Source organism: Silurus aristotelis, assembly GCF_946808225.1.
Source record: "Silurus aristotelis genome assembly, chromosome: 9".
Classification (NCBI taxonomy): Eukaryota; Metazoa; Chordata; class Actinopteri; order Siluriformes; family Siluridae; genus Silurus; species Silurus aristotelis.
The window spans coordinates 9614754-9758932 of record NC_139582.1 but is presented as its reverse complement, the minus strand read 5'-3'; the positions used below and the strand labels follow the sequence as shown (position 1 = coordinate 9758932).

The 144179-nt window shown below is 39.1% G+C and overlaps 2 protein-coding genes across 11 annotated transcripts; both read right to left on the bottom strand.

Annotated features, from left to right (window-relative positions):
- Positions 1-34428: 34428 nt before the first annotated feature.
- Positions 34429-116657, bottom strand: chd9 (chromodomain helicase DNA binding protein 9). 9 transcript variants are annotated; one of them, XR_014535143.1, is made up of 40 exons: positions 114251-114406; positions 101236-102878; positions 77779-78173; positions 64588-64696; positions 63054-63200; positions 62496-62564; positions 62322-62377; positions 61850-61967; positions 60905-60991; positions 57901-58038; positions 57499-57620; positions 55252-55495; positions 54147-54323; positions 53898-54041; positions 53559-53814; positions 53015-53225; positions 51313-51508; positions 50902-51075; positions 50485-50670; positions 48376-48486; positions 47864-48060; positions 47291-47490; positions 47043-47202; positions 45814-45903; positions 45097-45200; positions 44712-44829; positions 44572-44629; positions 44424-44469; positions 43915-44167; positions 43599-43804; positions 40628-41491; positions 40295-40458; positions 39967-40200; positions 39498-39675; positions 39269-39408; positions 38893-39105; positions 38474-38611; positions 38263-38367; positions 36359-38035; positions 34429-36327 (listed from the first exon to the last, which is right to left on the bottom strand). XR_014535143.1 is itself a non-coding variant. In XM_083550777.1 (39 exons), exons 2-39 carry the CDS (start codon positions 102757-102759, stop codon positions 37244-37246), a joined length of 8724 nt encoding a protein of 2907 aa, XP_083406903.1. In that variant the 5' UTR covers positions 102760-102878; positions 116519-116657; the 3' UTR covers positions 34429-37243. The 9 variants fall into 9 exon arrangements, 8 of the variants coding, with proteins under 8 accessions (XP_083406903.1, XP_083406901.1, XP_083406904.1 ...); XM_083550777.1 differs by lacking the exon at positions 114251-114406 and adding an exon at positions 116519-116657 and having other exon boundaries at positions 34429-38035; XM_083550775.1 differs by having other exon boundaries at positions 34429-38035.
- Positions 116658-118679: 2022 nt separating this feature from the next.
- aktip (akt interacting protein) lies at positions 118680-126467 on the bottom strand. 2 transcript variants are annotated; one of them, XM_083550946.1, is made up of 11 exons: positions 126340-126426; positions 124300-124397; positions 123887-123983; positions 123332-123537; positions 123014-123078; positions 122674-122774; positions 122357-122445; positions 121841-121939; positions 121413-121520; positions 121155-121215; positions 118680-119971 (listed from the first exon to the last, which is right to left on the bottom strand). In XM_083550946.1, exons 3-11 carry the CDS (start codon positions 123926-123928, stop codon positions 119864-119866), a joined length of 879 nt encoding a protein of 292 aa, XP_083407072.1. In that variant the 5' UTR covers positions 123929-123983; positions 124300-124397; positions 126340-126426; the 3' UTR covers positions 118680-119863. The 2 variants fall into 2 exon arrangements, with proteins under 2 accessions (XP_083407072.1, XP_083407073.1); XM_083550947.1 differs by lacking the exon at positions 124300-124397 and having other exon boundaries at positions 126340-126467.
- Positions 126468-144179: the final 17712 nt, after the last annotated feature.

Sequence of the window (144179 nt, the reverse complement as noted above, 5' to 3'; positions counted from 1 at the left end):
CACATGAAAAGGGGATATGATTAATGAAACTCCAACAGGAACCCCTTTTGTGGACATTCCACAAAATTAAATGTACCTATAAATAAATGAAAAGAACATTCTTTAATTATTACAAAATGTTCAACTTGTTAGAAAATTGCTTCAGTGGTCCCCTGGTAGTCTAGTGGTTAGGATGCGGCGCTCTCACCGCTGCGGCCCGGGTTCGATCCCCGGTCAGAGAACCAACCCCAGCCACTCTTAGTGCCGGTCCCAAGCCTGGATAAATGGGGAGGGTTGCGTTAGGAAGGGCATCCAGCGTAAAAACATGTAAAATCAAACATGCTGTGCCGACCCTGATGGGAGAAGCTGAAAGAAAGTTTCAGAAAATTGCTTCAGTATAAAAAAGGAATATGGATCATGTGTTTATTTAAAAATTACCTTACACATATTTTACTTGTGAGATAGCAAAGGTTAAATAATAGAATTATTTCACACACCTGATAGTGATTAATGCATTAACCTATGAAATTTCTCATCAGGTCTTTAAATGAAAGTAAACAAAAAAGTGCATCTGGAAAGTATTCACAGCGCTTCACTTTTTCCACATTTTGTGAGGTTAAAGCCTTATTCCAAAATAATTAAAATTGATTAAATTAATTATTTTACTCAAAATTCTACAAACAATACCCCATAAAGACAACATGAAGTGTGTTTGAAATCTTAGCAAATGTATAAAAAAAAAAAAAAAAAAAAGTGCATAACTTTTCACAGCCTTTGCTCAATTGGTAAAAATTACAGCCACAAGTCTTTTGGAGTATGATGCTACAAGCTTGACACACCTATTTTTGAGCAGTTTCTCCAATTCTTCTTTGCAGAACCTCTCAAGCTCCATCAGGCTGGATTGGAAGCGTCGGTGCACAGCCATTTTCAGATCTCTCTGGGGATGTTCAATCGGGTTCAAGTCTGGGCTCTGGCTGGGTCACTCAAGGACAGAGTCGTACCGTAGCCACTACTTTGTTATCTTGCCTGTGTGCTGTGATCGTTGTCCTGTTGGAAGATGAACAGTCACCCTAGTATGAGGTCCAGAGCATTTTGGAGCAAATTTTTATTAACAATTTCTCTGTACATTGCTGCATTCATCTTTCCCTCGATTCTAAATAGTCTCCGGTTCCTGCCGCTGAAAAACATCCCCACAGCATGATGCTGCCACCACTTTGCTTCACTGTAGGGATGGTATTGGCCAGTTGATGAACGGTGCCTGGTTTCCTCCAGACATTTGTCATGCCAAATAGTTTAGTCTTTGTTTCTCATGGTCTAAGAGTCCTTCAGGTGCCTTTTGGCAAACTCTAGATGGGTTCTCATGTGCCTTTTACTGAGGAGTGGCTTCCGTTTGGCCACTCTACCATACGGGCCTGATTGGTGGAGTGCTGCAGAGATTGTTTTTCTACTATAAAGTTCTCCTCAATCCACAGAGAAATTCTGGAGCTCTTTTAGAGTGACTATCAGGTTCTTAGTCACCTCCCTGACTAAGGCCCTTCTCCCTGTTTGCGAAATTTTTCCCGGGCAGCCCGCTCTAGGAAGACCCTGGTGGTTCCAAACTTCTTCCATTTACGGATGATGGAGGCCACTGTGCTGATTGGGACATTCAATGCTGCAGATATTCTTTTGTATCCTTTCACAGATCTGTGCCTCTATACAATTCAGTTTAGAAGGTCTACAGACAATTCCTTGAACTTCATGGCTTGATTTGTGCTCTGACATGTACTGCTAACTGTGAGACCTTAAATAGACAGGTGTCTGCCTTTCCAAATCATGTCCAATCAACTGAATTTACTACAGGTGCACTTTAATCAAGAAACATCTCAAGGATGATCAGTGGAAACAGGATGCACCTGAGCTCAATTTTTATGTATGTGATTTATTTATTTATTTATTTTTATTATTTAATAATATGTACTTCCAAATGTATTGTGTATAATATGTATAATGCTATTAGTATTCAGTTGTGTACATTAATAATTTTTAGAAAAAAATAACATTATTTGGTTTTGTAAAATGAAACAAAAAATATTGTTTATGTCATGTGTACATGGTTGTCATGATCTAAATAGAAGAACTATCCAACACTAACAGCCACGGGGGTTTAATACACACTGACACACTGCCTGTTATATTTGGGTGTTCATGATTTTTTCCCCATTACAAAGGAGCTGCTAATGCAATAACACAAGCAGTAATGAGTGTTAGTCATTAGAAATGCAAATCGTTCTGCTGGACTCCACTGAGACTGCAATCAGCGCAACATTACACAAATATAAACACATTATCCCTCATTATAGAGCAAAGGCAGCTTTCTGACTCCATCTCGCTCTATCTCGCTCTCTCTCAAACGAGCAAACACACGCTCACACACACAAACACACACACACACACAAACACACACACACACACACACACACACACTCACACAATGGACCTAATCCAGCTGGTTGCCATGGATTCACTGGGGAAGAAGGGAGAAAAAATGAGAGAATGCATAAATAAAATAGGCATGGTGTGTGTGTGTGTGTGTGTGTGTGTGTGTGTGTGTGTGTGTGTGTGTGTGTGTGTGTGTGTGTGTGTGTGTGTGTGTTTTGCTGATTTCTGCATCTACATATATACAGCTCCAAGGTTAGGTGTTAAGGCAGTAATGCATGACGTGTGTGTGTGTGTGTGTGTGTGTGTGTGTGTGTGTGTGTGTGTGTGTGTGTGTGTGTGTGTGTGTGTGTGTGTGTGTGTGTGTGTGTGTGCATCATTTTACTTTTTTATTGGTGTGTGTTCATATTTACAATGTGAACATATGCTTCCCTGTTTTCCCCCTGAGCTTCTGCACATTGTACATGCACTCTGAGATGATCTGAAGAGACATAGGTAATGTAGTTTTGAAGCCTGAGGCCACAACCTTCCTACATCCAGTCGCATCGACGCTGAATCAAATATCACCGATCATAGAGGTCATCCAGATTAAGAGTTCGAAAACAGACATGGCCTGTAAGATCAGATTGTTCTAGACAGTCCCACTATTTTAGAACAATCATAAATGTAGATTTACAATATTTTAGTTTTAAACTGATCAGTTCCTAGTTGCAAATAAAAATTGGTCATAAGCCACACTAGAAACATAAATTTTCACTTTATAGATTCAACTTTTAAGCTAACAAGTATGTGAATCAGGAATACAATTTGCACCTAGAGTCCATTTTTATGGCATTTTAATTGTAATGTTTTAAAATATTATACCACCTAAATATGTTCATTAAATAATATGCATAATATATGGAATATTGTCAAATCTGCCAGCCCAGTTTGCACTCTCCACCCACAGTCTATGCACAATTCTCTATTTCATCAGCCAAGTACAGAGACAAGCTGGATTTGAACCTCCGAGTCCAGAGTCAAGTTTTTTTCAACAAAGCCACTAAATCCTACAGCAGACACACAGGCCTCATAGAGCTTTTGTCTTTTAAAAATGACACCTTCAAAAAGTCACTCACACAAACACACACAACAGCCATAGCATTAAAACCATATGCCTAATATCATGTAGGTCCCCCTTGTGCCATAAAAACTGCTCTGACCTGTTAAGAAATAGACTTCACAAGACCTCTGAAGTGTGCTGTGGTGTCTGGAACTAAGACGTTTGTAGCAGATACTTTACATCCTGTAAGATGCATGGTCGCACCTTTAGACTTGTTTGTCCAGCACATCTCAAAGATGCTCAATAAGATTAAGATCTGGGGAATTTGGAGGCCAAGTCAACACTTTGAATTCTTTGGCATGTTCCTCAAAGAGCTGGCGGTATGTGTTAACATAAATGCCAGGACTCAGGTTTTTCAGCAAAACTTTGACTCATTATGAACATCACAATACACACCTTGTCTTCATCCCAGTCTTTTTAAAAAGAGATGGTACAATGTCAATCAAGACAAGGTTACTCTCTGCAAAAGTAAATCATTTTTTGACACATTTACTGATTAAATGTAGCAAATCTCTCGCAAAAAATGGAAGTCTTCTTTTTCTTCTTCTTAATGCTAGTTCTTAATAGTGATAAACTCAACATTGATCAACATCATGGTAACTTGTCATGTAATTGGCAGCAGCAGACTTATTGACATTTGTCCATCTTCTGTTGGAGTAAACCTTCATACGTGTCAAATAGGTATGTGCCAGTTGGCCTTACAAACATTATCTTTAAGTAAAGTTCAAATTTTGTGAATTATTATCATATTCATTCATTCATTCAGCCTCAGAAAGTGTTTTATCTTGATAAGTGTCATGGTGAGCAATAGGAGTCTATCACTGGAACACTAGGCAGAAATAAAAACTGGAAGGGACAGGAACAATTACACCTAGAAGCAACTTTCCAATCTATTTATCATTGTGAGGGTGTGATGAAACCCAAGAATCATGAGGAAACCCAAAACGACACAACAAGAACTTACAAAATTCCACACAGAAGGTAACCTGAGCTCAGGATCGAATCTGATACCATGGGGCTGTAAGTCTGGAATGCTATCAATGAAACTGTCTGGTTTTAATTAAGTGAATTTGGAAATATCTATGAAACATTTCGATTCCTAGTTGAAAATTTGACATTAAGTTGTAACAGAATATCGACTCTCACGAAGCTAGAATTCTCAGGTCTCTTCAGCATCAGTATTGCCAGCAGCTACACTGAGCAATTAGAGGAGACACATGATAATAATGTGTAAACATCTTTGTTTAAGAGCTTTGGCTGGGCTCGACTGTATTTTCCCCCTGAACAAGCCCTCCAAGAGGCAGCCCAGATCAGCAAGTATAACCAAACATTACTAATCCCTTAATTACTGCACCATCAGAGCCCAGTAAATGCCTGATTAGGAACAGCTGCTGGGCACTTTTGCCATTTTCCTCTCTTCTCAGTGTGAGCATTAGACTACCATAGCACTCGTTTGAAGAGTGGAGCACGAAGGAGTGAATGATTGGCGGTGGGAGATAGAGAGACTAGTAATGACAGCCAGCTGAGGAAAAGATTGCCAAAAAAATCAGAAAATGACAAATAAAGAGGCAGAAAGGAATGTCAAGGAAGTGTTGACAGATTGTCCAGTCATATTTTCACCACCGGAAATCGCATACTGTCTTGTTTGTTGCACCATAAGGCATAATATTTTTGCTGCACTGATGAAGTTTCCAAAAAAATCATTCACAATTTCAAAAATTAAATGTAGCATCTAGTGTGGAACTCGATATCATGAGTCAGAATAAAATCCATTCATTTTTATTTCATATTCGGATGCCTATTCCTATTCCTCTGACTCACAACTTTCCATCTCATTTCAGCTCAACCAAAGCTGACAAGTCTCAAACTACTTCAGCTGTTCTCAGCAAATGTAAAAACACCTTGGCCATTATTGATCAAAGTTGCTGAGAAATTAATGCAGACTTCAGCATGTAAAATGACATGAACAAATCTGCACCTTATAGAAATAACAATAAAAAAGAGTGATGATTTGTGCACAATTCAACATCTGGTTCACCTACATGGTAGCTAGTCCTTATTTTCACATCATACTGTGTACATCCATTACACCCAAAAGGGCCTTTACATAAATTTTACAATTTGTTATTACAACATATGGTTTACATTCTCACAATTATACACTTAGATTGTTCTTAGCTGCTATCACTTTTTGTGGATTTTGCTCAGTATATTCAGGTTAACATGTACTATTTGTGCAACATATTTCCAATGGTTTCTTCCTTCCCTGACATCCTGTACATTTCATGAAAAATACAACCTCATTTAGACAGGCATTGCAATAGTGAGCCAATAAAAGCAAGGCATTCAGAAGACTAAAGCAACTGAAGAGCCAAAGAAAGAAGTTTTAGTTTAGTTTTGTTCAGTTTTGTTAGTTTTTTAGAATTTACAGAAAAAGCATTTAAAATAAAATAAACTGTTGAAATACAGTTTCATTGATGAAAAGAACCATTTAAAGATGTTTGATTTTGGCTGTGATTTGTTGATACTGTATATACACTGAAAAAAATATCAACAAAACACATTTGTTTTTGCCTCCATCTTTCATAAACTGAACTCAAAGATCTAAGACTTTTTCTATGTACACAAAAGGCCAATTTCTCTCAAATATTGTTCACAAATCTGTCTAAATCTGTGTTAGTGAGCACTTCTCCTTTGCCGAGATAATCCATTCACCTCACAGGTGTGGCATATCAAGATGCTGATTAGACAGCATGATTATTGCACAGGTGTGCCTTAGTTTTGGGGAGAGTGCAGTTGGCATGCTGACTACAGGAATGTCCACCAGAGCTGTTGCCTTTGAATTAAATGTTTATTTCTCTACCCTAAACCATTTCCAATGGCATTTCAGAGAATTTGGCAGTATATCCAACCGGCCTCACAACCGCAGACCACGTGTAACCACACCAGCCCAGGACCTCCACATCCAGCATCTTTACCTCCAAGACAGCTGCTGCAACCAAAGAACCAAAAGAATTTCTGCTCAAACTGTCAGATACCATCTCAAGGAAGCTCATCCGCATCCGTGTCGTCCTCTTCGGGATCTTAACATGACTGCAGTTCGTCGTCGTAACCGACTTGAGTGGGCATTCAATTGCGTCTGGCACCTTAGAGAGGTGTTTTCTTCACGGATAAATCCCGTTTTTTACTGTAAAGGGCAGATGGCAGACAGCGTGTATGGCGTCGTGTGGGTGAGCGGTTTGCTGACGTCAACGTTGTGGATCGAGTGGCCCATGGTGGTGGTGGGCGTATGTTATGGACAACGAACACAGGTGCATTTTTTTATTGATGGCATTTTGAATGCACAGAGATACCGTGATGAGATCCTGAGGCACATTGTTGTGCCATTCATCCACGACCATCACCGAATGTTGCAGCATGATAATGCACGGCCCCATGTTGCAAGAATCTGTACACAATTCCTGGAAGCTGAAAACATCCCAGTTCTTGCATGGCCAACAAATTACCGGACATGTCAACTATTGAGCATGTTTGGGATGCTCTGGATTGGTGTATACTACAGTGTGTTCCAGTTCCTGCCAATATCCAGCAACTTCGCACAGCCATTGAAGAGGAGTGGACCAACATTCCACAGGTCACAATCAACAACCTGATCAACTCTATGCGAAGGAGATCTGTTGCACTGCGTGAGGCAAATAGTGGTGGTCACACCGGATACTGACTGGTTTTCAGACCCCCCCCCCACAGTGAAAGTGCACATTTTGGAGTGGCCTTTTATTGTGGCCAGCCTAAGGCACACCTGTGCTATAATCATGCTGTCTAATCAGCATTTTGATATGCCACACCTGTGAGGTGGATGGATTATCTCGGCAAAGGAGAAGTGCTCACTAACACAAATTTAGACAGATTTGTGAACAATATTTGAGAGAAATAGGCTTTTTGTGTACTTAGAAAAAGTCTTAGATCTTTGAGTTCAGCTCATGAAAAATAGTAGCAAAAACAAATGTGTTGCATTTATAATTTTGTTCAGTGTAATTGTACCATGCAGACAGCAAGTTAATTTTCCTGCTGTTCTTTATTTGTTAGAACTTGAACAAATCTGAGTAAACAAGAGTCTTATTAGTAGACTATTAGTACTCAGGCTATAAAAAAGATAAAGCAAGAAAAATTTAATGAGCAAATCTTTATTTTAAAATTAAAATTATACAGATTTAATTAATACAGAGAGAAATTAATACACTTGCATCTGTTATGATTATGAAGAATGACCTTTAAAAAAAGTCTTCAGCTTAGAGTAGCATCAGTGGCATTTGGTACACAAAGCATTTCAGCCTGATACAAAGCCTAAAATATGACAGTTTTTCAGTTGAAGAACTCATAAACAACTAAAGCTCCACTTCTACATTATAAACTACTTGTTGGCTCCAGTGGCAGCTCGTGGGTTTTAAAACAGTGGGGCACAGGTTATTGAAGTTCTGCTTTATTTGTATTATCTGTTGGTCTAGCTTTCAGTCTTTCCTCATAACTAAGAAAATGAAGTGGTTTTTCTAAAAATCAGGTCTACAGAATTGCTAGTCTGCTTGCAAGCCCAGTTTGATTGAAAAAGTACAGCTAGAAATCTAGGACTTTAAATGAGTAAAATCAAAGCGAAAATGAAAAAACAAACATAGAAAATAAATAAATAAAATAAAAAAAAACTTATTTACCTATTATAATATTAAAGCAAAGATTTACATATGAATAAGGTTATTGACCACTGCAGAGCCTAGAGCACTCAATGTGCTGATATGTTTACATTTGCAAAGTCAGTCATGTTTATTACATTTTCAGTGAATGGTTGCAGTCAGCTGGTTGCAAGGTTCCGCCCCTTTGTGGCATCTCCCATTAATCATGTAGAGAAGTCAATTGTCAGGTCAGTAGAAGTGAAAAGCACACTGTTCATGTTATTTGTTGTTAACTGCATGCAGACAATTAACCACATTAACCTTTTTATGAGATATCTATCTATCTATCTATCTATCTATCTATCTATCTATCTATCTATCTATCTATCTATCTGTCTGTCTGTCTGTCTGTCTGTCTGTCTGTCTGTCTGTCTGTCTGTCTGTCTGTCTGTCTGTCTATCTATCTATCTATCTATCTATCTATCTATCTATCTATCTAATCTATTTATCTATATTGGTGTGATATTTTATATATATTTTTTATTCCTTCTCATTTGTATAGCGCTTTTAACAATTAACATTGTCTCAAAACAGCTTCACACAGATAATGTGGCAATAAAGAATGAACGTTTGTCCCTAATGAGCAAGCCAGTGGCAACTGTGGCAATGAGAGATCTCTGGGATAGGAGACGGCCCACCACACCACAGTCAATAAAAATGAGTGAGCATGTGAGAGTGGGGGAATGAAAGCATCCAAATATCTATCACCGAACACTCTATATCCATGATCCCTCCAAATCTGCTCCTGAAGTTTTTCTAAAGAAAAACCTACCGACAAAAGGCTTGACTAAATAAATGTTTTCATCCTCAACCTAAACTCTGAGACCGTGTCTAAATCCCAAAAACTAATTGGAAGCTTGTTACATAATTATGGGGCTTTATAAGGAAAGATCTGCCCCCTGCTCTAGTCTTCATTATTTGAGGTACCAACAAATAGCCTGCACCTTTTCAGCCAAGTAGGCATGGAGGATCATAATGGTACAGAAGTTCACTCATATATTGCGGCACGAGACCGTTAAGTGAAGTGAAGTGAAGACTCATTCTGCTGCATTCTAATCTGAATCTTATTTATTCACTTGAACACCCAGACAGTAAAGCATTACAGTAGTCTTATCTAGATGTAACAAAATCATGAACTAGTTTTCCACCATCCTGTAATGACATCAAATTATATATTTCTAAAGTGAAAGAAAGCAATCCTGGTAATGTTATTTACATGAGCCTCAAAGGACAGACTAGTGTCAATAATCACACAGTCTTTGGGTGTTGTACACACTGAGACAGAAAGACCATCCAGAGATGCTACATAATCTGACATTTCTCAAGCATCGTCATAGAATGAGTCAGTGACCATTTAAAACAGGAGTTATCTAAGTTTTGAATGGCTACCACAGGGGCAATGTAGTCACGTCCCAATGGTGGACCAATTGCAGGTCATTTACCACTTTAACCAGCGTTGACTCTGTGCTATGGTGAGGCCTAAATTCTGACTGATTCAAAAATGTCATTACTAAGTACATGTGAGCATAACTGCTGTGCCACAACCTTTTTTAGAATCTTGGAGATAAAGGGGAGGTTTGATATTGGCCTATAGTTAGACAGCTGACAAGGCTTAAGGTCAGTTTTTATAATTAGGGGGTTGATAACTGGCAGTTTGAAGGATATATGTACATAATCATGCTAATGGATTATTTTTAGAACAGGTTCTAGTACTTTAATTCTAGGAATTATCTGTTTAAATAAATAGATTGATAATAATAATATGAATATTATTATGACAATAATTGAAATAGAGATGCCAATATTATTGTCATTACTTGTAGTATCTTGTCACATATTTGAGTATATGACACTGTTTTCCAAAGTGCTTCTTATCCAGAATGGCCTTTGGTGCGTCTCTAAAGCTTTTGGCGACGGCAAACCATTTAATGGGTTTTTGAGCTGTCAATCCACAGGGGTCAACACTCGATTCAAGCTAGCAGCTATTTCAACGTACAGCTTGTATCTCTTTCTCTCTTTCTCTCTCTGCCACTCTTTGATGTAGTGTAAGACAGGAATAATGCTTTTCATATGAATGTGTGTGTGCCAAAGAGGCAGATGTTGCTCATTTCTCCTGCAGCTATCAGCCTGTAGGGAAATCTGACAAACTACACACTATAAAATTAAAGTGCTACTATTTTAGAAAAAAAAAAGGGATTGATAAAAGATGGAGAAAAGCAATATCTTGTCTCTTAATTTTAGCACTTCACATCTGGACTCATTTTCATAAGCACTGGGAATGTACTTATAATGGATCAACATTGTTCTTGTTCCTGCTTTAGTGTACTGTTTTATTTAAACGATATAAACTCAAACAATAAAACAGTGTGAGATTTTTTTTTTTGTTGTTGTTGCTGTTAAATGAGTTAAAATATGCTGTTAATGCTCGTAAGTGGCAGATGTCCAGACGCTTACTGCTCGCATTAGCATCACTTCAAGCTAAAGGCAATGAAGGCACAGCAAGAAATGAGAATGATTGCCTTATGCAATAAAGCTCACAGAAGAAAAAGATAAAAACTCAAATAGATTTCTGCACGAGATGAAATGTTTATAATGTAATTGTGTGCGCAAAATAATAGTTTTAAACATTCATCATTGCGCCAGGAGGTCGATTTAGTGTTTGCACATTTTATTGATGCTTAATTATTATGATCTCAGATGAAATCCATCTCCATTCTCTTAATTTGATTAAAAAATTACAAATAAATCATATTTATTCGCTGTTTCACTTTACACACTATTTTATCACAACTCCTGTGATCATGTATTAAAACAATATGTTTTAAAGCTTAACCTGAATAAAAAAAAAGAAAAAAAAAAAAGAAAAAGCTGTCAAAAGCACAGAGGCAGAATAAAGCTTCTTTAGCTCCCTAATTAGCCTTTTATGCCTTTGTATTAGCATAATAATGATATGTAATTATGTGTGCAGGCTGTGAGAGCAGTGCATTGCCTGTTCAATCTTTTCAGCCCAGTGTGCGCTTGTATTGTTTTAATACATTGAATACAAGAAAAACCAAAATAGATTAAACTATACCTGGTAAATGAATACCATTTATGCAAATGAGTGCTCAGTTAATACTATTCTTGCTCTTATACACAAAAATGGCAGGCTTTAATGTTTTGAATAGGACTAATTTATATCTAATTAATATCATATTAATCCTCCGTACCATTACTTATTATAAGCACAGAAAAGACATAAGTGCCTTCCAAAATATAGTGCTTTGTATTAGTATTCACTCCTTGCTCTCAGAGAACTTTTCCAGGTTTTAAAGTGCTACTGAAATGAATTTAATTGGGATTTTACATTGGAATGTGTACTGGTGGTGGATGCAGAGTCTATTCTGCCACTGGGACAGACAACAAACTGAGGTCTGGACTAAATATGACAAGTCACCATGCAGCTTTAATTTTGTCATATTATCTCATAACACCTAAGTATAATCCCTAACTAAACACTAAAATATGAGTCCAGTTAGTTAAATGCAGTACCTCAGAAATGTCTGTTACTGAGGATATTTTACTTTTGCTCACTAAATTACAAAACAGATTATTCGATTATTATAATATTAAAATATTTGGTAATCCTGTGGTCCTGTGAACTGTTTTTACTTTTGTTGTTTCATTTTAGGCATCTGCCAGTTTTAGGGAGTTAAGTATAAAATTAATCTTTAACTAGTGTTACTACAAAGAACCAATGACTGATCAAACCCTTTATGAAATTATTAGAAAATTATATTTGTAGATAAATATGTACAAATATAAATTTTATTTGTATATTTAATGCAATTGGTTGTTTGCATTAAGAATTCAACACATCATTACATATACACTGTATGTACACATACACCTTGCTCATTGAAAAGTAGCAAGACTCTGTGATCCCTCAATTTTTTTATGCAGCATTTGAAATGTTAGTGTTACAATCTGTCTGTTGTGAGCTATGCATAATTTTTACCCAGCTAGTTTGTATCGAGACAACTAGATACTTTCATGCAAGATGATTTGAGCTATAATGCTTGTTAACATTTGAGCAGTTGGCTTAGCATTTACTTAGTGACTAGTGACTTAGCCGCAGGTCAGTAACTTTAGATTTACAATCGATTTACAAATTAAACATGCTTTGAAAAAAACTTTAGATCAAAGTCTTGGTTAACATTAAATGTTCTGGTAATGTTTGTAAATAATGTTTTGGAAAAAACATCTACAACCTTATTATAACATTTGCCTTTGTAATTTTCCGAGCTAGCATGTACTAATTAAATTGTATGTCATTAAATAACATATACCTTAAGGAGTAGGTAGGATGTAGCCGCAAATTTTCCTACGCCCCCTCCAGTGGCTTCCAGGAGCTGCCTGAATCAGATTTAAAGCACTAATGCCTTCCTATAAAGCCAAAAATAGTCCAGCTTTTACAAACCTAGAAGTACCTATCTCCCTCACACTGCACCACACTCCTGCCGATCCTCAACTGCATGACTGGTCACATTATCTCTCGGGGTACAAGGACAGCAAGGTTCTTCTTTGTTCTGGGACCTAGGTGGTGAAACTCCCTTCCCTTGATATCCAAACAGTAGCAGTTTAACAATGTCCTACCTGCTCCAGAAGTATGTTAATGAGCATTTCTGTTTTTATATTCCCTTCCAACAGAGTTTCAGAGTTTTTAGACTGACTGGATTTTTAGTCTGTGACCTAATGAACCATGTTTTTATGCTTCATTAGGTCTCTCTGAATAAGAGTATCTGCCAAATGGCAAAACTGATAAATGTAGGATGTTGTGTAGGGCTTGCAGGAGATAAATAATTGCCCTGGATTTAGGGCTTAACACCTTAACACTAACATTTTCATAATGCTGGTTTTGTATTTAGGTGGGAAAGTTGCATGAACAGCAATATAATGACATAAAGAAGGAGAAATTTCATTACCATATTGCAGTATCATCTTCTTATGTCCTGCTGAACAGGACTTACTTACTAAACAGTTTAATAACCTTCTCTGCAAGTTAGAATGATGACGAAAAAAAAATCCCAATTTTCTTATGAAAATCATTAAAACAGCACTGTTAATGCCTGTTAATGCTTATCGCATTGGGTACTATTCAGTCTCTCCACCTACATTCAATTAAACCCAGCATATAGAAAAAAAAAGAAGGAAAGGTAATCTGATCATGCAATACATGCATTAAGGTCAGTGCTGATCATGACATGACTAACCCCAGCCATTTAGTTTGAGAAAATAAAATAGCAGATGAGGAAAATAAGAAAGTGCAGAAACAAATATTTGTAAATATGCAGCTCTACCGGTGCTTTATACAGTTACTGATGTACTAGAACATTTTAGGAGTTTATTATATCTTTTATACAGAGCACAAACTGTTGATGGAGTGATCCATGGATAAAAAGAGACAGTGAGAGAGAGAGAGAGAGAGAGAGAGAGAGAGAGAGAGAGAGAGAGAGAGAGAGAGAGAGAGAGAGAGAGAAAGAGAGAGAGAGAGAGAGAGTCCAAATGCAAGTTTTTGCTCTGGGGCTGATTTTCATGGTCGTCATGGCTCTGCTCTTCAGTGGCTCTGGTTGATAACAAGCTGTCATGCTATGCTGGCATCATTTCCCAGCATGCCTTGCACTCCTCATTATGGCTCTACCAGCTTTCCTTCGACTGCGCACTGAGAATAAGCTTAATGATATTGTAGTGCTAGGCTGTGCTAATCCAGCTAATAGCAGGTCAGGCTTCATTAGCTTAAGGGTGGAATCTGAGGATGTGTTTTTACCTGCTGCTATTTAAAAACGTTGTCTTCCATCCTTATTTGATATTTTATGAGAGCACAGTAAATTATCACCATAATAGAGCAGAGGAAAAAATCCGAACCCGACTCGATCCCCTTCATAATCTGATTGCGTGCGTTCGTTCTTTCATCTCAGTATAATAGAATGAAGAGAGATATTTATGATTGGCCTCTAATGGATTTTTTTTCCCTCCTCTTCTTGTTCTTTATGAGATGAGAAGAACGTCCTCGTTGCACATCCTCTCATGTCAGTGTCGCCGCTTGCATGTCAAAACAGGCTCTTCATACAGCGCAGATCTCTGGCCCGGGAGATATTTTAGCGTAATTGCAGCTAATGTACTGGCCGAGCACTTGAATCCTTTTAGAAAAGAGCATTAATGTTGTTCCCCTCCATCAGGAGAGCAAATACGGAAAAGCTTTAATGACTGTACAAAGTGTTCTTTCTGCATGTCTGTTTTAACCACAGCTCTGCTTTGCTATCACACACACACACACACACACACACACACACACACACACACACACACACACACACACACACACACATTCATTAATATATTTGAAATTGACCATGCTCAGTCAGGGCAAACTGTAAATTAACCTGTTCTCATTTATTAATATTAAATATTGAATGCTGAAAAAACATGGTAAAACAAGTGCAAATATGGATCTGATTCAACATATACTCTACATATCTCTCTCTCTCTCTCTCTCTCTCTCTCTCTCTTTCTCTCTCTCTCTTTTCCACACACACATTGCCCACACACACTTTGCCCACACCTAAATCTAAGTAACTTAATACTTCAGTAACTAAAATAATCAAGCTATGATTAAAATTAATCAACTAATTAATTTCATTCAAAAGCTTTAGTTGTTGTTAAAAAAATATTTGCCTCATGAAGACCTTTCAAATGTCTGCACAAATAAAAAATAGACCACACACACCCACACACAAACACACATTGTAATATTTCTCATTTCTAATTAACTAGTCTTTGCCGTAGGGCAAACTGTAATTTAACCTGTTCCTGTCTGGCTTTTTTCACATTAATTATCTACAAACTTTGCAGGCTGCATGCTGGAACAAAAAAAAAACCCCTAATAATTATTTCATAAAAAACAAACATAGTGGCACAAGTGCAAATACAGATGCACTTCAACATAACATACACACGCAAACACAAAGCAGCCCCAGCAGCCTTTTATATGCCGTTTCTTATCAAAATATGGTATTTTGCCCAATCCACATTTACAAAAGGCAAAGATGAAATTTTTTTTTTTTTAAGGTCAGAGTGACACAACGTCTTGAATGAATGACATTTAGAATACGTTTCGCCATTTTTCTCCATTTGCTCTGAAAAGACTTCTGCCAGGCTGCTCTCGGGCAAAACAAATCTGTGAGATGAATAGCTGCACCTGCTCTCTTTTGCTCCACCAGCTTTCACATGATTACACAGCAGCTGCCAGAGAAACCGCATTCACTCACACTCACCTTGAGATGTATACACACACACACACACACACACATAAGCACACACACTCACACACACACACACATACACAAGATTAGTGCATATCATGCGTGTACACAATACACAAGATGAGAAAGAACACAGAGCAAGCACATGGAACACAATGTTTTATTCACTTACACACAGGTTGTAGACACAATAAGGGTCGCACAGACACACACACACACACACACACACACACACACACACACACACACACACACAACCACACATCATTAATAATGGAGCTCCATGAGATCCACATAAATATCTGAACACAGCACTGTTAAATTCTCATTTATGATTGGTCAGAGGGTGTCAAATAATTTTCCGTAACCTATATTTCAAATGGATTGTATTATGGACACACTCGGTCTAATATTAACATTCACAAATATGGTATTTAAAGAAAGACAGAAAACTTCAGCACATTAATAATGTTTCTTTCCAGTATGAGGACTTAGTAACAAGTAACAGTAATAAGTTTTCTGCCACTGGACAGTCTTGAGGATAAAAAATGTTTTGCTGGCAGGGTTTTAGTAGCATGACAAGTTAATAGAGAGAGACAGAGAGACTGGTGGAGGAATGACTGCTTTCTAATAAGCGATAGAAGGAACTAATGTTTTCTATACCACAAAATTAAATGCAACTATAAATGAATAAATAGTTGCAATGTTGTTCTGTAATCACTGGCAAACCAGTGAGATGTAAGATTAATAAAACACATGCAAGTATCAGAAACTAAATAACTTTAGGGTGGTAACAGCAACTCCTCTTCACTGCAACCATCAATCATCATAGTCATTGATTATTTTTTTATTGCAGCACACACAGCCAAGAGTAATTTTTTACTCTTTTAATTTTAATTTTTTATTTTAATTCTTACATTACACATCATATATTGTCTTTTTGAAAAGACACAAGAAAAGAAATGTGGCATCAGACATAAAATCATGTATCATATATTATATAGCATAGTTAAAAAACACAGGTGGAAAGAAACAAGAGTTACTTCAGTACAGTAAAAAGTCACTTTTTTTCTTTGTCTTAAGACAAAATAACAACTTTTAACCCTACTCTATATTTTTTTAGAATACATCAAGTGCCTTTTTTGATATCAGATACTTATATATATTTGATACTCATGCATTTGAGAGAATTCATTTATTTTCTCCTGAATTACATGCAAATATATGATCATTGTATTGATTTGTAATCTCAACTGTGTGATCATCTGTTTGTGAGTGTAATGTCTTACACAAAGAACATTTAAGGGAAGGAGAAAAAAAAATATATATATTTTTTTTAATGTCAAGGATGAGTTTTTTCTTTTTTTTCTAAAATTGTATACATTCTCATTGTTGATCAAGACCTATCATTACAAATGTTTGATGTTAGCTATACATAATATTTAACTCCATATCAATATAGAAGTGTAAAGACAACTAGTTGTTGGTGTTTCAGTTTTAATGTTAGCTAATTGGCTTTAGTTTCTAGATTGTTCATTTGCTTGTTTTTGCCAAAAGGTGAGTAATTTACCATTATTTACCAAAAGTGTTTTGTTTCATGTACTTTCATTTTTGTACGTCTTTTAAACAATGTTCAAATTTACAACCTTGTACTTTAAGATGGACAAAGAAAAAAAGCTGTACTTTAATGTTTTAACACAATATTTGTTTGTAAGAGTTGTGTACTTTCAGCAGATAGACAGCTACAGTAGGTAGGTAGTATGAAAATACGGTAGGTAATACGGTTGGTAGTATGAAAGTACGGTAAGTAGTAAGGTAGGTAGGTAGGTAGGTAGGTAGGTAGGTAGGTAGGTAGGTAGGTAGGTAGGTAGGTAGGTAGTATGGAAGTATGGTAGGTAGGTAGGTAGGTAGGTAGGTAGGTAGGTAGGTAGGTAGGTAGGTAGGTAGGTAGGTAGGTAGGTAGGTAGGTAGGTAGTATGGAAGTATGGTAGGTAGGTAGGTAGGTAGGTAGGTAGGTAGGTAGGTAGGTAGGTAGGTAGGTAGGTAGGTAGGTAGGTAGGTAGGTGGGTGGGTATTTGGGTAGGTAGTATGGTTGGAAGGTAGGTAGGTAGGTAGGTAGGTAGGTAGGTAGGTAGGTAGGTAGGTAGGTAGGTAGGTAGGTAGGTAGGAAGTATGGAAGTATGGTAGGTAGGTAGTACAGTATTTAGGTAGTATGTTGGTAGGTAGTATGGTAGGTAGATAGTATGGTAGGTAGGTAGGAAGGTAATACGGTAGGTACAGTGGGGCAAAAAAGTATTTAGTCAGCCACCAATTGTGCAAGTTCTCCCACTTAAAAAGATGAGAGAGGCCTGTAGTTTTTATCATAGGTACACTTTAACTATGAGAGACAAAATGAAAAAAAAAAATCCAGAAAATCACATTGTCTAATTTTTTAAGAGTTTATTTGCAAATTATAAAGGAATATAAGTATTTGGTTAATAACAAAAGTTCATCTCAATACTTTGTTATATACCCTTTGTTGGCAATGACAGAGATCAAACGTTTTCTGTAAGTCTCCATAAGGTTTTTACACACTGTTGCTGGTATTTTGGCCCATTCCTCCATGCAGATCTCCTCTAGAGCAATGATGTTTTGGGGCTGTCGCTGTGCAACACGGATTTTCAACTCCCTCCAAAGATTTTCTATGGGGTTAAGATCTGGAGACTGGTTAGGCCACTTCAGGACCTTGAGATGCTTCTTACGAAGCCTCTCCTTCATTGCCTGGGCGGTGTGTTTGGGATCATTGTCATGCTGAAAGACCCAGCTACGTTTCATCTTCAGTGCACTTGCTGATGGAAGGAGGTTTTCACTCAAAATCTAACGATACATGGCCCCATTCATTATTTCCTTTACACGGATCAGTCGTCCTGGTCCCTTTGCAGAAAAAACAGCCCCAAAGTATGATGTTTCCACCCCCATGCTTCACAGTAGGTATGGTGTTCTTTTGATGCAACTCAGCATTCTTTCTCCCCTAAACATGACAAGTTTTTACCAAAAAGTTCTATTTTGGTTTCATCTGACCATATGACATTCTCCCAATCCTCTTCTGGATCATCCAAATGCTCTCTAGCAAACTTCAGACGGGCCCGAACATGTCCCGGCATAAGCAAGGGGACACATCTGGCACTGCAGGATTTGAGTCCCTGGCGGCGTAGGGTGTTACTGATGGTAACCTTTGTTACTTTGGTCCCAGCTCTCTGCAGGTCATTCACTAGGTCCCCCTGTGTGGTTCTGGGATTTTTGTTTACCTTTCTTGTGATCATTTTGACCTGACGGGGTGAGATCTTGCTTGAAGCCCCAGATCGAGGGAGATTATGAGTGGTCTTGTATGTCTTCCATTTTCTAATAATTGCTCCCACAGTTGATTTCTTTACACCAAGCTGCTTACCTATTGCAGATTCAGTCTTTCCAGCCTGGTGCAGGTCTACAATTTATTTTCTGGTGTCCTTTGACAGCTCTTTGGTCTTGGCCATAGTGGAGTTTGGAGTCTGACTGTTTGAGGTTGTGGACAGGTGTCTTTATACTGATAATGAGTTTAAACAGGTGCCATTAATACAGGTAACAAGTGGAGGACAGAGGAGCCTCTTAAAGAAGAAGTTACAGGTCTGTGAGAGCCAGAGAACTTGCTTTTTTGTAGGTGACCAAATACTTATTTTTCACCTTAATTTGCAAATAAATTCTTAAAAAATCAGACAATGTGATTTTTTTATGATTTTTTTATTTATTTTATCTCTCATATCTCATCAAAGTGTACCTATAATGAAAATTACAGGCCTCTCTCATCTTTTTAAGTGGGAGAACTTGCACAATTGGTGGCTGACTAAATACTTTATTGCCCCACTGTAGGTAGGTAGGTAGTATGGTAGGTAGGTAGGTAGGTAGGTAGGTAGGTAGGTAGGTAGGTAGTATGAAAATACGGTAGGTAGGTAGGTAGGTAGGTAGGTAGGTAGGTAGGTAGGTAGGTAGGTAGGTAGGTAGGTAGTATGGAAATAGGGTAGGTAGGTAGGTAGGTAGGTAGGTAGGTGGGTGGGTAGTATGGTAGGTAGGTAGAATGGTAGGTAGCTTGGTAGGTAAGTAGGTAGGTAGGTAGGTAGTATGGTTGGTTGGTTGGTAGGTAGGTAGGTAGGTAGGTAGGTAGGTAGGTAGGTAGGTAGGTAGGTAGGTAGGTAGGTAGGTAGGTAGGTAGGTAGGTAGGTAGGTAGGTAGGTAGGTAGTATGGTTGGTAGGTAGGTAGGTAGGTAGGTAGGTAGGTAGGTAGGTAGGTAGGTAGGTAGGTAGTATGGAAGTATGGTAGGTAGGTAGGTAGGTAGGTAGGTAGGTAGGTAGGTAGGTAGGTAGGTAGGTAGTATGGAAGTATGGTAGGTAGGTAGGTAGGTAGGTAGGTAGGTAGGTAGGTAGGTAGGTAGGTAGGTAGGTAGGTAGGTAGGTAGGTGGGTGGGTATTTGGGTAGGTAGTATGGTTGGAAGGTAGGTAGGTAGGTAGGTAGGTAGGTAGGTAGGTAGGTAGGTAGGTAGGTAGGTAGGTAGGAAGTATGGAAGTATGGTAGGTAGGTAGTACAGTATTTAGGTAGTATGTTGGTAGGTAGTATGGTAGGTAGATAGTATGGTAGGTAGGTAGGAAGGTAATACGGTAGGTACAGTGGGGCAAAAAAGTATTTAGTCAGCCACCAATTGTGCAAGTTCTCCCACTTAAAAAGATGAGAGAGGCCTGTAGTTTTTATCATAGGTACACTTTAACTATGAGAGACAAAATGAGAAAAAAAAATCCAGAAAATCACATTGTCTAATTTTTTAAGAGTTTATTTGCAAATTATAAAGGAATATAAGTATTTGGTTAATAACAAAAGTTCATCTCAATACTTTGTTATATACCCTTTGTTGGCAATGACAGAGATCAAACGTTTTCTGTAAGTCTCCATAAGGTTTTTACACACTGTTGCTGGTAGTTTGGCCCATTCCTCCATGCAGATCTCCTCTAGAGCAATGATGTTTTGGGGCTGTCGCTGTGCAACACGGATTTTCAACTCCCTCCAAAGATTTTCTATGGGGTTAAGATCTGGAGACTGGTTAGGCCACTTCAGGACCTTGAGATGCTTCTTACGAAGCCTCTCCTTCATTGCCTGGGCGGTGTGTTTGGGATCATTGTCATGCTGAAAGACCCAGCTACGTTTCATCTTCAGTGCACTTGCTGATGGAAGGAGGTTTTCACTCAAAATCTAACGATACATGGCCCCATTCATTATTTCCTTTACACGGATCAGTCGTCCTGGTCCCTTTGCAGAAAAAACAGCCCCAAAGTATGATGTTTCCACCCCCATGCTTCACAGTAGGTATGGTGTTCTTTTGATGCAACTCAGCATTCTTTCTCCCCTAAACATGACAAGTTTTTACCAAAAAGTTCTATTTTGGTTTCATCTGACCATATGACATTCTCCCAATCCTCTTCTGGATCATCCAAATGCTCTCTAGCAAACTTCAGACGGGCCCGAACATGTCCCGGCATAAGCAAGGGGACACATCTGGCACTGCAGGATTTGAGTCCCTGGCGGCGTAGGGTGTTACTGATGGTAACCTTTGTTACTTTGGTCCCAGCTCTCTGCAGGTCATTCACTAGGTCCCCCTGTGTGGTTCTGGGATTTTTGTTTACCTTTCTTGTGATCATTTTGACCTGACGGGGTGAGATCTTGCTTGAAGCCCCAGATCGAGGGAGATTATGAGTGGTCTTGTATGTCTTCCATTTTCTAATAATTGCTCCCACAGTTGATTTCTTTACACCAAGCTGCTTACCTATTGCAGATTCAGTCTTTCCAGCCTGGTGCAGGTCTACAATTTATTTTCTGGTGTCCTTTGACAGCTCTTTGGTCTTGGCCATAGTGGAGTTTGGAGTCTGACTGTTTGAGGTTGTGGACAGGTGTCTTTATACTGATAATGAGTTTAAACAGGTGCCATTAATACAGGTAACAAGTGGAGGACAGAGGAGCCTCTTAAAGAAGAAGTTACAGGTCTGTGAGAGCCAGAGAACTTGCTTTTTTGTAGGTGACCAAATACTTATTTTTCACCTTAATTTGCAAATAAATTCTTAAAAAATCAGACAATGTGATTTTTTTATGATTTTTTTATTTATTTTATCTCTCATATCTCATCAAAGTGTACCTATAATGAAAATTACAGGCCTCTCTCATCTTTTTAAGTGGGAGAACTTGCACAATTGGTGGCTGACTAAATACTTTATTGCCCCACTGTAGGTAGGTAGGTAGTATGGTAGGTAGGTAGGTAGGTAGGTAGGTAGGTAGGTAGTATGAAAATACGGTAGGTAGGTAGGTAGGTAGGTAGGTAGGTAGGTAGGTAGGTAGGTAGGTAGGTAGTATGGAAATAGGGTAGGTAGGTAGGTAGGTAGGTAGGTAGGTAGGTAGGTGGGTGGGTAGTATGGTAGGTAGGTAGAATGGTAGGTAGCTTGGTAGGTAAGTAGGTAGGTAGGTAGGTAGTATGGTTGGTTGGTTGGTAGGTAGGTAGGTAGGTAGGTAGGTAGGTAGGTAGGTAGGTAGGTAGGTAGGTAGGTAGGTAGGTAGGTAGGTAGTATGGTTGGTAGGTAGGTAGGTAGGTAGGTAGGTAGGTAGGTAGGTAGGTAGGTAGGTAGGTAGGTAGGTAGGTAGTATGGAAGTATGGTAGGTAGGTAGGTAGGTAGGTAGGTAGGTAGGTAGGTAGGTAGGTAGGTAGGTAGGTAGGTAGGTAGTATGGAAGTATGGTAGGTAGGTAGGTAGGTAGGTAGGTAGGTAGGTAGGTAGGTAGGTAGGTAGGTAGGTAGGTAGGTGGGTGGGTATTTGGGTAGGTAGTATGGTTGGAAGGTAGGTAGGTAGGTAGGTAGGTAGGTAGGTAGGTAGGTAGGTAGGTAGGTAGGTAGGTAGGTAGGTAGGTAGGTAGGTAGGTAGGTAGGTAGGAAGTATGGAAGTATGGTAGGTAGGTAGTACAGTATTTAGGTAGTATGTTGGTAGGTAGTATGGTAGGTAGATAGTATGGTAGGTAGGTAGGAAGGTAATACGGTAGGTACAGTGGGGCAAAAAAGTATTTAGTCAGCCACCAATTGTGCAAGTTCTCCCACTTAAAAAGATGAGAGAGGCCTGTAGTTTTTATCATAGGTACACTTTAACTATGAGAGACAAAATGAGAAAAAAAAATCCAGAAAATCACATTGTCTAATTTTTTAAGAGTTTATTTGCAAATTATAAAGGAATATAAGTATTTGGTTAATAACAAAAGTTCATCTCAATACTTTGTTATATACCCTTTGTTGGCAATGACAGAGATCAAACGTTTTCTGTAAGTCTCCATAAGGTTTTTACACACTGTTGCTGGTAGTTTGGCCCATTCCTCCATGCAGATCTCCTCTAGAGCAATGATGTTTTGGGGCTGTCGCTGTGCAACACGGATTTTCAACTCCCTCCAAAGATTTTCTATGGGGTTAAGATCTGGAGACTGGTTAGGCCACTTCAGGACCTTGAGATGCTTCTTACGAAGCCTCTCCTTCATTGCCTGGGCGGTGTGTTTGGGATCATTGTCATGCTGAAAGACCCAGCTACGTTTCATCTTCAGTGCACTTGCTGATGGAAGGAGGTTTTCACTCAAAATCTAACGATACATGGCCCCATTCATTATTTCCTTTACACGGATCAGTCGTCCTGGTCCCTTTGCAGAAAAAACAGCCCCAAAGTATGATGTTTCCACCCCCATGCTTCACAGTAGGTATGGTGTTCTTTTGATGCAACTCAGCATTCTTTCTCCCCTAAACATGACAAGTTTTTACCAAAAAGTTCTATTTTGGTTTCATCTGACCATATGACATTCTCCCAATCCTCTTCTGGATCATCCAAATGCTCTCTAGCAAACTTCAGACGGGCCCGAACATGTCCCGGCATAAGCAAGGGGACACATCTGGCACTGCAGGATTTGAGTCCCTGGCGGCGTAGGGTGTTACTGATGGTAACCTTTGTTACTTTGGTCCCAGCTCTCTGCAGGTCATTCACTAGGTCCCCCTGTGTGGTTCTGGGATTTTTGTTTACCTTTCTTGTGATCATTTTGACCTGACGGGGTGAGATCTTGCTTGAAGCCCCAGATCGAGGGAGATTATGAGTGGTCTTGTATGTCTTCCATTTTCTAATAATTGCTCCCACAGTTGATTTCTTTACACCAAGCTGCTTACCTATTGCAGATTCAGTCTTTCCAGCCTGGTGCAGGTCTACAATTTATTTTCTGGTGTCCTTTGACAGCTCTTTGGTCTTGGCCATAGTGGAGTTTGGAGTCTGACTGTTTGAGGTTGTGGACAGGTGTCTTTATACTGATAATGAGTTTAAACAGGTGCCATTAATACAGGTAACAAGTGGAGGACAGAGGAGCCTCTTAAAGAAGAAGTTACAGGTCTGTGAGAGCCAGAGAACTTGCTTTTTTGTAGGTGACCAAATACTTATTTTTCACCTTAATTTGCAAATAAATTCTTAAAAAATCAGACAATGTGATTTTTTTATGATTTTTTTATTTATTTTATCTCTCATATCTCATCAAAGTGTACCTATGATGAAAATTACAGGCCTCTCTCATATTTTTAAGTGGGAGAACTTGCACAATTGGTGGCTGACTAAATACTTTATTGCCCCACTGTAGGTAGGTAGGTAGTATGGTAGGTAGGTAGGTAGGTAGGTAGGTAGGTAGGTAGGTAGGTAGTATGTAAATAAGGTAGGTAGGTAGGTAGGTAGGTAGGTAGGTATGTAGGTAGGTAGGTAGGTAGGTAGGTAGGTAGGTAGGTAGGTAGTATGGAAATACGGTAGGTAGGTAGGTAGGTAGGTAGGTAGGTAGGTAGGTAGGTAGGTAGGTAGGTAGGTAGGTAGGTAGGTGGGTGGGTAGTATGGTAGGTAGGTAGAATGGTAGGTAGCTTGGTAGGTAAGTAGGTAGGTAGGTAGGTAGTATGGTTGGTTGGTTGGTAGGTAGGTAGGTAGGTAGGTAGGTAGGTAGGTAGGTAGGTAGGTAGGTAGGTAGGTAGGTAGGTAGGTAGGTAGGTAGGTAGTATGGTTGGTAGGTAGGTAGGTAGGTAGGTAGGTAGGTAGGTAGGTAGGTAGGTAGTGAGGTAGGTAGGTAGGTAGGTAGGTAGGTAGGTAGGTAGTATGTTTGGTTGGTAGGTAGGTAGGTAGTACCAAATACTTATTTTTCACCTTAATTTGCAAATAAATTCTTAAAAAATCAGACAATGTGATTTTTTTATGATTTTTTTATTTATTTTATCTCTCATATCTCATCAAAGTGTACCTATGATGAAAATTACAGGCCTCTCTCATCTTTTTAAGTGGGAGAACTTGCACAATTGGTGGCTGACTAAATACTTTATTGCCCCACTGTAGGTAGGTAGGTAGTATGGTAGGTAGGTAGGTAGGTAGGTAGGTAGGTAGGTAGGTAGGTAGGTAGGTAGGTAGGTAGGTAGGTAGGTAGGTAGGTAGGTAGGTAGGTAGGTAGGTAGGTAGGTAGGTAGGTAGGTAGGTAGGTAGGTAGGTAGGTAGGTAGGTAGGTAGGTAGGTAGGTAGGTAGGTAGTATGAAAATACGGTAGGTAGGTAGGTAGGTAGGTAGGTAGGTAGGTAGGTAGGTAGGTAGGTAGGTAGGTAGGTAGGTAGTATGGAAATACGGTAGGTAGGTAGGTAGGTAGGTAGGTAGGTAGGTAGGTAGGTAGGTAGGTAGGTAGGTAGGTAGGTAGGTAGGTAGGTAGGTGGGTGGGTAGTATGGTAGGTAGGTAGAATGGTAGGTAGCTTGGTAGGTAAGTAGGTAGGTAGGTAGGTAGTATGGTTGGTTGGTAGGTAGGTAGGTAGGTAGGTAGGTAGGTAGGTAGGTAGGTAGGTAGGTAGGTAGGTAGGTAGGTAGGTAAGTAGGTAGGTAGGTAGGTAGGTAGGTAGGTAGGTAGGTAGGTAGGTAGGTAGTATGGTTGGTAGGTAGGTAGGTAGGTAGGTAGGTAGGTAGGTAGGTAGGTAGGTAGGTAGGTAGGTAGGTAGGTAGGTAGGTAGTATGTTTGGTTGGTAGGTAGGTAGGTAGGTAGGTAGGTAGGTAGGTAGGTAGGTAGGTAGGTAGGTAGGTAGGTAGGTAGGTAGGTCATGCAGTGGTGACAGAGTTACTATTGGAGGAGGGTCTGGGCTTCAAGCCAAAGCACCACCAAGTTGCCACTGTTTGGCTCTTGATCCTGTGCTCTGACCCCTGTCACTGTGCTGTCATATATATGTTACAAATGTTGTTTTTTTTTTTTTCTTTTTTCTTTTTTATATAGAGACAGACTGACAAATAAAGAATAAAAGAAACATAAATCTCTGTAAGAAAGGTAATATACAGCTTGATTGTGATTAAGGTCATGGCTGTAATTATAGAGCAGGAAAAAGAAAACTAAACAAAATGCCTTTCATCGGATATAATTTTACACACAGCCCCTGAAGAATTGCCTCAGTGGACTAAGATGATGAAAAACCCTCTTCTCTTCTAAAGAAAGCACCTCTAATAGTTTCCAGACTATCTCTGGCTCTGCCTAAAACCCTTTCTTATTGCCCTGTGAAGCAGATCTAACCAGCACTGAACTGAAGTCCATCACACAGAGTCAGACTTCACTTCCACATCGCGTCCACACCGTCATATCAGGCCGCTATAACACCATCCTTCAGGACATTAAAGCTGATGTCACTCAGCGCTTTTGAAGGAGATGTCGGCCAGTGGCTTCGCTCCCTCAGTCCTTTGCTTCCTTGTTCCATCCCACACGAAAGCCATCCATTCTGCAACTATTAACACATCAGAGTCTCATTCCAGCCAAACACAACCGCTGAGATAACAGGCCTTTTGTGCCTGCATATTAATTAACTGATAATGAGATAATAAAGCCTGCGCTCTCTGCGGCAGGTGTGTGTTCTGAACAATCGCCAGGAAAAAAGTGTATTTTGTTTCATCCTGAAATTAAAAAGCTATTTAATCATGCTTTTTTGTGAAAAGTGATTTGAATTTATCTTATCAAATGCAGCTTCTATTTGTATAGTAGTCATTTTTATAAAGTAATTTCCCATTAGATTTTGTGTGTGTGTGTGTGTGTGTGTGTGTGTGTGTGTGTGTGTGTGTGTGTGTGTGTGTGTGTGTGTGTGTGTGTGTATGATAGAGCTGTGCAGAATTGGTTGTTTCATTCGAGCTCGGTTCCGTCTCTTGTAATAATCCTAAACCATGAAATTCAACCAGATTTACTGTTCTGAAGAGAGAGAGAGAAGTTTGCGGACAGGGGAGGAGCAATGTTGCCCCCTGCTGGTAAATACTCAGTAAAACAAGATTTCTAGAGACACCTGGTGGACAGTGGAAATAATGCAATCAATTATTCACGACAATCAAAATGTAAGTGATTTTAAGATAACAATATTGTTTTATTATTACATAAATAACAGCTGGACTCTTGTGGGCACTTTTTTCCACTTAATACATATTCTTTCTGACAGATCGATTATTTGTTTTGGCTAACTGCTAAGAGATTCCAGATCTTGTACAATTATGAATTTATTTATAACAAGGTATCTAGTGCAAAATAACAATTTAAATCCTTCTTTGTTATTAAAAATCAAATTGGCTAAACTGTGTTGGAACATTAAATGTGAAACAGTGGAAATGATATCAGTTCAAAAGTTTACACCCCCTATACTAAATATAGCATGTATTTCTAGCCCTGCCTTCTAAACATTCTGTTTTTAATTCCCTCATGTATATGTCCACATGTAGGCGTTAAAGCACTGCCCTTCTTCTTTACCTCAGTGTAACAAAAACCTCTAAAAATCTATTTCTCTTGGTTTATTCTGTTGCTTCAGAGTGAAACCACTAAACTCGTTCTTGTTTTTGTTGAATAATTTGTATTAAATAATCATAAGGGGGGTGCAAACTTTTGTGCTGAAATGTATGTATTTATAGGTCTTGGACATCAGAGTGGATTCTGGATCTTCTGCTGGTTGTGGAGAACATTATGGAGTCTGTATAAGAGTATAAGAGAGGAAAACAAACAAACCGTCATTATCCATTAAGTCAAAAATTAAATAATTATTAAACCATTATTAAACAATTATTATAATTAACAATTATTAAACAAAACAATTTTTGCATTCATGTAGGCAGACGTTTATGATGATTTGGGGAGGGTTTCAAATTTATCTCGAAAGCATTCCTAATTTTAGCATACTGTATATTTCTTCACCCAGACAGAGGTTCTGTACCCTGAGGTCCTCTTTTACACCAAATGTGAATTTACCTTATATTCTTATGTACATAAGGTTCAGTAATAAACTGTTTATTTACACAATATTCACAGATTAATGATGATTGAAGTTATTTGCTAATATATTACTAAACATTATTAAATATGTTAAGTATTTAGAATATATATATATATTTCACTCAGACACAAAACCAAAGAACCTTTCAGAGTGTACCGTTTAGACAGAGATTAGACACGTAGAGTAAAACTAAAAAGAAAGTCATGCACACTCTTGGGCTTCTTCAGGGGGGGTTTCTTAACAGGTATGGAGGTAGTTTCTTTAATAAGCTGTACATTTGGGCTTAATCTTTGAAGAAGACTTGTATACAGATTACATATTCATTTTTCTGAGAACCTTTAATGATTCTTTAGCATAGTTACAAAGAATGACTTCTCAGTGGAATTCCTTCTAACCCTTTTATATAAAAATCAGAGTTTAGTTACCTGGCTGAGGGAATTAGATTTATCAGTGGGTTCTGGGAGTTTAGGGGCCTAATAACTATCTGTATGGACCAGGGGGGTCAAACTAAGGCCCATGGGCCAAATCTGGCGATAGATAGATAGATAGATAGATAGATAGATAGATAGATAGATAGATAGATAGATAGATAGATAGATAGATAGATAGATAGATAGATAGATAGACAGACAGACAGACAGACAGACAGACAGACAGACAGACAGACAGACAGACAGACAGACAGACAGACAGATAGATAGAATAAGAAACGAATACCACTGATGTGTGTTTTATTTCTAATTTAATTTCTCATGTGTTTATAATATTAAACTTTCTTTGTTCCAGATTCAATGTTTATGCAAAACTAAAGTTTGTTTCCGTATGAAAAGGTTCAACATTAAATATCTAGAGAGAAGGAAAAACATGCACAATTGCAGTCAATTTTTCAATAAATATTAAGTTTGGCCCCCGACTTCGTCCCAGTTTTTAATTTTGGGCCACTGTGAATTTGAGTTTGACACCCCTGCTCTAGACTTACTTTGATTCATCTCATAGTTGCTTCGGATACCAGTAAGGATGCACTGACACCAATTGTGGTATCAAGTATCAGCCCGATTGTGTTTCTTGTGGACGTAATGCCGTCAGTTAAAACAATGTAGTCAAACTTTGTCAAAAAAAAAAAAAAAAAACAGGAGGAATTACATCATGTTACAGTACAAGTAACCTGATAAACAAAAAACATTGTAAACATAAAACTCAGAATGAGAGGTTTGTTGCTAGTGGGACGCAGAAGCAAACAATGGTGGCAACAGAGGAAAAAATTGAAAGACAACACTAGATGATAGTAAAATTACAAAAAACTAAATTGTCGTGCTTCTCTATCAAGATTAAAGTATTATAATACAATAAAAACAATTAAATTATACTACAACTGTAGCTGTACTAAATCACTTCTCCAAAGTGCAACAAAAACCATTTAAACCTACTTGGACCACTCAATAATGTAGTTAGCTAAGGCACTTTCAAGCTCAAAAACACTATATGGACACATGATCATAAGATTTCTATGTGCTTTTTCGATATCCCATTTCACATGTGTTTGTTTTTTTTAAGAACCTACACTCTTCTGGGAAGATGTTCCACGAGATTCTATGTGGTTGTGCAGATTTTGTGGTCTTTCAGTTACAATGTTGTTAGTAAAATCAGATACTCTGTAGGTGAGGTGAGGTGAGGTGATTTGAGGTCTGAGGTGCAGTCAGCGTTTCCATTCATCCCAAAGGTGTTCCACAGGGTTGAAGGCAGAGCTCTACAGCAGGCCACTCAAGACCTTCCACTCCATCCCATGTAAACCATCTTTAAATGAAGCTATCCTATACAGTTGGGTGTCTTCAACTTTGAGTTAACAGTTTGAGGAAGAACTCATGCAACTAGGCTTTTATTGTAAAATATTGGAGACAGAATATGGACACCTAACGGCTTGATCACGTGCATGGATGATTTTCAAAGTTTTGATTTAGATGCACAAAACACAATGTGTCATAATATAACTTAATTTGTTCTCAAACTAGGTTTATTGCATTTATTGTTAAACATTGTACAAATGATGACTAAAAACATAAATTCAGCTGCTCATTAGTGATCATTTAAAATGAATTTACCAAAATAACCGGTCAGTCGCTCTTAGATAGCTAAGAAATGTCATAACACTGAGAAAAATAATACAAAAGAATGTGCTTATGCATTCCTTGATAAGATGAAAGTAATAAATAACAATTGCTGGGGAATGAGAAATTACTGCTTGAAGCTCTTAAATTCCAGCAAATGAGTCTGCTTCATATTTCTACATGCTACTGGACATTTCATATTCCATTAATATTGGGCCATAATTAGAAACATCAAAAATCTTAAGAATAAACTCCATCTGTATTTCATAAATGATGAGGTATAAAAAATTTCACCTTAAAGTGCAAGCGAATCATCATCAGCTGTCGTCCTTCCCAGCATCATCTTTGTTGTCCCCTGCGTTTGAGTTTGCATCTCCATTCTCTGATCCATTTGATTCGACTGCCTCAGCAAGCTCCCCAACGGCATCTGTGACCTTTATGACTTTTAGAGCTCTACTCGCACTACAGCCCATGGTGAACTCTGAGAAAAGCACTTGCTCTCCTAAACAGGGTTAGAAGCTGGATGGTTAAAGAGTCAAGAAATTGTGTGTGTCAGGTGAAAAGTCTTTCAGTGTTATAAAGTGGGAAGGCAGGAGGTTTCTGGAGCCTGAGAGTTTGAAGTCAGGAGTAAAGTACCGTCACTTCAGCACTGTTGTTAAGGAGGAGTGGCGATTACTATGACTACTAAATGGTCCGGGTGTTGTGATCGACGGTCTCTCTGATCTTGTGTTATGTAATTTTGTTGTCTCATGTTACCAGCTTTATTGTCATTTACTTGCCAGGCAACGCGGGTTGAGATTTAACCGTGTTACGCATGGTGACGGAAAAGGTTTGGTCGCGAATCACTTAGTGTTCATAGAAACATACTGTAAGGAAAGAGGTGAAAAAGTTTAATGTGTCAATCATTTATCAATAACATCAACTCTGCAAGCAATTTAATAACAGTGGGGTGTACTGTGGGTTTTTGTAGGTCATTAGGATTTATCTCAGGTGTGAGTGCCAACATTGTTTCTTGCAATTTTGTAAGGAAATTAACTCCTTTGAAAAAGTCATGGAAAGTATCTTCACTGAATTCCCCCTTAGCACAGGTTCACCAAGGCTGTCGGAGTTATATAAACTTCTCAACACAACAGAAAATGTATTTACCCTTCAAACAGACTACTAATATCTGTATATGTTTGGCTACTATAAGTTGTCTGTACAACGCAAAGCCAAAAAATGTGCACAGCAGTGATGAATGAAGAACAACGATCCAACAATCATCTGTGAGGAAAAGTAGTATTGTTCTATTTAATATTACCCGAGTCAATTAACGTATTATTTTTACATTCTGCTTTGAGTATAAGTACGAACATACATGCTTAAAATAAGTTTTAAAAACTATATTTGAATAATCGATGCTAATTCAGTGCTCCATTATCATGCTCACCTGACTGTGGGGTTACACTTGTGGACAAAGTAGCAAGAAACCGCAAAGTTCGTGGACACCTGACCATAAAATGTGCATGTTCTTTTGAACATCCTATTCCACATTACATTTGTATCTGCTGTTATAATATCCTCCACTCTTCTGGGAAGAAATTCCCCTGGATTTAGAGTGTGCTTCTGGAGATTTGTGGTCATTCAGCCAAAAGGGCATTAGTACTGATGAGTCCTGGGGTGCAGTCAGCATTCAAAATCAATTCCAAAATGTTAATTAGAGTTGAGTTCCGAGCTCTAAAGGAGGCCACTCAGGATTTTAAAGCCCAACCGAAGTTAACCATATATTTAATAACTGGTATTGTGTACAGGGGCATTGTCATGCTGAAACAGGTTTGGGTCTCCTAGTTCAATTAAAAGAAAAATGAAACTCTATCGCATCCAAAGACATTCGCTGTGTGCCTCCAACATTGTGGTAACAGTTTGGAGAAGAACCACATATGGCTGGAAAAGTCAGTTTGTCCATATAGTGTGGATATAGTACACATTATTAGAGTATTTTTTAACTTCTATTTCACATTTTAAAGTACAGTAACAACATAAAAGGACACACTACTAGGCAGTAAAATTTAACTTTTAAAACAATTCAAAACAAACAGCATTTATTGTAAAACGTGTGTTGGGTCCTTTATTTTCACAAGCTAATATTAAAATAGTGGATAAAAAAAGATAAAATTCAACACTTCAACAGTTTTGCTTTTGTGAACGTGACGATTACTCACGAGTGACACAAGGGGATGCAAACTTATGTGCAAAAAGTGTACAGTGAGGACACCGGATTGTTAGTGGATGAACGGTGAAGCTGAGGGGAAAAACAGTTTTGTAACTAAAACTAAAGCAACTTATTAAGAAGAGACCTGCTAAAGTAACAAAATACAGTTTTGTAATTTAAGCATAAGCAGAAATAGTGCCTTATTTAATTTTTTCCCCAGAGCAGCTTATGAGGCAGAAGGAAAGCAAGTGTTGGTTTCCACCAACAGACCGAACGAACAAACACACACACACACACACACACACACACACACACACACACACACACACAATACAGATGGACTTTTGCTTTGTTTTATGAGGAAAGACATTTGATCAGTGTATGACATTATATAAATTACCAATGTATATTTATAAAATGATATAGAACTATGCATACAAGATATATGATATACTTTATGGTCATGGAATATTCATTCTGATAACTGGTCTAATAAAGCTGTATGAAAATTAGTGTAGGCATTGTGGTAAAATATAAACAAAACCAAGGAGTTTTATACTTTAGGCTTCAATCTGCAAGGAGCCAGACATCAATATCAGTGTGGGTGAGATTTTTTCATTTATGTGGATGCTAAAATCAGGCACCACCACACATTACTAATGTACATCATGTTCTCTCTGTGTGTAGAGCACAATGACTGGAGCCTTTGAGTAGCAGCAATCACACCGCATCATTAATATAGTCACAGTATGTACTGTTCCGAGTCGTTGTAGTACTAAGCTCTTACTGCGCACACACTTTTTATATTACACTTTTTAAACTAGTAGCAGTTCACTGATTTTGTGCGTACATTCGCTCATGTTTTTGTCAGTTGATGCTTTAAGGCACAATGAAACCGATTTGACTTCACCGAGTCCTCCATGTGGGTGAATGGAGTTACTGCATCTCAAAGAAAAACAATAAACAGAACATAAATCCCACTTTAGAAAGTCTACCATTAATTAAAAAAAAAAAAAAAAAAAAAGTAAAAAAAAAGTTGTTTTTTTTTTTTGCTTGGAAAACACAATCTACATAAAATATACTAACACTAAACAATTTGTAATAAATTCAAATAATATCTTGTTATATTACAACATTTTACACAATTAATTGCATTTATTTTTCTCAAGAAATGTTAGATTTTATTAATCAAATAAATCATCTAGCTCCTTCCACACAATATAAATACATGTACATAAATACAAATATCAAAACAAGGCCTAGCCTACCCAGGAGTCTTAAAGAATGATCAGTATGGGGTAGTAAAACTGTAATCTGCTAATTTATCAAAACCCAATACATAATTTACCAAAACAGCAATAAACAGTACTGTACTCTATAAACTACACAGTTTATACGTATGTATCAGAAGCATGTGGACGAGCACCGGTTTTTGCGAGTGGGGGGGCTGATTGTACGCTGCTACGTTTGCCTGCTGCACGAAACTTAAAATGTACAATTTTGTTGTATCGCTGTCGTCATGCTCGGATTGAAGAATCTTAAATTAAACAATCGAGGTAACATCTGTAAATTACTTAAAAAAAAAAAAAAATCTGATCTTGTATTAACCTCTTAAAATGATCTGAATGTTAATTTTTTACAGGTAGATGCTAGTAAAAATTGTACTAAGAAATAGCTATTTTTTTATTTATTCATATAATTTATTTTATGTAATAATTCGTCTAACTGCTGTAATGTGAAATTAATACATTAATTCTTTAACATTAATGGTAGCTCAGTGGGTAAGATTTGGAATTTCTGATCTGAAAGTAGTCACTTAAAATCCCAGCACCATCAAGCTGCCATTGCTGGGCCCTTGAGCAAGGCCCTTAGCCTCATCTGCTCAGCATATAAATGAGATGCAAATCACTCTGGATAAGGGCATCTACCAAATACTGTTAATGTTTACAAAACCAGACCAGATGCAATAAACTTAAATTATGACTGCAAATATTTTATGATTGTTATATCAACACTTGACACAATAATAATAATAATAGTAATAAAAAATAATCCCCAACTGAAACAGACAAGCAAAAGAAATTGTCAAATTCCTTAAAAAAAAAACCTGCCAACCCTTGGGGGAAAAAAACTCATGACCAAAGTTGAACATTTAATAAGATTTCATCTTTCAGCATAAAACTGAAGAAAAAAGCAAATCCACCCGTATCAAACAAGATAAATGTAGAAAATAAAAGACAGAGTAACTGACAGACATCATGGATAGTTAGAATACGTTTAATAAAAATAATTAAACCTCAATTTTTTTTCTCTATAGAGACTTCATAGAAAGTAATTCAATAAATTAGAAATCATTTCTTAAGACATGTAATCTCCACTACATGTTTTTTTTGTTTTTGTTTTTTTTGCATCTAACACAAAAGCACAACGTTTGCAAATATTGCAACTTTTCAAAGAACAAAATTCAACAAAACAAGAATGATTTGTAGTATCGACTATCAAAAGCATAAAACAACTAAGAAATAAAAACACAAAGGCCATTTTTCTATAAGTCATTTCATCATCTATTTCTCATAGTTGAAAAAAAGAAAAAGAAAACAACTTTACAGTAGTGTATATGCTTTTTATTCCGCGTGCATGTTGTGATGTTGGGAGTGACCCGGCGAGGAATAAACATTAACATGATTATACCAGATAGATTAACAGGGGGGGGGGGGGGGGGGGGGGGGAAATCTAAAACAAACATTGGAAAAATGATTGCCAGCTGTTGGTTTTGGAGATATTCTTGACTTTTAATATTTCAATGGAATAAGTGGGATTTCTTCTTTTTTTTTAATAGGACGATGCTGTACACACTTCTGCAGAGGTAAATAAAGAAAAATTATTATTACTATAATGTGTAATTATTACTTGTAAAGTGATGGGTGAATATTGAAAGTTACTCAGCAGCAAATTACATTTGATACAGCTTATATTTGAAAAATAGAGGATGCTGAGGGGGAAAAAAAAGAAAGTGTGAAATTGCTATTTGAAGTATGGAAATATGAATGCTTTTCTGCCCTCCTGTCAGAGGAGCAGATTTAGAGGTACGGTGTAAGAGCACTTCTAAAAAAGGGCAGTTAAAAAAGTCAGTCAGCACTTGCGGATACACTAATGAGACTCAAAAGTACGGTAAAGAATAATATATATATAAAAAAAAAAAAAAAAAAAAAAAGAACAGTGATGCCTGGGTTTATTAAACTGTTCAGTTCAAATGTTGTAGCTTCAAAGCTGAGGTTTATTCAGGAATAGGGTGAAAATGTACAACCCTAGAGTTTACTATACTGCTTAATAAATATAATCACCGTACATAAGTAACTGAGCAATGAATAAAAACTGGCAAAATGAACCCCCTTCTTGGAGTTTTCTGCTACGAATGCGACAACCTGAAGCAGTTTCCTCACTCAGTCCTGAATGCAATTCGACACGATTCATTAACAAAACAAATCCACTTCTCATGATCAGAGATCAGGACTTGAATTAGCACAGATGATCCTTTTTACATGCACACAAATGCCACCTCCTTTCTGATCTGCTTCTCAACCTCACATTTCATCGTATTAACACCACCTTATTTTTAATTCTCAAAACTCTAGATTCGAGTTTTGCCCATGAGGTTTAATCCATGCACAAGAAAAACAAGATGTTTACACACATCAACATGATTATTAGCTTTAAAGACTTTTAAATACCTTTACTCGCTTTTTATACCAACAAACAATATACCAATACTTTAGAAGCTCTGGAAATCAAGGATGGAGGACAATAATGGAGTTTGTTGTTATGAATAACAACATACAAGCAGCACATGCCACAATTACCAAGAGAATAAAGAAATGCATGTACACACACACACACACACACACACGTGCTAGAGGAAGCCAGCCGATTTGAAGGAGAAACAGAGTCTATTAGTTGCTCCAACACACACACAAATACACACGGTAGGCATTGTAGGTTTGAGCCCTGTAGCTACATGATGCAGCAACTCTGAAAGTTTGTTTGTTTTTTGTCCCCAATTCCTTTTCAGAAACAAATTTGATTTCGCAAATGTAATTCCAGTTTATTACGGAATGACTTGTGATGAGAACACACGCGCGTGCACACGCACGCACGCACACCTAGACTTAAATTTCTTGAAAAACCTCAGACGACCCTTACACCTACCATGCATCACATGTATACTGATAATACCGTGGTCCATTTCATACTTAGCTTTTATGTATCTGGTTGTATTTAATGAAAAGCAACATGTCTGCTAGCACATTTAAAAAAAAAAAAAAAAAAAGGGAAAGAGTTTGTGGTAAGTCCTGGGATATAAGGAGAACAATAAACAATTTATATTACAAGACACAAAACCACCAATGAGAAATTGGCCAAAGAAAATGCAGAAAGTGGCAGGAAAAATGGAGGAAGAGTGAAGAGTGGAGCTGGGTGACGGCGGTATCTACAGCTTCAGTGACATTCGTTAGCTGCCTGTGTTATTGCTGAAGTTATAAGTACTGGACTGTCTGAAATTCAGATGTCATGATCCTGCAAAATTATTTACCAAAGAAAACCAAAATAGTCAAGTTCTGTTTCTTCCACACAAAATATATTAGTTATACAGCTCGGCATGAGCAATAACGTCCTTGATTTCTCTTTTCTTTAATAAAATTAAATTCCAATATAATTAATACAGTAATGCCAATTATTTTCTTTTTGATTTCTTCAAATTGTACATCACTGTGCAATACAAGTTCACAAAAAAAAAAAAAAAATCTTCTAAAGTTCCTGGACATGCAAAATGTCTTTCAAAACATCACTGTACCTAAACAAACACTGAAATCTTATTTCAGTATCTGTGGAGTCTCGTTATTTCCCCCTCCCTTCCCCCATCTTTATTACACAACACTTTCGTTCTCATATTTACATAAAAAAAATTCCCTAAATTATTATGTAAGTGCTCTTATATACGTGTTTGAATGTGTACATTTCTAGGAGACGTAATATAAATATATATGTATTTATATTTATTTATATAATATATATAAAGGCTCAGTCTTCGTCAGTGGAATCAGAGTCCTCTGATGACGAAGATGAAGAGCTTTCTGCGTCTGAGGAAGATGACTCTGCCTTCCCCGAGCCCTCTGGACCACTGATGTCCTTCGGATCGTCTGGTTCATCCTCTGCGTCCTTCTCCAATTGGCCTGAGCTTTTTTGTGCAGCGTCAGAGGGGGTGGGCTGAGCAGGAGGGGTGGGTTGAGGACTGGTAGCTTGTGGCTGATTGGTCACAGGTAAATTAAGGCCTGGGTTGAGAAGCATCCCTGGGTAAAGCATGCTGGAGAGCAGTAAGGGGTTGAGGGCTAACGCTTGGCCTGAGGATGAAGCACTAGTTGAGCTGGGACTTTCTGTCCTCTCTGAGTGAATCTCTGAAGTCTGAGCTGTTGTTTCCCCACCGCTGTTCTTTCCCGAATCCTCACCAGAGCCAGCTTCCTGTTTTCCAAGCAGGCTGCTCATGCCGAGTAAGTTGGGCAAGCCAGCCATGCCAGAGAGCATCATGGGAAGCATGGCGGCCATGTTGGCAGGATCTGTCTGGAGGCCCATGAGTCCTGCGGTCAGCTGAAAGCTCTGAAGGCTCTGCAGGGCCTGCAGGCTGTTCAGGTCCAGACTGGAGATAAGCCCATTGCTCAGGAGGGGGTTAACACCGAGAGCTGCACTGGCATTCGCGTTTGCTGTACTAGTGGCTTTCGCCATAGCACTTTTGGGCCGTCTGCCACGTCTGCTCACCTCTTCCGGTACGATAGGACCTGTTAGGATGCGGTCAAACATGCTCTCTGGGAGGTAGCCCTGGACATAAAAGAAAATTATATGTATCAAATTTCGATAAAAAGGCAAAGATGCAGGAGAGAGTGTTAACAATAAAAAAAACTCATTAAAAGCAGTAGGACTCATGGTTGCAACTTTAAATCACACATTAACTATTTAATCTGAAAAATTCCTCACCGTTCAAAGAAATTTGACTGATTATGATGCAGACTTGACAATGTGCAATTGTTTGTACAAAGAATTCTCACCGACTGTTTGACGACATCCGCCCACTCGGGGGGAACTCCGTATTCTGGATTTTCCTGAAGGAATCGGCACAAATCCTTTAAAGGAGGAGCAAACGCACCACCAATCTGCACAAGAGGAAAAAAAAACGTACGTATGAACAAACATTCAGGGGAAAAAACGAGAAACTCACAAATGTACAGCTGAAAGAGTTACAGAAACACTACATCTAACCTTGCGAGCATTTCTCCTATTGATGATTTGGACTCTTTCCTCTCCTGTGAGGCTATTAACGTCAATCTTGTTGGGATTTCTACAGCGATGCCTCTTCTGCTTCGGTCTTCCGTCCTGAAACTGTACCTTATTCACCCCCTGCACACACACGATAATGTTGTGACATATTTGCATTAAATGTTTGTCCTCGGCCAATTATTCCCAGTACTGTTTTTGTTATCTGGGAATTTTTCAGACAAGAAAACAGATTGTTGCTAACCAAATGAAGAATCAAACTAATAAGCAAATGATACTGAAGAGGCTGCTTAAACGTATACAACAATCTCTGTAGGTAAAGGTCAGCCAATATGCAGTATCTAATAACGATTACAAAAGGAAGCTAGCTTTGTTGATTAAAGTAAGCACATTCTGTTCTTTACCGGGATGAAAGCTCCAACGTCTGCCACGAAGCCTGGGTGCTCCTTCAGCCACTGATCTAGATCTTTCCGCCTGGGAGCATCATCCCCAGCGAGACGTGTTCCGTCTTTTAGATTTATGACGGGGACTCTGCTCTCTGTGTCTACAGGCCCAGCAACCTGCGATGCTCCAGACGTCGAGACAGGGGCTGAGACCACGCTCCAACCAGGAGGAACCTGTAGATGGAGAAAACATATGAGCATCTAGACAAAATTATTTATACTCAGCACTTCTCAAAGGGTAAAAATGACTAACACGATCCCCAAGAAACTCTAGTTATCCTGGACAAGGTAAAAATCTTCACACTATGTTGTCTCTTAACAGTGTTGCTCCCCGTACCTGTTCGGGTATCGCAGTAGGTCTGTTCTTGTTCATAAAGAGATGATCTACTCCTTCTACATTCTTTTTTCTTCCTCTCCTCTTCTTCATCAATGGCTGACCATCAACCATTCCATTCAGTCGGATCTGTCCACTCAGACCTGCACAGAAAGCTTGTTGTAGTTACTTCTGCACCAGCTAAAAATGTGTGTGTGTGTGTGTGTGTGTGTGTATTGTAGTGCCAAGTTACCATGGGGATAACTGTTCTGTGTTTTGGTGTAGTCAGTCAGGCTGCTATCAGATGCACTCTGCAGTTCCTGTAGTCTAGCCAGGTACTGCTGCTGGGCCAGAGGTCCCTCCTCACCATCAAGAGGACGCTTTAACTGCAAACCCTGCTTCTGGAAGGTCAGTTTTAGACTGCCTTCCTGCTAAAGGTCAAGACATTAAGAGGTCAATATTAAAATATGAAAAAAATAAAGCATTATTTTGTAACTACCAGCAGGCCAAGATCAAAAAGCAAAAAGAGGAAAATAAGTACAATTTCTGAAACTTAAACAGGGTGAAATCAATTGGTGCCAAAGCAAAAAAAGCTCAAATAAAAACATATATAAATAAATAAAAAAGCAGAAGCATGCCTAGCTCGGCAACAGCCACTGTGGCTTGGCATTTTTGGAAGAGGGGAAAGAGTCTGGGAGGTGGGAGAACTTAAAAGAACATACGTCATTTATTTTGACTGAGAACTCCTTTTCTCTGTCTGCATCATGCTTCTTCACCTTTGAACCCTGAGGAGAGGCTGCAGGGTCATCAATCAAGTTGGCTGCGCTGTCCATGAGCTTGGTGGTATAAAACGAGGATACTGCAGCACTACCCTCGTACACACGCCGAGACACAGGCCACTTGCCCTTCAATACTGCCTGACAAATACTATCCAATCGGTTTATCATTACACGGTCCTGTAAAGTCAAATAGAATAGAAAATGGTTTATATAATGCCAATATAAAAGCCAATATAAAATATAAAACTGGCTTTGAGTGGTGTGAACTTACCTTCGGCCAGTAGGAAGCAGCGAGCATGTAGCCTCCACCAAGGAAGGGATGAGAGAGGCTAGTGATGCCGTTGGTCACGTGACTGTCTTGCATGTCGTCGTGTGTAGTGCTATGAGATGCAATGCTGTCCTCGTCAAAGCCTTTAACGCCAGACACCACTGCATCTACACAAATACAGGTACAGACAAATCAATATAAATCTAATACATCATCTTGAAAACACATAACATGCACATAAAAAGAAGTTAACTTAATCTTGCATGATGCACCATGTACTTCATTTATTAGGCTTATCACTATTAAACTACAGGAAACACAGTAAGAGCCACTTACTGTTCTTTGAAACAGCTTCACCATCACTGTCCTCAGAAGACGAGGATGAAGACGACGAAGATGACGAGCCGGAAGAGCAGGAAGACGACGAGGATGAGGACCCAGACCCTGATGAAGACGACGATGAAGATGAAGATCTTGTTGAAGAGCTGGATGAGGAGCTTGAGGAAGACGCGTCTGAATCCGTCTCTGACCCGGACTTCCTCCTTGCCTCCTTGCGACTTCTTTTACTTAGTTTTTTCTGCTTCCGGTGTTCAGGGTTGGGCACAAGTGGCTTCGTTCGGGCGGCCTCCATCCTTTTCTCATTCTCTGCTTCTTTCTCCTCTTCTTTTAGCTCCTCTCCTGTAGGTGTGGAAGGCCTTAGCGATTGCCAGCTCTTTGTCCCTGCCTCCTCCTCTCCATCTAAAAGCAGCTCCTCCTTGGGTGTAACCTCCCGAGGGGTGGAGTTAGTAAGCGGTGAAGGTGGAGCTCCAGGAGTCTGGATCTGCGCTAATGGGGTTGGGGTGCGTGTCTGTCCAAGCAGCAGAGCCTGATTAGGGGCTTGGCTTTGTGCGGGTGCACCCTTGTTTTGGCTGTAGTTCCTCTGAGCTGTCATGAAGCTAAGCTCAGGATCTCTGAGGATGTGGTAGTCTGTCCGGCTCACTCCGTGCTTGGCCGCACCGATTAGCAAGTCTCGGTCATGAGTGCCTGGCTCCCACCACACAGGCAGATCTGAGCCAGGCTGGCACAGTGACAGTCGCTCGAAGAGCTGAGGGTGGCGCAAAACCTGTTCCCGAATCTGCCGGAGCAGTTCCACTCTGTACAGTGTACGTGAAGCACGCTCTTCGGTGATTGGCTGGATGGAGAGTGACGGATCCACAACGTCTGTAAAGACAAAAAGACAGAAAAAGAAAGAAAGGAAGCTTGATATAGTGATATAGACCACATTTATAAATAGTTAATTACAAAGAGTTTGAGAAAATATTTTGTAGTCTGTGAAATTTTGATTAAGACATTAAATTAAACACCAGTTAATTAAGTACGTAGGGTTTTGATCTTACAGTAGCAATAATTATTTTTTTACAAAATTATATGTTTATTCACACACGATACGTTGGGATTTTGCCAGGATGTACACATCTCCCGCCTTGTGAGGTGCCTTACGTCTCTTTCCTTTTTGTCGGCGTCACCGGACAAAACTAAACTAAAACAAAGTGCCCGGCTCCACCCTCCACTGATGAATCAACCCTCAACAAAGTGCCCACAGAAACATACATATATACTTTAAATTTCATACATCAAAAATTAGAGTTTACTACCCCATACGGATAACCATTCTTTAAGACTCCAGGGTAAACTAGGCCATGTCTCCATATTTTCCAGTTACGATGGGGTCATTTGAATACATCTCCATTGAAGTCAAGGACTACATGTATACATTGGTTAAAATAAGTATTGAACAAGTCACAATTTTTCTCAGTAAATATATTTCTAAAGGTGCTATTGACATAAAATCTTTACCAGATGTTGGTTACAACCCATGCAACCCACTGATATAGAAGAAATTAAGAAATCAAACCAAACATGTCGAATTATAAAGTTAAGTGTAATGTGAAATGGTGATGAAAAAGTATTAAACATGAAGGGAGGTGAAAAAAGGCATGAAATTCCAGGACACCAGCGGAAATCAATTAGTAATTAGAATTCTCACTCTCGTCAATGCAAATTATTATCTGCTGGTTCAGTCCAAAGCAATGGCCTATTTAAAGGTGTCCCATTACCAGGGTGTCACATAAGAAACATCTCATAATGGGCAAAAGCAAAGAGAAGCTCAAGACCTTTGCAACTGAATTGTTGCAAAACATACTGATGGCATTCGTTACAGAAGGATTTCAAAAACTTCTGAAATGTTTCAGTGAGCACTGTTTGGGCCATAATACAGAAGTGGAAAGAACATCATCTCACCATAAACCAGCCACAACCAGGTGCTACTCACAAAATTTCTGACAGAGGAGTGACAAGAATATCAAAAGAGCTCCAAAAGCCAAGAACCACTTGTGGAAAGCTTCAGAAAGACCTGCAATTAGCAGGTACAATTGTTTTCAAGAAAATAAGTAATGCACTCAACTTCCCAACTGTCCACGCTCACCATGCAAGTCTCCATTTCTGAAGAAAAAGTATGTTGAAGCTTGTTTAAAGGTTGCTGTACAATATTTGGACAAGCTTGTGAAATACTGGGAGGATATAGTCTGGTCAGATGTGACCAAAATGGAACTCTTTGGATGCCATAATACACACCATGCTTGGAGGACAAATGGCACTGCACATCACCCCAAAAACACCATACAGTAAAGTTTGGGAACATAATGGTGTGGGGCTTTTTTTTTTTTTAAGCATACAGTACTGGCAAACTTCATATAATTAAAGGAAGGATGAGTGGGAAAATCTACTGAGACATTCTTGATAAATCTGCTGCCATCTACCAGGATGATGAACTTCATTTATGGACATGTATGTTTTGATGTCTGTATGTGTGGGTTGCATGGGTTTTTACCAACATCTGGTAAAAATTCAATGTCAATAGCACCTTTAGAAACATTTACTGCGAAAAATGGTAAGGTGTTCAATATTAATTTTACCGGGTGTGTACGTGGGCTTTTTTTTTCATTAAAAACTGTAGCCAATTTCTCAATCCTTTTGCATATTCAAGTCCCCACTCTCTCCGATTCCCAAAGAATTCAGACCACTTGACTCAATCTGCCCACTCCTGTGAACACTTGAAAATCCAACTAATGAACTTGACCAAACCCACTAGTGGAATTATGTTCATTTATAAAGAAATTTGTAATTAAAATCAGCCTGATTTCATTCACCAAAATAAAACGTTTACTACAGTCAATAACGTCATCCATACATATGGTACCTGTACCCAATAAACTAGAAACTGTATGTGCATATGGGCCTCTGACGGATGTATGTGCACCAAACTCACCGCCCTCCCTCGGTGGTAGGCGGCAGACCCGCCTGCACATGGCAGTAAAAGCACAGAGGTATTTGTGGAGACTCTCGTCTGTCTTCTTGTGCAGGCGAGCCATGGCTCTGAATTTGGTCCAGTCGAAGCGGCCCATTTCCGGATCAAACACGACGCCGAACGTTGACACCACGCGGTAGAAATCCGCCTCTTCTCTCCTGGTCCACCTGTTTAACAGAGAGAGAAAAAAAGTGTAGAAGTAAATGTTGAGTACATTAAACGAGAGTATATTTAAATAATATCGATTAATTTTGTTGGAAAGCTTCTGGCATCTCACCTTTGTTGTCGCTCGATCTTGGCAGCCATTTTGGGATTGATCGCATCCGTAAGCATGGGAGGCAAAGCGCAAATGTCAGGGGTGATAATCTGCTGCGTCTGGTGGATCTGCAGGATCTGTCTACTCTTGGTGAAGCGCTGTGATGCGGTGATCAGGCGCCGCAGCCGAGCTGTTAAGGCAGATGAAGATGGCCAGTATGCTCCAGTGACGACTCCCAGTGAACTGCATCCACCATCCAGCATGGAGCCACCTTCTGCATATAGAACATTAAAGTCATGAGAAAAGCTCTTGCGATTGTGTCCGCTGACAGGAAAATCTGACCAACTTGATATCACCATTGCTCAACTCACAGGTGATTTCCAGATCTGGCAAACTATTCTATACATTTTAAAGTAAAAAGAAAAAAAAAAAGAAACTGCCTCAGAAAACACTTTTCTTCCGATTGTATTTAGGTTTAACATGGCAACAAGCAGAAATATGCTGCAGAAGTGTAGCAGACATTCACATACCTCCTGTGTCTGTTATGACCAGCTCACCAGGAGAAGACGCATCATCCTACAGGAAAAATCTATTTTTAGTACCGTGTTAAATAAAATTTTTGTTAAACCCTTAAATCTTCAACCTGTTAGGTGTTAATACTTCTTGAAACTGTCTTACCTCCATATCATCTTTAAGCAAAGTGGGCGCAGGTTTGTATTCTGGATCGTCGCCATCCCTGCAGACGCACATACAAGGTGACTAAAAGTCAGACACTCAACTCAGACTTTTCCTATATATTCAATGTATGTGTGTCTTACCCATCAATAAAGTCATTTGCTCTCTGTTCAGCAGCGATGGCCTTCTCATCCGGTCTGCCAACCCGCTCTAGGAAGCACAGAGCAGGATCTGCACGTATAGTGTTGTACTTCTCATAACCTGAAAAATACATACATGCCAATTAATCGCGGTGAACCCTCTCTTAGCAATTCGGAACAAACTGAAAAACAAATACGGATTTCTTAAGTTTTAGAACTTAATTAGTATTTAAACAGTAGCCAATAAATTGATAAGAAAATATTGTGAAATGTGTCTTTTCATTGTTGTTACATTACCTAATACACAATCATAGCAAGAATCCGATGCGTTTGCCACTTTAAGAGTGTGCGTGTGAGTGTGCAATTGTGCAAATGTCTACATCCTCACCATGTTTGTAAACTCCTATCAGCAGACACTTGTCTGCAAGCATGTCCCACCACATAACAGGCAACTCGGAATTATCCGGCTCAGGAACCCAGATTTCTATCGCACTATAAGACCAAAGCAAACAGATGGTTAGAGGCTAAAACTTAACGCGTCATCATCAAAAAGAGGCTTAAGCTAATCTGACATTCGAATAGTAGCTCAGTCGTATCAGTTGTTGCTGCAACTGTGATATAAAAACCTGCTGCAGGACAGAGCTGGAAGAGATACAGGACACAGTACAAGCCCATGCACACTTTATAATACCTACATAATAAACAATTTCATCTACAATGATACAATAAATGTGTTTGTCTTACACCACCAGATCAAGAGCAAATTTTCTTTTTTGTGTGGAACTTATGATTGAGCTGTAGTTGTGTTTACAAACAGCATATATCAAACTCTGACTTCTTAATGCCCAACACCACAGTAGTCTTAAATATGAATGAAATAAATACATACACTATTAATTATTTCACTCACTTTAATTTAAATGTGTGTTTGAAATAATTATATTTAAAAAAAAAATGAATGTATTAATCATCTAATTACAATAATGTGTACATTTATTTAAAAACAAATCCTGTGCTTACATTGTGTTATTAAAAACAAACAAACACACTGCCTAAGCAACAAAGTATTTGCTTTGCAAAGGTGAGGTGAAAGATCAAGACTCACCTTGATTCAACTCCATCCAGCACTTTCTGACACTGAGAACCAATAAGCTCCTGTTTCAGGTAGTATAGCATTCTCACTCTCAACAACACCCTACACATAAAAAAACAAAAACAAAAACAGAGAAAGAGAAAGTAAGAAAGGGAGAGAGAGTGAAAAAGAGCAAGCAGCTTTGCTGCCTTCAATGCCCTTCTCTCTCACACACACACCAATCCCAATATACTTCATATGAAGAAATGTAAGAAATGGTGTGTTTTTCATACTGTATGAGATGATGATTCTTCATTTCTTACACATTTGACTTCCCATGAAGCTTAAACTACTGTCAAAGCTGCTGGTATAGTAAATTAATCAACACTTTTGCCCAATCAGAATCAATTATTCACCAGCATTGTTCTGTAATGAAAAAGAGGCCAACTTGCAAACAAACACCTATACACAAGTACTAACAAAAGCGCACACGCGCACAAAAAACTAAACTAAACTGCAGAGTCTTACATTAGTGGCATTCCAGCCCTGAGGGAAAACACTAACGCAAGCAGATCTAGTGCTTGTGTCCTGGGAAAAAACAATAAAATACATTCTATGCATTAAATTGCCACAGCCAATAATAAAAAAAAAAAGTCTCCAACATGATCAAAGCTAGACAACTCCAGAAGCAAAATCAAAACTATACGCCGATGCTACACATGCCTCTGACCAATAAATGCTTGATAATGCTTTATTCGTGTTCAATGGAGGTATTAAAGACGTACGGCAATTACTGAAATGTAACATTTAAACAAAGTTTGTTTAATTTTCTATTGTTTTTTACAAACATACATGACATGAAAAGTTACATTTCTTGGGGATCTGAATTAATAAATGGTGCATATGCATAATGGTGGCCACCATGAACTCTCTTTCACTTATATATAATATTTCACTAATATTATTTTATTTATATATATATATATATATATATATATATATATATATATATATATATATATATATATATATATATATATATATATATATAATTGCATTAATTCAATATACTATATATAGAAACCTCAGCCACTAGATGGCAGAATAACGCTCTCAAAACATGCTTCTTAAAACGTCTCAAACAAAATCACTGGGTCTGTAATAAAGTATTTTATTTGCATGCTTTTTGCAAAATAAAATACTGCAGAGCAAAAAAAAAAAAAAAAAAAAAAAAAACCCCACAACACTGAAAACAAACATACTTGTTACAGTGATGCTTAAGATGCTTCTTGTATCCATCATCAGACAGCATGTGTTCAGGGTTGTGCTTCCTGAGCCACTCAGCTTTCTGAATGTCAAACCCGCTAGACTGAGTCTTCATCTTCTTCCCCTTCCGACCACGAGGAACCGGCGTGGAGAGTCCTGAAGTAGAAAATATCACCATTGTTATTTATCACTCGACTGTTTTTCTCTGTTAGCAGTGGAATCCTAGTGTAAAGAGCTCGGGTACCTAAGTGGTTCTGAAGTTCTTTGGTTCTGCCGTCCTCAGTCGGACCAATCAGGTCCCACATAAAACTCTTGATCTTGTCATCGCCTCTGTAGTGCACTAAGCAGTAGGCGAGTAGCGCTCTACAGATCCACTCTACGTCTCTCTCGGTTAGCTGCTTTTTAAAGCGGCCATGCTGCAGGATGTCCTTCCAGCGGCCCCACCTGAACACATAGCAGCTCTGTTACCGCTTTGGGAAAGTTTCATGTTCAACTTTAAACTAGCAAAAGCATTCAATTGAAAATCAAACCCACTTATTGCCTTTTCTTATACAACATGCATTCTGAAATCAGCTTCAAAGCTCAAATATTAAATCATACCACTATAAGGCATGACTAATTATTGCTTTCTGATAAATATGTACATATATTACTAATATTTACCCACTGATTATGTATTTCCTCTTCACATTTCCTTCATACAGTTTATTTGGATATTACACATAGCCTTACAATTTTTCTTCATCTTGCTCACCCCTAAGTTTTATACCTTCTCAAAGTGACCAACAGCAACAGAAAGGTGTATAACAGCACTCACCCATAGACTAAGAGGTTCTTTTCTACCCTGAAGCACTCTGTGCGGCCATAACTATTGAGGCGGTCGTGCGGCCGCCGCAGTTTGGGCTTATCGTCACCGCTGCTTTCACCTTCTGAGAGTTCGGCTAGTTCATCTTTAGTGGCACTGAACGGCCGGGTCTGTTTCCTTACCCTCGGTGTGTCGATCACCAAGCTATTCTGTTGCAAAAAAAGATATATATATTTTTTTTAATAAGATACAACACACAAGATCAAATACTTAATTACGTTTTATATTTCAGGTAATAATGTTATAATAAAATTTTTAAATGAACAATTGCCAGCCAAACAGACACTTACAAGCTTGAAACGAGGAAATCAGTCTTAAAATATTCATAATTGTAAATAAAAATTATAATGAATATTAAATACAAAAAAATCCTTCAAGATACTAAATATAAATTAATATTAAGAAAGTTGATATACTTCATTTTTTTTAAGCAAAGCCCAAGGTTTTTCAAGGTTTCCACTTACTCTGCCATTGGCAGTGTCCAGATCAATCTCAGCCTTCTTTGCCCATTTATCCCAGAAGTTTGGATCATCCAATGAAATGTCTGTGCGATTCCCAGAGGCAACAAAACTGGCCTGAAATTAGAACAGTAAGTGTTTAACATAGAAGAAAGACACACACACAAAAAAGAAAATGGTATTTTTATTTTTTTTTATTGTAAACGTTTATAAACAGGATTCCCACTCTTTCATGAACTCCAGATTCAAGGACCTTTTATTCATTATTTTATATCAAGCACCTATCAAATTCACACCCCAACATATATATTGCCATGTAATTAAACTTTACATTCCACTTAACATTTAAATTAAATTTTTCGTATCAATATTGAAGTTTTGAATGTGTATTAAATTTAAATTAAATTATTTGATTTAAATTATTCAATCCATTTATTGAATTCAATCCATTGAAGTTGATGGAGTACATACTGGTATTTGTAAAACTGCTTTGAGACAATGTCTGTTGTGAAAAGTGCTTAAGAAAAAAATAATAAAGGCTGCAACAACTAATAATGATAAAGTTGGGCTGCTCAAGTTACAGGTTAGCGTGACTAAGATAACACAGCCGCTTGCAAAATCCCTCAGAGTAAAGGTCAACCAGCAGCAGGAAAAAGTATGAGTAATCAAAGGCAATGGGAGGCAAACTATGCAAAGCGAAGCTTGTGCGGCATAAAGTACCACAGGATACCACACTGGTATCAAGAATGAAGGCAAAACATCAAGACAGTAAGCAGAAACTGTATATCCAATAAGGTTGCGTAATCATCGCAACATAGTAACAGATTCAATTAAAACGGTGCGAACGAACAATAAAGCTGAAATCAGATTAAATTTTTCAGTTAACATTGTGGTTTTCAGTAAATGTAAGTGAATTAGAAAAAGGAGAAATACTGCACGCGCTCCTCAACAAGTCACTATTGTGAGCTTTAAAATGTCAAAATGTGGCGTTTGCATTTTTAAGTACATTTTATACATAATCGTTAGTTGCAGCCCTATTGGCAATATTCAGATAACGAGTGCACTTGAGAAGTGTGGGGAAACCTGTATATAAAATATACTATTGTGATGTTATAAACAGTCACATTTATTATTGAATGTAACTTTTCATATTAAGTTTGAGCACTTCTCCCATTTTTGTGTGTTCCTGAGAAACAAGAGACCACAAAACTCCAACACAGGCTTTGGGTTTATACATTCTTATGGCTAATTTTCACCTACAGAAAATCAGCTAAATCAAAACTGAAGCAAATCCCTTTATAAACTTCACAGTGTGGGTTCATATTCAAACGAGTTGACGTCGCTCTGTTTAAACGTCTCTCGCTCGTTTAAACTTCAGGTTTAAGCAAGTAGCCAAAGTTTTGCAAGTGAATTGATGATTGGCTGTTTTTTGTTTATTACAAAGAAAACCCTTTTTACTTGTGTTTAAACAGGGTTCATTAAAAACTACTGCACGGTGGTACTTCTGAAGTGCTCCATGGTACAGCTCCATGCAGATCTGCATTTTTTATGCATGCACCATAAATTAAAAGAATTATTAAAAGTATTAATAAACTTTTTCAGTTTTGTAATCATGACATGTGCAGTATTTATGAATTTAATGGAGTCAATACTTTTTACATTGTATTCTTTTTTTGTATCATTAAATCATATATGTGTTTCAAATTGTAAAGTTTCAGTGTAAAATTAAACTAAGTGTATACCAAATGAGAGACGTAATATTTATGAGTATTCATGAGCAGGTGTTCCCCTCCTGTCTGTCTTATAAGTAGGGGTGAAAAACTTGCACCTGCCACCCACCAATCTTGGAGATCTCTCACCTTTGCAGGTGGATTTAATGTATTGGCTCAGATCAATAAACGAACTAAAAAAGAAATAGTTCTCAGAATGCTAATTAAAGAGATTCACATTTCAAAAGCACATTATGATATCAACCAGCTACAAATTTCCTGCGATGATGAAAGTTTAATTGCATTATTAAAGCGCTGTATATTTTTCCAGCAATATCTAAAAGCTCAAACACAAAGTAAAAGCAAGAAAAATTTATGAAAAACGAGTCCAAAAACACACACACACCTTGGCAAAGGTGGACCCTCGTCCCTCTGACTCAATGGTGATAGTTTTGGTTCTGCGCTGCAGGATCTGGTCGATATCTTCCTCACAGAATTTGGCACCCTCGTCTTCCTCATCCATAAGCGCACCATATGCACCACGCCTTAAGAGGTCCTCAATCTCTTTCTTAGAAAGCTGCTGCTGGCTTGTCTACAGGAAGAAGACAAAGTAAAAATAAGTAAATTATTTTTTTTTTTTTTAAGATGACAGGGAAGCTCTTCTCATTAAACTTCTATCAGCATTGCAAATTTCATTTTTTTTTTGTAAACACCGCTATGAAAAACTGTTCATCCCACGTCATTGCGTCATAAGATCAAAAACCTGAACATTGCATTAGGGGGAATAAAAAAACCAGATGTATTGCTGAACATGCTTCCTTACCCCTCCTCCTCCGAGACTGTTGTCCCGACCACTCATACTCTGCAGCACCGCTTTGTCCAATCCCAGTTTGAGACTGGCCCTGTCAAACATCTCGCGCTCATACGAATTGCGTGTAATAAGTCGGTACACCTTCACCGCCTTGTTCTGGCCAATTCTGTGGCATCGAGCCTGGGCCTTTAAAAAAATTATAAAAAATATATTGAATGACATGAGTGTAGTAAAATAGAGTGAAGCGAATAAACAAACAACTTAGACATAGCAACACTGTACACTTGTAGACTTTAAGGAGGCCAAATATTCAGCTTTCTCTGGATAGTAGATACAGGGTGGATAATGGACTATCTAGATGGAAGGTAACTAAATTAACTCTTTCAGTTTGCATGTGTTTCTCTAGTGTGTGTGTGGGTTTACCTGCAGGTCATTTTGAGGATTCCAGTCAGAGTCAAAGATGATGCAGGTATCTGCAGCAGTGAGGTTAATGCCCAGTCCTCCTGCTCTTGTGCACAAAAGGAAGACGAAGCGGTCCGAGTCGGGCTTACTGAAACGGTCTATCGCAGCCTGGCGAAGGTTTCCACGCACACGCCCGTCTATCCGCTCATAGAGGTATCTACAACACACGCAAATAGAATATTAATAGCTTTCAGACAATTTTCATCCCAGCAATTATCTACAAACATTACATGGCAAATCAATAGATAGTCTGTACAAATAATGTTTGCTTTTTACAAATTAGGCTGTAGGGTTTTAAAGAATGCAAATCTATTGATAACTGGGAATCTAATTAGTCATTTATTTGCCACAAAATACATTTAGATTTGAAAATACAAGTTAAAAATAAGTGTCAAGCATGGACACGTCACGAAAATCCACCCACAACTACCGCCTCCCCCTCCAAAACCTGCACTATATGGCCAAAAGTCAATGTAGACCTGACCACCACAGCCATATTCCCCAAACTGTATCCAGAAATCATTGGAAGCACACGTTTGGATGCGTTTTTACTTTTTGATTGCTTTAGCATTGACATTTCACTTTGCTGAAATTAAAAGGCTCAAACCGGTTTCAACAAGAAAATGTACACAAAAGGGGCTCCATGAAGACATGGTGTGTTTGGACTGAAAGAACCCAAATGTGCTTCACAGAGCCTTGAACTCAACACCTTCGGGATGAACTGAAACACACTGAACCCCAGACCATCTCACCAAACATCAGCACCTGATCTCACTAATGCTCTTTTGGCTGAATGAACACAAATCCCTGAGGCACACTTCAAAATCTAGCGGAAAGACTACCCAGGAGAGTGGAGCTTATTATAGTGTCATAGCTCTATAGTGTATGATCATAAAAACTGTGGGAGCTGATGGAGCTCTTTTAGTTATTAGCCTGTTGGGCAGGTTGCTTGAAATAAATTAATCAATAACTTAAAAACAAGAGGAGTTATAAATAGCATTGACCTGGATATTAAGTGGTCTGTCAGTAAAAAAAGTCTAGGAATAAACAGCTCAGACAAAAGAAACAAATTGTTCCTGTCACATTTAAATAATGAAAGTAATATTTGAATTACAGAACAGTATTCATTTTACAGTTTGGGCAATAAAATACCAAACAGAGATTCATAAATGAGAAAAAAAATTACAGAACACAATCCTTTATTTCAATCAAGCACAACTTAAAAAAACAAAACAAAAACAAAACCCCTCTATTCTCTTGCTCTCATTTCAGTAACTCTGCCATTCCATTGCCCCCAGTTTTCTCTCTCTCCCTTTGACCTACTTTAGGCTGTTCAATGCCCCAGGCATTTTCCATGTATGATGCAAGTTCTAGGTGTCCGTACCCTCTGACTGAACCATAGCTACACCTGCCAATCAACTCTCTAGAGGCATACACACACACACACACACACACACACACACACACACACACACACACACACACACACACACACACACACACACACACACACACACACACACAATATCTATTCTACATTCCAGAAATGTTTTACTCTTAGATCTCCCAAGACAACACACATCAGGTTCATGCACTTCTAGTCAAATCCACCAGGAGGCACTTTCCCACACTGTGAGGACCAGCATATAAATGATCTACGCACCGTCTCTGGATGAGGTAGTCTTCGAGGATGTCGAGGCAGCGCACCATCTGAGAAAAGATGAGCACTTTGTGGCCGCCGGCCTTCATTTTAGGAAGCAGCTTGTCGATGAGGACGAGTTTGCCCGCAGACTGCACCATGGCCTGCAGGTGGAAGTCAGAAGCCGAGGGGCTGCACACCTCGCGAAAATCCTCCAAAATCTTCTCCTCTGCACCTAACGGGGATCACGCACAAGTGTTCACAAGTTTAACAGTTTTGTAATAAGATTTTTTTATAAGAACTCTGGCATAACTAAGTAATTACATGGTGTTATTTCATGAGTTACATCAAAAAAGGTTAAATCATGCATTAAAAACAAAATTTATATTTTTACACCAAAAATCTGCTATTTGTGAAAAACTGTAATAAATGATAGCGTATTCTGGACACACAGAGGTTTCCATGACTATTTGGCAATTTGAGAGTTCAAACAACAAAGCAGCACTAAGCTGCCACTACTGGGCCCTTGAACATGCATATAACCATAGAGCCTGATCCTGTGAATTACCTTTGATGAGGTAGGGGTGGTTGCAGCATTTCCTCAGCTCCATCATGGTGTTGACAAGATTGGGGACGTTGGCTTGACCGGCTCCTTTGGCCAGAAAAGAGAAGTTCCTCTCCAAAATGGCGCGGTAGTATTTCTTCTGAATGTTCGTGAGCTCCACCTCAATAATAGTCTCTTCTTTAGGAGCCAGCTTCTTTTCAACGTCCTCCTTAAGGCGGCGAAGCATCATCGGCTTTAGTATGGCCTGCAGCTTCTGTACCTACTCACATAAACAATGATCTTTAGCACCTCACGAATGCATTACATCAGTTAACCACGCACAGAAACAGCCTCACCACACACCTGTTCTTCAGTCTTTAAGTCTCCAAACTCCTGCATGAAGGTAGTCTCCGAAGGGAATCGTGCAGGTTCTAAGAAATGCAGCAGACTAAACAGCTCCTCCACAGTGTTCTGCAGCGGTGTGCCAGTTAACAACACTTTATGCTCCTAAAGATCAAAATGCAGCACGTCATTAAATTGAAAGTACAAACCAAAAAAAAAAAAAAAAAAGTTCAAAATGCCAGAACTGAGAGTATGATTTTATTTGTGTACCAGGCGCATGAGTCTGAAGCCCTCCAGCAGCTTGCAGTTCTTGTTTTTCAGACGATGAGCTTCATCGATGATCACACACCGCCAATCGATGGCGTTGAGCTCTGGACAGCCTCCTAAAATCATCTCAAATGTGGTGATAACTGCCTGAAACTTGTATGCGCCTTTAATCACACGGCCCTGAGAGAGAGAGAGAGATTAGTGATTTAAAAAAGGAACAAAAAAGTAACAGTCAAAGAGAAGCAGAGTATGAGAAGTAAAGCATCAGAGTGGAGAGGAAGGGAATGAGTCAGAAAAAGAGATTATGGAAAAAACAGGGAGACATGCAGAATAAGAGATACACCAGAGACTGTGATTCATTGGACCAGACCACCATCCTTCAGGGTCCAGATCTGATGCTCATGTGCCCATTGTAGGTGCTTTGTAGACCCCTGGAGAAACAAGCTGTGATGCCTGGTGTTTTTGGACACCTTTCTATCGAAGGCAACATTAAAATTTTCAGAATTATGTACTCTACTGTGGGATTGGAACAGATGGGCTGAGCTTTTTCCCCCTCAAGCTTCAATGACTTTTGGGCCCCATGGCCATGTTGCTGGTTCACCTGTTGTCCTTCATTAAACTTTTGCTAAGTGCTGAGTATTAAATACTGGAAACTCCACATGACCTGCTGTTTCATTAACCTGTGATCAGTCAGACATGCTGACCCAGTCGTCTAGCAGTCACAATTAGGCTCTTGTTAAAAATTTCCCTCCGATTCTTACACATAGCCTTTTTTTTGTTTTTGCTTCCAATTCACCAACTACAATAACTGACTGTTCACTTGCTGGCTAATATCCCACCACTCGATAGGTGCAAGTAGAACAAAATGTTGTTTATGTCAACATTGTGTGATTTTATACCTAGACCTCAAACTACAATTTTATAAAACCCCTGGATGCATCACTTAAGTTCAAAGTCATATCACTCCTGTCATTCGTTGTAACAGTTCACCCTTTTACCCACAAAGGGCACATTAACACATGACATTCCTGACTGTACAAGCTTCACCATCACCTTTTTTATGACTCACACATTTGCACAATGATTAAGTGTGTGTGTCTTTTCCAACCTGAGCATCTCGGAAGTACATCTCGTACTGCTGGAGCATCTGCCGGCTGAGCGCGCTGCCGTGATAGACGATGATGTTGAGGTGGGTCCACGTGCGGAACTCGCGCTCCCAGTTAGCAATAGTGGAGAGTGGGGCGATGATCAGGAACGGCCTTTTGATCCCAGTAGATTGAATCTCGTCCAGAAAAGTGATGGACTGGATGGTTTTCCCCAAACCCATCTCATCAGCCAAGATACAGTTACGTCTAAGAGAGAAAAGAGGATGATTCTCAACTGTTTATCAAGTGTAAACTAAAACATTGATTCTCGAAAGGATTTACATGATTTAAAAATCTCAGGTGATGAAATCCATTACTCGTATATGTAACGTAAGAAGTTCCTGACATTTTCCCTAACAATATAGCACATTTATGCAACTATTTTCAAGTCACAACCAAAAAAATAAAAATAGCTGTAACAAAAGATAAGGAAAAAAAAAGTTTTTTCTTGTATTATCCGAAAATCAGCCTTAAATTGATGTCTCATAAGTGTGCCCATAAGAAAATGGGTTTATCAAAATTGAGGATTAAAATTAATTGCATGTATTGGAAAATAATCAACAAGTGCTATGTGGTAAGAGTCACTGTACTGTTACCACCCGACTTCATTACCTCATTCACTATATTTTTTTTTTTGGACAACCTGTACTTTCTACTTACATTTTTCAAACAGACTCGTTACTTTAGTTTTAATCTATTTGGTGAAATGCCAATATTTTTTCTTCTCACTGCGCACCGTTTTCAGCCCATCAACCTATTTCCTATTTACTTTTTCAATCTACCACTGGTATATAATTTCCTGACTCTCTCACAACACAGACGGAGGCTAGTTTACAGAGATAACGAGCAAGACAGAAGGCAACAAGAAGTTTGGGGCTAATGTGGATAAGACACAAGGAGTCAGTGATGTAAACATGACTGAGGACAGAGACATTCCTGATCATCATCATCCTTTCCCTGCTTGTGTTCTATATTGTGGTTGTTCAGCCTGGATACATTCATTAGGTAACAAGTCAAGTCAAGAGGCTTTTATTGTCATTTTTACTATACACAGTGGTACACAGTACACAGTAAAAACGAAACAACGTTCCTCCGGAACCCTGGTGCTACACTAAACAACATAACAACAACAGCATAGAGCTACAACACAAACAAAGTGCATCGAGTGCAACCTGGTGCAAACAAAAAACAGTACAGACAGACAGTGCAGACAGACAACACAAGACAAGACAAAAGACAAAAAAACAAGTATAGAGCCGACTAGTAAACCTGCTGTATACTTGATTATACAGTACTGTGTAAGGAGAAATGTAAAAACTATACCCAGGGGAGAATACAAACAGAACAATGTAGTTCAAAAAAACCTATACAACCTATAAAACCTAAACAACATATGAAATTCGTTTTGTATTAATATTATGTGAGGTCCAGTTTACAGTTTTCAGTTTTTTTTTAAATCACATTCACCAAGTATATATGTGTAAAATGAGGCATGTGCTTATGTCTATGCAGTTTTGTGTGTGTGTGTGTGGTATGTGGGCTTAGACATGCCGCCAAGCAGCAGGCTCAACTGGATCCTCGTCTGCACTACTTAATCTGGCACCCGAATCCATGTCTATCTCTCTCTCTCTGTGTGTGTGTGTGTGTGTGTGTGTGTGTGTGTGTGTGTGTGTATATAAAACCCTCTGCCCGGCCTGACACACACAAACCATTTTGACAACTAGAACACCTCAGCAAAATCTGCATTTAAATGACAAAACATTTAGTGCTTACTACTGTAACCAAAACATACATCTATATGCTTCCTGCAGAGCATCAGCTACTCAATCATTCTACAGAAAATAATAGCTATAATAAACACAAACTGTGTGTGCCTATGACCCTGTTTACATATCTGTTTGCATCAGACAACATCGCATTGACTAGTGTAGCTTAACCAAAAAGCTTGGAAATTGTGTTCTCCTGACTAAATCAATGTGCCTTTACATTCGTTTGATTTTTGTGGAATATATTTAAAAACACTGCTACAGAAAGCTAACTATTCACCTGTATGCATTTCTCATTTTGGTCTGGTTCATATCTGGTTTGGAAAAAATTAATAAAAATCTGAGAAACTTGAGACAGTTGTACTGTTCTATTTTAGATCTCTGGGACATGATACACCTTTATAGCATGTACACCCTCTATTAGAGAAGAAAAACATCACTGACCTGTTGTACCAGTTGAAGAGCAGCCAGTTGACGCCCTCAAGCTGGTATTCCCTGAGACTGTTCCCATTCCGATAATCCCTCGACTGCTCCAACTTCTTCCAGTGACTCGCTGGAGGGCGCTCCTGAAGACACAGAGCAGTAGATGGGTTTGAAAGAGTCTGTTGTTACAGCTGCAGCAGCTCTGGGTTCATTTAACAGTTCTAACGCTTCATACTCACAAGGTCAAGGTTTATAGATTGGGGGGAAAAATTGTTTGTTGTTATATATATATATATATATATATATATATAAATACATAAATAACACAAACCCTGGTTAAATAAGTGTTTGGCAAAATAAAATGTGGAACAAACAAAGTATGAAAATTGCAACACAATGAGAGTGTGTGAGAGAAAATCTTACGATTCTTCTGGAGTCTGGTTTCGCTGCCTGCAGCTGTTCAAACTCCACAATCTTACTCTGATCAACATCTTCCTTTAGCTCCCACGTGCTGTCCTCATACGGCAAAGAACACCACTTCACCAGGTAATACACCACCGGCTACAACCCACACACACACACACACACACCCTCTTGTTATACAGGAACTAACATCAGCATTTAAAAAATAATACTTTTTTATATATAATTCAATGTATAACATGGCAACGTTGCACGGAAAAAAAACATTCACGTAACATCCTCATGAAATAATGAAATGAAAATTTACGCTGCTAGACTCGTTTGTGTTAAAAAAAAAAAAATTCTAATTACAAAAAAACTGAAAGCTTAAAAACAGCAATTTAATGTTATAAATTATTACTGATCCTTTATATATGTTAATGTAATTTGTTTTTTAACACTAAGTGTCTTACTTCAAAAGGTTTACCTTGTTATTGTGATACAGATTATAAATTGTAGAAATGCTTAGTTCATTCCTGACATCACCCACATACGTGAATGTTACACCAGCAGTAGGCAATAATATCTAAGTGACTTGAACTGCAATATAACAGTTTCAGAGAGGAACAGCTATAAAAGGATCATGGCTCACTTCTGCTGCACAAATGTGAATTTGCTTCAGTGTCTGCAACATTTCTCGAGTCTCTTACACCTGCTCCTAAAGTGATTTAATACCGCACTGACAGCAAGTGTACTTAATTTTTAATAAAAGCGTGCACCTTATTTAATCAATCCATTAGAAACAAAATATATATATAAAAAAAAAAACAAGCGCAAAAGCTTAAAAAAGAAAAAACAAACAAAAAACACTTCAGCAAGATTTTTTTTAGGAACTAGAAGGTAAAACTCACTTGCGGTACTTAACTAACGAGTCGAAGGTGATTGGGGTGGGGGACGGTAACTACAGGGGAATAAAGTTGATCATTCACACCATGAAGTTATGGAAAAGAGTAGCGGAAGCCAGACTGAGAGAAGAGGTGACCATCTGTGAGCAACAGTATGGTTTTATGCCAAAGAAGAGCACCACAGATGCATTATTTGCTTTGAGAATGTTGGTGAAGTATAGAGAAGGTCAGAAGGAGTTGCATTGTGTTTGTGGATTTGGAGAAAGCACACAACAGGTTGCCAAGAGAGGAGTTGTGGGACTGTATGAGGAAAAGGTGTCAGAGAAGTATGTGAGGGTGGTGCAAGACATGTATGTGGACAGTGTGACAGCAGTGAAGTGTGCAGTAGGAATGACAGACTGGTTTAAGGTGGAGGTGGGAATGCATCAAGAATCGGCTCTGAGCCCTTTCCTGTTTGCAGTGATGTTGGACAGGTTGACAGGAGTCTCCGTGGACCATGATGTTTGCGGATGATATTGTGATTTGTGGTGAGAGAAGGGAGCAGGTTTAGAAGAGCCTGGATAGGTGGAGGTATGCGCTGGAGAGAAGGGGAATGAAAGTGAGTAGGAGTAAGGCGGAGTACATGTGTGTGAATGAGAGGGAGGGCAGTGGGGTGGTGTGGTTGCAGGGAGAAGGGGGTGGAGGGGTTTAGGTACCTGGGGTCAACAGTGCAAAGTAATGGAGAGTGTGTTAATGAAGAAAAGTGGCAGGAGTGATTTGTGATAGAAGGGTATTATAGTTTATAGAACTGTGGTGAGACCTGCGATGTATGGTTTAGAGACAGCAGCATTGAGTAAAAGACAGGAGGTGGAGCTGGATGTAGCAGAGCTGAAGATGCTGAGATTTTCATTAGGAGTGACGACGATGGACAGGATTAGAAATGAGTTTATTAGAGGGACAGCGCATGTAGGACGTTTTGGAGACAACATGAGGGATGAGACTGAGGATGGAGCCGCCAGAAAGGAGGAAACGAGGAAGACCAAGGAGGAGGTTTATAGATGTGGTGAGGGAAGACATGCAAGTTGTTGGTTTAAAAGAGGCAGATGTAGAGGACAGGGGGGTATGGAGGCAGAAGATCCACTGTGGGAGCAGCCGAAAGAAGATTTATAGTAGAGACCAATACAAATATGCTATTCAACAACTTCTAAACATTTTAAATCTGGTCCAAGATTACAGAGAGTGAATTAAATATGAAAGGTGATGATTAAGGTGGAAAAAAAGGAATGGAGAAAAATACATCTGTTGTACCTAGGTGACTGCACTTTTTTCTTTTTTCCAAAGTGATGCATCTCAGCTGAAATCTCTCACAAATCCGATACAGTGTTTGGGAAATCAGGATGGTATAAATGTCAAAGAAGAAGCGGATGATGCTGCAGCTTGATATATGACATACCGGATCAGCCATTATTGTTCACATGGTGCTGGCTCTAATTAAAGTACAAGATGCTGCTGCTGCAAACTGAACTGACACGCAAACCATCTGAGCCACTGCAGCCTGCCTTCCTTTTACACATTGGCATTTCTTCTCGATTAAATGGATTTCGGTTAAGGTATTAGACATTGGATCTGGGGGTTGTGGGTTCAAGTCCCAGCCATACCAGGCTCCCACTCCGCCATGGACGATCACAAGCCCGGCTGCAAAAAGAGGGGGTGTGGGCGTTGGGCTAGCAACCCGAACATGTAACTAAAGCCACTATGGAAATGGCAAGTAAGACATTAGGCCCTTGCCGCCCAATGCGCCTCATGGCGTGGGAGGACTTTATGTAAAATAAAAAAATGTAAAAAATCCTACAAAGTTTTTACAAATACATTGGTTCATATCCAGCTTAACAGTTCGCCACCGGCTTGTTTAACAGGGACAAACTTACACTTATAAAGAATATTCATTTTTATCACCACATGATCTGTGTAAAGCTTTTCATTGTTAAAAGTGCTATACAAATAACATTAATTGCATTGTCTTGTATTCTAAACCATGTAAAAATATACATTTATCAACTCAACAAACCAAGTGTGTAAAAATGCTATGTGGCACAACAGAGCTGCAGTCTCACCTAAATAAATAAATAAATAAATGTTACCTCTCCAGTGTCCTTGTCCTTACAATAAGACACCTCCAGGACTCTGTCCACTTCTACATAATCAGGATTAAATGGATCTTCCTCCATCTATAACACACCCCCACCCCCCCACACACACACACACTTACTACATGATGCCTAAAACACTGCGATGCACAAATATTGTACCTTGTATTTGCAGGTAGGGGTCAGGTTTTCCTCAAGTTTAGAATTCATTTAAAAATTATTTAAAAAATTATATATTTTATGTAACTTGTTTAAAAAATGTTCTCCAACTCCACCTCTGTCACAACATAGCAGACGGCGTACGCACCTTGTTGGGCAATTTTTTAAAAGCAAAAAAAAAAAAATAGAGAAGTGTAAAATAACACTGAAACCATCAACTGTCTTTTCCTTCACAACTCATAATGATGACGACTGTTCCAACAATATTTGCATAAACATGTCAGATTCGAGATTATAATTAGACAGTAACCGTGGGGTCAGATGACTCAACACCGCATGATGCTTTCCTGCTGCATCACCTGAGGGTTCCACGCAATTAATTATATCTTTATTGTTGTAGGTTTTTATAAATTTATGCCACCATGTCAACTACAAATCAAATTGTTTGCAAACCAAAAACCGTAGATTTTCACAAAGTATCCTGAAAAAAGTGCATTTTATAGTAATCGGGGAACAGTTTTGGACCCAACTAGGATGTTTTTAATGATTTAGAAGCAACAGAGTGATGGTTGTCATTTAAACTCTGCAGGGATGTTGGCCACTGCTATGACCCCACACACACACACACACACACACACACACACACACACACACACACACACACACACACACACACACACACACACACACACACACACACACACACACACACACACACACACACACACACACACTAAAAGCAATAATGAAAAGAGAGCAAACGAAAAAACAAACACTTACATTGGCAAAGAAGTGTGCTCTCTGTGCCTGTTTAATCTTGAAGCGCTTGATTTTCTGCTGGATCCTCTTGTCCTTCTCCAAATGTTGCTCTGTAGCCCACTCGCAATGCAGGTAAGAGCTACACGCAATTACAAAAATCGCAATGACATTTTAATGCGTAAACACGCCAACTCGGAAACAACAAGCTTGTGCAAGCGGATCACGTTACGTTACTGACATTAAAACAGTGATGAATTTAATTTGCTTTAATTAGGAATGAGTTAATCAGAGGCGAGAACATCCACAACAGTTAACAGCAATTTAGATATGAAAGTAGTGCCTTTGTGGATTTCCACAGAAATGCAGTTCAGCCCATTCTTTACTTAATAACAGAGTAAGGAACGTCTTTTGTGTTTAAGGACTTCAGAGGCAAAGAGAAGTGAAGTAGTCATCATTCTTATCATGAAAGGGAGCGAAAAAAACTGAGACTCACTAGTTTTTGTATTTTACAAAAAACTCCTCCACTTCAACCACAACTCCAGGAGACACCTGTTGTACAAATACACAAATGATTTCACTTAAGCATAAATGCATGGAAACTAAATACCAACACTATACAAGTTCCATCTTTTTTTAAATTAATTAAATGTTGCAGGTTGAATGTTACCTCCTTCTTCACTACACGAGAGGCCATGATTTTATCTACCACAGCTCCGTCCTCCTCGCTGGGATTCTCCTGAGAAATAAATAACAACAAAAAGCTCTTTACTTCCACCAAACTGAACAACACTAAATAAAGAGAAAGACATAACACACTTGGGGAGATGCAATAATAAGGAAACTAATCAATGGAACCAATTGTTAATATTAACACCAACTATTTTCTGTTAACAGCAAACACCTGAGGTGTTGCATTCTTTTACCACAGCAATGTATTACAAAGTTTTTATTTTAGAACAACAGTTTATATTTATTTTACTGTTTGTAGTTACATTTGACACTGTAGAACAAAAACTAAAGTACACAGAGTACGAAAAGTCGGGAACTAATTTAACTAAACTGTATTGTGAACAACTTAATATCGATATGGCAGTAAAATATCACCCAGGCCTGAGTTTCTGATGCAGGACTTATCCGATGCAATCTGTGAATGGCCACCAAGATAGATAAGGAGAGCTCATCATCAGAAGTGTGTTTTGGGCATGTGTGCTTTGTGTGTTCTCACCACAAACAGCTGTACAGCAGGCTGTTTCTGAGTGTTCACATTGATCTTCTTGGCTTTGGCTATGACTTTAGTTTCCTCATCAGACATCCGGGCCTCCTGCTCCTCAGCATACTTCTTCCTCTTTATCTGTCTGTTTGACCGACGCTTCTATGGTGTGGGGAAAAAATAAAATAAAGAACAATCGTGCTCACAATATCGCAACATTTACCTTTCGTTTATGAGGAAGCTGCAAAGACGAATAGTTCAGGTCATGATAGCAGCGTCAGTGAAATGTTTAATACAACCTTTTTGATTCCCTCCTGTCTGTTTCGACTTGTATACCAAATCACAATAACTCGATGTCAGCTTCTCTAACCCATGCAGCATGACTGATAAAGTCATGAATGTCATCACTCACAAACCATTTAAATGATAAGACTGAAACAGCAGGTTGTTGATCAGATGGACAACACTATGAAATAATTCAATAAGCATCTCTTCTGCTGTTCAGTGAAGACAACATTCACAAGACATTTCATGAGGAGCTTCATTAAAGCCGATTACTTAAGGTTTTATTTACAGTTCTTTCAGCTTTGCAGAATCACTGACCTTGCAGCCAGCAGCTGCAGTCAAATAACAACCAGACTCAAAGACTTTTTCTCTCTGTAATAAAGTAAAGTGTAAATGACACCTGATGCAGTCATGTCGCCTTTTTTCCCCACCCTCAGACCCATTCACATCTGCCTAAACAACAGTTATAATGTTCAAATATTAAGTAATTGTTAATATGCAGTGTGACCGATCAATAAAAATAATTTATATTTCTATTTTAAACTGTCTGAGAGCGTCGAGTACAACTCAATGTATGTATGTGTGTGTGCCATCCAATCAGTGTGTTCACCCGAAGAGGCCTCTCTAATAAACTAGTACAGTGTGCCTGAGTGCCCTAAATATATCTATGGCCTAAATGTCAGAGTGAAAGCTAATAAAAAGAGAGAATCTTTCAACGTGCCCAACTAAAGGACCTCGACGCTGTCGCTATCAGCCCTCAATGCTTTCCAAAACACGTCAGAGTGACACGGCCATGGCTTTATCTCCAACAGGGTAACTGAGTCATCAGCAGCACACTGCCTTAATTAACACTCAGGGCTCGAACGTGGATAATTAGATCTGGACTGTGTGTGTGTGTGTGTGTGTGTGTGTGTGTGTGTGTGTGTGTGTGTGTGTGGGAGAGAGACACAGAGAGAAAGAGAGAGAGAGACAGACAGACAGACAAAAGAAAGATGGGAACAAAAGAGAAGGGAGAGTAAAAATATTAATTAAGATCAAGGTAAGTAGGCAGACAGACAGATGTTTGATTGAGACAGGACTGCAGAGATTGAAATGAAGACAAATGGGTACTTGAATAAAAAAAGAGATGGAATTAGATCGAAAGAATAAAAGAGAAAGTTAGATAAAAGAGACAGAGAAAGAGAGAGACAAGCGCCAGTGTAGGCACCAGTGTGTGCAGTCTGAAACTCCTGACTCTTGAACACATAAACAAACAACTGCTCACCGAATCATCATCTTTAGAGGGTCGTCGAGGCGGCGGCTCGTCATCCGAGAGGTCATCTGAAGATTCTGTCTTGCGTTTCTTCTTCTTTCCGATCTTTATGACTATTTTACTGGAAGAAGTAAAAAAAAAAAAAAAAAAAAAAAAAAAAAAAAGAGCATTTTTCTTCAGGTAAACATTGTGCATCTGATGATCACGACGAAAAACACTTAAGAAATCAGATTCTTCACACTTTACTTTAATGCCACCTTTATCTCTGTTAGCATTTTATAAAAAAACTAATATTTTTTAATAATTAAGGAAATATGCAACTATTCGAATCAAATATTTTAATGTGAATTTTTCATTTTTTTCTCTCTTTGATGCCATTAACAACTGTATTTTCACTTCATTTTTGTTATAATACACAATTTATTTATTTTTTCGTCGTTTCACTAACACACCTCGCTAAAAGACGTGAAAAAGGGAGGGAAGCCGTTCTAAGTGGCACTAAAATAAATTGAGCATAACCTGAAGACATTTCTCAGAAGGATTAAATCCGAACTTCGTGCAGAATGAATTTCAGAGAGAACGAGAAACCTGGCCCAAGTCTCCTCCAAAAACATGATCATGAAACATAACATGTAGTGCAACACAATGACGTAAACTTCCTTTCCATTTGTCACTTGCCATTTGTAAATTCCCTGTTATCGTGAAGCACCTGTTCACTTTATGCTATTACAGTGTGCACGCACACACACACACACACACACACACACACACACACACACACACACACACACACACACACACACACACACACACACACACACACACACACACACACACACACACACACACACACACGATAAATGAAGCCATTTGCAAAGCAGCACCGTAAATTATTCCTACTGGCCGTGTTTCGCAAATGGGAATCACAGCAATGATTAAAAAAAAGAAAACGCCAAATGGAACAAAATCTCGACCTCAACTATAATAACGCATTAATAATGAACATTCCACTGTGTCTGCAAGAAGGAATGTGATGGCAACGGGCCGAGTCTGCTACCACAACACCACAAGTCGAACAAAAGCAGATCAGAGCTAAAGCAATGCCCGAGGCCTGATCCTTTCGTGTGTGTGTGTGCGCGCATTTCCTTCTTTATCCACTCCAACTTCCACACGGCGATTTGTTCTGCTTGCGCTTCATGCCAGAGGGAGAACAATATGTTCTTTCTGGAGAGCTTAGAAACTAGTACAGTTATAGGAGGAGTACTTGTGTACGTGAGCACCGTCGGCTGAGAAACGCAGACGTTTTGCTATGAAATGAAACATAAAAAATAAGATGGCGCAGTTCTCATGTGTAAGCTCTTCCCTTCTTATTCGCAGATGCCCGGAGGACAAGCAGGTTCAACAACTTGAAGAAAAATGAACCCCAACGGAATAAAATGAAAATCTCTTTTTGAATAATTTGTCGGTCTAGCACAACTCGATCAAGTCACACTTTAAAGGAGGAATCGAGAATCCGTCTATAAGAATGACCATGTGTGAGCGGTCAACTCGTGAAAATTATTTTGAACAGAACAAAGTAGTACACAGTTATTACAGATGAGCTGGTGAATTTTATCAGGAGACAAATTAGAACACAAAACAAATGGCTGCTTATTTCTTATGTAAGGAATAAAATGTCATGTGCTTTATTCCTCTTGTACCACAACAATCTGACTATTATAATGTTTGTCACTTTGATTAATGTTCAAAAAAAGAATTCCGTCCACTTAAGTTCTAACGTGTATAAACATTAAAGGCATGTCTATCTTTAAAAAAAATTATAATCATAAATAAAAAATATTTTCTGGGCACCAAAGACTTTACAAAGCTCTAACACTGGAGACTCCTTCCCTATGCTTCTTAGAGAAAGTATTTCCACTTGAACATTTAAATTATTTTTTTATTACAAACAACATAATTTTGCTCTTTCTGTAGAGTTTAGAAACTAGTACAGTTATAGGAGGAGTATTTGTGTACGTCGTCACTGCCGGCTGAGAAACACGGCCGTTTACTACGAAATGAAGAAAAGATCGTGTGGTGAAGTTCTCATGTGTAAGCTCTTCGCTTCTTATTCGCAGTTGCCCGGAGGACAAGCAGGTTCAAAACAAATCGTATTTTTGGTACGGTGTGTGTAGCCTCAGTGACACTCCTGCCATAGTTGTGTGTGTTTTAAAATCTAATAATAATCTAAAAAAAAAAAAATCACTCAATGTACAAGTCAGAGACCAAACAAACTTGCGGTCCACCACGTTCCTGAGGAACTCAGATTTTAACTTAATTCCACATGTAGAAAGGACTGCATTTGGTGCACGTGTAGTGAAACATTTTCGGTACAAAAACATGTAAAGTTACACCCCCATTATTATTATTATTATTATTTATATTACAGTATTGTAATATATTACATAATACTAATAGGTTTTTAGCAGGTTGACTTCATGCAACCCAAACAAGAGCTAAATCAAGTCTTATTATACAGCTGTAATGTGAAAGCAGTAAAGCCAATCAACAGTGAATGAATACGTATCCACTGAACCAGAAACACGACAGCCACATCAGAGCAGTGCTGTGGCTGAATCAACACTTTCAAGTCAAACCCTTTCTTGTTTGCTAGTCAAATTGTCCGTCTTGTCTCTTTTTCTTCGCTCAGCTGTGAATTTGCAAAGGCACACGCAGAGACACACTGATGGCAGTTTTATAGTGATGGCATTACACTAAATCACCAGGACAATATGACACTCAGGTTACCTAGCAACTGAAAGACAGCATCGAGCAGAGAGGGCACGTGGGTGACATGGGTGACATCACTTCCTGAGTGAGATATTATCTCCACAGCAGCTGGGACGAGCAGGCCAGAATAATAAAACCTAAATAGTTTTGAGATGTGAAAATCTGGTGTTAAAATGCTAATCTAAACCTAGAGAGAAAAAAGCCTCGACGCCTCACACTTACTCAAAACTCCCAAAATCTGGGTACTAATTAAAAATAATTCTCAATTATTACTCATGTTCACAAAATCAACTGAAATTTGAGGCAGAACATGACAACATGAATCTCCTTCACAAATAATCACCCTGTTGACTGTGCTTATTTTTTCCTGTAATTTTGTAAAAGATAGTGATTATTAGAGGGACAGCGATTGTAAGTCGTTTTGGAGACAAGGTGAGGGAGGCAAGATTGAGATGGTTTGGACACGTGCAGGGGAGGTACATGGGGTATATCGGTAGGAGAATGCTGAGGATGGAGCTAGCAAGAAGGAGGAAAAGAGGAAAACCAAGGAGGAGGTTTATGGATGTGGTGAGGGAAGACATGCAGGTAGTTGGGTTGAAAGAGGCAGATGTAGAGGACAGTGGGGTATTTAGACAGATGATCCGCTGTGGCGACCCCTAATGGGAGCAGCCGAAAAAAGTAGTGATTATATACAACTTCCTCCTTAATACAATAATTAAAAAGAACCAGATCAACTGTGAGGGAATAAAAAAATAAAAAAACATTCACAAAAGTGAATACTGTAGCATGCAATTTTATTAAAAAAAAATCTGATATTTATGAAAAGTGCATCAAATGCAAAATTAATCTTACAGGTTAAAGTGTATCGTTTTTAAACAAAATCCAGGATCAAGTTTTCATATTGTGCTAGAATATTATTTACTGCTTTTTCCTCCTAAATTTCTTCACCTGCCAATTCTCAGGCATTGGCATGCTCTTGATTTTCGTACTCCATCTACTGATTCAACACATGCTTCTTTAGTATACGTCTACACTAATATACATTACGGTTACATTTGAAAAAGTGTTTATCTAAAAACGCTCAGCATCCACATTTTTGTTTTAAATCGTTTCCAAGTTACTCATCCACAACGAAACGTCTACGAACGCATATGTTTCTGTAGTGCGCATAAGCAGAACCTAAGACACGTCGAACTGCATCGTTTCCGCCTGCCGTTTATTTTATTTCCGGCTCTTTGAAACGTTAATGACTAAAATGTGTCATCGTTCTTTGAAAGCCTCAGTTATCCACTTTTGTTTTCAAAAAGCTACGTTTTCATTGAATGAAGAAAAAAAAAAGGGGGGGGGGGGGGAACATGCATTTTCAAACGAAAACGTATTAGTTTGGACATGGCCTTAGAGACACAAGCTCAGACTTACAGGATTGTGTCGACTTACAACTGAGAAAGGGAAAGAGAAAGAGAACAAGCATGTCCGTGACATCATCGTAATTCATACTCGTGATCTCCCTTAATTTTTCAGTGTCACTTTGAAAGCCGGTCTTCTTTCCTAACACTAATGCACATGGCTGACCTTCATAGAGCTTGCATTGTGTACACGGGCACGGCCACACTGAAACAGGTTTGATGCTCATTTTCTTATAAAAAGAAACCTAAATTCCACAGCTTACAGTCGTGTTCCAGACATTGTCTTTTCTTCAAGACTTCTCTTTTCATCCACAGAGCAGTGAATCCTGCTGCACTAACCCTCACACTGCAATATTGAACTCCACCCAACGCTGCATACGGACGCATTTAATGTATGCGTCCCCCCACCCCAAGTATGCAGAGTATACAATATGGAACTGCTCTACTCAGCAAATACATACTCAAAGATTTCACAGAAACTCACTCTACAAGCCGAAAGTCGGGCTGTTAGTCAAGATTTTTGTTGCAGCAACGCTTTTATTTTCAGGTCTAATGTTAAGCGCAAAATGTGGTATAGTTTTTATGATTTTAACACAGGAAAAAAAGACAGACAGAACACAAGCATTATTACTGTGCCTGCATGTTCAGCAGCATTTAACATTTAAGGTTTATCGATTGATTTGGTAACCATGCAAACGCTACCCATTACAGCTTCAAATCTTCAGATCCGTAGAAAATACATGTTCCCAGAGTCACATTCAATATTAGGCCTGTAAGTTAATGGCACACACGTAAAAGTGTAAAGTCTAAAGTGATTCTGATTACAACCAGATAACAGTCAGCTGTTGCTGTAGTATTTGCTTGAATGTTTGAGGCTGCAATCTACCACGATCCATGGGCCACGAAGAGCTTCCAAAAAACTACGAGACATATTTGAAAGGAATAAAAAATATATGTATATATCAAAAGGCACTGAAAGCACCATGCAGGGTTCCTACACATTTTTCATTTCAAAACTCCACACTTTTCCAGACTCAAATATGCAGACTTCCCTAAAGATCGTTAAGACCATATTTAACATCTGACATTAATTTAAAGTTCAATCATTTTAAATGTATCACACAAATAAATTTTTTTAACTGTAAACCTTCAATCCTACAGCAACAGAAGAATTGAACATGTGCAATTCACCAATAAAAACTTTTGGAAACGATTGAAAAACAGTAGTGTAGATGTAAGCGTTTTCCTAATTTTATATTTTAGTAAACTGAATAGGACAATAGTATGGAAACAAATATTTTTCTATACCTAGTGTTCGTGTTTTTTTTTTTTTTTTTTTTTTTTTTTTTTTTATACAAATCCAGACCTGGAAATCACGAATCAAATTCCATACTTTTTCAGACTTTGCCAAAATGTGTAGAATCCCTGACCATGAAACACTGCCAAAACCATCATCAATAAGTGGAGAAAACATGGTACCACTGAGACATTGCAAAGATCAGCAACACCCTGCATATTTGATGAGAGGACTAGAAGAAAATTTAAACTGTGGTATGGTCTGATGTGACAAAAGGTTGAACTTTTTGGCCATCATTTTAAACAGTATGGTTGGCGCAAAGCAGACCATCACCCAAGGAACACCACACAGACAGTGAAGAGGGTCAGGGGCACTTGTCAAAATAGATGGGTAAATGAATGGCAAGATATTTTAGCACAAAAGCTTCTGTCCTCTGTCAAAGAGCTGGAAATGAAGAGGAATTTAACATTTCAACTTAATGATCCTAAGAACACAAAAATCAACAAAGACACGGCTTTACAAGAGGATAATGTTTTTTGCAAAAAAGAGTGGGATCAAATTCTAAAGTCAAGATGTGTGAAGTTAAAGACTGCTTCCACAAAGTATTAGTTGGAAGGGGCATTTAGACTTATGCAATCAGGGTGTTGTAGGTTTTTCAGTATTTAAAATATTCCCAATAATTAAATATAAAAAGTTTTCCCTCAAACTTTTTCTGATTTCATGATGCTAACATGTCTAACATTTATGTTTTTATTTCTGTCTTTATATTTTTAAAACCTGCAATTTCATATGGGCGTGTAGACTTTTTATATCCACTGTACATTCATCGGACAAAAGCAGCCTTACACACACACACACACACCACCTTACAAACACACATCCTCTCCCTCTAAAGCATTTCAAAGTCTCACACACCCTCACATTTTCACTAGCACAAACATCAATCTCATCGTCCCCACTCCATGTCTGATCTGTCTTACTGGTTCAGGGGAAGGATTAAGCTCAGTGCTGTTGACAGTAGGGCTGAAACGATTCCTCGAGTTACTCGAATAAAAAAAATGCTTCCTTTTGTCCATTTAACTACACCTGGAGCATTGCATTTCCCCACGGACCGTTATTATTGACGCACCACCCGGAAATCTCTGGACGCTCTGGACAGGTAAACACAAAGGACGGTGCAGAAGAGAAATGGAGAAACAGGGAGAAAATAGCAAGGGGGAAGGAGAGGATTCGAGCCAAAGCAAATTACATTTATTTTATTTTGGGATCAGTTCAAACTTCATATTTCTAGACATTTATATTTAATGTGTGTGTGTGTGTGTGTGTGTATATTTGCATTTTGAAGTAATATGGCAATTAAATGCACTAAATGGTTTTAGATTTTCACAGATATTCATGTGCAGGAAACTAATTACTTGTTCATTTTAAGAGATCCGTCTTATCTTCTCTTGTATATTTAGAGTTTCTCTTTAATAAAGAAAAAGTTCTTATACCATAAAGACCAATACTTGATTATTAAAATAATTGAGAGCTTCAGCCCTAATTGACAGTGACACCGCAGTGTGACGCAGACCAGAAAGCTACGAGGCCGGGGCTAATCTGGCAACAACGCCCCTTCGATCAATAGTTCAACACGTTAACTTTGGCTTGATTTATAAAGCAATTTGATGTAAGAAGTGAAAAATAAATGTATGAATGAAAACCCAACACTACCTTGCCTTTGTTGCACAGTTCTGCTTTTAGACAATAGATGTGAAAACCAACAGTTGCTTTAAAAGGGCGGTGTTTAAACGTTGAGTTAAAAGAGTAGTTCAACAGTCTCTCAGAGAAGTGTTTTACACAGATCTCCTCTTAATCGCAAGCCAGGTTCAATTTCTTTTATTTTATTTACACCCATTCTCATTAGTAATCTTGTCAGTGTTTATATTTGTTATACTGTCTCTGACCAAAGTACGACAGGAAACGAAGCTGACTGAAAAAGGAAATTCTGGGGTTTAGACTGGGGTTTAGACTGGTTGACCCCATCCTTGGTTCCTGCTTCACAACTATACAAACTGTGAAATGATGATATTTTATGGACAAAAGTAACTGAATGAAACACCCCAGTGGGCTGAGAAGCTGCAGATAACATGGTCCCCGACTGCAGAAGGTTTTGACTGAAACCCAACAGCCAAGCTAAAAACACCAGCTACAAGAAAATAAGAAACAACATCCTTTGCATCTGCTCCAAATCTCCACAGAATTTCCCAGGTAATTATTTAATAGAGTTTAAAGCAAGTAGAATCAAGGAACTCGGCTGTTTTATGTTTCATCAAAATATTATTTAAAAAAGGCTGTGAGATACAAATCCAGTTCTCACAGAAGTGATTTCCAAGGAGAATAATGATTTCTCTACAGTACCCACAATACACTGTTTCTACCAACCGGTGAAATAACGTTTCATCAGACGACTTATTATTATTATTATTATTAGCCTTGTAGTTTTTATAAAAAAAGGGATGTTCAACCAATGGTGGATCTGTCCCATAACCCAAGACAATCTGTTTCCATGGTTACATTAATGGCCTTTCATTAGTCGATTTCGCTGTATGCTGATCTTTCCTTCTATGAGATGGCCGACAAAGGCAAAAAAAACCGATCAGATTTCATGTTGAGATCAGGTCCCTGTGCGGGCCAAAAGTATTACTACCAGGACTCCTTGCTCTTCTCTACACTTAAGATGGTACTTACTGACATTAGCTGTATGTTTGAGGTCATTGCTCTGCTGCAGAATGATTTTGGGGTAATCAGATGCTTCTCTGAGCGTATTGCATGATGAATAAAGTATCAATGTATTTTCCCGGCATTGAGGACACCATTAATACCGAACAATTTCCAGCTTCAGTTGCAGAACTGCAGCCCCAAACTTGCAGGAAACCTTCACTGTTTTACTGTTGCCTTTAGACACTCTTTATTAGAGGGTTTTTTATGGCATTTTTTAATTAATCGGCATCGGCTGATTGTGCAGCAAATCAGGCCGGTTATTAGGCAGGCGCATCTGACGCACCAAACCGCGCGTACACGTTCTGTGCTTGCTTGAGAGAACATAACACTCCCATACAAGCAGGTGGCAGTAGTATGTATTCAGCATGCAAACCGTAAAACCGGAAGCATTAAAAATTTAAATATATAAAGCAAGCAGCGATTAGACCAGCTGCGATCATTACTAGCAAAATTGTGTAGCATTTTTCAATCACGTCTGCTACGAATGCCGCAAAAGTCAATTAGCCAATCTGAGCACTTTTTCTCGCCAGCGAGCGCCGCTGCCAATTCTACATGCTGATTCAGCCGAAAAACAGCTAAAACAATAAGGGCGATGCGGGGAAAAACGAAAGCCAACCGACCAATTTCAATTAATAACTATGTTTCAAAGTACATACGAAATGATTATTAGCACCTGCTTAGCATAATTGGTTAATCATACACCGGACTCTGGTCCCTACAAAAACCCTGACTTTGTGCATGTGTACAAAGTGTACAAGTGTAAGAATTAAAAGAAAGAGTGGTTGCACCAAATACTGATTTGATTCAAATTTTTCTTGTTTCCTTACCTTGTGGTAAAGTACCATATATTTTGCATACAATATTTAATATTTATACATTAAGATATTTGCTTTGAAAGCTGCATTTTGTCCTTAAGGACTTTTTTCCCTTCGCATTTAGAACAGTTTAAAAATAAAGCAATAATTTTTAAAGAAAAAAAAACGACTCGACATTAGTCGGTGCTTAAGGTTTCCGGATCAGTATCAAAAAAGAAAAAGTGCGTTGTGTCATGACTGATATGTTTATTTAAATAATATTAAAAATCCAAGCTAAAAATACGACTCTCCATGGCAAAAAAGAGAGAGAGAGAAAGAATTTACTTCCTGGTCCTCACTATTGCATAACAAGTGCATAAAGAATGGAGAGGTCTCATATAAAACTGCACTGCTTGAACACTTCAGAATAAATCTATTCCCCCGGTTATAAAGCCTAATGTTTGATTCCAAGCAAATGACTAAAATAAAAAAATTTAAATTAAAAACTGATACCAACAAACCCTTAACATGGGCACAGTGCTACAGCTGCAACAGGAAACTGGATTACAACATTCTGTTCGTTCTTCTTTTAAAGCACCATGTGTCTAAATGCAAGCACACTGGTATGACCTCTACTTCTGTACTTTTCCCTCAATATTTTACTGTATTTTATAAAAAAAAAAAAATGTCTTGTATATGTAACTAACGGGCGGAACATGTTCTGACGCTTTTCCGAGTCTGGGGGAGTAAATTAAAACACGTCTATCTAAAAATAAAAAGCTCGTCTTTTGCAACAAGAGCACGCATTCTGCTCGGCTTTTGTGCAGCTTGCAGCTGAAGTATTTGGGTCAGTCACACGGCTAATTTGTTTACCATAGCTGGCAAGTCTGTGCAGAAATTTCACACCCGCTGCTTTTTTCCTGGATGGGCTGGAATGTTGAATATGTTCATACATGGCCTTGTGATACAGTGCAGGATGCAGCATCCTCTGAGATACAAGAGCAGACAAACAGAGCAGCAGGACAGGATGGCTGGCAAAACGAGCAGATTTAATGTCCAAGATGCAGTTTTCAGTCCAACGTAAACAGAAATAATTTACCTTGCAAACTAGTTTTGAATCCCACCTGAGCTACAAGTACATTGTAAACACAAACCTCCTATAACTCACCATACAGTTACAAATAATCAAGAAAATAAATGATGCAAGTTAGAATGAATACATTTCGAATGCACCTCTACCCTTAATATTCTAATCTGTATTAACATCCACAAGTATCTAACTAGCTTGCTATAGTTAGCGATTTCATGCACAGCAATATTAAAACACACTAACACAAAAGCTACGCTTAAACCTTTTGCTCTCGTTGTAATTGTAGTCATTGGAGTCACAAATCACGAATTCTGACCAGAGTATAACAAAAACAAAAAAAGGATGTAAATTTTAAGTATTTACCAAACCAGAAAACACAGATCTAAAATATCTAAACAGAACTGACTAAAAAACAAAACAGGGTTGGAGCATCAAACCTGTGAACACGTTACAAACAAATACAGTGCAGCCTTAATGGACAACCATCTCCTCAGAAGAACAGGGAACACAAATGCTAGCAGCGTAACTGGTCTCTGTATCCTGTCCTGGATTCTGTGCAGAAAGTCTGAATAACTGTTCAGCTCCATGATCCACGTGGTTGCTAAATAAGCTTTTCATGTGGACGAGGAGCTTCAGGTGTCTTATAATTCATGCTGCGCAAATAAAACACGTGTATGGCTAAGCTGCCTCAAGACTGTGGCTAAAATAGTCTTTCTAACATTCCTTGGTTGTGCCTCAGAGTCTGAGATCATGAACATAATCTAACACCATTCTATACAAATGCTACTTTAATATCACAGAGAGCCTCCAGATGAGGTAAGTGATAAGTGCTAGACTTTTCAGCGTTAGCTTTCCGAGCAGCTCGAACACAAAGCTAAGCCATTTGTGTCAAACTTGATTCTCCTACACTGCTGCGCAGCTTACGGTCATATTACACAGCGGGGGAGAAAATGGAGAAGAAAAAAAAATAATTTTGCAGCACAGATCCATCAGAAAACCTGTAAAATGAGAATAATGGTAGTAATTAGAGGCTGGAGCACACGTTTGCTGTTTCTCCTAGCAGGTGCATCTCGGTTTGTGAATAATGTCGGTATGTTAGTGCTGATTTAAGATCGGGTTTTGTCCTTCCTGTAATAATGACTGTAAAGAAGTTAAACAGTAAAACGTTCATCGCTGCTGTTCAGAGACACGCTCTCATGCAGCCTCCAGTACAGTCCAATGTCTCTCACAGGGACTGGGAACTTCTTTACTCTCACAACTTCCTTCTCTAATCCTCTATCTGTCCTGCTTTACACTCATCCAGCACTTACATCACTCGCTTTATCTTATGTACAACCAATATCAGTGTTCTGTTCTAATGCAGGTCAAATTTTTATATAAAAACATCAACACTGTCACTGAAGTAAAAGGAAAGAAAGAATAAAAACAGAAAGCAAACAGCGAAGAGGAACAAAGAAAGAGGGAAAATAAAGAAGACAGGAAAGGAAATGGGAGAAAAGTGAAACGATAATGAAAAGAAATGTGAAGGAATTTGAAAGAAAAGCAAAAGGTAAGGAAAGAGAAATAAACAATTTAAACAGAAAGGAAAGCAACAGAAAAGAATAAAGAAATAATTAAAGAAAAAAAACAAAGAAAGTAGAGGTAAGAAAAAGTAAATATTAAAGTGCTACTTAAAAGGTATAAAACCTTTTTTTTCTTTTAACTCCATAAACCATTGTGCATGTAGAGTGCATTGTTTTCAAATATTACGTAACCCCGCACTGCTCACTTCACTCTGCTCGCTTCCCTCAAGTGCTGCACTTTATAATTTTATATGGACGAGAGAAATATTAGACATGCCGGTTTAATCCCTCCTTTAAAGAAAGACGAATAAACCTTCTCCAGAACACCATTTACTCACCACAGCTCCGTTGTCTTACACTGGACAGACTGACTGACTATGTGCAGACTGAACCTTTGGAGAGGTTTGTGGTTTAAAATACTAAACTAAAATCTTTTGAAGAACTCACTTCAGTGACCAGAGAACTTACACACCCCCATAAAGGCAACACACACATATTCAAGGGGGTGGGGGGGTGGGGGGGTATATATCAGATAAACAGAATGGAACTCATTTGCAATCTACTGATTTCAGTGACTTAAAATTCATACTGCCTCTCTTTCTTTCTCCATATTCTTTTTTGTTCTCTTTTGTTTAACAGCTCCCAGGCATCAAGTAAGCAGACAGTAAATAGACCTGAACTTTGCTCCTACCATCTTGGCAACAACAGTCTCTTATACAGACTTGCTGAAAGACTACCAGGCGAATTTAGAAGGGGAAAAAAAAAAACCTCATCTCCGATTTGACCGCAGACGGCCTTCGGTTCCTATCAATTACCCATTAACAGTTTCCTGTTATTCAGATTTTCATATTCGGATTTGGTTCAAATTTGCTGCAAACGTTACAGAGCAAAACATGTAAATAATATAAACAGATAAAAGGGAATAAACAGCAGTCTCCAAAACAAACGTCAGTCATAATTTAGTCACAATGCTTTTATGTATGCAAAGTTCAGTCTCTGAAGTGAACCATGGAGCGTTCCAGCACTTGTGGTGGTGGTTGTTCTGACGATTCACACTTTCTTGGAACCAAAGCAACAGCGTCACAAACATCTGGGCAATGGGGTCTCAGACTAGTTCTAACTAGAACTCTAGGCCGGTGTGCACAAGGGGGGGGGGGGGGGGGGGAGGTATTTACGAGGTATTCATGAAACTACAATAAAAACGACACACAACTAAAAAGATTATGCCTCCATGCTCAGGTGCAGTGTTTGAGCACTTGAACCATTTTTTTCCCCCAATTTACAGCACCTACATGTCTTATTAATGTACTGAAGACATTTAAAAGACGTTTCACACCCACTGGTGAACGCTTTCACTCCTACTTATGGGATGCGTCGATTATTTGCAATGTGAAGCCCATCCAATCCCATCTTATTTAAAGTGGGCAAATGTACTAGAATGAGTGAAAGCTGAACGAGACAAACCTTGAAACAAAAAGTAAACATTAGATTACAGTGAAATGAATCAAAGAGAAGGTCTTACTTGATCAGACTCTTCTGCTTTTCTCTGGAAGGTTTGATGATGCGAGCACTTTTACAACCTTTCTTCGTTCTGGATTTAGAAGATCCCGCTCTGTGCTTGTGCAGCTCGGAGGAGCTGGGGAAACTCTCTGGGCTCATTACACGCGGGATGTTCTTCTCGCCCCGCTCGCGTGCCCTGGCGATGGCCTCAGAGATGATGCGGTTGGCCTTCTGCTGTTTGTCTTCCAGCGAAAACGACTCCATCTGCTGTGGCCGCTTGGGGATACGCTTCTCCGAGGAGGACGAGTGCGAGGACGAAGACGAGGAAGACGAGGAGGAAGAAGAGGAGGAGCTGCTTTTCATCGGCGGGCTGAGCAACCGGGCCTGGCTGCTCGAACCATTAGTGTTTTTCGGAGGCTTGAGGGAAAAAAAATAAAGAGGAAAGCAGAATGAGTGAATGTGTTTAAATGCATCCAATGACTTCATTCAAATAACGTTCACATGTACCATTTATAATGTTGATTATTGTTGTGTGTAGGGGAAAGTCAGTGTGTTATAAATGATATGGCATCCTCAGAAACAAACTCCATATGTTCATAAACTTTTAAAACACGGGGCGAAACAACAAAATTGTGTCCTGCGTAATTTATAGTACACTGGAAAAGAAAAGGAAACTGGAACGAAAAAATGAAAATAACGAAACAGAGATTGAAGTATAGAAAAGGGGGAGGGGAAATATGTGAAAGGGTGGGAGGAGAATAAAATAGGATGGGGAAGGGAATAAGTAGAGAAGGAAAGAAGAAATAATTGTTTCAAAAAAGAGAGAAATTAGAAATAGTAAAGAAGGGGAATAGAAAGGGAAAGACAAAATAAGGTCATTTAAAAGAAAGGAACATGAGAAAGGAATGAAACAAAAAGAAAAGGGACATGAAATAAATGAAACAGGAAGAGAAGAGAGGGGAAATAGAAAGGAAAGGGGAGAAAAGAATACAGTTATTAACCAGAAAAGGAACTATGAGACTACCATTAGAATAATTTAAAGCCTGTGTTGAAACGCACACATGCACAATTGCGGGATCAGTAACATATCGTCACATTGCTATTAACAGTGCACCATACAGAGATATCGGCATTTTCCCACCTGCAGAGAACAACTGAGGAGGTACATGATGTTCCTCACACCAATCAAACTCAAGTCAGCTGTAGTGTACGTAATCAGGGTTTACACAAAAACACGTTCTTGTAAGGGAATCTGATAAAGGTCGTATAATTACGATGTACAACAGTACAGAAACGACAGACCCAATCAGGTATGCTTTATACGCCATGCTGCAAATCAAATTCAGGTATTATCTTTACGTTCCCAGCATGCATTTGGAGTAACAGGCACTTGTTGCGGTGCTCAGGCCCACGCAGTCCAAGGATAAATCATCGTTGGATTCAGATTTTAAACTTCCTGTCTAATCTAGACTCGGTCTAACTCGGATTACAAAACTCCATGGTGCAACGCCGTCCTGCCACGGAGGAGTGTAAATTCAAGGCCACACTCACTCCTGCAGTGAAGCTAATAGGATGCCACTTGCACACACACTTTCCGCCTTAAAAAAACAAGGGAAACCCAGGTTTTCTCTAGGTCAAGTGATACTGCTAAGCCTGTGCATGTTGTAGCGAGAATAACTTGTACACGCACACACACTCACTATTTGTTTTAGAGCGTTGAGATTTTCACATGATAAAAAAAAAATATTACAGATCTGTGGTTTCGCTGTGTTAAGCCATACTAAAAAAAATATGCCAGAATAAAAATGCACGTTTAAAAATAAATAAATAAATAAATTTTTACACGAGTAGACATGCATTTATAAACATGCATTAAAAAATGCGTTTTTACTTTGCCATTAGGCCGAAAGCGTACATGCCTGCAAGGAAAGGTATGATGTCCATTTTTAAATGCCAACATTGTGAATTTGATTTCAAATATATTATATATATATATATATATATATATATATATATATATATATATATATATATATATATATATATATATATATATAAATAAATTACTTTGATATAAAACTTCAAAATTAATATTCATTAAATACATACAAAGAAAAAAAAATTATATTTATTTATTATATTTATTTTGAACCTTGATCTGCCTCGGACATCGGCTTCGGATTTCTTGTGTACTTTAGAACCTCTTCAAAACCCTCGAAGGAGATGTTGTGAATATAAACATCCGGAGTCGTAGAAAATACAACCTGTCAGACACTCGCTGCTCCTTTTGTGGTCATTTTTATGAACACGAGAGCTTTTTTACTGGAGAGATGAGTGAAAATTCTTTTTTTCTAGATGGTGATAATTTAATCTGAACAGGTCTTAAGAAGAAAAGGAGGATGTAGTACAGTATGAAGTACAGACGAGTATTTTGGGGCATTATAGACAGAAATCCTCAAACTCACTCTCTCTTTCTCTCTCTCTGCAATATCTTTTGAAATGGTATGGATACTGTCCAATCAAACATCGTAAATAACCCATTAAACCATTACAACCCCAATGCACACAACTCAAACACACACCTGTGGGAACCACAAACAGATCCATTAACTTTTGAATCGTTGACCACCAGACACCAAATCAAGTATTCAATTCCACACAGAGGAGATAGGAAAGGGTTATTCAGCTCAATAATTATATCTACTTAAAATAATAATAAAATAAAACCCATAGAAAAGTACAGGAAGATGGTGCCAATGTTATTTACACAAATAAATTTTTTACAAGATTAAAAAAAGGAGAAATAAAACATGTAAAACAAGAACGTCCATCCAGCTACCTCTTATTCTCAAAGTCCACCAAACAGATCGAAGATTATAAGATTTATCACAATATCGATTTGATTCAATCATTAAATCCCAAAAACAAAACTGGCTTGAACTTGCTTTATCCTGTTCATTCGACAACAACTTTTACACACACATTTATGAGAATTTAACAGCCATTCGTTTAAGTGGAAACACAACCCGGGGAGTTGACGTGGCCCGGACCGCTGTTACGAGATCTAGAGAAATTATGAGGACAGCCTGTGTGTGAAAAGACCCGAATACATTAGCCGGACATTTTTTTTTTTTTTTAAATGACAAGCCAACAAAATTAAAAAACGCTAAAGGAAAGAATATAATAAACAAAACAAAACGTAACATACCATGGACGCGTGCGCATCGAAAAGCAAATAATTGCCTGAATTTTGCGTTCGTTAGTATGACTTTGTTTGTGATTGGGGGGGGGGTTAAATAGAAAAGAGGAGAGGGAAAAAATAAAGAATAAAACATACGGACAGACGGCACGTCAGCCATTCCAGCATGAATAATACAGTCTGCAACATGCCCCGGCCTGCTACACGATCATAACATGAATTATACATGACTGCCTTTATTTCATTACACACACACACAAACACACACACACACACAGAGTTCCAGAGCTTAGAAATGGGAAGAGAGTGAGAGACCAGGGGAGAACCAATAAACACACACACACACACACACACACACACACACACACACACACACACACACACACACACGTCTGAGCCATGGCCTGGTTCTGATTCGTGCTTTTTTTTTCTTTTCTTCCTGCACGTTAAAATAAAGGGACTTACCTAGAAGCAGGGAAACAATAAGAGGGGGAGGAGGAGGAGAGGAAATAAACACTAATTCATGTGGAGGATAAACATGGCCTGCATAGAGCGAGTCACGTGACCGAGAGACTCATTAATTCATTTCAGGGGAAAAAAATATGAGCAGGAAAGCAAGGATAAAATGGGATATGCAATAGCAAGAGAGAGAGGGAGGGAGGGAGGGAGAGAGAGAGAGAGGGAGGGAGGGAGGGAGGGAGGGAGGGAGAGAGAGAGAGAGAGAGAGAGAGAGAGAGAGAGAGAGAGGGACGGAGGAAGTGAGGGAGTTAACTGGAAAATGAAAAAGGGAATGGGACGGAGATAGAGAGAATGCACTAAAGTGGGAGCACTGCAGCTGTGTAATACATCTATAAATAACTGAAATTACAGGCTGCCAGCACTGCAGTGATTTCAACCTCTCTCTCTCTCTCTCTCTCTTTCTCTCTCTCTCCTCCTACTCCAAATACGGCCTGTGAAAGGAAAAAAACCCAAAAAAAAAAAAAAAAAAAAAAAAAAAAACGATAACCCGTTATAAAGACCCGGGATTGTACAGGCACGCGGGGTTCTGGGATAAATTATACACGGCTATCACTTTACATTAGCACACTGGCTAACAGGAATACATGTCTATACAAACACAGGGTTTATAATATATAAATATATATATATAGAAAGAAGAAGAAAGGAGGATAACCGAAGGAAGTAGTGAGGGGGGGGAGAAGAGGAAGGTGTGTGAGAGAGGAGAGGGGGGGGTGTAAAAACTCACCCCGTGCACCTCTTAGCCTGCCACCCCGCGGCCTGGCTAAACGCTAACGCTAGTAACGCCGATGCTAACGTTGACGAGCCGCCATGCTAACCCCGTGCAGGCGCGGAACGGAACCCTGTGCAGGCGCAAGATGGCGGCCGTCGCGCTCACGCTCCGTCCTATCACAATCGCGTTCGCCGCTGCATGTGACGAGCAAAGACTCACCCGTCCTCTTGGTCTCTTCACCGCCGACATCTTGTCCTTCCCGGTCTATTTTTTCCTCCTTCCTTCTATCTTCCAGGCGCCTCGCGGAAAAAAAAAAAACTCTTGTCCTTCCGCCGGGTTTTTTTTTTTTTTTTTTTGTCTCTCCGCTACACGCGCTCGCTCGCGCCCCCTCTCTTCCTTTTCTCTCTCTCTTTCCTTCCCTCCCTCCCCCCCCCAGCAGGTCTCTTCACCTCTTCCTTTCTTCTTTCTCTCCTCCTACTCTAGCCGGCCTCCGTGCACTCAACACTCCTTCACAGCCGCCGAGAAGTGACCGGATGAACGGAGAGGAACAACAACAACGCGGCCGCCGTCGCGCGCATCCGCCGCTCTTTCATTCTTCCCCACGCGTGCGCGCGCTCCGCTCCGTCTCGCGCTTCTCCCGTTCTCTCTCTCTCTCTCTCTTTTTTTCTTTCTTCCTCGCCCTCAAACAAGGCCCGCACTTTTACAACCAGTCACTTCTTCCTCCCTTTTTTTTTTACTTCACATCCCGAATAAGGGTGAGAAAAAAACCACCGGATCTCTGCTCCACCTTTTTTTTTTTTTTACACGCAAAAGAAACGTGTTTTCTTCTTCCTCCTCCTCCTCCGTTTCCTCCGCCGTTCCTGTCCTGTGTGGAGAGCTGCGGCGCGCGCGGAGACCGGAGCGAGGCGGAAAAAAAGGCGACGCATCAAAATGCATCAGCGTGAATATTAGAGATGTCGTTAAAAATACCGTCTCTCTCTCTCTCTCTCTCTCTCTCTCGGAGAGCGCGTGGGCCAGCAGAGGGGGCTCGCATCGCCGTTATAAGATTACCGTCCACATATTAACCCTATACATCCTGCACTGCATCTAAATGCGTGCATTTCACCCAGCATGAGATCATTACTGAATCTCATCACCTCCATCCCTCCATCTACGGTTACTACATGACTGCAGCTCATCTGTTGTAGCTCATCTGTTGCTTGAGCTACAGCCTGTCAGCTCTCTCTCTCTCTCTCTCTCTCTCTCTCTACCCTGTCCCGTTCTGTCGGACCACCTCGGAACCGATTTGTGGTGGCCTGGGGAAAAAAAATAAAAAATGCTGTGCATCTTCAATACAGACAAAACTCTGGTCTTAAACAAACACCTGGTGCATGAGGACAAACGCAGTGAGATAACGGGATTCATTCCCTCATGCCGGACAGTCATAATAAGCATTTCACTGCGTGTCGTACTCTGTATGTGTATGTGACAAATAATTTGATTATTTGATTCAAATTTGATTTGAGGGATACGCCGTCCCAATGAAAACCAATTAACCGTCTACCCGAAGCGAAATGTTTCATACGCAAGGCTGCGGTTTCTTGGGAAACCCACGTCTTTTGAGCCATATTTCTGGCTACTATAAAAGAGCACCAAATGTTTACATCACTTTCTAATTACCATTCAGAATATTTGTAAACTGTAAGATTTGACACTGGACTTTTTTGGACTCCAATTAACAGTGTTTGTGAGCTCAGGGATGTGGAAGAGGGCAAACAGCAATGCCTCCTAGTGTTACACTGCCATGTGATGCAGCATGAGATCTTTTGCCATGCAATGATACGCATGATAATACTGATCAGTGTACCTTAAAGTTAATATGCTTAGCTGTGCATGGGAAAAGGTTAACAGGTTTTTTATATAAGAACTGCATTTTAGAAACATTCATTCTGTTTATATACTTAAATAGTGCAGTTTTCTCAATGTTCTGCCTGTGAGCAGACATGACCATGTTACACTCGAGTATGAAGGCAGACATATTTACAAAAGCACAGATGCAGAATTATAAACTATGCCACACACACACACACACACACACACACACTGCCTTGTTGTATCACACTGTAGGTGTACAAATAGACAATAAAGCCAATATCTCTCCAACTTTGGTGTTGGAAATCATCTAAATATCAGTCTTTTTTTGTTGTTGTTTTTAGCATTGTGGGGGTTAAAAATCTGTAGGCTCTGAACAGATAACATGCTCAGGCAGTTTATATTCAAGTAGGCCATTTTCCGGAAAAAAAAAAAATAATGGTCTTGGTGGAAATTAATGTTCTGTTTGTGCACTAAATTCAGAAGTACATCATGATGGCTCTGTCTGTTTTGGTTAGAAAGAAGAACATTTAAGGAGCATATTCAGGGAAATTATAAGCTCTAGATGCACTACAGAGAAATGAGTGTTACAGAGTTACAGCTTTTAGAGAGTTATGCTTTCGAAAGTCTGGTCCTTCTTGTTACAGATGTTCTGGTCTGAAATACCCTTAGAATATATTTCAAACTGGGCAGCAGCTATGCAAAAAAAAAAAAAAAAGATTTTAGACATTTGCCTTTGCTATGACCTTGACCTTGCTTGAATCAGGATAAAAAAAATTGCTATTTACAACGATGATTTCATTAATTCTACAAACCGATATCGTCTTGTTTTTGCGATATGTAACATGTATAGTGGACGGACACACAGATGGGTAGATGGAAGCGGAGACATCCTGAACACAAAGCCTTCACCACCTAGTGGCAGAAGCATAGAGAATGACATCTGTACATAGAATTATATTTTACAGACAGGATAATATAAAAACTAACGCACACGTCTGAATCGAAAAAACGCGTGCGGAGTGTGTGGTGTTATGTGTAACTATCAACATCTCAAACATGACATAAAAATGAGAAATGGAAAGAACAAAAATGGAAATAGAAAAAACGTGTTCACTATGGAGTGGGGGGGGGGGGGGGACCCCAGACCCAACTCTGAAACAAATGCGATGAACACAGGGAAAAAGAGTGTGTGTGTGTGTGTGGCAGTAATGTGCTGGCAGTGAGCAGCAGGGGGAACAAACACATGCTGACATGATCACGTGGCCTGAATGGCACAGGCTCCATGGCAACCAAACAGTTAATATGGAAATGAGATGAAGTAGAAGTGCTGGGGAAAGGGGGAGGGGTTAGGCTGAAAGGGGGCGGGGCTGTCTCAAAATCTGAATAGTAATCTGGCCAGAGAGATTGAGAAAGAAAGAACCAGACAGTGAAAACGAGAGAGCGAGAAAGAGAGCATGATAGAGGGGAAAAAAAGGTGACGAAGTCAATGAGTGAAACAGAGAATGACAGAGAGAGAGAAAGAGAGAGAGAGAGAGAGAGAAAGAGAGAGAGAGAGAGAGAGAGAGAGAGAGAGAGAATTTCATATCTTGCTTTCACTTTCCAGTTGTCTGAAGTTGATTAGAAAATAATAAACTGACAAATCAATCACATCATCACAAAATCTCTGCTCAGTTTGATCCATTAACAAAAAGATTACAGCGCACACACACACACACACACACGCACACACACGTCAAAGACATGTGGCTTATTAATGTATAGTTTGCATTAATAGTATTATAATAATAAGAGAGCTTAGCCAAAGAATAAATGTACATGAATATTACACACGGTTCACACGAGTTCACGCGTTTCCGCTACAAAGACTCACACCGATAGGAACGTGATACATACAACACTGGTGTTAGCTAAGGATATAAGGTGTGCTAGTTAACCTAATATAGATTAGAGTGTCACGGGCTGCAGAAAAAAGATTAGACTACATAATGAGGACTGGAGCTGTGGGCTAATGTGGAGTTACGGTGTACCGAGAGAGAGAGAGAGAGAGAGAGAGAGAGAGAGAGAGAGAGAGAGAGAGAGAGAGAGAGAGAGAGAGAGAGAGAGAGAGAGAGAGAGAGAGAGAGAGAGAGAGAGAGAGAGAGAGAGAGAGAGAGAGAGAGAGAGAGAGAGAGAGAGAGAGAGAGAGAGAGAGAGAGAGAGAGAGAGAGAGAGAGAGAGAGAGAGAGAGAGAGAGAGAGGGAAAGGGAGGGAGATGAGCACAATCTGATTAATGAAACAGGACATGATGTGTAGCAGTGTTTCCTGAACCCATTTAACATGGCAGCAGCTATTAATGACCCGTAGACGACAGAACACTGGCAACGCAAGCCTCCTTTCCATCACACACACACAACACACACACACACACACACACACACACACACACACACAGTGCTAGCACATCTCTCCAGAGAGGACCTTTCTAACATATGGACACAGACACATGGTGGTCTTACCATCTTTGTGAGACACAATCACTTATAAATGTATGAACGCAGGGAACTACTGCTAATTCAAACCTGAACCCAAATAAAATATTTGATGCGTTTTTATTTATTTCATGGTAACAAAAAAAAATGACAACAAAAGCTACAGTTTTGTGAAGACATTCTCCTCGACTTCTCAGCTTGTGGGGACATTTGGTTCTTACGGCTACATACACACACAGACACACACACACACACACACACACACACACCACAGAGTACAAGTAGGCACAGTGCACCGTTCTCTTGAGAGGCCTTTCCAACAGATGCACATGCACACGAGTAGCACATCGGCTAGCTCGGCCCCCCCTGAAGACACTCGCTCAGTCACACGCAAACACACACACACACAAATCTTCAACAAGTCAAAGCAAGGGTTTCAGAAGACTACAGCACCGCTTTGCCTGGCATTTAACACGCTGTATTCATCTCACCAACTGATTCGCAATACCATCAGGTGGAAATCATGCTGGGTCTAAGAAGATATCTGAAGGAGCGGTTCATTCACACACTTTCCAGAGATCCATTGTTTAAATTCTGAATAGTTCAGTATAATTCGAAAAGTGTTTTAATGAATTTTTTTAGAAACCGCTTTAACCTGGTCACTGTTTATTAGGGGTGAAACGATACACACATTCGGTACGGTGCACGTGTGTACAGCATTTAATCCTTGTTACGTGTGGAACATAGTTCAAATCCGAGTTTCCTCACAAACATATTAAGTGGCGGATCACAAGTTTATTTAATCTCCGCCTTCACTTCCTGTCATCGCCGATGTTTTTACGCAAGTCTCGCCATATGGATTCCTTTTCGTTTTATGTCCAGCTCCAAGAATTTTTCTTAAAAGGAGAAAATCCTGACAATTCCGCATATCGAGGGAGGGAATGAATGAAGGATGGAAGGAATGAACACATTTGTTAAAAGTCTGCTGAAATAAGTAGAACAGTTAAGAAGATCATATCTTTGGAAAAATTAAATTTAAAATGTAAATCACACACACATTTATATCTTTAGTAAACTATTTAATAAAAGTTTTCCATTTATTGATTTTTATTTCATCAATTCAATTTGTGCCAATTTAATCGTATGCTCAATGTAATAAATATAAAATTGATTCCTGTTTTTATGTTTACATATTTTACTTTCATGAATGAATCTAAAATAATATTTGATATATTATTTGAGCCAAGCAGGGATTTTATTTAAAATTATAAAAAAAATATTCATAAATGTCAATTAAAACAAAATTAATAAAAATTTTTGTTTTGCATTTCTTCCCGTTACCCACAACGAAACTGAACCAAACCGTGAATTACGTACCGTTACACCCCTGTCTGAACGGGACATTCATTCACACACCCGGGGCAAGTTTGAGTCATTAAGGCAGCTATGGGGAGGTAAGAGGATGAAAAATGGTGAGAAGTAAGCGTGAGGCACAAAGAGAAGACCTGCGGATACACTCTGTCCCTCCAACATACATTTTAAGTCTCTCTTTTAAACAGGGAAATCAAGAGTGACATCATGCTGAACTGCTCTGACTAATTCACATGAAAGAAAAAGCGTTCGAGATACAGCACCCTCTCTGCCAAACCTAATGGTTGCTAACCATGAAAAAATAAGAATATTCCACATTTTTCCTTCACCAAGCATTGGTGAAAATGGGGAATACTCCCCCCCCCTCTAGGGGGCAGGACACAGAGTGACTATTCTCCACTGATCATCGCTGGATCCTCGGTGAAGATAGTCAAGAGCACCAAATTCCTTGGTGTTCATCTGGCGGACAAGCTCACCTGGTCACTTAACACCAGCTCCATCACCAAGAAAGCCCAGCAGGGTCTCTACTTCCTGAGAAGGCTGAGGAAAGCTCATCTTCCTCCCCCCATCCTGTCCATGTTCTACAGAGGGACCATTGAGAGCATCCTGAGCAGCTGCATCACTGCCTGGTTTGGGAACTGCACCGTCTCGGACCGCAAGACCCTACAGAGGATAGTGAGGACAGCTGAGAAGATTATCGGAATCTCTCTCCCCTCTATCATGGACATCTACACTACACGCTGCATCCGCAAAGCATACAGCATTGTGGACGATCACACACACCCGTCACACACACTTTTCACACTTCTACCATCAGGGAAACGGTTCCGAAGCATTCGGGCCGCCACATCCAGACTGTGCAACAGTTTTTTCCCGCAAGCCATCAGGCTCCTCAACAAAGAACTGAACTGAACTCTCTCTCTCACACACACACACACACACACACACACACACACACACACACACACTTACACACAACTGTGTGACTGATCCGCACAAACCGGACTCAACACCCATCATACACTTCGTTCACCCAGGTTTTCAATACCAATCACATTTTTCACGATCGCAAAATGTTTACATGCCGTCTGTTGCTGATTCCGGGACTTGTTATTTTGCACAATATTCTGTCCAAATCCTTTGGTTACTGTTAACTCTATTTTTGATTGCTGCTACTGCTGAATTGCACAAATTCTGTTTACATTTTTCTGTTTACACTGCACCTTATTCTGTTACGACAGGTTTTACTGGCGGAGCTATTTCTATTTTTAATTTTATATTTTGTGTATTGTGTATTGTGTATTGTCCTGCACTGTCCTGTGTTGTCTTGCACTGTCTTGTGTTGTCTTTTGCACTGTTTGCACCAGCTGCACACATGCACTTTATGTGGCGAGGATCTTAGTTCTCGGCCCTGTGTTCTTCTGTCCTGTACTGTTGTTTTATGTTGTTCTATGTAGCACCTGTGTTCAGGAGGAACATTGTTTCATTTCACTGTGTACTGCATCAGCTATATATGGTTGAAATGACAATAAAAGCTTCTTGACTTGACTTGACTTGACCTTTCTGGGGAGCAATTAATCGGCGAAATCACTATGTTTCTGTTTTTTTTTTTGTTTTTTTTTGGTGACAGAAATGGGTCCTCAACCATGTTTTCTCAACTGAAACCCTAAATTATTTGCATTAAGTACCACCGAAGACAAATTCTATTCTGATTGGTAAGTTTTCCACATGTACCAATATACCAGTGCCACAAAGTGTGCGATATTTCAGTTATAGGGTTGAAACGATACCTCGAGTAATTAGAATACAAATATGAAATATTTTGATTAGTCCATTTAACTACACACAGAGCACCTTGTTTCCCCACGGACCATTATTACTGACGCACGCTATTGACTGGTATTGACTTCCCACAATTTCAGCAATAAAAATGTCAACTTCTTTCTAAAAAGGAAACAAAATCACGTGTTCATTTCAAGAGACCCGTCTTATTTTCTCTTCTATATTAAGTATTGCTTTTTAATAAAGAAAAAGTACTTCTTATCCAATTACTCGATTAATCGAACGAAATAATCGGCAAAATCTTCGATCACTCAAATAATCGAGAGCTGCAGCCTTATAAAGTGATCTTTTTACATTTACCATTATACCTTGTTCACGTGTCTAACAGGGGCAGCTTGGTGGTCCTGGAATATGACCACTAAGATCTTTCCATCCTTAGTCAATTTCTGCTGCATCCACCTCGATTAGAAAGAAGCGATATAAAAAAAAATTGAATACACTACTAGCTGAAAAATATCACGTATGTGTTATAGTTTGTTTTCTACATTCAAGCGTGCCGATATTTCTCAACGCCACTTACAGACAGACTCAAATAGCAGCCTGGCATGTTTGCCTATTTGATTTTTTTTTTTTACACTTCCTGCGGTGAGAGCAAACAGGCGGGATCTACATGCAGGCACACACCCCACGCTCCACTTATCACAGTGAGATCACCATCACGCTCTCCACTTGCAGGAGTTTCTGACCACGCATGCAAATGTACCGAGTCACACGGGCGCCCAAAACGTATTTCAGTCATATGCGGTGGAGCCGTACTGAAAGCGGTGCTTGTTCTTTTTTTTTTCCACAGGGCATGTTCACCCACCTGTGACCTTCCCTGACCTTCTAGAAACTATTTTATACCACAAGTGAAAGTATGATTCTGATTAGTTTAGAGAAGCTTCTCTGCAGCTCATACTGTCGTTTAGTGTTAATAGAACTGCTTTCACAGGAACTAGTTTGGTGGATAAACATGGCGGCTTGTGCTCAACTGCACCCTCAGTAACTAAGGCCTCATGTAGCTTTAATACATCGATACGTCCCTCTGACTGCAATATATTACGTTTGTGAATGTGCATATTTAACAACAAAAAAAAAACGTGGGATCATTTACGTTTTATGTTAGTACATATACTGCCCTTAATTTAAAGACGGATTACAAACGAAACGCATCCATTTGAAGGATTATAATTTAAATAGGTTGATTTGAAGAACTTAATTAAATACGCTGTTTTAAAGGATTATTGTTTTTTGGGGATTTTTGTGAATATATATTACACATAAAAAAACACACACGAACAACAAATGTTTTGTTTTATCTCAGCAATCAACTATCACACAGGCTTTCTAAACCGTCTCAAGTTTGTAGAGTCAAGAATATTGCTGTTTTGTTCAACAACTTTAAATTAATTTTCTGTAATAATATAAAATAGTTCGGATACCTGTGCTATTTTATATGTTATTATTTGGGTATAAGTGGTCAGTTTGATTGTTCGTTTATTACTTAGTATTCCTACAGGTGTATAATCTATTTATTTTTTTACTTTTACATTTAAGCATGAAAGGAATAAAAAAGGCAAAGCTTCCAGAATATAAAGTGGTTTGAATGCTGATGCAAATGCCAAGTAGTTTGGATGGAAAGGCTTCAAAATTCATAAAACATAACGATGTCTACGCTCTGATTCAGAGTGAAAGCAGATACTGGTTTAATTATTAGGGGGCTGTGTCCTGAAAATTCATGTTGGGTTCTCACACACACACACACACTCACACACACACACACACTCCAGCACACACGCGCACACACACTCGCTCACACACGCACACACACTCTTGCTCTCACACACACACACACACACACACACACACACACACACACACACACACACACACACACACACACACACACACACACACACACACACACTTTTGCTCACACACTCCAGCACACACACACACTCGCTCACACACACACTGCACAATCACAATCTTACACAATCTCATACACAATCGCACTTTCACACACACTCACTCACACACACACTCCCGCGCACAATCACACTCTCGCGCACAATCACACTCACGCTCACTCACACTCTCACTACCGCACACTCTGGCACGCACACTCTGGCACGCAGAGTCACTCTCGCACGCAGTCACTCTCGCAGGCACGGTCTCTCCCGCACGCACGGTCACTCCCGCACGCACGGTCACTCTCGCACCACGGTCACTCTCGCACCACGGTCACTCTCGCACCACGGTCACTCTCGCACACACAGTCTCTCCCGCACGCACAGTCGCTCTCGCACGCACAGTCTCCCCCGCACGCATAGTCACTCTCGCACGCACAGTCACTCTCACACGCATCAGAGTTACCATGGAATTAATATACAGTCCTGATATTAACAAACTGCTTTCTTTTTAAATCTTTGGGTTAAAAAAAAACCACCCTCCATTCTGTGCCTCAAATTGAGTAATATAACAAAGTGGAAAACACTGGAAGAACAAGTAGGACGACAGGATGGAGAGACGACAGCGTTAAGCATGAATGTGCTACATGTGTTAAACGAGTTTGTTAAAAAGTGTATTGTTAATTTCTGTAAACAAAATCCAGAGCCATGACAAGAAGTTCAGCAACCACCAAAAACTCGGCGAATACCTGAAAAACCTGTCAACTGCGTGACCAATCGGTGAGCAAATCTCATGCACACGAAAACACACATACAACAAGCTCACTTTAGTAACAGGTAAATGACACAAAGATTCGGAAAACAGCACACAAATGCCAAAAAAAAAATATGACAGCCGTAATATACGGTATATGATCAACTTGCATCACAACATACACCAATATATATATATATATATATATATATATATATATATATATATATATATATATATATATATATATATATATAAAAAATGTTAAACACTCAGAGCAAAGTTGCTGCCTTCTGTCTATTACTGCTCTGGTGTGTAAAGAGTTAACATGCTGTGGTTGAATGAGGCCAAGTTGTGTCATCGCCCAAAACGTCTGCCCCCCCAATGGACTAAATCCGGCTGGCTAACACGCTCAGGCGCAATGTGTGTGCGCACACAACAGACACACTGTAAAAAAAAAATACCTTTTAAAAAAAAACAACAAAAAAAAAAAACAACCTAATATAAAGTTGTTGAAACAGTCCCTGAGAAAGAGAAAAAAAAGTGTTTTGCATTATTGGGGGGGGGGGGGGAGAGAAGTGTTAAAATTTAACCTACTGTTCAGTTTGATCTGGCTCCCTTCCCACGTGCCCTAGTGTGGTCCAATGCCAAGTCAACTTGCCCCTCCTTCTCCCCTTTCTCTATCTCTTTCTGTCTTCCTCCCTCCTCTTCCGTTCCCAACACTTTTCTACACCACTTCCTGTTAACCCTGAAAGCTCCTCCCAACGTTCCTACAACAGATCTTAGATCACCTATCACAAATTACTATCTAAGAACCAAACACACAAACACACACACGCATGCGCAGGAACACACACACTCGCACGCACATTCGCACGCACCCTCACACACACTCACAGCAGTAGGTGCCTGTGTGTGTGACAGACAGAGTGTCGAGTTACAGTTCTGCTCTCTGGTCTTCGCCTGTCAGGCTGAGTGAGTTATATAAACCTCACTGTGACAGGGTCAGGAAGCAACAAAGCCAGCGATTCAACACAAGCCTCCCTCTCTCTCTCTCTCTCTCTCTCACACACACACACACACACACACACACAAACAAACACAGACAAACATCAACAGGCACATACACATCCAGATCTCATGCACTCAACAAGTTCTCCACACTTCACACTGCTGTAAGGTGGAGGGGGAATGAACTTAAAATCCTTCAAGCGTAAAAAAAATAGGGACTTTTTTTTTTCACCTTTAGCTCTCTCTTTCTCTCTCTCTCTCTCTCTCTCTCTGACACACCTGTCATAAAAAAGTGGGGTATGAACATAATCTACAATCTGGTATCTTAATTTGATGACTCACATTTTCCACCTCAGAACGACGCCAGTACGTCAGTGATGTAGGTTTAAACTCATCCAGTGCTCGTATGATGGACAGCATTAGATGACACCGATGACAATCAGCATAAATACCGCCTTGACAATATAATCCTTCAATGATGCGAAACACTACAGCAGAGACAAATCACAGGTTTATATTGATGCGCTCTTATTAAACGTGACATAAAAACGTTGACGTGAGGATGTTTCTTGAAGGAGATTCGTAGCGTTTACAGAAGGTGTACAATGGGACGGTGCATTTCCCGATAATGAAACGTCTTTCGAATTTCACTGCACGTAAACAAGCAGGGTATTTTTGAATCAAATTATGGTTATGATTTTTTATAAGTTGGTATTAGTCATATTGTGATTATCTTATTGATTACGTCTAAAAATGGATGACGGTCATAAACTCACATTTAGGATCATCACATCCATGATCCATAAACGAACAAACTAATGAATAATGATCAGCAAATTCGTGACCTTTAGGAGGAATAACCCATTTTAGAATGTACGATAGTTAGAATGGCTTATCTTTGGAAAATTATCAACTATCCAAGATTTCAGCTCATTTCTAACTGATGTTTCATTGGCTCCTGAGCCTTCCCCGTCAATAAGGGGCGGGGTCAGAAAGTGTTTGACCCCCTTTTTCGCTAATCGCAGCAAACAATCAGACTGTTGCATAATAACGCCGATAGGGCGGCGTGATATTTTTACATCTACAACAGATAAAGAGACAAACACTGGCCCTCGCTCCGCAGACCCGCATGGTCTAAAAATCAAAACACGACTCTGGTCTTGAGTGTGAAAGACATTTCACTTAGGGGATGATAAAAGATGATGTCAACTCTACACATGATGTGGCAGGGGTAAACCCACAGCAGTGGTACACCTGCAGCACTTAACTGCTTATGAGAATGATAAATGTCATTGCCTTCCCTAAAACAGCTGATGGCAAGCATTGATCTGTTTAGTAACATGATTTATTTCCACTGGCTAATATATTGATGAGCAACAGCAGGAAAAAAATACAATTTGAAGATTTTAATCAGATTTCAATCCACAATCCGTCATCATGCATCAGCGAGAGGACATCTGAGGACTTTAGCCTCTAGCAACACAAGCAAAACAAGATAAAGTGTCCCAAAGAACATTAAATCGATGTTATATGTTACATTACATCTTCTATCGGCTTCTCCCATTAGGGGCCACCACAGTGGATCATCCGTCTCCATACCCCCTTTCGTCTACACCTGCCTCTTTCAAACCAACCTGCATGTCTTCCCTCACCACATCCACAAACCTCCTCCTTGGTCTTTCACTTTTCCTCCTTCCTGGTGGCTCCATCCTCAGCATAAAAGGTAAAATCTGTCATTAAATCGATGCTCTTTCTGACTATTTAGTACTACATAAACTACATACTACATATTTAGTTAGGCTAAATATGTAGACATGACCGAAACAAAAAAAAGCACTAACCAACAACAGAAAACTTCTACACATCCGTCACAGACTAATGTTTGGATAATCAATTTAGTTTAGCATACACTATATTGCCAAAAGGTCGCCTGACCTTTCCTGCTATATGTGGTTCTTTTCCAAACTGTTACCACAAAGATTATAACATATTTATATTTATTTATATATATATATATATATATATATATATATATATATATATATATATATATATATATATATATATATATATATATATACACCGTATTTTCCGGACTTTAAGCCGCTACTTTTTTCCCACGCTTTGATCCCTGCAGCTTAAACAACGAAGCGGCTAATTTTCCCGGTTTCACCAACTTCAAGCCAAAAAACTGACCCCCATAACATTAGACCAATGAAATTGCGGCACGGGTTCAGGTAAACCAATGAAATTCTTTATATTAAATCAGATGCGCTCCCAATGAATCGGGCCGCACCACACCATAAATATGGATGAGGTTCCTCTGACGTTTGACCTGCCGCTCACTCGGACTGTCTACAGGAAATGTGAATCATTCGTCATGCTGAAAACAACCGGGCATGAAAAAAACGCACTTCACCTGTGTTCTGAGCTGCACGGCATCGGGAGAAAAGATTTACCAATGGTGATTTTTAAACGCACGACGATGTCAAAAGAAAAACTCCAGAGAGAAATAGTTGTGAAAGGAAGGAGCGTAAAGTTCATTAGTTTCAATGTAGACATTTAGACAGGTGCGGCTTATTTATGTTCAAAAAAAAAAAAAATATATATATATATATATATATATATATATATATATATATATATATATATATATATATATATATATATATATATATATATAACATTTTGCATTCACTTTGACTCGGAAACCCAAACCTGCTCCAGCATGGTGATGCCTCTGTGCACAAAGTGAGCTCCATGAAGATTATAGTTTACATGCTTTGGAGAGGAAGATCTTGAGTGGACTGCTATAGAGCTCTGATCTCATCCTTACCGAACACCTTTGGGATGAATGTGAACGCTGACTGCACCCCAGGCCTCCTCACCTGCCTTTCATTACACCCTTGTGGCTGATAACCCGGATATCCATAAGCACACTGCAAAATCTAGTGGAACATCTTCCCAGAAGAGTGGAGGGAATTATAAGAGCAAATTGGGACAAAATAAATCCCATCCCATACTTATGACCAGGTGACCCAATACTTTTGGCAATATATAGTGTATACACCGATCGGTGCATAGACATGTACAGTAATTTCCGGACTATAAAGCGCACCCATATATAAGCCGCACTGAATTTTACAAATATTTTTATTTTCAACATAAATAAGCACTAATGTACTTTACACAGGCTTTAACGAAAGACACGTTACACACGGTGTAACGGGTGAAATATGTTGCGCTTCCTTTAGGAGCATAGCGGTATTTTGGGAATAGCATGCCAGAAGCGAGCTCTCCCTTCACCCTGACTCAACGCATTACAACGGCTTGTATCTAAACAGTAGCCGACCAAGAAAGTCATTGTTCACTGTCTTTCTCCTTCCTTTCACAACTATTTCTCTCGGGAGGTTATCTTTTGGCATCGTCGTGCGTTTAAGAAAAACTTTTTTTCTCCCGATGCCGTGCAGCTCAGAACACAGGTGAGGTGCGTTTTTTCGTTTCTGTTCTGAAATTTTATTGGTCTAATGTTATGGGGGTCAGTTTTTTGGCTTGAAGTTTGTAAAACCGGGAAAAACCCAGGAAAAAATTATAAATTAGCCGCTTCGTTGTTTAAGCCGCGGGGTTCAAAACGTGGGAAAAAAGTAGCGGCTTATAGTCCGAAAAATACAGTAGTTGTGCGGTGGTTCGCAATTGGAGGACGGAGTCAGACGAAACGTGCGGTAAGCATACACCAGCAGCAGAGGAGACCAATCAGTGCCCTTTGTTTCAGTCCAGCTCCGCCCTCCACTCACGGAACTAGCTGACTTGCCATTTAGAACATGCTCATTACACAGAGTAGGGTGGTATCCGATATTACTGATGGAGTTTTCCGCTTATTTTTAAATAAGCGGACTACAAATATAATCTATCTTCTGTCATATATATTTTCGAAAACCTATTTCCACCTCCCACAGCTCACTGCGAATGCTATATTTTGTCGCACGGTGATGTCAATTGAAACGGATTGAGTTTGACCAATGAGAGAACGTGCTGTTGACACTCGCGGTCAGTAAAAGTTCCCACGCATTGATCACACGTTGACATGCAGTCGTGTTTGGGTGTCAGCACTCTCTCTATATTTCATCTCCCTTTTAGAGTCAGGAATAATGCGATATTGTACAAGACAAGTCTGATGATGGTTGATATAGGGACATTTTCTGAGAAGTCACGTTTCTTTTACATTATAAAGAAGGAGTTTTTAATGCCACAACTTTGTGTCCTCTTCACGTTTCCCAACGTGAGAAAAGACAAACGAGCTCAACATTGCTTAATATAAAATATAGAAGCTAAATAAATAAATAAAATATACGTAAGCTTGATGTCGGAATGACCGATTAGCCGCTATACAGTAGCATTACAGTGTTATAAATATGTGATAACAGGAACTCTCTCGTTTTGGGAACACAACATTAAATGAATATTTATTGAAAACTGCATAAAAAGGGCGTGTACTTATTTACATGTACAAAAGCAGCGAAAATTCACAAATTCTTTCTTCTTCTTTTTTTAACGGTTGGACGTAAAGTGCGTTGGAGCCGAATTTACCAAAGTAGCGCCTCGTCTACGTGGACTTGCATTTACGAGCTTACGAGCACTTCACACATCTGCTAATGTGGCTACGGCATCACAACATGAAAGTAGCAACAGTGGCTAACACGGTATCGGCATTTCCTCTATCTGTGGGTTTGCGTGTGATGATTCTTTTTGCTTAGACTTTGACCAAATGCAAGCATCTAACCGAGGCTGCCAATGAATCCAGTTAGCATAAAGACTTTCAAGTGTTTTAAACTCTTTTACAGTGGAAATGAGTAGAAAATGTCAGAATTATCGACGTTTCTCTCAGACATATTGGTAAATTACAAAGAAAAACGTTTGTATGACTGATACTGTATACTGACACTGTAAATACACCTAGTCTTTGGGCTCTCCAGACATTTAGTCATAAACATCAATACTGATGCACAAACAGGAGAATATTTCAACTACAGTATGTGGTGAGTGTCGCAAGTGGACCGTTCATGTGGTATTATAATACAGATATTATCAGAAAGACGTGGCAACAGTTCCGTGTGATTCATTTAACCCTAAAACTAGAAGCTTGAAGGTACGAACTTCATAACTAAAGTGCCAGGGGAAAAAAAAAAAAGTCACCATCCCCTCTCTCTCTCTCTCTCTCTCTCTCTCTCTCCCTATCTCTTTCCCTCTTTGCTCATTTGAGTGTAACTGACTCACATTGTGCATCTGTCGGCTCTCCACCCTCTACTGCGCATGAATAGCTCCGTCTAACCTTCATCCACTCTTTTTACTCTACGTCTCCCTCTCTCTACAGGAAGTCACACAATCCGTACATCCTGCCTAAGCTTTAATTAAGGACCCGTGAGGACAAACAAATTAACTCAGCAGGCCTTCTGCTTATGTGTCGGTCTGCTCTCCGAGTGTCTGTATTTACCTACACCCATTTATCTGCTCCCACTAATGACGTATAAACTTCAACATTCATCCCTATATATCGTCATATATCCTCGTCAATAAATCATCAGTATCAATAAATGCATCATTACTTTTAGTTGTAGTATCAGCAGTAGTTACAGGCGACACTGAGACGATCCCCATAATCAGTATCAGGAAAAATAATAGATTGAATATTTTAGGAAAATAAAAAAAAATAAAAAAGAAGCTTGATCTAATTCTGTAATACATTTTCCCTGAGCAGTTAAGGTTGAGGGTCTTGAATGGGAATGGGAGCCTGGCAGAGCTGTGATTTTAAACTCTCAATCTTCTGACCAGCAGTCCAACGTTTTAACCGGTGAGAATTTGTGTACTGTGTACTGCAAAAATTACAAATATTAAGTCAATAAATTACCCCCCCCCCCCCCCCATTTTAATTGGCAGAGAAAAGTAAAGTACATGATGTGATATTGGACTAAGAGTAAGTAGATGTATGTGTAGGTCTTGGAACTTGTGGTGTGGGCAAAAGGACAAGGTGTGCATGTATGAGTGCAAGGCTGGTTATGTGTACTGGCAAATTGAGAGCACCCTGTGTGTGTGTGGTAAACCTGGCAAGCACTGTGTGTGTCTGTGTGTGTGTGTGTGTGTGTGTGGCAGCTGAACCTCTGAGCCTTGGCTCCCTGTGTCAAGCACAAGCCTGTGGGGAAACTGAGGCTGTTGCATCATCAGAGAGAGAGAGAGAGAGAGAGAGAGAGAGAGAGAGAGAGAGAGAGAGAGAGAGAGGTTGGGGGAGGGGGGGAGGCGGCAAGCTGTAGACTCTTCTGACACTAGAACTAAGGATTGCCTCCAGCAGGGCTGGTTAACAGCATTTCCTTCCACCCCCACCTTCCTCTTTCTCTCTCCACTTCATCCTCTGTCTTCACTCATTCCTCATTCTCTCCACTCCCCCCCCCCCCCAAGTCCACCAGACAAGTCCACCACCCACAAACGCGAACAAACATTCAGCCGCATAAACACTAATACAAACAAGCCGAACATCCACCCCCGCGCTCCAGCCCTCATGTGGAGTGCATGTTGTTGTGGTAGCCCTTGGCCGGCCTGACCGACATCTTGTTATAGCCTTAAGCATGCTTAACCTGGGTAAGTCCTGAGCCCACTGCTGCCACTCTTAATCAGCTGCTAGCTGGACTCCTCGCTAAAAATCCCCAATATTTCAATACTCACGCGCCAGGACTCACAGGAGTTCATTTCCTTTTCTTTCTTCGTCCTTGTCACTTACCATTGCCTGCCTGTCAGTTTAATTTATGGCTTGCCTTAACCTTTATAGAATAAGAAATGAAATGCAGTTAAATCCTTTCATCACAACCAGGTTGGAATCTTCCAGTCGACATCCTGAGACAGATTTTTCTCTTACATTTTTTTTTGTCCCCTATTAAAAAAGTATTTGTCTCCTATTAAAATATCATTATTTTGTCCATCTAGGGAATCATGATGTCAAAATGGCATGTACCTTTCAGAAATAGTTTTTTCCTAAAATGTAACACACTAAAAAGAAAATTCGGCACATGACAGAGAATAAAATAGAATAGAATAGAATAGAATAGAATAGAATAGAATAGAATAGAATAGAATAGAATAGAATAGAAAAAGAACAGAACAATTGCTATATAATAAATGACATCACTTTTTTCTGAAATGTTGTCTGTATTATAATACACTGATCAGACATAACTTCATGACCACCTGCCTAATATTGTGTTGGTCCCCCCTTTGCTGACAAAACAGTTCTGACCTGTCAAACATTAACAGCATTAACTTCTTTAGCAGTTTGAGCTACAGGAGCTCGTCTGTTGGACCGGACCACACCGCCAGCCTTCGCTCCCTACATGCATTAATGAGCCTTGGCCACCCGTGACCCTGACGCCGGTTTACCACTGTTCCATCCTTGGACCACTTTTGATAGATACTGACCACTGCAGACCAGGAACACAGTACAAGAGCTGCAGTTTTGGAGATGCTCTGACCCAGTCATCTAGACGTCACAAACTGGCCGTCATCAAACTCCCTCAAATCCTTACGCTTGCCCATTTTTCCTGCTTCTAACACGTCAACTTTAAGGACAAAATGTTCACTTGCTGCCTAATAAATATATATAGGTGCCATGATGAGTAATCAGTATTATTCACAGAAATGTCTTCAAGTACCGTGACATGAAAAGTAATGCATAATTAAATTGTGGATATTTCATGGATATCAAACACCCTACAATAAAACAATTCCAGCCTGGTTACAATGAGGAAAATCCAAAACTCTTCCAGATTTACTTTGAACATAAAAATACAGTAGATATAGAAGTACAGATGACCTTACCTGGGCTTTAAATCGCAAAGTTAGTGAATCCGTAAAATCCACACCTTGCGAATCATTTAACAAGTTCTCTCGAGGAACTTCATTATGTCTTGTATTGTTCCAGCTGGATGTGTCCTCCTGAACAAAAGCTTCCAGCTCAGGCAGCAGGTCTTCTTCCAGAATATTATGTCCTGCTCCTATCGCCCCAATGCCTCCATGCTGATGATCCATCAACGCGACTTCATCCAGACCCTGAAACCCACTTCCACTGTGGTCATCTTCTATCTCATGAGAGAAAGGACCGTTTGATGTAGAGAAAGGACCTAGGCCTTCAGAGAACACCTCAGAAGCACCATAAGCATCCTGGACTTGTTTAGTTGGTAGAGCACGAAAAGGACACTCCTGAGGATGATTTCCAGGAACCTGGATTTGACTCCCCTTTGGTTGTTGTTCCATTATTGGATCTGCCATGTATAAGCAGCTGGAATTACGAGTAGCAAGTGGGATGTTGCTGTGATGCTGTGATGAAGTTACGACGGGAGAAGGTTGACCAGGAAAGGAATACTGAGAAGAGGGATAGGAAGATGCAATATTAGCTGAACAGGAAGACATTGCATAGGCTGCAGGGGAAGACTGTACATGGTACCCTAGATTATTGTCCTCAGTGTCAGGAACACCGGGGAACCCTTGTACCGTTTGAGCCATCTCAAATCCACTTTGTTGCTGAGATGTTGCGGCAATCAGATGTACTTCGAGGTAAGACTTAGCCTGTGGATCAACTCCTGAATGAAAAGGGCTTCGCTCTGAATTAATCGCACTGTGGTGGCCTTGGTGGGATGCAACATTTTCTTGGTAGTAGACGTTGGTATGGTCCGGGTAGCTCTTTGCATGTCGATGTAAAATCTGGGGGTTAATTTGTTGGTGGGGCATCGGATGCTGAGCCGACAGCAGATGCTGTCTCAAAACTTGCTGACCCTGCTGAAGGTGTGAATGTTGATGATTGAACTGATGTTGATGACGTTGTTGGCCTTGACGATGCTGAAATTGTTCTGGAAAAGGCTGCTGACACATATGTTGTTTATGCCGCTGCTGCTGAAGCTGCTGATGCTGTTGAAGCTGCTGATGCTGATGCTGCAGCTGCTGATGGTGGTAGGCATTGGCTCTCTGTTCCCCCCATATAGGACTGCTGTTGGGATACAGTCCGTTGGTCTGAGGTGCTTGATTCATGGTTGGGTCTTGAAAATGAGACTGCTCGTTGATGAAAACGCCTCCGACACTGCCGTTTCCTCCTTGGCTAGGAAAGGACTGTGCCATGGACGTCTGGACTTTCATCCCATCAAACTGCCCTATTCGTTGATGGTAGTCTACCCCATGCTGGTTAGCAGATGGCAAAGTACTTGCCTCCATTCCAGGGTGTTTCTCGGCATCCACTGCATTAAGTTGCAGTGTGCCAAACCCTGAGCCAAGGTCCAGCTCATCCGCCAAAGAAACATGGACTGAGGTAAAACAATCCTCGAAAATGTTGGGGTCACCAAAATAGTCCATTATGCAATCAGCTGTAAGTGTTGCATAGAGATTTGGCTTCTATATGTGTCCATGTAACAGGACAGCCAAATTCACAGTCCTTCTGTAAACTTCAGGACGTGTCCATTGCAAATCCGTTTCTGCAAAGAGACAAAAAAAAGTATTGCTGAAACTAAAATATTTTGAATATGCAAAAAAAGATTCTGGTGTCCCCCCAAAAAATCGTATACTTTTAAGGAGAAAAAACAAAAAACGTGTAATTATAAGCAAAGGCACATATGTATTTCATGTGGCAACCTAATTATGTTAAATATACTGCTATTGATAAGATGGCGGGACATTTTTAAATGTATACTACTAACTACTAAAATCGATTCCTTTGACAATGAGTCAACTAAAGATGGTGTTAAAAGTTAAACGCAGCACTTAGCCAACCATCCTACAACCAGGCGACAGTGAGATTTAACCTACACGGTTTAACCCACGCTTGAGCGGCTGGGAACCCCGTCAATGAGTCAAAGGAAATTTTCATAGTACCTCTGCTATGACTCAGCATTACATTCAAAACACCCCATCAATGAAAACAACCGTATGTGTATTTCAACTTCACGTAGCACAATGGTCCCAAGACTGACTGGTGTGTTTTCTCATCCCCTGTGAAGGTCAGACATGTACTCATTCTGTTTACACTATGACTATGACAAAAACAAGTGAAGCAGCACATAGACAGATAGCCTAATTTGTTTGTACTGATTATGAACTACAAATCCTTAAGATAAAAATCAGAAAAAAGAAAGTTTTACTTTCAGTTTTCTTAACAGCTTCATGGCTAAAATATTTTGAACGTGTTCTTTTATTATTTTATTTTTTTTATCCAGACAAACTTTTTTTTTTTTTATTCTCACAACTACATTTTATATTTTATTCTTCATTTAAAAAAAAAAAATAAAATAAAAAACTTTTATTCCACTTGCGTCACCAACAATGTGTCAGTGATGTGCATTTTTCTTTATTAACAACAACAATAGGTTACTTTTTTCTTAGCAATTTATAGTCTACACAAAAGTTAGCTCCTGTTATCAGAAACTTTAAAACAGCTACTAACATTTGCTCCCTCACGTTCTTTTGAAGCCATTATGACAAAAACAAATGTCGAAAAAAGCAAAGCAAAACTCCTGTCACAAAATTCTCTCTCGTGGTGAAAAACCTAAAGAAAACGCTTTACCTCAGACTGGCTATGTTTATCATTGGTGTGTCAACCAAGTTCCAGTTTTTAAGAATTAGGTGCAACTTTAGAAACTAGGGATGACACGGATCTGATACCCACTGAGTACCTGGAAAATCTGGTAAATCAGATTTCCGAGAAAATATATATTGTTTTTTTCCCAAAGGTAAAATTTTATCAAATTGTATTATATTTATCAAATTCGTAAGTACTTTTTTGTGTCAGAGAGTTTTACTGCAAAGTGCTCTAAAAGCTTAGTAGTGTTTAAGTAATAATTATCAGCCAATACTTGAGGTTTCATTATTCTCACCGGTATCAGATGGAAAAAAAATGTAATATATTGGAAAAGAGATAAAGTAATATTCCCTTTGATTTGCCTTTCATAATGCTACACATTCTACTTTCTACATATAGAAAATTAATCAATACCTTCAAATAAATCCGAGTCGAAAAATCTGCTTCAATACAATCCTAGAATAAACAATACATATTATATTAGCACATTTGCCACCACAACCTTTTGCTTCTAGGATGCCATCTTTAAACTTTTCGTAGACTATATATGTAAATAAACGTTCAACTTTATTATACAATTGACAGTAAACAACCAGGCTGTGGAAACAAGATCCCTCCAATAAATCTTCCAGCTAGACGCGAAAACAACTAAGAAAAGTGTAGCTACAGGCTCCTATTCCTCTTAAAAATGTTCAATCAAATATTCCACTTATTTTGCATATTATAAACGATATCAATTGGATAAAGACTATGAATTTGGGTTAAAAGCCCACACTAAGCATACACTATTTGGACAAAAGTTTGTGGACACCTGACCATAATGTGCACATAACTGTCTGCAATGTGCTTTTTTTGAACATCCCATTCCATATTCAGTCACCATTCTTCTAATAAGATGTTTCTCTAGATTTTGAAAGTGTATTTATTCAACCACAAGAACATTCGAAAGATCAAGCAATAATGGAGGGTGATTAGGTCTGGGGTGCAGTCGGTGTTCCAATTCATCTCAAAGTGTTTGATGCGGTCGGAGCTCTATAGCAGGCCACTCGAGATCTTCCGCTCCAAACCATGTAAACCATATGTTCCTGGAGCTGGCTTTGTGCACTGTGAAGCTGCAACAGGTTGGGGTCTACTATGTTTAAGTGAAGAGGAAATCTAATGCAACTCTATCCGAGGAAGTAATTTAAAATTGTGTGCCTCCAACTTGGTGGTAACAGTTTGTGGAAGACTCACATATGGGTGGAAAAACGAGGGTGTCCAAACACCTTTGGCAGAGCAGCGCATATACAAAACAGGCATCGGTGCGGTGTGTACAGACGCACACACAAAAAACACAAGCAGGCACAGTGACAGAAAGGCTGTCCTGACCAACACTAGCTGCGGAAGAGGTCAGTCACGACCTGCTGACTCACCACACACACACACACACACACACACACACACACACACACACACACACACAAAAACACAAGCACAAACACATCCACCAGGCAAATCCACCTAACACACAATGCAAAAAGGTTTTGCATAACATTACTTAACCTTTGTTTATAATTTTCTGTTTACTTCTTCTGATACTACACTTCTGATACTGATCAAATGTCAAATCATTTGGAGGTGAACTATTGGACAGTTAATGTTTTACAGGATTACAAAGAACGTACTTTCCATCTAAGCAAAACCCGATAGCGATTTTCCATGTTTGAAAGAGAACAGGTAAACAAACAATGTTTGGCTCAGAACGCAAAAACTCTAGAAACGAAACGATCTAAAAGTCATCGAGTGCGCGAGCATTTCTTAGAGACGAGAAAAAACGGAAGAAAAAAAAAACCTGTATGACGCATGACGTTTTGCCGAGGGATCTTTCCTCCATGTGCAGGTGTGGGACTAAGCCTGTCACCAACTCTGTAAAAATCACACTCTCTTTCTCTCTCACACACACACACACACACACACACGCGCGCGCGCGCCCGCGCTTACACGCATATGAGACACCCCCTATCTGTCGCGCTTTCCAGGAAGCATTCTGCACAACAAACGTAACCTAGTTAACGTCGCTATAAAGGTACACTGCCCCGTGATGCAACGTGGGTAAATGCGAAGAAGCAAGAGTGTTTAAAAAGCACAATGTTTCTTCGATTGACATCAATGTGCTGGAGAATTTTTGAAAAATGTGAAATCCTATTAGAAGGGTCGGAACTTAAATCGCTGTGGCATGATTGAACTGCCACATTCGAAATAATAACTTGCCCAAATTCATAATGACATACAAAAGGTAACCAGTTTCCTAACATAAGGGGATTCCACAGCAACGACCGCCTACAATCAGCCAAATGCATTTTTATAATGTACAAAATATGTTTGTTCTTAACATTTTTACTTTGTTAGTTTGTTCATGGTTCTAACAGAAAACCCATTAGCCATACCAGTCTGTTTTTCCTGTCTACGGCGTTTCTAAATGTTCGATGCAGATTTTCTTATTTGTAATAGTTTGTCATTCTCCTCATTACTGGATACATGCTACTTTGTGAGGTATCTAATAAAGTGAACAAAGTCTCACTAGACTACCAAAGAGGTGAGATGATCCCCCATGCATGCTACATTTTATAACTAGGTTACTACTGCTACTGTAACTTAAGTAAATGGGACCTACTGTGATTTCCAGCTTTTAATCTTACAGCTTAGTTTCAAATACACAATACTAACAGTTATGAACGTAAAAATGCCTTTCTGCTATAAAACTTATTTCTGTGTCATTTTTATTTTGTCTTTAGATTATTAATTCCTGAATATTTTGATTTTGCAACCTCTTCTGTATATAACTCTACCTTATAATGTAGCATTTACTCTGTAGTTTAGGACGACTGTGTATCATCACAAATATTACATAGGTGAGAAAAAAAAAAAAAAATATATATATATATATATATATATATATATATATATATATATTGAATTAATGTCCTATTTATATAATGCACATGCAAATTGATATAGAGACTTTTTGTACAGATTTATCTTTTTTTTTTTTTCAGATCAAGAAGCCACCTTTTAAATATAGCCTTGTTAAATTAGTAAGAAAAAACTTTGCTATACACATAAAAAAAAATACAATTTAAAAAATTTAAACACAAAAAACTTCTGTTTCAAAATGAACATAAAGGAACGTCTGGCAAATTCCCCCATCAACAACCGGTAACAACCACCAAAAACACTCCAACTTGCACTTTCAACTCATCGACTCAGGATGGTCTTCTCAACCAGCAGTTCCTTCCCCGTTTACAAACTGGCATCAAGTCAATATGGCCACGGCAGTAATGACCATTTTAACAGTATACTTTTGATGGTTCCTTTTTCAATGGGAATTGTACATGTACTGTACTGTACTGTCAACTCAACAGAAAATGTGAATTACTTCTCATAGATGTTTCATTTGCTACTTTAAATCAATAATACAATAGTTTTCCAAACATTTTTATGTAATTTGTACAAACTCTGTTTTGAAATGTTTTGAGCCGCTCGCAGTTTTTAGTCCGGTTCCAAATGAAAAGTCGCTATCGAGGTCGCGAGTGTAAATGTCACAAGTTACGAGGTTCCTCTGTACTGGTTTTTAGACCAGTTGATATGCAGACCTGGGTATAACTTTCTTTCGGCTTCTCCCATTAGGGGTCGCCGCAGCGGATCATCCGCATGTTTGATTTGGCACGTTTTTTTACGGGCTTGGGACCGGCACTAAGAGTGCACTGGCTTGTGCAACCCTAATGGCTGGGGTCGGTTCCCAGACAGAGGATCGAACCCGGGCCGCAGCGGTGAGAGCGCAGACCCGGGTATGCTGGGTAAAATCTTTAACGCTGACTGTTATGATCAATGCTTTGAGAATCATCAAAATTAAAGTCCTTATTATCGTTAGCCAGCGAGCTTCTTGCCTCGCTGTTTAAATACGGTCTGTTTTTGCTGTGCTGCAATTTCACTACAAAATGAACTGTGACTGTGTAGAGTTCAGTAAAGTAGAACAGAACTAATATCCACAGTGCTCTAAATAAGCAAACGAAAGGCACACTTTTGGGAAGTCGGCGTGATTTTTTTTCCCACCCCACTTTGTACATTGAACGCAGGGAGCTGGGAAACATAAGTAACTCGCACATTACGAGTTTCAGTTTCAATTGCGTTCAGTCTGACCACTTAATAACAAAAAAAAAAACACATTACCTGTACACTATACATCATGTTATGTTACACTGCACGGCGGGTTTCCAGGTAATGTGGTTATCTGGTTGATTTCCTTAGTCTCCGCCTCGGACAATACAGAGAGTCTGATGTACACTTTTCTGGCCACACGCTTCAGAATCGTCTGAAAACGTTTGTATGCTGAAAAACTACATTTTTAACAGAATTTCAGAGACATAGACACCAACCTAAAACCGACAGCACAAAATCCTGTATTGGAAAAGTTCTTCATGATTGCTGAGGGCTACAGAAAAAGTATTGCGATCGCTAATGAGACCTGACTGTGTATATAAAACATGACATTTGACGTATATCACAAGGTTCCTCAAACTGAGAAAGGTATATTGAATTTCAGCAGCCTCCACTAAAAAAAGGGTTGATATCTTGTTCTCTAATATAAATCTAATATAAACTTGCTGCTTCCTCTCGGCCTTCCTGACCACTTTGTGGAGAGCCGAGAACTGAATTTCACGCATTATCATCATTGAAGCACTTCGATAATAGACATTCCTGATGCTAAATCGACAGCTTTTTTTGCCAACACTGAGTGACAGCCGACGCTGAAAAGAAATGCCCTCGTTTGTCTACAAGACTCCATGAAAGATCTGATCCCAGAACATCGTTTAACCTCTTTGTTAAACCGAGATATGAGATCTTTGAGAAAAGGCCACTATAGAAAAAGACTTTCTCCCCCACCTCAGTTCTTTTCTTCAGCAAGTAGTGAACGAGAAGCTGACGATGCAAAACGCAACGTGACAAAACGTATTAACGTGAAAAATAGTGTAAAGGTTTTTTAAGTGGGCGAAACAAACTGATCCTTTTGCTTGATTCATGGAATGGTGCGACAGCTTTTATCTAATGCTCATTTAATGCCAAATGACGGGAACTGTTTCATTCTTCAAGAACAAACGTATCCGGCTGAAAACTGGGGTCGTTATCGTACTCCTAGTCATTGAAACCCATCATGTTTTGATTCATGTATTTATGCACTTCGATGGCTTTCAAAGCAAAGCGGAGTGTGTGGTAATATTTCAGGGAGCAACTCCAGCATCTTCCTACAGCCTTTAATAGAAAGTGCAAAAACCCATATCAATTAGCATGGTCATAAAAAAAAAAAAAAAATGACCACAACCATCTGTTAATGATCCACAAAAATATTTAAGGACATGAAATGAGCATGCAGAGAAACTGTGAGAGTGAGAAGTTCAGCCGGGGTCTACGCTCTGCTCCGAGGGGGCAAGTGCAATTCACAACAGCTTGTGCTCATTTTAAACCGGCACGCTCAATGATGCTTTTTAATAATCACCCGCCAGCATGTTGTCGCTTAAACAAGATTACATCTGAACATAAGACGCGGCATGACGAGCACATGCATTTAGATAAAAGCTGAATTCAATGGTTCGTCGCATCTTTGATCAGCATCGGTTTCAATATCAAGATGTGTTGTTGTGTCCTTATCCAAATCAACTGAAATTATTTTTTTTTTTATATACAAATGATTCGATGAGGGTCAAGCAGCGGCTTGGTGATTCTGGGATTTAAACTTAAGATCAGAAATCCAACATTTTCGAATTCAGCAGACTCAATAGGCTTCAGAGTGGAGTTCTGGAGTTATGTTACTAGGATCGAATCCTCAAAGCCTCACATCCTTGGCCAGGTGTCAAGTGTGCAAAACTGGCCTGAAAAGGACTGATGACGTACTCGTTCTTGTCGATCTGCGAAATGTACGTGCATGTATGCGGAAGAGGGCTAACGGCATGTGCAGCAGTCGCTTGGCTTCGTGTGTCCCAAAACAAGCAGATTACTTATTTACCATGTCGAATGATAATGGAGACCTGGGACTGGAAGGTGGAAGCTGCACTTCTATTTAGAATCTTTCATTCTAATAAAGGCTAAAAAAAAAGGAAATTGTCTTGGCTCTGCTTTGAAAATATGCTTTTATAAATCAGCCTTAGAGTCATTATACTTAAAAACAGTCCGGAGGTTTCTGACATTTCAAACTCTCTACGTAGACTCGTATATAAATCCACCACAGACGTTCATTCATCAAAATCGCTTTTTTTTTTATATATTTATTTTAGTTACTCGACTGCAGCAACATGTTGTTGTTGTTGTTGTTACTAGTGTTATCAGTGTTGGAAAGTTTCCAGTTTCTGCAGGTCACGGTGCCGCACTCTAGTTTTATCTCAATCCCGGCTTGTGCGCTCCATTATCACCCGCCCACACGCGCCCGGTCAAGTGTGCTTCCCCAGTAAGCCATCACCCTTCTTAGAGTCTACTAATCACTTATCTGGATGGTCGAAAGTCACAAACCGTGCCCACCTCATATGTCTAGCACATTCACAGCTCTATATGCAGTAGTCCAGTGTGGCTCGAGAAACGAATGGAGGAGAAACTACAGCTGAAAATGTTCGAGTACTGCTACTTTGCAGAATCACACCTTATGACATCATCATGCCGAGAACAAGAACAACAGTAATGCCACCCTGACGTGTTTCCTGTCTTCAGCAAACATAATTACCAGTGATTCAGGACATTTCATTATTATTGTCAAAGGTGTTCTTTTCTTTTGAAGTCCTGAAAAGGATAAAAAAAAAAAAAAAAAAAAAAGACATGCTGACTTCTGATTTGCTGTCAAAGGAAGAAGTTTCAATTAAGACCTAAGGACAGACTCCAAATGGGGAAAAAACGATTTAACTCGCACGTCCACAGAAATTCCATATACAGATGGTCTCCAAGTTACGATGGTTCGACTTAAGATTTTTCGGTTTTAGAGCGACAAAATTGCAAAAATGTTTAACTTTCGTGCAACAGCGCGCAGCTGGGATGAGCGTAGCTCTCGCCCTGGGAGATAACCCACTCTCGCAAGTGGTCGACGGAGTAAAAAGTCTCAGTGTGTATTTTTTTTTCTGTTTCAAACAGCAATTTTAGTGTTAAAAGCACGTCTTCCAATTGCCCAAGTATGTCTCCTGCTTGTAGTAAAAAGCCATCAGTTTTCATCCGAAGATCTTCTTCTTCTTTCGGCTTCTTCCATTAGGGATCACCAAAGCGGTCTCCACACCCCTCTGTCCTCTACATCTGCCTCTTTCAACCCAAAGTTTTCATAGGAAATGGAAATGATAAATCACTACGAAGCAGGAAAGACCGTCACAGTCATAGCACCGTCTTCGACTTATATTTTTTACTTACGATGGGGTCGTCGTAACGTCTCTCCATCGTAAGTAGAGGACTACCAGTAACAGCGTGTAAACTGAAGAGTTTTAAATTGTTAGTTCTCCTGGCTCGTGAATCCGCATTTACAACGAACTCTCCGTCTCATCTTGTTATCGGGTGGTTACGCTCAGTGGTCATAAAACCTTTCTGTTTTTAATTTTCCAGAGGCCACGTTTACAAATCAGATACGTCTATCGTTGGATGTCTCTCAAATTTATTATCTCAACTTCTCTAGTTTCTATTTTGTTGGCAAGAAAAATGCAATTGATGCAAAAATAAGAATCCTAAATCCGTAAACTGACCCCCTCGCCATCTTTTTTTGTAAATATGCACCGCAATGACGCACAAATCTGCCCAGCTGTCCGTTGTTTTGATCTTATTTCTGGAGGGAGCTCCATGATCGTGACATTCTTCAGACAACGATGCCATGACTGGACAGCGGTTTATCAGAATGCGGACAACCACCTGTTGATCAGATTGTATTTCTACAAGTCTAAGAACGTGCAAGAACGTCGAGGCCGTGCTTCAGAAAAAAAAACCAAATTCTTTCTCCTTCTGTCTTATTATTATTAGTGTTGCACTCAGCTTGCACAGCACAATCAAGATAAACATCTTAGAAAACTTTCAGTTCCCAAATCCGCATCTTTATGTTCCACTTTCCAGCTTTATTTATTACTGTTTCTGGAGATTTTCAGGTCTGCACTTCATCACCCTTCAACCTGCTGATGGTCGCAAACACTTTCAGTGACATCTGAATCCCACATATTAGCAGGTGACCATTTACAAATGTTCCCCGCAGGAGAACTTTTAGAGTTCAGGTAAAAACTTTGTTTCTATATTGTCTAAAAAAAACAACCTAACATTTTAATCTGTCTGTTAAAGTGACATCCTAATTTACAGCTTACTGTCACAATATTAATTAGTCGTTAACTTAAAAGTTTAAATCTTTTCACAATTGTAAAAGTAGCAGAAATAGACTTTATTCTTATCTCACCTTACTGAATTATCGTTCAATACCTGTTTATTATCTCCAGAAAGTCTTCAAAAGGTCAAGAGGTTTGCTTTATCAGCCTTCCACCTGTTGATCCGATCATATTTAACACGCCAAGTCCAAGTTTTCAGATCAGATACTTTAGGCCTGATTTAAATCCCATATAATAACAGCTATTACACATGAACTAATCCATGAAATATCTCAAATCGGAGTATCACTTGTTATCATGTACAAGATCCAAATCATAGCTAAAGTGTGTTTCTCTCAGACTCGGATTAGATCGGTATGATCATAATCTGATCAACAGGTGGAGAGGATGACACAGGTTTTTTTCTCCTAGCGTTTTATTCCTTGCGATAGATCACGGCTCTCCAGTTTATTTTTGATCAATCTTGTTGATTGCTATTATTATCATTACACTTTACACACACAGTTTGTGATGATCCTGATTGTAAACTTTGTGTTAAAACTTTCATTTGATGACTATTTCTGAATAGAACGTTCCAGAAGTGCACTTTATCAGCATCGGATTATATTTCTGCAGATAAATCTATGTTTGCTTGCACATCTTATTAAGGCCTTGTATCAATTGTGCTTACTCAGCTGATAAAGATCTTTTTTTTATCCAAAACATCCTGTTTCTCTGGAAACTAATACTTTACTACATCTGCCGGATCGCCACAATCCTGATCATCTTAACCTGTCGATCTCCAGAAACCTGATCATCGTAACCTGTCGATAGGATGAGAATTATCCCGATATAACTCAAGTCTAAAAGAAATACAATTTAGGAAAGATTAGGATCTCGTACAGGTTAACATGCATCTCTTGTGATTTTTCAGGGATTAATTGCTGTGAAAGTTTACGGATCCTATAAAGTTTTACAGGAAGGTCTTTATTTGTATATTATTATTTCTAACCCCTGTTAAAATAAATAAACCCCAATTTAAAGCTTGATAACAGTCGATTACATTAAATCGCGTTGCATTTCCAGATGCGTTATTATTATTATTAATAATCGGTTTGTTTTTAATCCAAATCATCCTTAGTTCCCTGGAAACTTTCCACATCAAGTGTAACTTTTACAGCATCGATACCGTTTCCAGTTTTCTTCGTTATTATCAGTACGCATTTCTTCGAAAGCTGATTGAAGGCGTCTGGGGAAAAGTCCTTCGATGGTATCAATAAAACTGATCGGAGATATCAACAGGTCTCGAAACCCACATCGATTTTAATCGGCCCTGCACTTTTTTCTCACAAATGTTTGAGAAACTTGAAGTTGTGGGAGTGTGGAGGTGAAGCTCGGGGAAGTAGAAGTACACGTGTGTAGATAAACCCACCTCAATAGAGGGAGGGGAGGCAATGGAAAGGAAGAGAAGGGAAAGGGGGATAAGGGGGATAAGGGGGATGGGGGGGTAGGCAAAGTAGAAGGAGAAATAATCCAAGCGAGGAGAAAACCATGCAGCCATGGAGCACGACCTGGACTCACCGTTAGATTAGACCAGGTCTGATCGACAACAACTTTCTAACATTAAAAACACACACTGGCAGCTGTTTGCTATCTGGTTTGTTTGAAACACGATGAATCAGCCCTGTCGTGGGATTTCTTTTTCTCTATAATATCCAGCAGGGATTCCCTGTGACTGTCACGGTTCTTCTGTCCTTCCTTCCTTCCTTCTCTGTGTCTCTCCACACTGACAGCCAGCCACCTGAGTTTCCTCTCCCCTCGACTCTCCTCCTCTCTCCTTTCCTTCTCGACGACGTTATTTCGTTTAAAAAATAAAAAAAACAAAATTAAATTAAACCTTCCCAACACACACTCTCAAGGCACTACTTACCCACGCCACCCGGCGGTCCTCGCTGGTTCTCCGGCAAATTTCCGCGGCGTAATGAACAAAATATAAATATAAATATCGATTTTTTCCTCTTTCAAAATTGTACTTTATATATCGCTGTTGGCGACCTCAGCGCTTCCACCAGGCGGTGACGCAGGAGTGACGACACGCCTCATTTGCATACCGGCTACGCTCCCGCGAGCTCTGATTGGTCGCCTCGTTTTGAATCGCAAAAGCAAGAAGAAAGAAAAAGAAACTAAGAAAAATAGCCGAAACCTTTCGTTTTTTTAAAAGAAAAAAAGCGTAACCGCTTTATGTCGAGTAGTCTCTATTAAATACATTGTTTTTGTCATTCCAATCCAGAAAAATGAATAAAACACAAAGTGTTAAAAACGGGCCAAACAAAATGGCCTCGAAAAGCGATCAGCCAATCACATTAGGTCTTACACCGGAGTACTCGACCTGTAGTGGAGTACGTGAAAGTAGAGAAAACCAACAAGTGGTGATCTATTTCCAAACAAAACGTTTATTTTAATACAAAATGGTACCAGTAATACGACATTAGAGTTTCGGTTTCATATTTTATGCAATGAAATGCCTGTTTTAGGTAAGGGGTCAGGGCTTACTTGAGACGATGGTGTTTGTCGACATCTAGTGGCCACTGGTAGTATTTTACATTTATTGTACATCACTGTCTCTAAAGAGTCTTTGGGTTTTCACACTAAAATAAGCACATATACGGCTGAATTTGACTTAAATACCACATAGAAACTTTAATCTAAAATATTGTGGCTTTTAGTAATCGGATATTCAAGCAACGTTAGTGAAAAAACGTTTACAATGTATAGTTTTAAGTGGGTCTTCTGGAGTCGCATCACTGCTTTACCCTGATGGGTCGTCTTGAGAACACACATGTGTAAAACATAATGTGAGGTGGGATTACATACTGGATTGAATGCCAATGACAAGTTAGAGTGCATATATTCAGATTTAACATACACTTCTTTAGAAATTTGGACAGTTTCAACTACGCTAACTATGGTTTGTGGACACCTGGCCATCACATTCATATGCAGAAGTCAGAAGCAGGTGATTAAATACAATGTTAAATAAATTGTATTCTTCAGAATTACAAAGGAACTAAAAATCCTAAATCATTTTCAGTGTAACAATACCTCTGTGCACAATGCAAGCTCCATGATGATATGATTTGCTCAGTTTGGAAGAACCGAGAGAACTTGAGTTTCCTGCACAGATTCTTGACCTCAACCCAACAAAACACCTGGAACACTGAGTAAACACCAGACCCAACATCAGTGACTGGTCTCACTAATGCTTTTGTATCTGTATGAACACAAATCCCGAACCACATGATCCGAAATGTAGTGAAAAGCCTTTCCAGATGAGTGGATAACAGTCAGAATTAAATCTGGAATGTGATGTTTAACAGGCCCATTTGGCTGTGAGAGTCAGTTGTTCACAATCTTCACAGTTGTCCAAAATGTTTAAAATGGACCTCATCACCAAAGCCAAGTCAATTCTTTGCTGTTTGTGGGGTTTTTTTCTGGAAGAACTAACAGTTGACTAGGACAGGATGCCCTGATTTACGACTTTCCGTTGTCTCACTAGATACCTCTATTTTTCTAACACTGAATCTCCTCACATGGCACATAATACAGCAACTGGGCCACTAGTCCCTGCTTGTAGCCCCATTATGTCTAGCAAGACCTTGGTTTTCTGTTCTTCTTTCGATTGTGGTAGCTGATAGATTCCTTTAAAGCAGATGTGCTGTTCCAAATAAATGGAAAGATTTGACATACTTAGCCAGGTCAAATGTCTCTGTGGGTTTGGAAGAAAATCATCAACAGAGGACAGAGGCCAGTGTAAACAAGAGCACAGAAAGCTAGCCCTGCAAAGAAGTTGCACCCCATCAGCAGCATCTAGTGCATTGCCTAAATCCCAAAATACTAACTTCTCTCCAAGGACTGCTTCAAGACAAATTAACCCATAGGTTAAGTACGTATATTTTTTGGCAGCCATTGCATCACATCACAGTACTATGAGTGGTGTATCTCTGTGAGCTCATAAACTTATGATGCTCTATTTGCAAGGCCATTCGTCACAATTCCCCAAGAACGTAGTCTCCCTTAAGACCTTGTTTCTGAGCCTCTATAAAAAGCTTAACAGAAACATACACTATTTTTCTGTCAGCGATCATCTACGCAAAAAAAAGATTTGTGGAAGATTTAAATGCTGTGATGATGACCTTACCTTGAATGTGCCGATCACCTGACTCTGCGGTTACCTTGAGGTTGGATCCAGAATTCTTTACAAGCACCTCACAACAAAGAAGAATACCTAATTTCACCTGGTGCATGCTCTACAGTATTATTTAGCCTGGATGGTAACTTCCCAATCAACACACTGACTGCTGATCAGTCACAGTGGAAAGACAAATGGTTTCCTTTTACTTGCACAGACTTGACCCATCGAGTTTTGTGTGTAATGATCGAGCTCTATAGATGAACTGGGTGAACTACTGTGAAGAAATACTGTACAAAAAACATCATCCTCTTAGATAGTATTTAGAAGAATGTCACACCAGGAAGCCTGTATAAAGCTGGCACCTGGGCGTCACCATGCATTTTCTCCATGTATAAGACTAACCTCACCCCTGCCAGTGGCACTACAACACTCATTTCCAAACACCTTTCTGCTTAGTCATACGTTGTGCCCTGACATTAAAATACATTCTTCTATTTGATCAACATGTGTTATGCATGTTGTTCGGTGTGGAACCGTGTTTTTTTTTTTTACCCTAAAATCAATTACAAATCTTCCTTTAGCGTTAAATTTAAAGAACACACCAAAATCATAACATTCAATGCTCATTCATTAAATAATATCTTGGCTAAATAACATGAATGCTCAGACTTATGTAATGTGTTTTATGTACGTTCTGTTATCAGGGGTAGATGATGTACACAAACCCTGTACTTGAGTGACAGTAGAGCAACACTCAGTAAAATATGACTCCAGTAAAAGTGCTCCCTTTAAACTTTCACTTGAGTAAAAGTACAAAAGAACTTGCCTTTAAATGTATTTAAGTGCCCAAAGAACTATGACTTATTATGGCTATAATGTTCATATTATGATTTTTGACAAAGACTGTTGCTTGATAAACTCAGTAAGTGGAAAGACTGTTACTCTCAGCACAACAATCTGTTAATAGAATGATGATGGGTCAAACACTGATATCTAATAAATCATTATGAGCCCAAAACCTTTATAACTACTTCAATAAAAAAAAGAAATTTCTACTTGCTGCTGAACTGATCAGCAGACACCCTCGAAAGTTCATAACGGAGCGTGCGCTCTACCCTGATTGGTGGCTTGCTGCATGCTTGACCAGTAAATGGAAATACTTTAGTAAAGTACAAATATGTGAAAAACGCTCCTTATGTACAGTAACAAATGACATGTACTGTCACTGTCTACCACTGTGTGTTATTTATTTTGTGTCATTCACTGAATACAAATGATGACTATAAATGATGAAAATAAAACATGATGACAACAGATGGATCATCATAATCATGATGTCACAATTTGTCCATCAGTGTATTTTCTACGCCACATTTCTATTGGGGGGGGAAATAGGTAGAGGACACCCTGCATGGAATGCCAACTCATTACAGGGCACCAGAGCACACCCTATATAGTTATGTCACTCTTCAGACTGAGGGAGGAAACCAGGGGAAACCTCCTGAGCAGATGGAGAACATGCAAAACACAGCACTGGTCGGTGTTGAATCCCCAACCCAGGATGTGTGAGGAAATGTGTTCATACATTACACACTTCGTTCACCCATTTCAAAACTCTTGCTTGTCTGAGGCTGTGTTTAAACTATACAGAAAAATGAGACACGGAAATTCCTACCAGTTTAAGGCCAAAAGAATCATGTCAAAATCAAAGTCAAATTAAGTCATGTCAAACTTTGGCAAGAAGTTGAATTTGGGAGCTTTTTGTAGCCATGATTCTGTCCTCCAAACACAGAAGTGAAGCAACTTAACCAGATCAATTATTTCAGCTCAATTTATTATATTTGTGCTCCCTTTCTAAACTCTATTCAAGATTGAGAACAGTTCAGAAAGGTCATATCCATTGTACTTGGGATAATCACAGACTAGGAGAAATAATCCAAGGAGAAAGCATCATACAAATCAAAAAACTATATTCTGCCGCCTTTTATCTGTAGGTAAAACTGATCACGAGGTTTGGTTTCACTCCTGAGCACACCGCTGTTGGATAAATCTAAACATTACAGAATTGACCATTAACATTTCACTATACTCCACTATGCATCTTCCAAATAAACACTATCACCCAAATACTTCCCCCCGGAGGTCATACATCAATCATGGAGCGAAATTGAAATCTTGAATTTATTTGCTTTAAGACAGCATTTTAAAACCTAACATTGATTACACAGTCCAGTCTTCATATCAAAACAAGAGGGACAGGGCAAAAAAAAAATAAACATGAATAGCATGAAAAAGAAAAAAAGGCTTCAACCTTTGTATATAAATAAATTGGTAGTTTTTTAGTAAACTTCTGGGAGGATGGCCTTTCCACAAAATGTCACTATTTACACATCAAACTCTGCTCATCATCCATTTATTAACTATACAGTATGGAAAGAAATTAGGCATAACTTAGTCATTGTTAAATTTATATATTATAACTATTCAAACGCAGTATATTTCATTACACAGAAAAGGACAAATTAAAAATAAAAAGTTTAATTCAAATCAAACCAACCAACCCACCCAAAGTGTAGTGATACAGTTTACCTTTTTAAAAAGGCTAAATGTAGTAATGTGCATTAAAAAAAAAATTGTGAAGGAAAAGAATAATAAAAGCCAAACTATATTTTGCATAACCGAAGAATTCTGCACAACCAGTTTATCAAATTATATCTGTCATGAGGTACACATCAAATTTCTTCTTAATTAACCTGAACTGATGATAGCATTTTAGAGATTTTGTAGACTATTTTTGGATAATGCCCCATTACAATCTCAGAACAGCCCGTACCACCACAACTACAACTTAAATGACTAATGTAAAGCCAGTCCTGTTGGTAGGCAATAAACCTGCAATATACATTTTTTTAATCGAATAATTCTGCAAAACCTTAAGCTGCACATCAAACCACCTTTAAAACATTCTTTGTGAATTTACGACCAAGAACCGTTAAAATATTCTTTGACAAAATAGTGAGGTGGTCTGTTGTATTTGGAAACCAAAATAGAAGAGCAACAGTGTGCAGAGTTTGGCGATACTCAGCTCTATGCAATTTGATTGCATTCTTACCTTGGCATTGTGACTAACATCCATTCAGGTCTATACCAAATAAAGCTCAAGCCTGGTTTAAAATGATCTAAAGCTGTTTCAGCAAAATGAGGTCTATATAAAATTTCTTTAAAGCTGAGCAAGAAAGAAAAATTAGGAAGTTCATGGAAATGCTTTGAGATTTCTAGACTTAAGGAGCCACAGCAAGTCCAAGTGGCACTGGAGGGAGCCTTGCACCAACACCTCGGCGCGATGAAAATTCAGGTCTGGAGCGGATACTCCTCTTTACTAAACGGCAGTGTGGATCCGGGTTTCACCCATGACAGTCCTGACACCTGAAGCCCTTTCGGCTGATCTTCAGGTCGTCTCTTTGGCAACAAAGAAATAAGTATTAGATGCACGGATTTTAGCTTGAGATTCAGAAGACTGGCGCTTTATAAACATGCACGTCCGAGAACAATAATATTTTCAAACGGTTATATGCCGATCAGGCATTACATTATGAACACCTGCTTAATATTGTGTTGGTTCCCTGTTTGCTGCCAAAACGCTTCTGACCCATCGAGCATTATCAGTATCTTTAGCAGTTTGAGCTACAGGAGCTCGCAGCCTTCGCTCACCACATGCATTATTGAGCCTCGGCCGCCCGTGACCTTGTCGCTGGTTCGCCACTGTTCCTTCCTTGGACCACTTTTGATAGATACTGACCACTGCAGACCAGGAACACAGCACAAGAGCTGCAGTTTTGGAGATGCTCTGACCCAGTCGTCTAGACGTCACAATCTGGCTGTCGTCAAACTTCCTCAAAATACTTACGCTTGCCCATTTTTCCTGCTTCTAACACGTCAACTTTGAGGACAAAATGTTCACTTTCTGCTTAATAAATATATCCCACCTACTAACAGGTGCCATGATGAAGAGATAATTAGTGTTAATCACTTTACCGCTCATAAGGTTATGTCAATGTTATGCCTGGTTGGTGTATACAAATGAAACGAGGACTGCCAAATTGGTTTCCTTCAGATTTAATGTTGTATTTAGTGTTGAAAAGCTGTACATTCTCTGATGCTTTTCTGCAAACTCTAGTTGTACAGAATGGTTATTCAATTTTCCTCACACCAGTCTATGGTAGATGGCTCCACTCAATTCAAGTCAGTTTTTTGTATAGGACCTTTAACAATGGATATCATCGGAAAGCAGCTTTTTAGAGGTCAATAGCTCAAGAGATTTGTATTCATACATTAGTGCCTATAAGTCTTTGTCCCTATACATTTATCCCTAATGAGCAAGCGAGTGGCAACAATGGCAGGGAAAAACACTGATGTAAAAAAGGAAGTAACCAGACTTAAAATGTTACTTTCTCATTCTCATCTGGGTGGCACTAAATGTCCATTCATTATAGTCATAATTTTTGAGGAGCGCAGTTCAGAGATCAGTGCTTCAATGTAGAACTGTTAATGCAAATTGTAGTCCTAAGATGGTAAGCGTAAGCATAGTACACAAACATGGACAAGTAAAAGGTAACCAAGAAGTCAGTAGTCCATCACTCACTTTGTGTGTGAACATCTTCTCTTTTGCTTCGTCGTGCACAGCTGGATTCCATGGAGAGAAGCTGGGTAGAAAAAACATCAGGGTCAGGGGAGAAAGAGCAATTACAGAGAAGTTTCTAAATTCTGAGCTAGTTTTTAAATCATTTTTTTCATTATTATGTGCACTAAACATGTTGGCGATCAACACATACACTTATAGCCACTTTAGTCACAAAAAACCGCAACCTTCCACTCTTGCCATTCCATGAGGCCTACTTGCCTTATTGCATAAGGATCATCAATCTTGGGCTGGTCAAAAAGGTGGCTGTTGCATAGTTTCACGCTGTCTACCACTTTACTTTTAAAGAGTTGAATATCCTTGTCATATCTAAATCACAAGAATAAGAAGAATAAACACAAAGAGCACTGCAGAACCCTTACATAAACACAAACAACACTTTACAGTCACGCAGGTTATTACTAATGTTTATATAAGAGGGAGGAGAGGGGGGAAAAAAAAAAAAAAAAAAAAAAAAAAAAAAAAAAAAAAAAAAAAAAAGCATTTCAGCCAGGGGTTCACCCCCTTGACCATGTTAAGACCAGACAATTGGGCACAAGCAGGAATACTGAATCAGCATATAGTCAAAGCAGTATTTTTACATTTGTTCACTACAGTAAAATCAAGTGCATCCACACACAAACACTTACAATACAGCTGCCTCAGGGTTGAATGGTTCCGTAGTGTTAATCTTGTAAAAGACAGTCCTCGCGTACATCAGCACCTGCCAGATGTGGTTATGGTTCCGCCTGCAAAATAAAAGAGGGCCTCATTTAAAAAGCCCATTTATTTATAAAAACAAGGAGGGTTTTTTTGTAAAAAAAAACAAAAAACAAAAAAAAATAATTATTTAAGGAATATATTATAAATGTTTTACTTAATAACTACAACATCATTATTATTAATCTAGTCTCAGTGAGTCAAACTTTTTTTTTTTGTTTTTGTTTTTTAGGCTTTACCCTCACCATTCATTTCTGCTCTATTTATTAAATAATAATAAGAGTGCCTCGATTTTTTTTATTCTTCAGCCCACACTGTGCTTGTAAATGTTTGCAAATCATGGGCTGAATAACCAGAAGAATAAGACCGCATAAAAGGGCAATCTTTCAAGGCTTACTTATGTACAAACGTACATCACTGGAACAAAAAGACTAAGAAACACTCACCTCCACTTGGTGAAAGCTCTTCTCACATCCAGCTCTCCAGAAACAGGATCCACTAGTGGGTGAAACACTGGGATATCGAACACCACTTTCTGCCAACCACAAGGGCAGTCACACAAACGGTTAAACGCTGCCTGAATGCAGCTTGTTTTAAACACCCTATACCTCTACAGTCTACAGCTAAACAGCAAATGAAGCCTCAAGACAAACTAGCCAGAACATCTCTTTACACTTTAGTGAGACTCAGCCTGCTTCCAGGCCTAAACAACGTGGCTGTGGGGTAAAATCGGTGCATGGGTGTAAATCTGTGCTGTACTCACGGGACACTCTCCATCGGGATAGTTATCGGGAATATACACAGTGAATTTAAAGACACCGTCCTGGTACAAGCCGTGCCTGATGAAAATGACACCAAACCACACTGCAAGCAGAAAAATAAAAATGGAGTCAGATTGGTGTCTATGATCTCAAGAAGTTAATCAGCTCACATGATTTCATTTAGCTACTAAATAAATATAAATAAGTTAATGCAGGTTATGGAGACATGATGCCATTGATAGCATGGGCACAAACAGGACTTGCTTTATTAATATTATTATTATTATTTATTTTTTAAACATCTTATTTCACAAAGCAAGAATTCAACATTTCATTACTTACTCAGGGCTGATCTGTAAGAGGGCTGAACGTAAATCCCTGGAAGCTTCTGCTTTATCACCAGCGTGCTAAAAAATAAAAAGGTTTGAGCTTTTTGTAAAATCTGGTACTTCTAAAATAGATTTGTACACTATTTTTTCTTCTTTGCATTTGACTTTTTTTTTTTTAGAATTTCTGGAATTAATGCTCTCTGGAAAGAATTTTTAATGCTCCCATTAAAACAACAAAATTTCTTTCGGCTTCTCCCGTAATCTTGAATGGAATGCATTATTAAACCCTCTAACTGACTGAAGAATCTGACTTAATTAAAACGGTACGTACAACTCGGCGAGAAGGGAATACTCCAGGTAAAACGGTCCATAGGAGGCGTGTGTGCCGTTGGCCTGCGTCGCTGTTGCAGGTGAGGATGCTTTAGTGACTGGAACTGCATTCTTGGGTATAGAGGGGAGCTGCTTCTTTCCAAAGGGAGGACGAGCAGGACTTGCTTTCTGCTCGCCGGCACCACCCTGCTCCTCACCCTCAGATCTCTAAACAAACAAAACAGTAGAGACAAGGACTAGTTTAGAAACTGCTGTAGTTCATAAAGTCATACATTTTCCCCAAACTATTACTTTAATCTGCATTTCCCTGGAAAGTGCGATCGTTAAAGAGTAATTTCTCTAATAAGTATCGCAGAAATGTATCGGATAGCTGTAACCACAGCTTCTAATAATCACTCACACTGGGTCCAGTAAAACATTAAGCTCTCACTTACCAACTCTAGCAGATTATGAGTTCAAAGTCCTGAACATCTGACAGTTGACATACACTTTTGAAATGTGTCACATGAAAGTGTATGAAATGAAAGAACGGGACAGAATCGAGGTCTCATCTTACCTTACGGCTGACGTTCATCGACATGCTCCAGAATGCGCTCATTACTCATTGGGCAAGTTCAGGGGGTTGTGCTTTTATGCCTCTCATACAAATTTCACTGAAAGAAAGTAAGAACCAGGATGAGCAGTGGTGCTTTTTATAAAACTTGAGAGATTCATTCAACACTAGTGTGAAAAACCAGTGAGCATTCACTGACCACCAATTAAAAAAATAAAATAAAATAAAAATGTAAAATCACAATCTCTCTCTCTCTCTCTCACTCACACACACCTCCTAACCGAAACGTGACTTAAAAACCGAGGTGCGTACCGACCCACGGATTGTGTGTACCGTTACACCGCTAGTCACCAGGCATGCGGTCAAACGCGTGCGAGCTACTGCAAAACTCCAGCAAGCTGTGTGACTCCACTTACTAATGCGAATCAGCTTTTTCCTAAATGACGATTAAGTCGAAATACCGTTCCACCGTTGTCTGATAATCGTTTGGAAATCAGCTTGAACCACAGGGTTTCTGCAGGTTACACACAGTCAAATTTAAGACTTTTTAAGACCATAAAGAATGAGAGTTAAGACTTAGATCACAACATTAAAAACACACACAAATGCATTGTAAGCAAAACAAATGCATTGTACGTCCCCATAGATTCGGAAGCTGATTGGCTGTTGCATGTTGGTATCATTTGTAGTCGTGATACAGTGAAGGAAGAACTACACCACCAAAGAAACGAACTTAATGCTCTGGTTTTTGTTTAAGACCTAGAACAGAGTATTTAAATTAAATAACTTAAAAAAAATAAAATAAAATTTTACACTTAAGACCCCGCAGAATCCCTGCTGCCAGCAGCTACTGTATACGGTCTATACAACCCTGGCAGACTCCATTCAAGTCATCACAGTAAGGTAGTAACCATGAGTGTATTTATTGTGCCATAAGGGTTCATGCATTTATGCGGGGTACGCATGCTTAGTGAATATAGATTTTTTTTTAATTGATTTTAATGTAGGTTTTTGACTTGGGCAACTCGCACACACAGAAAAATTGTGAGCACCCATAGTGTTTGTGTAAACCTTTTCTATTTACAGAAATGATGTCCTCACACCTTTTTTCATCCAAAATCATCTTGATAATTCAACAAATATGCAAAGGAGTTTAGAAGACATTTGTTCCATGCTCCAGCTCTTTTGAACAGTTGCTCACACTGAACTGAGCAGTCCAGCCAATTCATCTGAGAACACAATGTGCAACCTGATGCTGAATGACAGCTGGTTACTATCCCATGTTCTCAGTCTCTTTTTAAAGAAATCTAACTGAGAAGAACATTGCTGAAGAACAGGACTGACATGAAGAGGAACATAACCGGATTTGAGGTTGCTGATTAAGTGAACAGGATTGGCAGAGCACTGTGTGTGTGTGTGTGTGTGTGTGTGTGTGTGTGTGTGTGTGTGTGTGTGTGTGTGTGTGATTAATATTATAAATATATATTTATTACACACACACACACCCCTACATTGCATACCTAAAATATATATATATTTTTTATACATTAAATAAATAAATGAATTGTTTAATTAGAATACACAACAAAAAGCAGTCCAATAGTGAATGAACCAGGAGCACATGCACTAATCAGCTAACTTGACTTAACGAGTCTCAGCTAGCTCGATACTATTAGCTATGCTAGCTGTGGTTCTACGAAAGGCGTGAAGACTTACTTGACTGACAGACAGACAGACAGACAGACAGCTCTGTCACTCTTCCACCTTCCTCCAACATATATCATTTACTCACATTCACGCTAGTACTATCTCTACCTATCTAGCTTCATAATAAAAAAAATCTGAGTGGCAAGCATTTTTTCCTACCTGTATTCCCATTAAAAACCCCGCCTTCTCCTCTATGATTAGCTCAAAGGTCCGCTCACAGGATGTCCGTCAAATTCTGACTAATCCCCGCCTAAGAATCCGTCTGTTCCGAATACAGGTGCACAAAAGCAAATCCACCCAAATACATAACTAAACGTCGCAGAACCTTGATTAGAGGCGGGACTACGTTACCATAAAACAACGCAATTGGCTGAGCGGATGAACCCAAGTTAAAGCTCGGAATATGATTGGTCAGAAACTTGTCAATCGTTATGGACGGAAACAGCTCTAGGCTGTAGTTAACGATTCGAAGATATACTGTTTATTTTCTGATTCATTACTAATAAATACACCTGAATATGGCTCGGTATAAGAATTGATCACCACAAAGATGCAAATAAAACACGGCCAATGTAATTTTATTTTTCAGATTCCGTATCGTTAGCAATGCTAACGGTGTATTGTTTTCATTTCTCCGTAAGAGTTTTTTATTAACCATCTATATTATCATCCATCCTTCACAGTTCTAACTGTACACCAAGTTTAGTTTTTAATCTCCGTTTCAATATAGGAAACAATCGATTTCTTACCATCCTAAACTCCCGGGCGAGCAGACATTTTTAAAGCACTTTATAGCTATTTGAGGTATTTTCGGACTGACGGATACCAGCAGCTCTACTTTTATCCTATTGGTTAATACACAACCAGGAGGAAATGTATTGGTCTTGTTCCCCTTCAATCATTTAATAAATCCCAGAGAGCATTCTGATTGGCTGATGGGTGTGAAGGCGGGATTTAAGCTGTCTATGTCTTTGCACTTGACACATTTAATTGGCCCAGTTGTATTATTATTATTATTATTATTATTATTATTATTATTATTATTATTATTATTATTATTATTATTATTATTATTAAAACAATTCAAAAGAATTCCAACGTCATCTTAAATTATACTATTATATTATATTGTATTATATTATATACATTTTACACGTTTTCTGACTTTAAAATATGCTTTTAAATTATTAAAACAAAATTATCTTTTCTTCTCTCATGTTAGCTGTTGCCTTCAGTATGTTTAGTATATTATATAAAAGTATTATTAATTATTATTTTGCATAGTGCAATAATTTAGTTTAAGTTTAAGTTCATTATATTAGTTTATATAGCATATTTATATATTATATATTAGTATATTATACTTATATGTGTTATGTATATTTTACCTAAGAAGCTGCATGTCATTTGCCTTCAATTAGTTTTAATCAGTAGACCAACTATACTTCAAAAATCTACTTATATTTACAGTACAAAGTACAGTACAAAGGATCTATCCTTATTAATATCACCAGGGATAAAGACAAGTTTAATATTTTTATATCTGTTCATTACGAAATATCAACAATCCTCTTTCTTATTTAATTTAATAAAAGGTAATAAAAAAGTAATTAAAACCAGAAAACAATCTGCTGAAGCACATACAAAAAAATACTGTAAGAAATGATACTGTAAGTATAAATAATTTTACATCCAATTAAGCAGTAAACATCTTTAAAAGAATAAACAGCAGAACTCTTACGTGAATCGGAGCGATTTTAAACAGTGCTTTACAAAGTCAACAAATAATCTGCAAGAAAAGATTAGAAGCAGGTTGCTGCATCCAGTATGAAGCAGCAGGGGGCGACACACACTCAGAATTAAGCTCATCATTCAGTCTTTGTTTCAACCCAGCCATTAGGGGGGCACAAGCCAGTGTACTCTTAGTGCCGGTCCCAAGCCCGGGTAAATGGGGAGGGTTGCGTTAGGAAGGGCATCCAGCGTAAAACATGTGCCAAATAAAATATGCGGATCACAAATGAGAATTTCATACCGGATCGGTCGAGGCCCGGGTTAACAACGACCGCCACAGGTATCGTTAGCCGACAGGGTACCGGTGGAAATTGGGCTACTGTTGGCCGAAGGAGGAGAAGGAGAGGAGGAAGGCGTCTACAGAGACGGCAGGAAAAGGAGCAGTGTAGGAGAGTAGAGGTTCGGGTTGGTACTTTAAATGTTGGTACTATGACGGGTAAAGGGAGAGAGATAGCTGATATAATGGAGAGGAGAAAGGTAGATGTGTTGTGTGTTCAGGAGACCAAGTGGAAAGGGAGTAAGGCCAGGAACATTGGAGGTGGGTTTAAACTGTTTTATCATGGTGTGGATGGGAAGAGAAATGGTGTAGGGGTGATTCTGAAGGAAGCGTACAGTAAGAGTGTAGTGGAGGTGAAGAGAGTTTCTGATAGGGTGATGATCGTGAAGGTGGAAGTTGAAGGGATGATGATAAATGTCATCAGTGCCTATGCTCCACAAGTTGGCTGTGAGATGGAGGAGAAAGAAAGATTCTGGAGTGAATTAGATGAAGTGGTAGATGGTGTACCTAGGAAAGAACGATTGGTGATTGGGGCAGACTTTAATGGGCATGTAGGTGAAGGGAACAGAGGTGATAAGGAGGTGATGGGTAGGTATGGTTTGAAGGAGAGGAATGTGGAAGGGCAGATGGTGGTAGATTTTGCTAAAAGGATGGAAATGGCAGTGGTGAACACGTATTTTAGGAAGAAGGAGGATCATAGGGTGACGTATAAGAGTGGACGAAGGTGCACACAGGTGGATTATCTTCTGTGTAGGAGATGCAACCTGAAGGAGATTGGAGACTGTAAGGTGTTGGCGGGGGTCAGTGTAGCTAGACAGCATCGGATGGTGGTCTGTAGGATGGTTTTGGAGGCGAAGAAGAAGAGGAGGAAAGTAAGGTTTGAAAGAAGAATAAGATGGTGGAAACTGAAGGAGGAAGAGTGTAGTGTGAGGTTCAGGGAAGAGGTCAGACAGGGGCTTGGTGGTGGTGAAGAGGTGCCGGATGATTGGGCAACTACTGCAGGAGTGATGAGGGATGCAGCTAGAAAAGTACTTGGTGTGACATCTGGAAATAGAAAGCAAGACAAGGAGACGTGGTGGTGGAATGAGGAAGTGCAGGAGAGCATTAGGGGAAAGAGGTTGGCAAAACAGAAGTGGGATCGACAGAGTGATGAGAAAAGTAGGCAGGAGTACAAGGAGATGCGGAAGCAGGTTAAAAGGGATGTGGCGAAAGCCAAGGAAAAGGCATATGAGGAACTGTATAAGAGGTTGGACACTCAGGAAGGAGAAAAGGATTTATACCGATTGGCCAAGCAGAGGGACCGAGCTGGGAAGGATGTACTGCAAGTTAGAGCAATAAAGGATGGAGAGGGAAATGTGTTGACTAGTGAGGAGAGTGTGTTGAGAAGACCTGCAGTAACTACAGGGGAATAAAGTTGATCAGTCACACCATGAAGTTATGGGAAAGAGTAGTGGAAGCCAGGCTGAGAGAAGAGGTGACCATTTGTGAGCAACAGTATGGTTTCATGCCGAGGAAGAGCACCACAGATGCCTTATTTGCTTTGAGGATGTTGATGGAGAAGTATAGAGAAGGACAGAAGGAGCTGCATTGTGTATTTGTGGATTTAGAGAAAGCGTACGACAGGGTGCCGAGAGAGGAGTTGTGGTATTGTATGAGGAAGTCAGGTGTGTCAGAGAAGTATGTGAGGGTGGTGCAGGACATGTATGAGGACAGTGTGATGGCAGTAAAGTGTGCAGTAGGTACGACAGACTGGTTCAGGGTGAAGGTTGGACTGCATCAAGGATCGGCCCTGAGCCCTTTCCTGTTTGCAGTGGTGATGGACAGGTTGACGGACGAGGTCAGACAGGAGTCTCCCTGGACTATGATGTTTGCAGATGATATTGTGATTTGTGGTGAGAGTAGAGAGCAGGTTGAGAAGAGCCTGGAGAGGTGGAGATATGCGCTGGAGAGAAGGGGAATGAAAGTCAGTAGGAGTAAGACAGAGTACATGTGTGTGAATGAGAGGGAGGGCAGTGGAGTGATGCGGTTGCAGGGAGAAGAGGTGGAGAAGGTGGAGGAGTTCAGGTACCTGGGGTCAACAGTGCAAAGTAATGGAGAGTGTGTTAGGGAAGTGAAGAAAAGAGTGCAGGCAGGGTGGAGTGGGTGGAGAAGAGTGACAGGAGTGATTTGTGATAGAAGAGTATCTGCAAGAATGAAAGGGAAAGTTTATAGGACTGTGGTGAGACCTGCGATGTTGTATGGATTAGAGACAGTGGCATTGAGTAAAAGACAGGAGGTGGAGCTGGAGGTAGCAGAGCTGAAGATGTTGAGGTTTTCGTTGGGAGTGACGAGGATGGACAAGATTAGAAATGAGTTTATTAGAGGGACAGCGCATGTAGGATGTTTTGGTGACAAGGTGAGGGAGGCGAGATTGAGATGGTTTGGACATGTGCAGAGAAGGGACATGAATTATATTGGTAGAAAAATGCTGAAGATGGAGCCACCAGGTAGGAGGAAAAGAGGAAGGCCAAGGAGGAGGTTCATGGATGTGGTGAGGGAAGACATGCAGGTAGTTGGTGTGAAAGAGGCAGATATAGAGGACAGGGTGGTATGGAGACGGATGATCCGCTGTGGCGACCCCTAATGGGAGCAGCCGAAAGAAGAAGAAGAAGAAGATTCAGTCTTTGTTTCAAAACTTATATCATAAAGCATATTACATATTATTATGTCAAAATAAATGTCATAAAAGTGAAAACAATGCATTGTATTTTTAATATTGTATTATTTTAGAAATATTCAGTAGAAATGATTTGATTCCACATACCTGATGACATGCAGCTAGTATCTCTATTATTCTCGAAAGCAAAATGCAGTTCTTAGGATTTACATCGATCCAAAATAAGATAATACCATGGGGCTTTTCTGAGGCTCTTTCCACCTTACTGACTTGCTCTAAGTACTTCAACAACTTACCTTTAACCCCAAATACACAGATTATTTTTACCTAACATCCTCTTAATAACCATTGTTTGGCTTTCAATAATATTGTCGTTCTACCTCCATGTGTATTAGCATATTAAAGCACTATGTACAATTTTATACACCTTTAGTGATTCATTATGGGTTTTGGGTTTTCTTGAACTTTATGGTTGCTATCACAGACTGTTCATTCTGTGATATCACAAACAAAAATTTTAAAGTATATAATATACAGCAGTAAATGTAGAATGCATTAAGAAGGTTAATTTGGAGAATTTGCTCTCCTGATTAGTTGTTAGATTCAGTTGTTAGCCTTGACCTCTCGACCCGTTGTAAGCATTAAACATTCAAGCTTGTCTCCAGGAATTACACTAAGTTTTATAAGTTGACGCGTCTTATAAAATGACGGGATCACTGGTTTTTGCACGACATACAGTATAAAGCTGCGGGTTTATTAGAGCCCGTTCCTAATTTGTTTTCTGTAATGCATAAGCAACTTTCCAAGTATGTTTGATTGATTGATATCTTGACCCTTTTTATTGATCATTAAGGAGGTGGGGGAAAAAAAACCTAATTTACTGCTTCACCGATTTACTTAATTGAGGAAAATGACATTGTCCAAATTTGAAAGGAGGAACTAATTATTGACTTCATTATTGCTTAATTGTCTGATTCCATTTTGTTTCCACTACACTCCGTTAATAAAGGTAATTGGCCTGCGGTTTCTCCGTGCGGTCAGTAAACAACGCAAGGTCACGCGCCTCTCTGCCACTTTGGAAATCAAAAACTCCATTAACACAAATGGGTTTGTTGCTCTTCTGGTCCTGCTGGCATTTTCCAAACACCCGACATGAAAAAGGTGACAGCTAACCGGTGTGCCTTTGATATTCCGACTGCTGTGTCTCATGAGCGCATTAACTTGGGCCACAAAAACAATCCGGTGGACGGATTGAAGTTAATCTTTTTTAATGATGACTTGATATTGAGCAGCGGATAAGGAGACGCTGAACTTTTAATATAGTCTGTCCTGACAAAAGTGTTTAATATTCATAGATCATTTGCTTGTGCAGACTACACAACAATTGTATGATTGCAGAGGCCCCCCTCTTGTAACTGCAGCCTAGAAGGGCTTGGGTTTGGTGTGTAAGGACCGATGGGGCTGTTTGATGGTATGGTGGATGGCATGGGATGGAATGGTGTGCAAATGTGTTGGGACTGAATGTAGTACAACTATAAATTCTTATACTGATCTTGTCTGGATATTCAGGCAAAAGCTATTTGCATTATCGTGCAATAGTCGAATGTTAGCTAGAATGCCAGGTAACACCAGTGGACATAGATTCGTGAGGTATTTGCTTCAAACAGTGAACTGTATGATCAATGTAGATAGATAACTAATAAATATATGTTAAGTAACTAATGAATATATTGAATGTAAAGCCTATGTATTTCCAGCTAATTTAATCCCTAAATAGATAGATAGATAGATAGATAGATAGATAGATAGATAGATAGATAGATAGATAGATAGATAGATAGATAGATAGATAGATAGACCTTCTACATGTTCTACACATACAATTGTTCATATTTATATTGTACTGTATTGATATTGTATTTGTTGACTGTATTCATTCATCAAAAATGTATTTACATTTGATGCTCTCACTCAGAAAATCCTGCAGTGTTTTCTGTCACTGTATAAACACGTGAAGCCTAGGCTGACTATATAACAAATATATCCCATAATGCAATGTGATTTGACATGGATTTCCAAACCCTATAGAGCTACTGCTGTAGAGATAGATAAGATCATGTCAAAATTACCTAGCATAGCATAGCATAGCATAGCATAGCATAGCTCATTTTACTCCAAAAGGATGGGACAAGGATGTGCTTCTCGGTGGTTATAAGTGTAAATAACTGTATGTGTATACATGCGGTATTTTCGACCAGATGACACTGCAGGTTTACTTCAGAAAAAAGGAAACAAGTTCAAGATAAAAAAAAAAAAGGATTATTATTTGCGCTCCTCCGCCACACCCTTCCGGTAGTTGGATGAACTGTGGATGAAAAATGTCCCGTTCTTATTCCATCTGTCAGTCTCATTGCCTGTGAAGCCTCGCTCGTCCTGATGTGCAATTTGGTTTAGCTGACAGTTAAAAATTGCGATTGGCAGCCCCTGGTGAAATTTGCCGTGACAGCAGAAGCCATAAAGACGGCAGAACGAATGACTCCACGTCCAGATAATAAGTAATAACAATGTTAGTTTGAATAAGAAAAGGCAAAGCTGGATCCAAATGCAATATTCATTGTTGGAATATGCGTGACTTGGGAGTGAGGAGAGAGAGAATGAGAGAGAATGAGAGCTAGTGAGTCTCTCACACAGCAATAGGCTTGTCTTATCCCTTAGGCTACGGCCCTGGCTAACACCTCGATGCAGCAATTATTTGCTGTAATGACTGCAGTTCAAATAAGCCTGGAGATTTTATTAAACCAAATGAGGGAATCTTCAGTGTATTACCACCTAGTGATTGACAGTGACAAGTGTTGGGCCGGCTCTGATGTGAGCGTGATGAAGAAGCTCCCAGCAAAGCTCTCAATAATGTTCCCCCTGATAAAGTTGCCCGTTGAACCCCAGCCAAAAGTGTGTCTGTGAGAATAAGAGCGAGGAAGAACGATTGTAGAGCTGTATGCATATTAATTCTCATTGCTGAGCCTCGGTTAAGGAAGTAAAGACGAGGCGGTGGGTCAGGTAATCTGGCTGGGCTCGAGGACCTTAACACATGGCGAGTGGCATTTTACAGCACTAATGAAAAAAAGAGAGCAAGCAAAATCCATTGTGCCTGATCATTTCATCATATAAATAATTTTTTTTAAATTATGACGAAATAGAACTATTCATATTAAAAATAAAAGGTCACTTCTAGATCAGGCTAAGCTTGTCTAAGCTGCAACCTTTACTAGAGAAGCAAAGCTGAAATGGAGTTCAGAGGGAGAGAGAGAAAGAAGAAGCTGTGATATATTTTTATTAAGTAGCCCTATCTCCTGTATAAGGAAGTGATTTCAAATAAAACCTGAAACACACTTGTTAGCGAGTGCACTAAGGTCATATGTTCTATCTGTACATTTCCTGACTGACACCATATTATTATAACAATGTTATATTTATATTAGATCTCCAGAAAGGTAACTGTTCGAAATACAGAAAGCTGACAGATGTATTATTACCTTCTCTCAGTACTGCACACATGTGTGTGTGTGTGTGTGTGTGTGTGTGTGTGTGTGTGTGTGTGTGTGTGTGTGTGTGGTGTTTGCATATGCATAATACACATCACCCGTTATTAGTGCCATGCCCTAAGTACAGGCCGTGTTATTGGATTTGAATACCAGCTCACCGGTGCCTTCCTATATTGTAATTCCTTGGATTAATTCATGCAAACAGATAAATGAAAAACTGCAGGATGACTTAGCATGACTACACGACTTAGCCGCTTGGGCTGTCAATACTCAGATGTTCAGACAAAAATACCTATATTAGATGCTAAAATTCAAATGAGGATACTTACCCTCATTATAACGGTTTTTACAATGAGGTTTGGTTTTGATATTTTGTTAAAAAAAAATATTTTGTTTGATTCTAAAACATTCCTGTATAAATGTCTATACAGGAAAGTTATCACATGCTGACTTTTGAGTTGGCCTGCCATATATGACAAAAAGGTCTTTAACATATTAACACAGTAATTCAAATTCAACATTTAACAAATGTTTTTAATATTTTATTTGTAAGCTGCTGTTGTAAACCTCTGTGAGTCTGATTTTGTCAATGTTAACTGCAGCCCAATCTCTCATTAAAGGTCACTGATATTACAAGCATATGTCTATATTGCTTATAGATTGATTAGATGTATTAGGCATTGGATTATATTGCACTATAATTGGGATTGTTTCTAAGTTTTTATTGTAGTATAAGTTTCATTGAACTAAAATACTTTAAAAAATAAAGCTATATTGGTTAAGCAGATTACAGAGTAATCTTTATTTATGTATTTATTTATTTATTTCTAAATATTGTAAAATTATAAATAGGGGAAACCATGGCAACTTTACCTTTCATACAATACAGTTTTGTTTAATAGAACATTCACTTTCAATTTATTTTTATCATTTACTTTCAATCAAGTTAGATTTTTGGCCCTTTCCATTAAAACATTTGGGCACCTCTGCTCTTGACAATGTAAAATAAAATATAAAAAGCACACTTATTATTAATATTATTAATATTTGGATCTTAAATGTGACTTTATTTATAGTTTGTTATGTCGTGTTTAATCTTTCAACAATGTTTTTTTTTTTTTTTCAAAATTATTGACACCTCTTGATTAGTATTTGGGGAGGATTTTTGCACCTAAACTAGAACAGTGTTTCAGATGCTTGTAAAGAAAATGTCAGTGGTTGATCATAGCCTCACTGCCCTGACAAATCCGACCACAGAGGTTTGAATAAGGTTCAAATTTGGAGATTAATGCGATTGTTTCAAAACATCATTATTGTATTCCAGCAACCACTTCCATTTAGATTTGGATGTATGCTTCAAGTCACGATCTAGTTGAAGAGCCAAATCCTGCCTGTTTTCAAATATCTTTCAGAGCCAGAAAAATGTTCTCACACACAAAACACCACATGCCTCCAGCCATATGAGTACTTAATTAACAGTAAGGTGATCTATAAATGCAAACAAAATTAATGCACAAATATTTATCTGTGCATTATTGTGCTCTGGACAATATTTGTCTATATTTCCTGAGGGTGATAGGTGTATATAGAGCACATTAAGATTAATGAATCCAAGCTTTGGATTAAGGTTTTTTGCATTCATTTTAAGAATAGTAAAGCATCTATAAAAACTAAACAAATCTAAAAACGAAAAAAGGGAACACTCCTATGACAAATGTTTAACAAAAAAAACTTGAGATTGACCTCATCCTCATAACAGCATTCACCCTTTACCTTGAGTGAGCCTCCTAATTAGATATCTACAACTCTTCCAACTTGCAGCAGCATTTTTACTTTGCAGGCAGGCACAAACACAGGACGCCCTGGGCCTCGAAAGGCCGGCGTACACGTTATTGCTTCCTCTCAATGCTGTGTGCAATGTGTCTGCATATGCACGGTACATGCCGCCCTTTATTAGTGCTATGCTCTAAGTACAGGCCATGTTATTGGATTTGAATACCAGCTCACCGGCGCCTTCCTGGCTCCGGATATATATTAAGATGAAGCAATCTCATTCAATAACACCCAAACTAATAAAAGGAGGAACGGATTGGAAATTAAATTTATGAATATTGCACGGCGGCAGGGGTTATCCCAAAAAAGCCAGGCTTCAGCTGCTGTCATTTCTGGAGCAGACGCTTTTCTACCATGACTCAGATCGGATTGAGATGCAGAGGGAACGAGATCTGAACCAAGAGAAGGAGAAAGCATCAGTAAGGGAAAGTGCAATACATTTATGAAAGGTCACTAAAAATCAGGACGTTAGCATTCTAATTCTAATAAACAGGACTGAATGAAAAGGGTGACAAACATACCAGATGTAAGCTGTGTGAACTATGAGGTACTGTGTATTCCATAAGGCATATGCATTTACAACCCGGTCAAAACCTTTAGTACATGTGTTCACTGACAGTATTGTTCTACGTGCCATATGGAACAAGATCTAAGAGATGTATCATCCACTCTCTGATCAGATGTTGTTAAAACATAAATCTTTTGCTTTCTCAACTTAAATAGCATATTTTATGTATCTGATGCATCCACGCAGTTATATCTAGCTTTATTCTAGATATATGCTTTTTTCTAAGCATGTTGATTTAAATAGGTAAAAGGTCTATATAGTTATAAAGCTATGAATATGATAGAAATGTGTTATTCAATTGCTATTTTTTTTTTTATCTGTCTCATAAAATTAGTTTGTATGTATATAGTATAGACCTAACTGTATATAGTATATATAGTATATACCCAACTGTATATAATACAGTGCAACCTTGATACTTGCTGGGGTTTCATTCTATGACCCCTCGGGAGTAGCAAAAAAAATGTTTTTTTTAGAAGAGTTTTGACTCTTCTATTGATGGTTCCTTTTTCAAGGGTAATTTTACATGTACTGTACTGTAAACTCAACAAAAATATGTAGTATAGTATATATAAGTACAGTATATATTATATAGTACCACAGCCATTAGGATTGCACAAGCCAGTGCACTCTTATTGCCGGTCCCAAGACGAATAAATGGTAAGGGGGTTGTGTTAGGAAGGACATCCAGCGTAAAATTTGTGCCAAATCAAATATGCGTATCACGAAATAAAACTTAGAGGGAGGAATTGTGGTTCTGTATGATGAAGACTGGTTTGTCAGAGAAGTATGTGAGGGTGGTGCAGGACATGTATGAGGACAGGGTGACAGCAGTAAAGTGTGCAGTAGAAACGACAAACTGGTTCAAGGTGGAGGTTGAACTGCATCAAGGATCGGCTCTGAGCCCTTTCCGGTTTGCAGTGGTGATGACAGGTTGACAGACGAGGTCAGACAGGAGTCTCCGTGGACTATGATGTTTGGGGATGATAGTGTGATTTGTGGTGAGAGTAGGGAGCAGGTTGAGAAGACCCTGGAGAGATGGAGGTACGTGCTGGAGAGAAAGGGAATTAAAGTCAGTAGGAGTAAGACAGAGTACTTGTGTGTGAATGAGAGGGCAGTGGAGGGATGTGGTTGCAGGGAGAAATGGTGAAGGAGGTCAGGTATCTGGGGTCAACAGTGCAAAGTAATGTGTGTTAGAGAGGTAAGGAAAAGAGTGCAGGCACAGTGGAGTGGGTGGAGAAGAGTGGCAGGAGTGATTTGTGATAGAAGGGTATCTGCAAGAGTGAAAGGGAAAGTTTATAGGACTGTGGTGAGACCTGCGATGTTGTATGGTATAGAGACAGTGGAATTGGCTAGTGGACAAGAGGTGGAGCTGGAGGTAGCGGAGCTGAGGATGTTTAGGTTTTTGCTGGGAGTGACGACGATGGACAGGATTGGAGGTGGGTTTATTGGAGGGACGGCGCATGTGGGACGTTTTGAAGACGGGGTGGGGAAGGCAAGATTGGGATGGTTTGGAAGTGTGCGGGGGAGGGACATGGGGTGTATCGGTGGGAGTGTGCTGGGGATAGAGCCGCCAGGGGAGAGGAGGGGAGGGGGGCTGGGGAGGAGGTTTGTGGATGTAGTGGGGGGGACATGCAAGTAGTTTGGTTGAAAGAGGCAGATTTAGAGGACAGGGGGGTATGGAGACGGATGATTTGCCACAGTGAATCATCCGTATAGACCCAACTGTATAGTATATATATATATATATATATATATATATATATATATATATATATATATATATATATATATATATATAGTATATATAGTATATAGTATAGGCCCAACTGCACTAATATGAGTAATTCACTTATAAAGGTACTTTCTGTTCCTGTCACATTGCTTCCTGAGAGCTTTAGGGTCCCTGGTTCGATCCTGATCTAGATTACATGTTGATGTGTGGTTATGCTGTTTCCTCCGGGTCCTCTGGTTTTCTCTAATTTCTCAAAAACATGCTGGTAGCTCTAAATTGTAATTACTATAATTTTACTGTAAAAGTCGTGTAAAGAGTACATCAGATATACAGCAATCGCAGTCTTTTACTATACAAATTAACTGTATAACCTTCAACAACCACTTGCTCACCATTGGCAACCCCATGCCTAAAAATCTGCCAGTGAAATGTGAAATGCAGGTGTATGCAGTCAGCAATATGCACCAATTACAGATTATCTGATATTTCAAGAGCCAGCCATGCTGTAATTGTGCGTCGCTCCTTGCTCGAGCAGCCGAGCCGTCACCATCGATCTTGGCATATATCTTACACTGCACGTCCCAAGCCTCCATCAACAGATGCAGCCGTGCAATTGATTAGCAGCCCAGTCAATGAGCCGGTCTCTTCGGAAACATATTTATTTATGTGCGTATGCAGGTAAGTTAGCAGTCCATTACTGTGATTACCTTTGAGGCTTGGCAGAACAACAGATGTTCGAGGATAGCTCATTCAATATTACTTAGCGCAGAGTGGCTGCCGAGAGACTGTGATAGAGAGAGAGAGAGAGAGAGAGAGAGGGAGAGAGGGAGTAGAGAAAGAAAGGCATTTCAACTCCTTACAATAGTGTCACTTTAACAAGAAGGGTTTTACTGTTCAGCGATTGTGCTACAATGATGAACACGGCTTGCAAGTTTTTTAAGCACACCCACAATAATTACATCCTGCACCTCTCAATGTATTTTTGAGTGATTGATTTATGAGGTATTCAGCTTTATTGCTCATGGCACTGGGGGGCGCTGCTATTCCATAATTCTATGCAGTCTCGGGTGGAATTTATTCAAATGACAATGTTGGGTTGCCTCAGCCTTTGCAAAATGTGCCACGTTTAATTCGATGCTTATGGCCAAACTACAAGTGACCCAGTAGACTTTGGTGGTTATACAACAATCTGTAGCAAGTACGATAAATAATGCAATGTATTTTTCAAAATTCTTTGATTCAATTTTTAATTCTTCATTTCTGTAAAAATATTTAGATGCTGCAGGTTATTTGATCCAAATTGTTACAAATGTGATGGTCTTCTATTTAATAATTTGGGGGATATCTTGCATGAAATTTTCCCCATGGATAACTAACCTTACAAAATAGTTCTCTCTCTTCCGAATTCAATAATGCAAAGTGCATTATGGGTATTTGCTTAGTACGCCATTTGGTGCTAATATAATAAAGATTGCATTATGGGATTTCTTCAGCACACAGATTATTTCCACTATGCTTGTAAATTGGATTAAATACGAGGTTTAATTTTAAATTAAAATAAAAAGGAATTGTGAAATGTGTAGTCAGTAAGGTGCAGTCTTTCTGGGAATATCATAGATGTAGATTTCTATATGAGATATTAAGGAAATTCCAAGTAAAATATTGATTCATCACCCAGACACACATCTGATACCTTGCTTTCTGACAATGTCAAGCTGTATACATTTTATTCACTGTTGGAAATATTGCTCTATTCAGATATATCTACATTTTGCATCGTTCATCGTAACATTTTCTGTAAAAACAAACAAACCCTATTCTAAAAAAAAAAACCTGTCACTTTTACTAACAGTTTATCTGTCCTTATGAGTGGTGCTCGCTTCAAGAGACTAAAGTCAAAGCACGAAAACGAAATTAAAAGTTGGAGTGAAACAATTTGCATGTGGTTTGGATGAAATGCTAATTTGTTCGAGCACACTTTTTTGTTTTTCCCCTCTGATTGTTCTCCGCATGGATGCGCCCATTCATTAATGCAAAATTATCAACATAAAGGATATCTCCGTATTAATATTTCATCTTTTTGTGAAAGCTCAATCAAGCGTGATGTCCTAATTTTTTCTCTCAGAACCTCATTTCACATTATCGCAACTACATTCAAGAGACTGGGGGTCCCAAAAGGGATTTATTTCATTTATCGGGATTATTGAATTAAATTAAAGACGATGTGGGTTACTCATCTAGTTATGGCTGCTCTTAAGTAGAATTTAAGCAGATGTGTTAGGGTGCAAATCCGATCTGTGTGTAAGGTTCACTTGAGCAGTTCCTGTATGCAGAAAAAGCGTTAAAAAAAATATGATGGATCTTGAAAGCATCACTGTTTTTTTTTAAATGATTCTCGAAAATGAATCAGGTGAATCAGTTTTTGGGCTGGAATTCTGCCATTTTTATGGTGTGTGTATGTATGTGTGTTTTCCACAGTTTTATAGAACTGACTTTTTCTTTCTTTTTTTTTTTGAAGATTCATTCATTATCAGTTATTAAAGTTGATGCTGGGTTGCAGATTGAAAATATGGTCCTGTCTTTTTTACCATATAATTTTTTTATACTATAAAATATATACTGTATATGGTAAATGCATTGCCATGTTAGTATATAATTACATATACACAAATATCTTTAAAAAAAAAAAAAGCTTTATATCAGCTTACATGGCAAACAACTGCAAATCTGCATAATACGAAAAAGAAACATTCTTTAATCCTGCTCATGCCATTTAGAAATCCGTCTGAGGAAAAATAACACTCTGGATGCATTAAAAGTACAGTGACACTTATTCATCTTAAGTATATAACATCACCCAGTAGCTTAAATAATAGCTAAAGCATGAAGAATTTCTTCCATATGAAATCTTCTGAAGCCTGAAGCCTCATTGTTCTTTATAACTGAAAATGTGATGTGGTTTTCATTAATTGGAAAGTATCGCAGGCCCAAAGATCTCTTTTTTGACATGTTTTGTGTGAAGTAGAATTAAAAAGTCATCTGGTACGCAGGATCAAATATGACAATCCACTTTTGTGTAACTTTACTTGTCATTCTATTAGCGAGCAGCTGATGGCAGGCTTCCTCCATCTTCAGCTCACGCTTACGCTTGTAAAAGCCCTGTTGTGTGATGTTAGATTCCCAAGCCTCTGCGTGTACGCCTGTGAAATGCATTCCCCCATTAAAGTGATTTTAAAAGGCAGCACCAGGGCAATAACCATCATCATCTCAAGTTGTGTGCCACACTAAACGCCATGTGGTGTGTGCCACAAAACGAAGGGACTAAGACTCGCTCCTGGTGCCAGTCACCACCGTTCCAGCTCTGGGTCCTGTTAGGAGCAAATACAGCACCGAGCCCAGTGTGAGGTCTTGGGAAGCAATCATGACTAACAAGATCAAGGCCTAACAGTACTAACCTCCAACACTTCTTTCCCTCCCCTCGCATTCTCCTGACTTCAAAATCTTTCTTTCATCCTTCTATCTTTGCACTGGAGATGGAATAAAAGACCAAGAGAAATCGGCAGTATGTTTTTATTTCATATATTCATGCATCTAATAATCAGAGAAGGTTGTTTCTTGTGTCCTGACATAGGACCTGTTTCAGTATTACAGTACAATCATCATGGTCATTACTGGGGTGTGTTTTTTCTTCACTCAGTGTTCGCTTACACCTGTTTGTACACCTGTTCGGTTTGAACACCATATGGGCTTTCTCCTCTGATTTTATTTCAGTAATTCTGGATCAGCCAAGTCCCTGAGGAACAGAACTGTTTTCTCAGTTACATCTAATGAACCTTTAGAAACCCCAGAGCCAATTTATTAAAAAAACTGTGTGTAAAATAATAATTGCCTGTTTTAAGAGACCCCTCTTTAAGAAAAATGTTAAATTGTAAAAAAATATTATGTGTTTTCAATATTTAGCAATGAAATACACCATAATTATTAGGGTTCATGTTTTTCTGTTGGCAAAAAATGTTTCTTGATTGGTTGATTGATTAATTGATTGCTTGATTGGTTGTTTTCTTTTATTGTGCAACTGGAAGCTTCTGTCACCAAAACAAATTCCTTGTAAGTGCAAACACAATTAGCAATAAAGCTCTTGCTCATTCTGATTCTGATTCAGATTTGAAGAAGAAGGTTCCAGGGTCACTGCTTTGCCACAGGGAAATCTTCATGACACACATCTTTACTTGTTATTGTATAACATTCCTTTATTTATTCATTCATTCATTTATTTTATTTATTTTTTTTATTTTTTTTGTTTACCTTTTTTTTCTTAAAAATTAAAAATTTTAAAATTTTTGCTTTTTTCTTTTAAAATTTAACATATACAACAACTGGAACTAAATTCTTCACATACTCTTCATAACAATAGACGTAGCCAAAAATTTTATACCAACCTTATATTGATTATTTGTTATCAACTACATCCCCTGTCATATTATATTTATTCTATGTGTTAAATATTTTTTATAACATATTTTACCAAAAATCTCAAAATTACATTCATCAGCATGTATACATAAATCTTTTTAGCATTATAGCTACAGTGTTAGCAGTATAGCTACACAATAAGGCAGTTGGTTCTATCCCAGAAATATATCTTTCAAATAAAGTGTAATAATTAAATGAGACCATTTCCAAAAAATTATCTGAATATCACCAATTCCTGGTTCTTTCAGCTGTTTATTTTTTTTTTAATTACGATAAAATTTTGCAGTTCATTTATTTTCCTGAAATACCACAGGAAAAAGTATTAACACCTAGAAAGGTTAAAAAAACATATGGCAAGTGTGAAACAATACGTGTTGAATATGTTGAAGGACTGGTGCAAAAAAAAGGAAGGAGGAAAAGAGAGAGAGAGAGAGAGAGAGAGAGAGAGAGAGAGAGAGAGAGAGAGAGAGAAAGATATAACAGCAATCTGTTAAAGCATGAGCATGGAGAAGTGGGAAGCCTCATCTCAACATCTCAGAATCTCAGGTTTCTGGGTAACCGAGTCGAATTAATCCCCACCTGATCCACACCAAGCGACATCATTTGTGGAAAGTAATCATTATGTAAGAGCGTAGCACCAAACACATGCAGTTTTAAAGCTCAGTGACTTCAAGCGTGTCTCTCCTTGCAGCTACAGATAGCGGTAAGAGGTAGAAGTGATACCTGAGCCACCTTCAGTGTGTTCTGCTGTCCCGAACCAACCCTGAGCACCTCAAGCAATCACCTTATCAGCCTGCTTACAAGGATCCATCTATCCATCTCCGCTTTCAGCAAATAAGAGAATGAGAGAGAACAATGCTAACAAATGGAAAGAGGAAATCCACAAAAATCTGATTGGTTTTAAATGTAATTGGGGTAGAATTTGAAGAACAGAGTTTCTGAGATACTAATAAAGTCCCTGCTTTAACCTGGTAATTTGGCAAGAGTATGGCATTAGGTGCAACTGGAACCCAGGACATTTGTGAGGTGATACTTGTAATGAATATGTATTAGCCGTTCCGTCTGTTTCTCTTCTGTCGTGCCTCTCCCCTGGCGGCCTCGTATGGCAATGGTACCTCTCGGGTACCTCACGCATGTGTCGCTAGCATTCGCTCTGGCAGCTCCCTAAATAATTTGTGCTCTGTTAGCGGGGTCATTGGATAGAGAAGCTGGCCACTGAATAATTAATCACCAGCTACAATCTGAGCCTGCCCTCTCTTATTTCCTTCTGCTTGGGCTCCTCCGTTTACTCCTCCCTCTCTTTTCAGCTCCTCACATCTATTCATTTCAACAGAAATAATTGCAAGCAATCATAAGCAAAAAAAACCAAACAAAACAAACAAACAAACAAGACAATAAGCTGGTGGATTTTTAAACCAATCACGACCCAATGGATGTCTCTCTTGCACTTTCTCTCTCTCTCTCTCTCTCTCTCTCTCTCTCTCTCTCTCTCTCTCTCTCTCTCTCTCTCTCTCTCTCTTCTCTCTCTCTCTCTCTCTCTCTCTCTCTCTCTCTCTCTCTCTCTCTCTCTCTCTTTCTACCTCAGCATCACACGTACTGTGTGTTCCAGCATTGTCTGTTGTGTGGGCAGAAGTGGAAACAAAACCCTGCGTGGCTGCAGGGCTTTGTATACCTACCTAATTGCGTTTCATTATTCAGAACACAATGGAACCTG

Bases quoted from the DNA above. Each gene is read 5' to 3' on its own strand.
- aktip (XM_083550947.1), bottom strand. From the start codon at position 123,928: ATGAGCGCATTCTGGAGCATGTCGATGAACGTCAGCCGTAAG. The intron at 122,446-122,673 runs GTGAGTACAGCA...TGTGGTTGGCAG, and splicing joins ATCCCGATGGAGAGTGTCCC to AAAGTGGTGTTCGATATCCC. The intron at 119,972-121,154 runs GTGAGTGATGGA...TTGTTGCCAAAG, and splicing joins AGAAGATGTTCACACACAAA to AGACGACCTGAAGATCAGCC.
- chd9 (XM_083550777.1), bottom strand. From the start codon at position 102,759: ATGGACTATTTTGGTGACCCCAACATTTTCGAGGATTGTTTTACCTCA. The intron at 45,904-47,042 runs GTATGTTTGTTT...TTTTATGTGTAG, and splicing joins CTTAAGCATCACTGTAACAA to GGTGTTGTTGAGAGTGAGAA. The intron at 39,106-39,268 runs GTACGGGGAGCA...CTCCATCTACAG, and splicing joins CTACTGCGATACCCGAACAG to GTTCCTCCTGGTTGGAGCGT.